We start from the raw sequence: 144,179 nt of genomic DNA on the forward strand, positions 1-144,179 counted from the left end.
TTACACAATCCATCAACTTGATACTGACATACGTACATTGTATGTTAAGGGTAGCAAATTATTCCCCCTGCTTTCTGAAAGCGGTAAGTCAAGTGCTCTTTCAATATGCTAGAAAGTGAATTCTTGCGGAATTTTCTTTATATTTTCTTTATATTGTTGTCCACACATACGTCATAATCTCTAATAGTCTCCTCATCCAGCGGTTCCAACGCCAAAACTTTAAAAATTCATAACTTTTGCATCGATCGTCCGATTTTCCTCAAACTTTCACTGATGAGTTCTCCTAATGTTCCTGCTTTCACTCAATCCACATTGCTCCTTGGGTTTGGGATCGTATGGTTTTGGTTGAGACCTATTTTCAGGTTTCTAACATTTTTGGTGAGATAATGAGAAACCTCTTATGAAACATGAAAGAGCATGTAATTCTGTGAGCAACTCAACGTTTATTTGATGAAAATTGGTTTTGAAATGGCTGAGATATCCAAAAAAGCGCAATTCTAATCAAAGTGTAAATATGGGGCCCATTGCACACTTTAATACGATCGCTTTGTTTTACTTTGTTTTTGGTTGTTTCAGTCATTCCAACCTGATATTCATCAAATAAACTTTTAATTCCTCTTAAAATGGTATGCTCTGTACTATATCATAAGTGTTTTCTGGTATCTCGCAAAAGTTAAAAGCCCAATTCTCATCTCTACCAATACTGAACCATCCCTTTATGATTTGATATCCGTAAAGTTGTTTTTTTTTTTTAATGTCCTATGCAATGCCTTTATTACATTTTCCGCATCTGAATTATTGCAACACTGTTTTGGGGAACTGCTACAAAACCATCAGATCGAAACGTGATCTCATTATTACAAAAGAAGGCGATTAAGAATATGCCCACAGTCCAATTATTTTGATCATAATTATCACTCCCATTTTCAAAGACAGGAAGACACTCAAAGTTGAAGATATCCACATATTCCAAACGGCCTTTTTGATGTCTAGATATGTCACACATTAATTCACTGGAAATAATTTTCGCTCACAATGCAAGTACATTTAACATTTCTACCAGGGATTCCTACCCTGCGCGACGATCATCCAACTTTCATCTTAATATACCCTTGATCTTTGTTAGCACACAAATCAATGAGACATCAGGGTCCTACATTTGTACATGTAAGTACCTTTTTTGTGTGTGTTTGCCATTGTAGGGACATAATATTTTCTCACCTCACATGGATATGATTTTACTTACGTTTTGCTCACTCCTCTCCCTTCAAAAATAAATTGGGCAATGGCACGTTTAGGCCTATACAGCGCCGCCGATTCACGGAGACTATATTATATATGGGATGGGTCCATCCGTCTTACACAAAGAGACTTGACAGGCAGATCTCTTTGGTCTTGCCACAAGGGTCCGTTTTACCCCTCATTTCCCTCGGCCATGTTGGCCCCAAGACTCGTACAGTATTTCTTTATCTCTCACTGTATGTTTTCAGGCACCGTAAGGCTAGGCAGATTTCACAGGACTGTTGCTACCACCATCACGACTACCACCAACTCTGCTGCCGTTTCCACCTCGGGAATCACCACCATAACTGCTGCTTCTGCTACTGCAGCAGACGAAGACGATGGAGATGAGCTGGATCAAGGAAAAGACATCACTGATGACGAATTTGAAAGCACCCAGCCCCCAGCAAAGAGAAGACGCAGAGCCCCGAGGCCTCCCGTCCTCTTATCCGAAGAAGAAATGGCGGAGATGGCCGAATTCCTCAAAGAGAATGATAGCTTGTACAACAAATCAAGAGACCTTTGGAAAGACACCCAGGCAAGAACACGTCTGTGGGATCAGCAAGGTCAGGTCATGAACAGGACTGGGGCGGATTTGCAGCAGTGGTACGAGAGCCTGAGAACAAAGCTTGGTCGGTTAAAAAAGAAAGCGCAGAAGAGTGGGTTTGGAGCTGAGGTCCTTACTGATGCCAACAGGCGCCTGCTGCAGCTCTTTGACTTCCTGACCCCCCACATGTATGCGGTTCAAAGGAGGAACATGGTTAGTGTATACTAAAAGTACTGAAAGAGAATGTATGAATTAAATTAAATTGTATATGATATTAAGTACTTGCTAAAAAGAGTATACATGTTTTATTTTTCATTAAACATTTTTAATGATCTTACTATCTTTGATTCTTATGTTCGCAAGTCCTCATTCTTTGCATGTTCTATTTTCAGCTATTGGAAGGTGAGGCCAGAGGACAGACACTTCAGGAGGAGGTGGAAGAGGATTACCAGGAAGGAGGAGCTGAACGAGAGATCCAGGCAGAGGATCGAGAAGTGGCTGCCATGAGTGAACAGTCTTTTGATGGAGCTAGCAGTGATTGTACTCCAGTCCCCTGGGGTGGAGGTAGCAGGGGTAGGACAGCACAGAGGTCCTTGATACAGCAGGAGACAGATGTGCTAAACCAGCTTCTGAAGAACCAGCAAAACAGCGAGCAGCTGATGGCCCTTTCTGCCCAGGTGTTGCGTACGCTCGACAGACCTCAGCCACAGCACCCTGATCGCGAGCATTTTACTAACTATGTGGGGTCGGTGCTGCAGCAACTCCCTGATGACTTGTATAGGAAGGCGAACAGGCTTCTTAGTAACGTGCTTCTGGACATACAAGATGAGGCCAGCACCAGACGTCAAAACTCTCAGTCCGTGAGACACCGACCCACAGCACTGTGACCTCCCATAAATCCTCTACTACATCATAGTACATCCTGCAGTGGTGGATCGGGGGGGGGGGGGGTGCACCCCCTCTTCATCTCTTCTGAAAACAAAATAGTAAAGAGAAAACAAAATAGTAAAGAGAAAAAAAAATGAGATGAAGCCGGAAGTAGCACCAAAAATATTCTTTGCGCCCCCCTTTACGAAATTCCTGGATCCGCCCTTGTCTAGGTACCAGTTCGGTTTTAGTCAAGTCACCTGTCGAGATGGATGGTAGCCATTCCTCCACCTCTGGCCTACCAACCTGGTCTCAACCAGCGTCTGACACTCCATGAATTAAGTAATTCCACTTGGCAGAAGGGCTGCCTGGGATGAATGACCGACTGGCACCCTCCTATACACCTCCCTGCAGCCAGATTGCAACATTGGCTCTCCCCTTCCTCTCAGCAGGCTGAGCTACCAGGGATTCAAGACAATAGTGACTGGAGGATGACAAGCTTAATTGTTCTTTACGCATCTTATACAAGACATCTGAGATGTCCCAGCAGCTACAGCATAACCCAAGTCTTCACAGTGCCAGGATGATTAGAATACCAAATGTCGAGCCAGGGTCCTAGAACCCTATATTCATCATAGTAATGAGGAGTAATTTAGGATAGCCATTTGTAGATTTTGTAGTTTAGGCCTTAACATGATACCCATGAGCACATGATTGAAAAGGACACGAATATAACTTTTTATCATTATCATTGTTCATTTTCAGGTGCAGGAATTTAATATTTATCAGATTTATCAGAGCCATGATATGACATGTGGGGGCCTACATAGTAATCTTTGCCATGTTTTAGATCTTGTAGGATGTGGGACTTGATAACAGTACATGACTGAATAGAAAACGAAATACAAACTTCTTCTTTTTTTTTTTTTTTTTGGTATTATGGGTCGGAATTTCATTTTTTTATCAGACCTATCGATGTCATGATAAAATCAATTTTATTTACATGTTCTTTGCCATGTTTATAAAAAAGATATGATTTTTGTTGAATAAAGTATGTGCATGTTGCAGCCATGTGGACTTCAGTATATGACTTGATAATTATGATAAGGACATGAGTGAAAAGGAGACGAGTAGAGTTTTCTTTTTCGGAGGGTGGGGAAGATTTAAGAGTTTTAAGCGTTTGAAATTTATTATTCATCAAACTTATCATTGTCATGATACAAAATGTACATGATTCATTTCCATGTCTATAAAGGCTGGTTTTCGTTGAATAAAAGACATGTTGCACATTATTTCATAAACCTATATTGCGTTTATGAATTTTCCTTCTTTGCTTTGAAAAGAGCTCCTTCCATATTAATGTCATTCATGGTTTGGTCATAAAATGAATGAACTACAGGTTTTCTTTCCCATTTAGGAATTTGAATTGTATTTTTTTAATGTAAATAAGTCTTTCCAGATTTAATTATCATTTTGTGTGCCTATTTCTGGATATGAGACAGCATTACTTTTGGCAATATACTTCTTTGGCAAGTCTGAAAATCATACCCAATTACAATAACCTTGATAGTTTCAATACAAATACTTTTGCAATCTGAAACGTTCAAAATTTAGATTTATACATTTTCTTACATTTCAAACATATAGTTTACACGAGCTATAAACGTGATCATTACTAAAGCTAAGGATGAAACATGTCAGGGTCAATATATTATATTTGAATAATATCGATAACCATAAACAATGATATCCGTCGTCATCTCTAAGTCTAAGTACATGTATATAGAATTTAAGTTTGTTGATGACACTAATATTAGGATATATTGCGTGACAAACAGTATACGGTGTCGGTGGCTTTAATTCAAGGGAGTATTTTTCTCAATTGCTCAACCTTAAAAAAGAACTCCGTTGATGCTACTTCGTCGGTATAGGTGTGTCAATTAGAACACTGCATCATTTCAGAGGCTCTTCCTATGAAGCCCAAGCTATTTTGACCCCTTCCAGGCGCAAGGGGGCACATTGTGCCCCCCCCCCCCCATATAACTTTTTTTTTAAATTATATAATGTATCACCGTCATATTTGGCACATGGGTAGAGCAACTCGTAGTCTACAATGACCCAACATTTGAAATTTCTCAAGGTCACCCAAGTATATATGCTTCTATTTTATATCAATCATTTTCATATTTGTCACAAAGGATTAAGCAAGTCAACCTTCACTATATGGTTGAAATTTCTCAAGGCCAACATGTAGGGGCGCTATTCATTACAATATAAAGAAATATATGAGACCTATGATGAATTGCTTGGGATTGGTATATATTTCGGTATCGCACTTCATATTTCCATAATATTGAAATTTTGAGTTTGCAGATTGATAATGTGATAAACAAATAATATTGCAGGCAAAGCTTGTGTGAAAATGATACAAAATAGAAAGGTAGTCTTGGGAAAATGCTGTATTTTCGATTATTTCTGTTATATCTATTGTTTGATATCTATATGTCATAAAAAAAGAAAGTAAATAATAAGAAGACCACTTCGAGGTAATTCACAACCATAATTACTTCACATTTTGGTCTTTCAGCAAATTACAGCCAAGAAAAGCCCCATTTCATCCATTATCATAATTATTGTGAACTGAAATTGGAACAGAAAAACATGCAAAATCTGACGAACATGGTTGTCAGTTCATGGTTACCTGGCAACCAGCAATATCGGACATAGCTAAATTATATATTAATATGTTTGCAATAAGATTTTATGAAAAGTCACCGAATTTGGTTGAAATCGGGTAAAGGGTGTAGGAGTGGCAAACAAAAACGTGGTAGGGGGGCACAATGTGCCCCCCTTGGGCTTTATATAAGGGTTAAGGAAGTAAATTAGAGCCTACTTATAGTAAAAACATTGTTTGGTTTTGAGGAGGTTTAAAAGCAATTTGTTTCACCATGTCCTTTTGAACGTGTTTCGAAGTTTGGAATTTAAGGAATCCACCAAAGTGAGGGTCTGCCCATGGATGCGACAGAAATACCTTTAAGTTTCCCTGCATATCCTGCATTGGAGAAAATTATAATATATAGATAATACAGCTGAATTAATAAAATCTTACGATTCTCAAACTCAGAAAAAGAAATGCTGGATTGAGATATAATAATTATGTTCTTTTGAATTATGTTAGCAATTTAATAATCATCTATAGAGGCCTTTTTCACAATCAAAAGAGAGTTTTGACAACTCTTCAACGGGAAAATGAAAACAAAGGGCCATGGAATTAAAGTTGTTATCTTTTTTAATCTCCAGTAATGATAATGAGGAAGAGTACAGCACCAGACTCGCGAAATAATTCATTCTATAGGACTTACGGGGTTAATTAGTAACGGCAAAAAGTATTTCGGATTTAATTGAGAGGTCATGACAGCTGTTTATGCCACCCACATTTCCGGTATCGAATCAGATTCCTATCCAGCGAGATAAATCGGTTTCTGTGAGGTCTATATGTATAGGCCTATATATTAAGTGCTAAAATCATACATATCCCATCTTTGCATACATGGACACAGCCTTGAATCCAGCGTTGCAGTCGAGTTTGACTTACTGTAGCTCCATTTCAGCTCGGTAATTTAGAATCTAAGCAATATGATTTGAAAGAAAAAATAAATATAGGTCCTATATTTTCCAAAGCACGAATAATAGCCAAATAATGATACAGTGTATTATACACTGAAATCGAGTTCAAACTTTGTGTGGTCTACATAAACTTTTATTTGACTTTGGTGTGTTTATATGCACTACGGTTCTATCAATGATTATACAGTATAAGGACTATATACTCGTATATATATATATATATATATATATATATATATGGCGAATACTTTGAGCAAAGAAAATGGGTTTTCATCGGGATCCGAGACCTCCGGATTACTAGACCGGTGCTCTACCGACTGAGCTATTGAAAGCCCTAGATCGGTGTTCGTCCCAAACCCTTAACTCTCTTTGCTCGTGTGGTCAGAAGCTATAGTGTGTGTATGTGTGCCACACACACACACACATTAACCTGACATAAACCCAAATGATGTAAATCAACTTTGGAATAAATGTGAGGGATCGCCGAAGCGATGCAGCTTTTTGTAATATATTTTGAAACAAGGAAGGAAAAACTGACCAGAAACAATTGTAATAATAAATGGCGAAAACGGGATCCCGATGAAAACCCATTTTCTTTGCTCAAAGTTTTCGCCATTTATTATTACAATTGTTTCTGGTCAGTTTTTCCTTCCTTGTTTCAATATATATATATATCCTATATATGTTAGATTTTTCATACTCACAACTTCGACAAACACAGTCCAGCCCACCAGCTTGAAGAACTTTTAATAGATTTCAGGAACAAGCTGTGATTCTAGCAGGATCGGTGCATATACATACCAGAATAAAAGATAAAGACGGGTGATTTTGCTATACTCGCGTGAGACTTAGGAGAGAAAAAGAAAATATGATCTAAACATACAGTCAAACTTGTCTTAGTGGCCACCTGCTTATAGCTGCCACTGAAAAATCCCCTGCATGAAATTGTTGTATGATAGACTCTTTACATAGCGACCACCTGCCTAACGCGGCCAGCTGCCACTCATTTTGTATCCCGTGGTGAATATCTGCCTGCGCATAATTAACTAGCGGCCACAAAAATTTAGCTGAACCGCTAAATCAGCCATGAATACATTGGCTTTTTAACGTTCATTGCGTGAATTCTACGGATTCCTAGCTCTGTCACAATAACGCAGACATGACTGACAAATTAATTTACATGCAGCTCTTCGCTGTGAAAAGCCGTCTTACCTCTAACTTGACTAGATCTATAGGCTTCAGTAATGCCGCCCTGAATAGACGCTTATACAAAGGGCAGGCAAAGACAGCTCCTAAAATCATCATAGAATTTTACCAAAACATCGACTAACAGTGATTAAAATCCCCTTCACTAAGGACAATAGGGTACTTGTCTGGGTATAGTTTGTTGCTTCGCTCTTTAACAATCCCCTCAAACCCACTCGTGAACACTCGATACAAACCAGTTTAGTTCCTCCTGCCCGAAACGTTATTTTAAAAATCAAAAGAACAGAATATTTATGTATATTACAATGATATATATATATATATATATATATATATATATATATATATATATATATATTTATATATATATTTATATATATATCTCTATCTATCTATCTATCTATATATATATATATATATATATATATATATATATAGTGTGTGTGTGTGTGTGTGTGTCTGTGTGTGTGTGTGTGAGTGTGTGTGTTTGTGTGTGAGTGTATGTGTGTGTGTGTGTTTTATACAATGCAAGTGTTAAAATTCAAAATGGCCACTAACCTGTCTACAGCGGCCACCTGTCTATAGCGACCACTTGTTTCCCCTGGGTGGCCGCTGTAGACAGGTTTGACTGTATTTTTCACAGGCATGTGACCATGGAACATATTTTGTATGTCAGTTCTCATTTTGAAAGAAGATTATGGTAATAGGCCTACGTGTAGCTTCAAAATTCAAAGTCAATCTGACCATGGAGGTTGATCTGACGGAATGTCTTCTTTTTTTTTTTCAAGAAAAGGCACAAGACTCCAGAATCCTCTGAGACGTGTACTGCTATCCTCTTTGTGTATAACACATCACCAACGAAGGATAAAAAAAAAACAACAACAACTCCTGAGCAACCACTACAAGCTACCGTTTATCAGGACATGATTATCGAGAACAGTACTCATGATTATTATCAAAGTATCAAGGTTTTCGACTGCCAACCTTCTCCTGCAGTTTTTACGAAGCTTGGGAAATGGAAAAAGAACGCGACAACACTATTAAAGGGATCGTATAAGTATTGGTTGAGACCTAATCTCAAGTTTCTAACATTTTTTTTTTGTGTGTGTGTGAGATAATGAGAAATCTCTTGTGAAATATGAAAGAGCATATAATTCTATGAGGAATTCAATGTTTATTTGATGAAAATTGGTTGTGAAATGGCTGAGATATCCACAAAAAAAGAGCAATTCTGATAAAGAGTGTGGGACCCACACTTTATTACGATTGCTTTGTTTCACTTTGTTTTTGGATGTTTCAGTCACTCCAAACCCGATTTTCATAAAATAAACTTTGAATTCCTCTTAAAATGGTACGCTCTGTACTATATCATAAGTGTTTTCTTGGTATCTCGCAAAAAGTTAAAAGCCCAATTCTCATCTCCACCAATACTGTACCATCCCTTTAATATGTCAGACAGACGAAACACAGGAATACTTTCCACTTGATTTTATGCTTTTAAACTTCATCCCCATCCGGAAATGCACCCACATACCTTGTCATCTTCAGCGAGATTGAGAACTGATAAGTAGTAACCTAACGCCAGGTGGCGCTTTTCCACACTGAGAGCTGGGTGCGTGCGTGCAGGCTTCTCTTCGCGATGCGATTGTGATTGGCCCATTCATTTTCTCCGCGCGCAGCGCATGCTTTTGAACGGTAAAATAGCTACATCACACATACACACTACATACACAGCTAGCTGGCTGCGATCTGTACGTGCATGCATGATATCACCAGATAGACCATCAAAACATACGGTAGATTTGCTTTCCAAAAGCAAAACTTAAAGGTTCTGGATCAGGAAGGAGTGTGAGCACAATGAAGCCGTCGTGAGTATTATTGGTTCATGTTAAGTTTAAACCTTAATGCAGTAATTAAGTACAGCTGTACAATATATTGAGTGCTGTGCGTGTGTGTGCTCAGCTTTTGCCACCGGCCTCTGCTCTTGTCGTATTGACGAATGTGTGTAAATTAATTCACGTAGGGAATCTACGCGGACATGACCTTATCGTCCTGCACAAACAGTTCATGAAATGAAGTTTGGGCGATTTGAAACTTGGTGCTGGGCGGGTGGTCGTTGAATCACACGAGATGACTAACGACCATACACGTGGAACGCTATTTAGACAAGAGCCCCTACAGTAAATAAACCCTCCTTGGAGTCTTTGGACTGACTGACGTGACGTTTATTATGCTCCGATGTACGATGCTGTGGCAGTGCAGTGTAGCCTCCAGTGAAACTGGTAGTAAAGACTAAGTGTTGCGCGCCCGCCCTTACCCGTTCTGGATGCCTCCTCCTGCGATCTCGAAGATACTTGCCTCCCATTGGAACACTAACTTGTTAATTAGAAGGTATACCCAGTCATTGGGTGTCCGGACAGGTTGTGGGACCGGACGCGTACTGTAAAGTGCGTCTGGTTTGACAATGACGCGCCTACATAAACAGTTGTTTGTCAGTGAGGAGCTGCGCGTAAATGCGTATTCAAAGTAGAATAAGCAAGTCAGTACGCGAGAGTCTTAAGTGTCCGGACACCCAACCCCTCATCCTAGTCGGGATTCCTACTCAAAAGATATTGAATATCTGGTCTTTACGGACAGAAGGCAGATTCATACTCCATATCATAGTTGTTTACAGATCAACAGATTTGAAGGGGTTTTGTAGTAGGATGTTAATGAATCGTAAATAATTTATCCTAGATCCTACTCACCATTTGTTGTTTCTATGGGTGAACACACAATAAGATATCCCGCGCCTCGGATCTGCACCTGGAGTCGATGATGTACAGGAAATGGTCCTCCAATTGGAAGTTCATGCAGTTTAATATTGCACTTCTCCCATTTAGTAAATAGATCTACACAAGAACACAACACGACACAAAATATGATTCCGCTAAATAAATAAGGTCAAGTACAGCATGCTCCGGTGAATGCTCCGCAAGACCACTAAATTTAAAGGGAAGGTAAACCCAAAGAGCAATGTGGATTGAGTGAAAGCAGCAACATTAGTAGAACACATCAGTGAAAGTTTGAGAAAAATCGGACAATCGATGCAAAAGTTATGAATTTTTAAAGTTTTGGTGTTGGAACCGCTGGATGAGGAGACTACTAGAGGATATGACGTATGAGTGGACAACAATACAAAGAAAATATAAAGGATATTCAACAAAAATTCACTTTTTTAGAATTATGAAAGAGCAGTGGACCAACCGCTTTCAGAAAGCAGGGGGAATAATTGCTACCCTTAACATATGTCAATATCAAGTTGATGGAATTTGTAATTTTCATGAAAAATGGATTTTTGTAGTATTTTCTTTATATTTTCTTGATATTGTAGTCCACTCATACGTCATAACCTCTAGTAGTCTCCTCATCCAGCGGTTCCAACACCAAAACTTTAAAAATTCATAACTTTTGCATCGATTGTCCGATTTTCTTCAAACTTTCACTGATGTGTTCTACAAATGTTGCTGCTTTCACTCAATCCACATTGTTCTTGGGTTTATCTTCCCTTTAATGATAGTCTATCTAGTATCAGAGATAGAAACAGAGAGGGAGAAATTCGCGAGTCCGATGTTTGATGATGAAGTTGGGCAAATTTACAACTTGACGTTTCCGTGCTTTCACATTGAAAGCTAGTCAAGAAGTGTAGGGAATGTGTGAAAAGTTGAATTTTGTGAATGAAGAGTTGTAACAGGCATACGAAGCTTGTACGAGGCGTGGAGCAAAAAAAAAAAAAAAAGGAGATTGGTTTGAAAGGATGTCCATCTCACGTTGCCATAGTGACTGGAGGAGTGACCAGAGTTGAAGTTACGTTGTTCACAAGGAATTTCGGATAGATCATCATGAATGCTTGCGACGTGACCATGAGCGGATATGGTCAGTGAGTAGACAAAAACAATTCTTAGTAAAGAGAGAAAATGAAAGCATGACTCATTGTGCTGCTACAGATTCTTTGAAAGGGAAGAGAGTGACTGGTAATTATGAAAATAATGTAGATTGCGAACAAGGTTGGTAATGACTACACTACACTTTATGGAGCGATCATCATTGCTTGTGGAGTCTTCACACATTGAGGTGATACGAAAAAGGGCAAATAAACACAAACACCAATGAGGCAGGTAATAGACATCAGGGGTGAAAAAAACAAAATAAAGAAAAAGAAAAAATGGTGCATGAGCCCCCTTTAATTTTGCAAAGGCACCTCCCCTTCACAGAATTTCTGGATCCATCCCTGGCTGTGAGTCAATTGCATGTATGCTGCTGCTCTGTTGTTTCATACAGATCAGTCTTCGCGCATGAGGTGCAGGAAAAACTGGTATGATGTGAAAACAGATCATCGTGGTCGCGTATTCATGTAGGTAGGAGTAATAGAGCGTGATGCGAAATGCATTTGCTTATTTAAAGCATGTATGTTTTATAGGGTGAATACATCACAAAAGAAACACAGCGCAAGGTACTATACACACATACTGTATTAAAGCTTGAGACCACACGGTACGTCTAAACACTGTGCGCGAGGCGAGCAGTAAAGATTATCACTAAATTTTGGTAAACATAGATGGAGGACATCGGCTGAGCGACCACTGCTCTCATCTTAAATATAGATCGCGCTTCACATTTTGCGGGGAGGCGCTCAGCACGAAAGGAGGCACTCATTCCTGGCTGACCCAGTCTGAGGGGAGGCGGCCACTCCAAAGAAATAACACTGGGGCTCGTGGCCTTGCACAAAATGAAGAGTCCACAGCAGAGTCCAAGGGCCAGGCCTGGGTAACTACTTTGTATGTCTATATACACAGCCCAGTCTCTGTAAAAATGCACAGCGTCTGGTAAGGCTATGACCAATGCAATCCTGGTGACCTCTGGTTGGGCTAGTAAACGGTTGGTTGGTCATAGTAGGTCTATTAGAGTCCTTATAAAGTTCCAAGTTTGATCATGTTTTTGATAGTAGGAAGTCTACAAAACAATGCCTTTCATCGCATCAGGGGGGTGTTTTACAAAGAATTGAAGTCAAACTCAAAAGTTAAGATCGACCAAAAATTATGGTATACCGCTGGTTTCTCTATTCAGTTTTATAATGTTTTCATAATCCATTTCAAATTGCTGTCAAACTTGACAGAAAAACCCTTTGTCCTTACTTTATTTTGTTAATGCCTGTATGAAAAGGTTTCCTAAATTTTCATTCCTTTATAAAAGTTCAAAATATTTTGAAGTCACACACAGCATACCATAATTTTAAGTTGGATTTTAAAAAGATTTAAGTTCGACTTAAATTCTTCATGAAACATCCCCCAGGATGCAAGTTTTGCAAGTCACCTTGCTCTGTACAAACCCCCAAATTGGTATGAATTCCACTCAGTTGTGCCTGAATAGCATGAATTTTTCTTTTTTTTTTTTCATTTTGTTCTACATATTCTAGGAGAGGCAAAACACCAAAGAAGACACCAAGAAAGCCTGTCAGCAGTGTCAAGGACCCTGTGGAGGTATTACCATTTGATTCATTGCTTTGCATTTTGTATTGTCTGTATAAACTGGCTGATACTGTCCTATCTTGATAGCAGAATAAAGCAAGTCAAACAGTAAAATGAGCTCTTTCCTGTATTTAAGAGAGCAAACTGTACCTGTTTAGTTACAAATCAACACAATACCATGACACTTCATCCAGACTTGATATCTTTCAACAGGGTCAGTACTTAACTAGTATAATTTAAACACCTTTGAGGTGGTCATGGTGAGTGCAGTTTGAAGATGTGAACAACACATTTGCAGGTTTGGATGATTTGTATGCATCTTCTTTGTACATTCTGTAATTATGTAGGTTGTACATGTATTCAACATATACTTGTGCATATAAATCCATTTCTAATCAATGTATGTTGCATATGTACACTGGCATGTCCCTAGGTAGTTGGAATTGGTTACTTTGGTTGTCCACTGTACCATCATGTACCTAGGGACAGAGGGAAAGGGAGAGAGCTAAAGAATCATACAGGCAAAAAGAAATTAAGACCATGGCAGAGTTATACGCATCTGTGACAACTACATATTTCATTCTTGTTTGATAAGTGTATTATAATTTTTGCTTAGAGAACATCTAAGGGTGCGTTCGAGCGCTCTAAAGCGAACCAAAGCGAACTGAACTAAAGCGTACCGTACCGTACCATGCCAATTTTAGAGCGTTCAAGCGCTCTGTGGAGAAAGCGTACTCACGAGTTATTTTTAGAAAGGTCGCGCTTGTTTGTAGCAAGAATGTCATTCACCCCTGGCGCTTGAACTACTTACAGCTGTCCAGAACAAAGAGAATGATGTTTTTGCATTGTGACGTATGCGCATGATACGCGCATGCTTTACAACGAACTTTTGGTACGCTTTTGTACGCTTTTGGAGCACATCGGGAAGTGGCCCACTTTTGGCTCGGTACAGTACGGTACGGTACACTTTAGGAGCGTTCGAATGCTCCTCTGGCGTGGGTACGGTACTGTACAGTTCGCTTTAGGAGAGCGCTCGAACGCACCCTTAGTGAGCAGTGTCAAAGAGAACACATAGCCACAATAAAAACAAACAAACCAATGTGTTCCCAGAATATTGGCAGTACTGATAAATTTCAATTTGACTCCATTTTTGTTTTATCGTAATTTGCCTGTTTCAAAACAGGTCTACTGCAGACTGAAGCCCATTGGGGACGGACAAGATACGTGCTTGGATGTTATCAACAGCAACACAATACAGCTCAGGCCACCAGAGGTAAGCAAACCCTGTAATTGCTGAATTAAGTGCATTGTACTATTGCAATGCTGTTTGCAAAGGAGTAATCCCTGTGACATGTACATTTGTATATATGCGGAATAAATGAATTAGACTCCATTTTGCATGCATGTTTACATATCTACATGTGTGAATTTTTATATTTTGGCTGTCCATAATGAATACCTTCAGGCAATGTTGAGTCAAATAGATTGCATGTTATTGGATGGATGAGCATATGAATACACAACAAGCTTGAATGTACATTGTAACCAGCTTTCACCCTCAATGTTAGATAGGACCCAATATAATGATGCAATTATGGATGTCTATTTGTGCATAGGAAATGGATGAATTTTCTAAGAAAGTGAGAAATTTATTGCATGTATTATGCCATCAACACAAAGTCTTGCTGTATGTAGACACCTGATATTAGAATCAAATGCTGCAGGAGATGCATAATGTACAAGAGACTACAAACTCACTTCTTGACATTTCTTCAGCTTCAGAGTTCTTGAAGGAAAGGTTGTTATACAGTACGTGTGCAGTCTAAAATGTTATGATAAACAATAGCTTTGCTAGGAGTATTATGTGATTGAAATGGTTTCTTCCAACTGCAGTATTTAATTTGTTCCAGACTTGTGTGAAAATCTCATGAAGCATTAATAAACACCTTTTTGCATAAAATGTCAATATCTTATTTGATGACATGTAAAGTAATATGTGTGAAGTCAACAATTTCTTCAAACAGAAAAAAGGCACTTCATAAATAATACTAAATTAGATTTTGAAAGATGTGCTGAAGCTTTCCTCCCTTGAACATATCATGTCTGCTTTGTCATTGCTCCTACGATGTACCTGTTTTCTTCCTTTTTGTAGGGGTCACATGCTTACAGAAATGGCAATTACAAGGAGGTATGTATTCATGTGTGTCAGGGACTTCAACAACATTCTTTTTTTTCACATCAGGGTCCTGCTATATCATATCAAAACACCTCCCTGCTAGTATCTGTGCTGCTCTTGATTTATTTGTATATATGCATTATTCACTAATTTACATACATGTGCGTTGTTCTTGATGGAAATGTCTGTCAGAAATGACACAGAAAAAAAAAGATGTGAATGCACTGTCACAAAAATGCAACAAAAAAAATCACAAAATGTGAATGCACAAGTCTTACAAAATAACCGGGTAATTGTAAATCCACATGATTATGACTGATGTCTAATATGTGAAGCCACTATAAATATATACAATGCTTGCCAAAGTAGTTTATACAGTACATGAGCAGATGAGAATACAAATGAGAGAAAATGCAGTGATTAAAGAGCTTCCCAGTAGCTACTGTACAAAATGTATTTCATGATGTGGTAGACTTTACTGTTGCTTGGGTATAATTCGACCTATTCACCTCATTCAACTCCTTTGAAACTGAACAGAAAATGAATTCACACATTTTTATTATGACATTGCCATCTTTGTCAATCTATATCGTGATGATGAGGAGATTATTAGTGGAAGTGTTTATTTTCATTCACCCTCTGCTGACAAAATAACTTTAGTGGTTAGTCTGACACTCAAGGAGAAATCAGTTTTACTCGTGAGGCAGTTGCCCATTGTGTTTTATTTTTGGTGGCTTTTTTGTTTTACACCTTATTTCACGCGCCATGACATGTTCATAGTATATAGCATCAGGGTGTAAGCATTCTTGTTGCTGAAAAAGCTTGTCCATGTTTGGTCCAACACAATCTTTGATGTACTATAATGATGCATGTTGCACTGTACAGCAGCCTTATTTTCACATGCCGAATTTTCCTGTTGCTTTTTTTTTTTCAAAAGACTCAGCACATGTTCAAGTTTGTCTTCGCTGAAGATTGCTCGCAGAAGGCCCTGTTTGACCACATAGCCCTACCACTCTTGGAAGACCTCATTCATGGCAAGAATGGTGAGTATGACTCTTCCCTTCTCTCTCTCTCTCTCTCTCTCTCTCTCTCTCGCTCTATCCTGTCTGTACACATAATGTACTTCTTCTGATTGAGTGGGCCAGGAAAGGGAATGCTCGTTTTCAGAATCCTCCCAAAACTCGTTCTTCCCAGTTGCACACATGTACAGAGTTTCGACTGGAGGATCAAATTGAGTCACCCGCTGTGATCCACAAAATATTGCATTTTTTTCCCTGAAGAAAATATGTCAAACATGGTCTCCAGTTGAGTGGATCTCATACTGATACATCTAGAGCTGATATCATATCATTTACAATAGATCAGAGTTGCTTACTGTAAAAGTGGAAATTTTTGTAGTGTTGAAATTTTCGTTCGTTTCGAGCAACCAGAAACTAGCGCAAAAATAAAAGCACACAAATATTTTTGCTTGCCATATGTTTCAGTAGTAAATGTCTTGATTCCATGGAATTAAAAACATGCGAAACTCTTCTTACGTGGCGGAGCGTGAAAATTAGTGCGCAAAAATATCCACTGTTACAGTAGTCTATATCAGCTTCTGAATCATGTTGCAAAATAGTGATGATAATGTTCTCACTGCTATGTTCTTGATCTATTTGGAACTTGACACATGTTAGTTCACTCCAATTTACTCACCTCTCATGTGTAAAGATACTGTGATACTGCATACTAAGGAGCTAAATGTACATAATCTATGTACATTATTGTCATGGTTTTCCAAGTTCTAATGCTGCCGGCTGACAATAGATAGCTCATGTTCACATAGGGCAGTGAAGAAATTCTCCGACCTTCTGCTATCTTAACTACACAATGCATTCAAAGTGGTTTTCTTTTTTTGTTGCTCGAAATTGTCATGTGGGATGTCCATAGTCCAAATGTAGCAGCCTGAATACCAGTGCATACTAGTGCATAATTGTCTATTACCACAGCAAATTAGTGAGTTTATATGAATCCCCTAAATGTTGGCCCTTGCTTTCTTACCCCACATGCTGCAGCACTACTCTTCATGTATGGCGTCACTGGGTCGGGCAAGACACACACCATGCAAGGGAGCCCTCAGGACGGTGGCGTGCTGCCTCGGAGTTTGGATGTGCTCTTCAATACTCTTGGAGATCTCCAGGCCAGGAAATATGTAAGACAACCAACAACTGTGTATTGGCCTCTGTGGACAGGAAATGGTGAAGTGGTAGAATACTGTATATGCTATGTATTTAGCAAGTCTAAATTTTTGCGAATCAGGACTTCCCAACGATTTCGCGAGTGGATCAATGCGTGATCATGGCGTACCGTACTGAACAGAGAAATGTGTATGTGTGCATCACATTCATATCGAGATCAGAGTCATTATTTTCATGTGTCTTTACTTTCGCGAATGGTGCCTGACTCACAAAATTCACGAAAATAAAAACCTTGCGATACTTGGCGTACACAGTAACTGATTTTGGTTCTAATGCTTGAGTCCTGTAATACTTTGAGCAAAGTTTAACCGAAGAGCCATTTGATATCCAATTTGACTAAAAATGAACAAGGCAACATCAAACAGTGCAGAGACTATTTAATTAAAATTTCAAGGAATGGTATAGTATTGGCTGAGGGGAGAATTCATCTTTTTGTGAGATACTTAGAAACCACTGTATGAAATGTTAAAAAAACATTCAATTTTAAGAGGAATTCAAAGTTAATTTGATGAAAATCTGTTTTGAGATGGCTGAGATATCCTAAAACAAAGTAAAACAAAGCAATCCTAATAAAAGGTGGGTCCCCTTGACAAAGTCATAATTTGCAAATTGCTATGAATCTAGAGTATGTTAGTGAAGATTAGTGTTAATTGTTGAACTCATGTCCAAGGAGATAATTTATGTGCAAGTAAATGAATACTTGTAGACACGTTTATATTATTCTTCTGCTTATTCATTAATTTATTCATGCATTTGTTTTACTCTGTTCTATTCATTAATTCATCGATCTATTTACCTATGAATGAATTATATGCTGCTTATTCCGTTATCATTTTTCGCTTTAGAGAGATAATGAAGACTGTACCAACCTCTTTTCAGGAGAATCGTGGCACATTGTTCCTTGTGCAGAAAACTCTTATCAACAGTTTGCCCTCCACTCTCCCAGGTCTTCAAGCCAGACAGAGTGAACGGCATGGACGTTCAGACAGAAGCAGACGCCATGCTGGAGAGACAGAAGAGGGAGCTGATCCCCCCACCCGTTGCACCCCGCACCCCTCGCACGCCTGGCACACCCAAGAGAACCAGGTACAGCGCCATGCCCTTCTGTCATACTGTGTTTGAATGCTGCCAAGCAGAAGGGAACTGATTTTCATTTTCTTCTAAACCGCCCTGCCTTTTGTATAATTATGTAGACTGGTTGGACCTGGCGGCAAATCCGTCATTACTGCAGTATTGTATGTGCACACGTGTATGGTGACTACATAATAAATATTGCGATAGGCTCGCGCCCACTGCAGTACCATATTCGTCGGCGATAAGGCCGCAACACCGGATGAGCCGCATCCCAACTTTGGTAATGGAAAACAAAACAAAAAAATTAGAGGGAATTTGTTTTAATCAAATCTTCATTACTTTTGTACGTTATTTTTTTTTTTTTTTTTTACTATAAACTTTATTTCTATGTGTTTCCACATGTTTCCTAACAATAACACTCGGCGCATTGGGTAGGTGATTCTCTGAGTTGGAAAGACAATACAGAAATTTTGTTGTGCCTGGGTGTAGGCTTCGGCCTGACTTTATTGCTTTATTTTTGTTTAAAATAGTGCAGCCTTATTGCCGGCGAATATGGTATATGCGTTCACATAGCATGTTAGTGCATGGGACACTGTGGTAATGACAAATCTGCTGCCAGGTCCAATTGGGTCTATATCATGCTACACTGATAGCCAGGTGTTTTAGCTAGCTGCTCACATTGATCAACATCTTATGTAGAAAAAGTTTTTCTTATTTCTGTTGCTGTGCATTGAGGGGAAGTTAAGAGGCAATTGGTTGAAATCTAGGGTGACACTGTTTTTGAGATGGTGAGAAATTGGTGTGGAGCAAATCAGGGCACACCACATTTAACCTTCAAGTTCATCCATACTCTTTTCTGGTAGGTACAGTGTTTTCAAAGTTTCATACAGGCTATGATTTGGTTTTCCCTTTAGAGTATGACTGATCGAATTGCTGTGATGCCCCAAAGAACCATGTTCCTCCATCTATGGTGACTTTATGCGTGTTGTAGCAAAATCAGTCCGTCCTCAACGGGTTAAATACGACTGCAAAATCTCTTTGAGTATGGGCATTCAGTTTTGGTATAGAACTGTTGAATCAAATGGTTTTTAAAGTTTCCATTAACTCCTGGATGAATATGGAGTGGCAGGAATACGACAAACATTGAAAACTTAACCCTAACTAGGCCGGGCTATTCAGGTAGATGATAGAGCCGGGGGGGGGGGGGCCTCCCAGGCCCCCCCTCCGGATCTCGGCCGTCGACCGCGCGATCGCGACGAAAATTGGCACACGCATTGCCTATGATGTAATCTAAAGTACCATGAAGTTAATTTTGTCAAAAATTATCATTTACACTAAATTATGCTAATTTATGCATAATGATGCATGAAATCAGACAATTTGGTATAAATCACTAATTAAAGCTCAAAACAGGCACATTTTTTGTGTAAATATTCTTTTTAGTGTCCTTAGCAAATGTAAGAGAAAAAAATTGCGCAATCAGAAAAAATTTCCTAAGTATTTTATTGTTTTTTTAATTTCTTATGTATTTCTTTGTTTTTTCGACTTTATGTTTTTCATTGTTTTTTCGATGAAATTTGTCCGTGACATCGTTCTGAACAAGAAAATGCGTTATTAATTGATTTTAATCAATAAAACCCCAAAATAATCATGCTTTTATGAAATTTGCCTGGAAACACAGTTTGCATTGATATTGTACACAAATTCACGTTTTTGAGCAATTTTTGGTCTGACATGCACGTGCATATTTATGCGCAACTTCGGAACCGCACGCCCGGGCATCGCAAATTTGGTGTCAAAATATGCGGGAGACTCGAAAGAAAAAAGTCATGAAACGTCGCGGCGATAGCTTCTCGCGATAGCGATACATCGCGCGAAACGTCGAGGGGGGGGCCTCGGAGGCCCCCCCCCCCCCCCCCCCCCCCCCCCCCGGCCTAGTTAGGGTTAATACAGACTATTTTCACTATTGAATAATAACATGGGCATGCATATGTGGAACAGGCAATTATAGATATGATTATTTATAGCACACAAATATTTCTGTGTGCAAGAGGAATGTCAGTCTTTGTCTTGTCTGTATCGTCCATACCTCAATAGAGAAAGTAATATTTCAAGGTAGTATTCTTGCTCAAAGCCCATAACACTTTGCGAATTTGGAAAACTAGCATGTAGAGCAATTGTCTCATATTTACTCTGAATTCTTTTCTCAGCCAGGTTTGTTTCTTTAACAGAGCTTTTTATCAGTGAGTTAGTTAGCAAGCTGCATTTTTTTTTTCTTTCCACAACATTAGTTTGTGATGTGTATTTCACTTCGGAATCTTTGCCTGACTCCCATCAACAGGAAAGACCAGATAGACTTCAGTCAGGTGGCCCGTGTGCCAGACGTGACTCGTTTGAGTAGCATCGACGAGGACAACAACTATGCCGTCTTCGTCTCCTACGTCGAGATCTACAACAACATGATCTACGATCTCTTGGAGGACGTGCCAGTGTCGCTGCACGCAAAGTGAGTGGTTTTGTTCTTGACGGGGTGATGATATTTAGCTTTGAAGAAATGCCACGTAAACTTGCCTATGATCATGAGCTGTGATGCAGCAACCTACATCTTTTTTTCTTTCTTAGATTTGATGATAGCCAGTTGTGTTTGTCAGAAATTTTCGGAACATTTTCCCCTTATTTGCTGTGTGAATGTTGATGGCCATGTATAATGCTACAACACTGTTGATATCACTGGTGTTGCACTCCAGGCTTTCTCGGTAAGTTTGAAATGAAGGCACAAAATTGATAGTACCAGGGAACAAAATTGTAAGTGGATTTAGTACATACATGACATGGATAGTTTGGAACAAAATGTCCTCATGCACAAAATGAAATTCTGAAGATTATCTTATCTTTATCATGTAAAATGTAAATAGGCATTACATGTAAAGTCGAGTGTCATCTATCGAGTATACCTGGTGACACACAATGCAGGTTTCAGAAGTGAATCGGTCCATATCATGACTTAGCATGATATAACTCATGTAATGCCAGATGCTTCCCTTTAAGAAAATACAATGCAAATATATCTAATACTTTTTCATTTTCTCTGACAACTCGTCGCGTTAACTCTGTCACAAGATCATCTCATTTCGTTCTTCTCGTCCCCCCATCATTCCGTCCTCTAACAGGTACTCAAGGATCAGAGATGATTTCTCGTATGTCATCAGCCGTTTCTGTCATTTATAAGCCTATCTCTCTGCATGCCTTGACCGGCTGCTCTGTGCTTGAGACTTCTCCTCTCTAGCCTATTACCCCAATGACACATCACTCATGATTAGTTTTTCTGCTGTTTCGCTTATTTGATTTCCCTCATGACTGTCCAAGTAGAGAGGCAACTTGAAAGGATGGTACAGTTTCGATTGAGATGGGGCTTGGGGTTTTCAACATTTTTTTTGATGATTCTTTTGAGTTATGAGAAACCTCTTATGAAATATAAAAGAGCATATAATTGTAAGAGGAATTCAAAGTTTCTTTGATGAAAATTGGTTTTGAAAATTGTTGAGATGTCCAAAAGAAAGCCATCCTAATTAATGATGGGACCTACCTTTCATAAGGATAACTTTGTTTTTCTTTGTTTTTTATATCAGCCTTTTCAAAACCTATTTTTATTAAATAATATCTTGCAGAAAGTTAAAAGTTGAATCCTCGCCTCAACCAATACTATACCATCCCTTTAATGGTTTATATATGTGTATTTTTACAATACTGCAACCAAAAGTGTGACATTGTACTACAAATTAAATTCCACTAGAATGACCTCAAAATAAGCTTCATTTTAATGAATAGTGACTTCTTGATATTCAGGGTTGTACAGAGAGATAGTGCACAAAAAAGCTCTGCAAAAAATTAAATCAGAAAAATGTTATTTTGTGTACATTCCTATAGGGAAATCCATTGAAAATGCTTGGTGTCCTATGTAACATCCGTTACATAGAATATTGAAAATAATTTTAAACACATATTGTTGATCACAAAATATCTATAAACTTGATTTGTTAATATTGTAACTAATGTATTGTGATAACAGTGCAGAATTTTACTGTTTGTACTTATTTAGGCATTTTCCAAATATGCATAACGCGTGTCGCAACGCGCGTCGCGATTGGACACTAAAGAGAAAGAGGCAAATAGTTTCTTCCCAAATATTTTATATAATTTATATTCTTTTCTTTTGGATACCTATCCTGGAAAGGAACTCAGAAAAATCAGAAAGGCCAGTAAATAGTATTGGAAATGTACAAAATAAAAGATCAAATCTTCATGTGTAACGGTGGTTACATTGGACACCAAAAAATTGCTGATTTACCATTGTTAATTTTGACATAAAGATGTAAATATTTTGGAACAAAAGTCACATATTTTTCATCCCCCATTGAGCTCATTAAAACAGCAAAAATGCATTGATTTTCAGAATTCTGATCAGCCTTTTCTAGGATCTCTGTGTAACGGTTGTCGCGTGGACACCAAGCATAACACGCGTTACGCACTGTTTATAATGGCATTTTAGGAATGAAAAAGGTTTATTAACAGGATTTTCTTTACATGTCATTCCAAATAGGCATGTTCTGGAATAAGATCAGTCAAAAACACTTATAGAAATATATAATTTAGTTGAGTATGATGCATTTGATCTTAGGGGTACTAATCATGTCACAAATTTGGTGTCCTAAAATGGCCAATTTTTAAGGCATATTGTTTAAAATATACATGAAAAATGTAAGGTTTCATATGATTTTATCTCTACTGTCTCTCATATATGTGGGCTACATATCCTGAAAGTTTTAAGTCTTAATTATGTTTAATTTTTTAATTAGGGCTAATCAAACTTAATCACCTTAAATCTCTGCAGTATTGTAAAAATACACATATCACAAGATATGGGGTTTCAGCTGTACTGCCATCACTTGTAACTTTTGCAACTATTCATTATTGTCAGTAATTATGTAGATATCAAAGACAGTTCTTAAGTCTCATACATACAATACACACATACACACACACACACACACACACACACACTCAGGGTGGTCCACAACTTGAAATTTTAGCATGTTGCAAGCTCAGAATCTGAGAATATTGCAGAAATTGAATATGCGCGGAGCGCACACGATGAGTACGTAGTGCGCAGTATTTTGCTGCTTATCTCTCTTTGTGCTGCTTACATTCAATGTTCTCTCTCATGTTTTGCACACAAATATCTAAAGTACCTGGTAGTTTGATGTTTCTTATGTTATGCACATGTTTTGCACATTTTTGAATACTTTTACTTTGAGCTTGTTGCAAATTTTAAGGATGTTGCATAGCATGCTGCTGGCTTTTTAGGATGTTGCACAAGAATTTTAGCATGTTGCAGCGACATGCTAAAACCCCTCATGGACCACCCTGACACACTCACACACACACACACACACACACACACACACACACAAAGGCCACATGTGCACACAAAATATTCCTGGTGTATCTAAATCAATGAATCAGAATTATAGTTGGAGCAATGAGCACAAAATGATGATATATTACTAGAATTAGGTATGATCAGGGAATACACCCTGCTCAGCAAAACATTTTGGAAGATACTTTTGCCAGTGATTATGGCAGAGAGTTGCAGCTTACTTCTCTGAAATTTTTAAGTGAATATTGATGATATTAACCAAGAAATTAATTTCTGGATACTAGTAAGTAAACAGTTCAAAGGCACCAGTCACAATGGATACCTATATCCCTTCTTAGTTATGGCATATTATTTCCATTTATTGTTTGTTTGCTTGTTTTTGTTTTTGTTTTGTTTTTTTTTATTCTATGCAGTATTTAAGAAGACCATAATTTGGGGGCTCTTTAATATAACAAGGAGAGCTTTGCATGCACTTCAATCATTCTTATTTCTCCTTGATTACTAATGTGGGCTTGTTTCTCAATTTGCCGGCATAACAACAAGCAATAATGCTTGGATTTCAGGTTATTGCGTGTCACGCCCACGACCAATTTTTCTCTGAATATTGTGCATTGTTCTTTTTTTGTTTGTTTGTTTGTTTTTACAACACTTGCATTGCTGATGAATTTGACCTAAAACTCACTTATTTGAATTTCATACAAACCTCCAATATGCTGATTCACATTTCCTTCACTATCTACTGTATATCTGTATTTTCACACATCTGTATACATTTTCCACTTATGCATGCACCTTTGATAAAGTTTTGAGTATCCAAAAAATATGTATACCCTTTTTATGTATACATATAAATGACCTCCTGCACCCCATCTCTAGCCCAGATCCAATGTGCTGCTCTGACAATATCGTTTGTGTTGTGCTGCAGTGACCAAGAGCCATTTCAGACTGGTGACAAACTTGTTTGTTAACTAGTATGATTATCTAGACACACATTCCATGCTTTGCAAGTGTGAAACCCCTCTGATCAAGGCAGGCCTTTTGGCTGTGACTTCATGCCATCATGTCTATGTGGCTGGGTGCACGTAATATCTCACTTAGGATTCCACTGTGGTTCTCTCTGCAGCATTCTACACTCTGTGCCCCCAATCTCACTGTGCTTTCATAGAGGGTGATCTTGCATGTATGTAGATGAGAGCAAAATGCAAACCAGTGCTTGTCTGCAATCAAAGTATTGGCAAACTGCAGAAAATTGTTTTGAAAGAGGGCAGCAACAGATTAATAGGAATTCTCCAGTGTAAAAGTGGAAAAATCAGTAAAAACATACATGATCACCTTTAATTTACAATAAATCATCAAACATGTCTAGTGAGCACTGTGAATTATAGCTGTGTTGGACCTATGAATGTCAAATTTTTTGCATAGATAGTATTTTATTGCTTTTTGCATGTACAGTACACGCCAAGGTAAGATTTAGAAAGAGAAAAAAAAAAAGGGAATCTCTGCTTGTGGTATGATTTATCTTTGATATGCCCCTGTTATATCTTTTGAAGAATATATTTGAGAGTGAGTTTTCTGGAAAAGTTAAATTGAGTCACAATCCATGTATGATACATATGATTGTACATATAAGTGATGTTCAAGTCATATGATCCAAAGACAGTATACTTCAGTGTCCCTGTTGTGTACCATGTTAGATGATTATGTGACTTATGCACTGCCACAACATTGAGAGAGTTTATCCAAGTTTACATATACCCTCAATTATCTGTTGCCTTTCTTCCATTGCTATCACGCAAAATATTTGCCCATCAGAGACGTTGCCCTCAATTTATCAGGAACAGCATCTAACTTAACAGTTTGTGATGTTATTACCTACTTCTTCCTCTGTTAGGAGTTTAACATCAAGAATTCTACGAGAGGACGCAAACCGGAACATGTACGTTGCCATGTGTACCGAAGTTGAGGTCAAGACGACGGAAGAAGCCTACACAGTCTTCCTCAGAGGTGAGATGAGATGGCTTTTCTTTCCTCTCCTTTATCTCTTGAACCACCCCCGCAGCTGCCCTGCCTTAAAAAAACATACAAACAAACAAACATACAAACAAACAAACTGATCTTACCCTCCCCTTTTTGTATGTGTCTTTATTGACGGTATTCGCAGTGATGATATCCTACCATTCACATTATTTAGCCCAAATATCCACCAATATGTTCTCTATGTTACCATGTGCGTTGGCGTATCTTCCTCGACCTGATAGATTCCATTCAGATGTTGGTTCTAGAAAATTGTCTATGTCCTAATCACTGGTTTAATTGTCGTCATCAATGGATGTTGATGATGGCCATGCAGGGCTGACACAAGGTTGCCCACGCCCAGGTTTGTAGGTTTGCCTACATCTAGAAAATTGAATCTGTCCCATTCACTGGTTTAATTGTTGTCTTCAATGGATGTTAACGACTTCAAGTACATTTCTACATTTGTCCTTCCTTTAGGCCAGGGTCGAAACAAGGTTGCCCACGCCCAGGTTTGTAGGCTTGCCTACATCTGGAAAAGTGAATCTGTCCCATTCACTGATTCAGTTGTTGTTTTCAATGGATGTTGATGAGGCCAAGTACATTTCTCTTTTTACCTGCAGGCCAGAGCCGACGCAAGGTTGCCCACACCCAGCTGAACACGGAGTCTAGTCGCAGTCACAGTGTCTTCAACATCAAGCTTGTCCAAGCTCCACTAGACTCTCTGGGACAGGAGGTTCTCCAGGTACAAAGAAATACTTTATTTCCATCATATCTATCACAAGAAAAAAAAAATACACCTGTCTTTTTTCCCTTTTCAAGACTTCAACATATGGTAACAGTAAGTCAATTTTTTAGTGCAATTTATTTTGATGCATTGTCAATTTCCATGTAATCATTTGAGTTTGTATCTGATTTACATGACAAATCATGTAGTTGACATTCATTTATGTTAATTTATTCAAATTGTTTTAAGGAGAAATCTTGTGAGGGACACTACAGTCTATGAGAATAATGAAGAAATAATAGCATGTAAGCTTAGTTGTTTTAACAGAACGACCAAGCAGACTCTTTCGCAATCAGTCTTTGCATTCAAACATGCAATTATACCACAGACCTAAGTATCAATTTGGAGGTAAAACTGGCTATGACACTCTGATGTTCTTAAGAGCCTCCCTGCGAGAGATGTCCCATACATAAGGGACACGATGTGAAGAACAGAGACTTTTGTGTAGTATTGATGGTCCGATTGTCCCATTTCGTGTGTTGCCGTTCAGGACAAGAGCCAGATCTGTGTCAGCCAGCTGTCTCTCGTTGACCTGGCGGGCAGCGAGAGGACCCATCGCACCAACAACACGGGGGACAGGCTGAAGGAGGCGGGCAGCATCAATGCCTCGCTCATGACCCTCAGGACGTGCATCGAGACTCTCCGCGAGAACCAGACAGAGGGCGCCAACAAGGTCAGTCCCATTGGTGTGAATGCCTCTGTCTACCCAAGCTCCTCTACAATGTGACTAACAATCTCCCAGGTCATAGATAGGGTCACAAAGGGCATGTTTATACAAGACATGTTGAAGAGACTGACAGGTAGTAGATAATCATCCATATGTGCCAAAAGAGGGGACATACTAGTAATAATAATGCTGTGCATAAAAATTCTACAGAGATGCCAACTGTTAATTTTTTAGTATTTTTTTTAAGTATTGTTCAGGGGCCACAGAACATTTTTCAGAGTGGGGGACGGGTCATGGTCACTGGTCAATAATGTCAGAGATTAGAAAGGTGAATTTCTTTAGATCAGTGGATTTCTTTTGATCAATGACTTTATGCAGGGCTCCACACTAACTTTTATTTTTCGTGGCCCAAAGGCAAATATCCGACTTTTTTTGATGGCCCGATCGAGTCACCACATTCTTTGTTTCTGAAATTTTGGTGGCTCGACGGGCATTTTTGGTAGCCCCGGGCCACCGGGCCACCGTTAGTGTCGAGCCCTGCTTTATGGGAGATGTTTTTCCTTTTCTTTATGAATAATTAATGTAATTTGAGTGGATCTCTGACTGTCCTAGAAGTGATATATCAAAGAGTGAAGCTCTTGTATTGATTTTGTTTGTTTGTTTGTTTGTTTGTTTGGTTGGTTGTGATAAAACCATGTATATCATCTCAGATTATCAAGGAGAAAAAAAAAAAATTCCAGAAATTGTACCTCTTCATTTATGCAAATACATAATTCTGGTATTAAAGTGAAATGGAATAAAAGGCATGCATGTGCTTGTGAAGTCACATGTCATTAACGTTTGTGTCTTATCAACAGATGGTCCCGTACAGGACCTCCAAGCTCACTCACCTGTTCAAGAATTACTTTGACGGAGAGGGCAAAGTCCGCATGGTAGTGTGCGTCAACCCAGATGCACGTGACTACGATGAAAGCATAGTGAGTAGTAGTTCCGACATGTGTGATGTCTTGGATAGTACAGTGTAAGAGATAATGCACCTTATTCATGGTAGCAGCATTGTTTTAAGGGAGGTTGTTCTATCCATTTATATATTTTTTTTAGTATATGAAATGATAAAAATCGAATGAAAATTATATATTTAAATGTTTGTATTTGGTCATATTGTACACATCATAATTTGATTTTATATAAAGAAGTTGTGAGATGTGTCTTGATGGTAGAATTCATACATGACTAAAACTAATCCTACAGTGCACCATGGTATTGTGATTCTTATTCAAGAAATCACCCTGTGGGAGATGAACAACATGTACAAACTTATCCTCTTAGTAAACTGTTTGAAGTAGGGAAAGCAACCGGCTTGAAGCAGCGTTTTGTAATTTTGCGTTTACTCCATTCCCATACTCACTTGCCATTTCATTTTGAAATGAAATTACTGAAATCAATATCAGGAAGAATCATGTTGCTAGTTTTGTTTGTTGTGTGCCTTTAAGGTGAGAGTTTATTACATAATCAAGACTGTGCCCTGTTTTTGTCCTTCAGCATGTGATGAAGTTTGCTGAGATCACACAAGAAGTCCAGGTTGCCCGGCCAACAGAGGTCAGGTTTGACATCGGTCTCACGCCTGGAAGGAGAAAGGGTAAGATGGCAATACAGTCGACTCCCGTTATCACGAAGCCCCGAAGACAGACATTTTTCTTCTATTATATAAAAATGTTGTTTAACCCTAACTAGGCCGGGGGGGGGGGGGCCTCCGAGGCCCCCCCGCCCCTCGACGTTTCGCGCAATGTATCGCTATCACGAGAAGCTATCGCCGCAACGTTTCATGACTTTTTTCTTTCGAGTCTCCCGCATCTTTTGACACCAAATTTGCGATGCCCGGGTGCGCGGTTCCGAAGTTGCGCATAAATATGCACGTGCATGTCAGACCAAAAACTGCTCAAAAACGTGAATTTGTGTACAATTTCAATGCAAACTGTGTTTACAGGCAAATTTTATAAAAGCATGATTATTTTGGGGTTTTATTGATTAAAATCAAGTAATAACGCATTTTCTTGTTCAGAACAATGTCACGGACAAATTTCATCGAAAAAACAATGAAAAACATAAAGTCGAAAAAACAGGGAAATACATAAGAAATTCAAAAAACAATAAAATACTTAGGAAATTTTTTCTGATTGCGCAATTTTTTTCTCTTACGTTTGCTAAGGACACTAAAAAGAATATTTACACAAAAAATGTGCCTGTTTTGAGCTTTATTTAGTGATTTATAACAAATTGTCTGATTTCATGCATCATTATGCATAAATTAGCATAATTTAGTGTAAATGATAATTTTTGAAGAAATTAACTTCATGGTACTTTAGAATACATCATAGGCAATGCGTGTGCCAATTTTCGTCGCGATCGCGTGGTCGACGGCCGAGATCCGGAGGGGGGGCCTGGGAGGCCCCCCCCCCCCCCGGCTCTATCATCTACCTGAATAGCCCGGCCTAGTTAGGGTTAATAACCAAACAAAATAAACAATAAAAAAGTATCTACGGGGTTTGAACTTTACTTCGTGGTAACCGGAATTTCATTATAACTGTGTTCGTTATAACGGGAGTGCACTGTATGGAGTTCTTCTGTTCAGAGATGTCTGCTATAAAATATGTTCAAGCTGATTTGATGTCAGAATGTCAAAGTCTTATCAAGTCTATGTATAGGTGATTGTTCACTACCATACAGTATCTTTGGAGAAGCCAGATACACAGGTTGCTGCTGTCACTAACATAAAGTCAAATTGGAGCAGTGTATACAAACAAATATGCTGCAATGGCTTTTATGGTTTTCGTGTCATTGGTAGTTTATTTCTTCTGTTAAGAAATGTCTGCTTTAAAATATGTAGATGATTCATTTCAACATAAGAGTCTCTATTAAGGTCCTCAAGTCTATCTGTGAGTGATTGTTTGCTTCAATACAATATCTTTGGAGTAGCCAGATACACACAGTTCTGCAATTACAAATGTAAGATATGCCAAACTCAGAGCAGCTGTACATCACCAGATATGCTTGAATAGCCTAGTTTTTTTTTCTTCATATCATTTGTTGCCATTTTTATAGACTTTGCGCAGTCTACATCCAGTGCACTCTCAGTATCTTTGATACAGGCATTCAGCAATGAGTGCAAGCTTTTCTAATTAAACTTGTTTCTCAAACTGTTTTCTCCCTCCCCAGCCAACGAAGAGTACCGACGACTGCTGGCAGAGAGTGATGGCAAAGTGCCGCCACCACCTCCACCAATTCTCAGCCTGGGTCCCCCCTTCCCTCTCCTACAGGTACTGCTGTGCTGCTTCTTACAGCCAATCCTGTCTTGTTTGTAACCACCTGTCGCTTTTAGCAGCCACCTGTGTGTAATTGCTATCAAATATTCCAATGTAGTTGAACGGTTTTGTTTAACATGCAGATGTTATCTTGGTGGCCACCTGTCAAACGTACTCTGTCTTTTAAGATATTTCCTGTGACTGGATAAAACTTCAATGCTTATTTGAAAAATATCTCATAGAGTGAAATTGTTGTGGTGAATTCAAAAGATTTTTTTGTTTTGATTTCTTGTTTCACAGAGCATGAAGAAGGAAAAGAGAAAAGAATACTGAAAAAGAAAAATCAAAGTAAATGAGGAACACCCATCAAAAATTTTAGAGGACGGTGTCCTATTAATATTCTACCTGTATCACTTTGTAATTAGTGTGTATGTAATTCTGAGGATGCCCCCTTCCCAGCCTTTCGATATGTATGTTCATTCATACCTTGATTTTCTTGTCCATTTGACAGATCTCAGATCCCAGCGATGACACCACCTTGCCCAACCTTATTGCCTTTCTGGCTGAGAGGGAGAAGAGGCGGAAGATCATGGAGGAAGACCTGGCAAGAAAACGTAAGACCTCAGTTCCTTCCCTCCTCCTCCCCCCACCCCCCCCCCCCCCCCCCCAGCTTGAAATTCTTACCCTGGCTGCCCGTTTTGTCAGTTTGTTTGTTTATAAGTTATGGGTTATTAGCATTATATCTTTGTGTGATCCACTTACCTTATTTCTACTCGAATGCATCATTGAACTGTTGCAATTAAAGCTCTCGGAGAGTGCAGACCTCCATCAAGCAGCTCATTTCCACCCACATATACATATGCTGAAAATGGCCCTATTTACCAATGATAAATCTTTCTAGTGTCTTTACCTGAGCTTCCAGATGCACCTCGAGCACATGCACAGTATGCATTCACATCTCAAATATATGCAGTTTGAATTCCCTCGTTTAATGGTCCTATTTGCCAATGACAAAGAATCTGTTTAAAAAAAAAAAAAAATCTTAGATCCAGACAGTGATCCGGATCACTACCAATATCTAATCACCTATTCCTTGTGTCACAATCCACTTTTCCTGTAAATGTCATTCAAATCCATTCACAACTTTTTAAGTCATTTTTGCAAACAAACAAACAAACAGACAAACAATGCAACACTGTTGAAAACAAAACCTCCTTAGGGGAGGTGATAATTATGAGAAACTGGGGTTTGTCTTATATAACATCTTTTCACTATGTAGTAGTTCTCTAAGCACTTAGCAAGATATGATTGCAGCACATTTCATATCATACATCTTTGCCTACTTCAATCCTCTTTGTGCCATTATTGCAGAGGGAGCATTCCGTGCCATGCTGGTGGAGGCAGACCACGAGCTGGACCAGCTGCGGGCGGCCAACGCCGAGCTGAACAGCAAGCTGAGCTCCAAGACGCGGGAGTGCGACCGGCTGGAGAAGAGAGTGCGCTCACTGGAGCAGGACAACCATGTCCTCCAGCGCACGCACCAGCTGTACGAGGCTGACAAGCGGAGCATGGAGACGGAGGTAAGCGCACAAGCTTTAAAGTTGGACGGTCGTCATCCCTAATGGTACGTAAACTCCCGAACGACGGAAGTTTATGCATGCAATTGTGCAATGCCAGACTCGGTGCTATATCCATAAACATGTGGGACAATGCTGCCACTGAGACACGTGTGTGTGTGTGTGTGTGTGTGTGTACGCATCATACACAAACATTGTGACTGCGAGCTACGGTGATTGGAGGAGAGAGGCCATCAGACGCTCTTCATGCGCATGCGCACTGAGAGTGTACATCCATTCGGAAGCTCTCGTGGCTCGCTGGGACAGCCATTTTGGGTCAGGAGATTTGTAGCACAGAACTCTTGAAGTATAGAGTGTTGTTCGCTGACCCATTGAGCCAGCGCTATTCTCATTCGGGGTCACTACATTTGATACAGAATGGGGGAGGCAGTGTGTTGCGTTCGTCTCCGTGCCACACAAACCACTCGCCACAATTGTAAGGCTTTAAAGCCCAAGTCACATATCGACATCCCATAGCTATTTTTGTGGTTAAGACAGCATTGTCAAAAAATGTGACAATTTGTGGACTCACTGATTTAGAAATCAAACCTAGTCGAAGATGCCAACTATTACCCTTTTTTTTTTTGCAGGCCAGTATTTTGTTATTCTCTTTGTTTTTGATTTTTGCCTAATACTGCAGGTTTCATAGAAAGGACTGTTTCCCCCAAATTGTATTACTACATGCATGTGTCTTTTGCAGGAAAGGTACCAATACTGCTTTCCACCACCAAAAATATGCCTGTTCAGTCCTCAGAATACTCCAGTGCTGTTCACAAGGTTTTCATCCCTCCTCAGTTGATTTCTGTGTCATTTTTTCATTGCCCGCCAATTCTTAGCTGATAGTCAATTAAAATCTACGACACCACCCCTGGTGCAGTGAGAGATGTGAAAAGTTGCTCATTCACTTGTATCAATGTCATGTCTGGTTTTCTCGTTATGCTCAGCTGACAGAGAAAGAGAAGAAGATCCAGATGGAGACACAGGAGAGGGCGAGGCTGAAGCAGGCCCTTAAAGGGGCGGTCAGCAGCCAGCGGGACAGATGGGAGAAAGAATGCGTGAGTACTCTTGGGGCATTGGCTCTGTAAATTGTCACCCCTTGCTGCACCCTTTCTGTGAAGGCCCTACCCAATTTCCCACAGATTTTCAACTAAAGGTCCCACTATGACATGCTTATCGTTGTAACTTCTCAACCAAAACTGTATCATCCCTTAAGGATTTATCCATTTGTCTGTGAGATGAAAACATTGCTTAAAACTTTTAATGCAGATATGGTTGTATGACTCTGAAGCAAATGCTGCAATGCAGTGTGTATACTGTAAGAGACAGCAAAATGGTCTACTGCAATAATACCTTCCTGTCCAACACCAATGTTGTGTTTCACTTACATTATACATATTTTGGGCATGACACTTAACTTCTTTCTCAGGTAGCCCTAAAATCTTTGAATGTGAAATTTCGGTGGCCCAAAATAGAAGGACATGTAAAGAATTCATTTGGATTTTAGCTGCCCAATCGGGCCACCAAAAGATAGCCTTTTTGGAAATTTGGTGGCGCAACAATAATTTTTAGTGGCCTCGGTTCCACGGGGCCACTGCTAATGTCAAGCTCTGCATATCATACAACATAAAGAGTTTTTCCCCACCATCTCGACTTTCCTCTCTCTCCCCCCTTGTGATGCGGTCCAGGCCAAGAGGGTGAGGCAGACGGAGCTGAAGATGCAGACGGAGATGTGGGTGCGGGAGGAGAAGCTTCGGCAGCTGAAGGAGATCGTCCAGGGCCACGAGGAGAAGGAGAGCGCCCGCAAGGCCGAGAAGCAGGTGCTGGCGGAGAGCTTCAACCGCTCCCGCTCCCCGCCCCCGGTCCACCGCAGCCAGGTCCCGCCTGTCCGACTCCGGCACCGGCGGTCGCGCTCCACCTCCAACAATGTTTGGATCGACCACCAGCCCGCAGAGATCCTCGACACTGGTAAGCTAGATCCGAAGTGATATAGCTTCAAACTCTCTCCTTATTATGTTCCATTTTTTCAGTTTTTCATTCTTTTTTTTTTTTTTTTTTTTTTTGGGGGGGGGATCATCTTTCTTGTATGTGTTTCCATGTGTACATACCATCTTTGAGTAATGTTACACGACCTTTCTCAGTCAAATCTATTGTTTGCAGTATGTGCACTCATTAGTTGGTCAAATGTTTCTGTGTCTTTATTCTACTTTCCTCATCAAGACTGTAAATGCCATACTTGACCCGTCGAGGACGGACTGATTTTGCTACAACACACATTTCCCATAGACACCTGCCCGAGTGAACTCAGAACTCGTCCTCGATGGTCTAAAATATCGCGGGTTTCTTTAGCAGAAAGTATGTTATACATAGCATGGGTGCCAAGGTGATCCTTCTCGGCTAAAATTAACCAAGTTATTTATTCAATATTGACAGATTTCACAGGGATAATGTTGTTAGGGGCGGAAACTACAGGTGACCCCTTACAAATAGATCAGGGAGGTGTTTCATAAAGCTGTTCGTAAAGTTACGAACGACTTACGAGCGACTGGTGATCAGTTCTAGTGCTGAATTATGGAAATTCTGATAAGTATGGCACATTGGAACTGATCACCAGTCGCTCGTAAGTCGTTCGTAACTTTACGAACAGCTTTATGAAACAGGGCCCAGGACCCTGTTTTATGAAGAGTTAAAAAGTTGATTATAAAGTTACTTTCTATGATAAGTCTATGGCAGCCTGTGTGTTACGGAAATTTAAAATCAACTTTATCTTTTTATAAAACTGGGCCCAAGCAGGGTATGGGGAATGTAGCCACAAAGCTTTGCAAGGTTCCAATTGAACTATTAGAACTGTGAATGAAATGAATGAGATGTTGTTACAAAGCCCTCTGTAAATTTGTTTTAGAATGTTTCCACCCTATCTTTATATCAACTAGACAACTTCTGTAAGTACAGGGAAATTTTGTTATAATGAGGACCTAAAAACCAAGACAATTACCTTGTGATATCAGGTTTTTCGCTATATCAGGATACAAAAATAAAGAAATATAGATACTGCAAAGGTGGAAATTTTTGCTGTGTTTAAATTTTCGTGCATTTCGCGCAACCAGAAACTAGCGTGAAAATAAAAGCATGCTATCTATCTGTCTTTTGATCAATCTATCTGTCTGTCTATCTATCTGTTTACTGTAAAACGAATGTTCGTGTGCATTTTAATTACTCGAAATTAAAATGCACACTAAATTTCTTGTCTACACTATATGCATTGAACGCCAGTGGCAATTCACAAAAATGCCATGAAAAAGGCCGTCGGCTCCAATTCACGAAAATTTCGTGCCATGAATATATCCTGTTTTACAGTATCTGTTTATCTATCTATCCATCTATCCATCTATCTATCTATCTGCTGGTGCAGAGACCGTGCTGAAGCCAACCAAAGGCAAGAACACAAAGCGAGTGTCGCAGCCGTCAGTGAAAGACATCAAGTCCACAGACAACTACATGCTCACCCATCAAGAGGAGGATTCAGCGGGGGAGATCGAGACAAAAATCTTCAAGGTATGAGAAAAACAGTGAATTAATAAGTCTGTGAAAAAACTTAGAATTATAAGAATTTGCAGGAATGAATGCCATGACATTAGCAAATCAGCTTTTCAGGATTATCAGATTATCATCTTCTAAACCTTTAAAATGATGGTGCATTGCAATTGTCAGTATTAAGACACTTGCAGCAAGGTTGGAGACAAGTTTAATTGCCCAGTGATCTCTTAATTGTCTTACTCAGCCTTTTTAGGGATCAAATTCAGAGCCTTATGGTGCCATCATTTCAGTAAATGGGTTCAGACAGACAGATTTTGTCCATATGGAAATTAACTAATACCAGTTGTTTGATTCAGAAATAGTGAGATAAGAAACACATTATGTAGTAGACATATGCAGACACTCATACATATAAAAGAGTGGCTGTTGTCAGTTGGCTAATTTTTTTTTTTTTTCATGGTTAAGTACAGATGGTTCAGGTTTGCTCTAATGGGTTTAAGGTATCTCTTAAGTGCTGTGAAATATAGGATTATGTCATTTTCAGGTAAATGTTATTCCTTACCATGGAATAGCATATTACGATACATTTACGGGGCGTAAAGATATACCACCTTTTGTCAGCTTGTGATCCCAAACCATAAAAGATATTGCAAGTGATGTTTGACCCTCCTCCCCTACACTTTCAGTCAGTTGACCTAAGAGTGAGCCTATGGCAATCTCGTACCATACACAATCTCAAGAGAAAAAAAAAATGACTGAAATTGATTAAAAGGCTTTGAAAAGAGTGCCCAATGTTTACCCTGATGATACAGCTTATACAGAGTACTGTAGAATACTTCAACATGTCCTTTTGATATCCTCCCCCCACCCAGGCTGAAGTGATACCCACAAGGGGTGGGGGACGTTCTGTCCAGTTCACTGATGTGGAGAAGCTGAAGACTGAGGACCCCCTCTCCCAGAGCGTGCTGAGGTCCAAGCGCCCGGCGGAAGATGACCCGGAGCAGTACAGTGGGGAGTGGACAGATGTCGAGACAAGGGTAAGTGATCACTCTGTTTTGGTTGAAGTAGACTGTTTTATGGCCTGATCAAAGTACACTCTTATCAATATAGCTTGCACAAAGGGCTTGCTCTCTGTATTTTTGAATATTGCATGCAAGCAGTTGGCAAGTACTTTATGAGCTGTTATTTTTGCATACAGATATTTTTGCAAATGAAGAGGTCACAGACATTTTCGTGAGGTGTTGTTTTTCGCAAATTGACACCGAGGCTATCATATGTGCGCTCTTACACTAGTGCATGGCGACATTATTGCTTGCTAACAGTACAACAGTAATTTGCGAAATTCACAAAAATTAAACCCTTGCAAAAATAACAGCTTATACAGTAGTGAAAAGTGTTCAGGAGGAACAGGTAAAATGAAATGGTTTTAACAACTTTCTAAGAGAGCGAGAGAAGAAAAAAAAAATGAGCCCCACAAATTTTAGCTCGCTAGTTAAAAATATTTGCATGAGCTCTGGATTCAAGAGCAATTATTCCTTTGGAAACTTACTCTTGTAAAGCCAACATAATGTGGGTCAAATTTTTTCTTACACAAGTGGTTGATTGTTGAATGTCATGTTGTCATGACTTTAAAGCAGAAGAAGTTAAGCTAACAGTAGGAAGGTGGATTTCCACGTACTTATTGTCCAGAAGGTGTTCCATGGGAATAATTGCCCTTATGACATTTGGCAATATGGTAACAATGATTGCTTGTCAGCAGGACTCATTATTAGGGGGTGGCCCAGGGCCACTTAGCCAGTTGAGGATGAGTCCCGTCTTTTGGAAATGCGTGTTGTAGCAAAGTCAAACCGTTCTCAATGGGCTAAACTTGAGGTCAGACCACCAAATTTCCAAAAATGTTATTCTTTTGGTGTCTCGATTAGGCACTGAACATTCAAAATAGACTGTTATGTTTCTCTTAATTTCAGCCACTACCTTTTTTTTTTCAGGCCACCAAAAATTTCACACTTAAGATTTTAGTGGTCCAAACAGGCCACAGGAGAAAATTGAAGTTCGTGCCGAGCCCTGTTATAGGTATAGTTGATAAATGCAGGCCTGGTCAAATTTTTGTTAACGCAGATGGAGGATTATTGTATTGTCATGACTTTACAGCAAAAGGGGCTAGGTATAAAAGGGAAAGTGGATATCCTCAGAGCTATTGCACAGAAGGTGTTTCAGAGGAATGATTACTTTTATCATAGCTTGTATGACATGGTAATAATGATTGAGGGCTCACATGCCTAAGGGCAGCAGTAAAATAGTTACTTTTGTGAGCCCTAGCCCATGTACTGCTGCCCTGTTCATACTATTTGTGTTATACATCAACTATGCATGTGTTGTATGTTGCTTCTCTGTTCATATTTTGTGGTGTTACATGTCAACTATGCCATTTCCATGTGAATGTATGTTATGTAACTGTTATTGTCATTTTCATTTGGCTGAATGGATAATAATTTCTTGTTGGTGTGATCGATAAATGCATGCCTGGAAGTAATCAGCAGACTAGACTAGGGGTGAACAGTCTGAGTGTGGAATGAAATCATTTAGGGATGTCTGTGATTCATGGTGCTGTTTGGAGAATTGAATCATTTTCTTCTTCTGTCATGGATTCTATTTTATTTGGGGAAATGGACCTTGACACCAAGAATTAAGCAGTAAATACTCTTTCAAAAGGAAGTGAAAACCACAAGTTCTACATGATGCCACACAGTGGTGTGACTAGAAGGTACAAAGACCTGTGTATACAATGATATCATATGCTGTAAATCATGCAGTGAATATCAACAAGTTAGAGAGATGACACAGTATTTCTAATGTTTGACATTGATCTGTCAAATGCCTTTTATACTGTCATATCAATTGAAGGCTTATATGGTTGAGACTGACTCAGAAAAATGGTACTTAAACTTATGCCTCGGCCATTCACATGCAGTTGCTAGATACAAGTTTGAGACATTAGTTTGCTTGATTGGCAGGTGGATGAATTGATGGATGGATGGATGGATTGATGGACGGATAGATGGCTTTATGCCAGTGTAGAGAGAGATTGACTAGTTGGCGGATGCATGAATAGACAGATGTTGAACAACCAACCTGCAATCACAGTTTGTGACTGCTCTTGCTTGTGATTTGAAATTAGGTGAACAGTTGGCAACAAAAGGAAGAAAAAAAAAATATGGAAGTAACAAATAATTCTTTGAACATGCACCATCCATGGTGATAGCAATAATGACCTTAGGGAAAAATGAGGGGGGATGCAATCAATACACTGGTGCAGCCAATTCAAATCTTCACCAGAAAATGATGTAACAGGTGCTCTGATTGTCTCTTTTCCATTGCCTCTGTAAAAGTTGGAAATCAAATTCGACATACAGACATTGCATGCTGTGTCACCCCGCACAAAGGCATAGGCAATACCCCAGAAGAACTTGGCTGAATTTGCCGAATTGCTCACGCGAATCACTCAATGCCAAGGATTTTTTTTTAATGGAATTCCTGTTCACCATGACCTTCAGAGAAAGGGGGTAGTAGTACTTTTAATGTTAAACTATGCTTAATGCTGTAGCGCTTGTCATATACACTCATGAAAAATGGCAAAATCTCTTTTGCAGATATGTGGAAGGATTTTGGCATATTTTTTTCCCCCAGCACTGAGCATGCTTGTTAGTTCATTTCAGGGGAATGCACTTCTTGACACTTACCAGTGATTGGGGACTACTGTATCAGGTTGTCTCGTGAGCAACCACAAAATGTGTGTGAAATGATATACATGATGACATAATGAAAGCTTTCTCTGCACTTAGCTTGCATTCCTTCCCCAAACTTAATTCTAAGGAAGAATCAGGAAGAATGATTTTGTCATTAGTGTGGTGAAAAAAACCTCTCTTGAGTTATCTTTCAATATCTCACTTCACTCCATGATGCAATGAACTTTTCGAATGTAATTCATGAAGTCGTGGCAGTGGAACAACTGCATAAGATTATGGCAATGAGTCAGAATTCTACAGAGTTCCAAAGTACAGATGATGGGAGTGAGAGCTAATAAGATATTACTAGGATAAGGTACTGATCTGCTGGAATGATGTACATCGTCTTCATAAAGCTTGAAAGTAAGCTTTCCTTTACATTCTCACTAGTGGTGTTACGTGTCATGGAAGTATGTCACAAATCACACTTTTTCTCTTCCTTTCAAATGAAGACACACAGAAAAAGTTGCAAAGAGTACTCAATACTGATGTAATAACTGAGCTACTTGTACGTATCTTGTGGAAGAGAGTGCATATTGACAGGAAGTGTTCATCTGATGGGAACAATTCATTCTCTTTCCTTTGATGCTCTTCCTGCTTTTTTTTTCTCTCTTTAGTAATATGATTGAACATGCCAGCACACACAATATGTATTCATAATGATAATGATTTCTTACCGCATGTTGCTCAAAGCATTTATAGACAATGCGTTTTTGTTCCATCCCCCTGACAATTCATGGGGTGTAACAGTCGGTTCATCCTTTAGCCCCTCGTGAATATCATACTTGCCAACTAGTAAGATTTTATCAGATTCAGTAAGATTTTTTACAATAAAGATAGCAAAATCAGATTTTCTGTCAGAGAAATCAGATTTTGAAAAAATATTTAGATATACCTTTCATGTGTATTTTCTGAAGATTTGACCGAAAGTAAGATTTTCAACTTCAGTTTGCATATAAAATAAGATTTTTGCAATCCACGAGTAAGATATATATGTTCATCTTGAAATGTTGGCAGGTATGGAATATTATTACACTGCCGTTGCCCGTTCTTGTGTAGATAGGTGTTCCCCATTTTGGGTGTGGTGCATGAAAATTCAATTCAGTTTAATTTACTAATGATGATTTCAGTTGTATTGCTGTCGGTGACTAACTTGCACGATGTTTTATCAAAGAGATAATTAAATGTACAAAATTGATGAAAGGATTGTGGAATTGCAAAGAACAGTAAAATAATTATATTCAAACAGGATAGGGACTCGAGAGAGAGGTACTGAAAGAGAGAGAAGAGATAGAGAAGCAGAAATGAGGGCAGGATAGGGAGAATTGAGCCGGAAGGAAGGAGTCTGTGTACAGTCAAATACATGAACATACGTACCTCAAAAGATATATATCCTGTTCACTATGCATACACATTTTTAGATTTAAAAAAAAAAAAAAAAAAAAAAGTTTCTGAATTATTTGACTTGTTCCTACAGCTCAATGTGAAAGTTTGAATTCAAGGAAAATTTAACAGAATGTCATTCTAAACCCAAGTTTACAGCTCATTACAATGATGGGTACCTGCCTCACCCATTATTCCTCTCATATACCAAAAACAGATCTGTTAGAGAAATTGCTTTTTTTTTGCTTTTTTGCTTTTTTTTTCAGGAGAAAAATGAAAATTGGTGAATTTTTGTGTATGGAATGCACAGCTGCTTAACACGTAAAAATGTAGAAGTCACAGAGTTGCCGAATTGTCTTACTCTCTGAACCATTACAGTGCACTCCCGTTATAATACAAACAGCTAAAATTCCAGTGATAATGAAATAAAAATCCAGGTCGCAGTGAGGGAAGTAAATTGTTGCTTTTTTTTTTTTGTAATTTGTCCTACATGTATGACAACTGATTGCTGATCGCTTACTTGGTGAAATATGATCAGGCCCAAATCATCATTTTGTTTGAAGTATTTCTCAAATTATACACTTTTATTCTATGTATTTATGCATGTCAAGTACTGGTAAACTTGAGCAAGTTTAATGTAGATGCTACCCGCCCCATGTTACTTCTTTTTTGTCAACCAGCAGGCACGTACACTCAATACATCACAATATAACGGTGATGGGGCGAGTTCAAGAGATTTCTGGCTGGATTGAGTGACCTTGTGGGAGGTATCTACATCACATGACAGCCACTTAGTATGAGCCAATATAGAATAATAGGCCAGCACGCTGGTATTTCCCGATATAACTTACCAATATGACCTTGGTCTGGTGGATGTGGTAGGGGTGAGATCGTTACACAAGGATGACAACTGTCCCCATCAATCCTGATATTGGTGTTGGCTAGTGTCTCCTTATTCCTGCCCCTGTTGACAAAGAATATGACATACTTTAATTGTGCAATGTACAAGTAGTACAGTCCCAGTCTAATTAAATTTGCACTTAACCCCACACATTTGGGCTTGCACGCAATCTCCGCACGGCTAGTAGAGAGTAGCTCCAGACAACACAGGGGTACCATTTGTAATTCACGTGGGGGGGGGGGGGAGATTGAATGAAACACATGATACAATTGCAGCACCTATTTTTACATGCTTAACAGGTGTTCCTGGCATTTGTGTTTTCAAAATTCTCCCAGATGAATACCTGCTTGCAACACCATCTTACTTTCCTCTCTTTTTTTTTTCTCTCTCTCTCATTTTTGTGTGTGAGATTAATTACCTTATAAAAGACTTTCAATGATTCAGGCAATTTTGCCGTTTTGAATCCAAGAATCTATCCTCTAGTGTGCATATCTCTAAATTTTCTTTGATTGCTAGAATGAATACTATCGAGAGATGAAGTGATCAGACATGTCAAAGCAACGGCAGAACTGCCTGTAGTATCCCTGACTCTACAGAATGCATCCTTGCATGCAAAATCAAATTTTCTTTGTGTCCTGACATGAGAATGTACATACTGTAGTATCCTCCCTGATCTATCCTTAGAACCTACCTGATTTTTTATTTGTTAGTGAATGTTGGCAGCCTTGTAGTAGGATAATATCTGAATATATTTTTTTGAATTCAATATATACATGCTCAAGTGTGTGCATTGTGGATGGTGTGCAATTATATTTATACTATATGTAGGTGTACATTGTAAATGTTTAGGAATCAGTTGACTTACAGAAATACATGCATTTATATATCAGGCCTTGTGATTGCGAAAAGGTGACAGAGATTTTTTGTTTTGTTCATGTGTTTTTATGGGGGGAGTACTCATTATAATATGTTTAGGAGTCGGCTGCTGACTAAGGAATACAGTATGTATGCATTTCAATATGTATCAGACCTTATCATTGTGAAAAGGTGACTCATATTTTGTTTTCTTCATGTGTTTTTATGGGGGGGGGGTTATTGGTTTGTCACTTTAAGAAACGTATCATAAGATTAATAGTACTGGCAAGAGCACGTTTTTGTGCTTTGACCATTGAATTACTCTTTCAAGGGTGACGGAAAAAGTGATCCGACTGAAAAGCCATCATAAATGCTGCGTGGAATCACATCAGAAGAATTTTTTTTTTTTTTTTTTTTTTTTTTTTTACACTCTCCTTTCCAAAGTGATTCGAGATCTTTGTTAGAATAAACCCTGGACAGCATTTCACATATGTCATCGTTGCATGCGTACCCTAACTATCCCATTAGCTCTTGAAACATCAGAAAAGAAAGACCTAATGATTCATGTTTCACACCTACTTTGTATGGTGTGACTTTTGCCTGTGGAGAAAATCCATAGTTTCCTTGGGCTGGAAGCTACTTCAGAAATGTGCAAAACAATTATCATCAGCGACACTTCTGAGGAGCACGTGATGATGAAGATGATTTATCAGGTGACCAGGACGTAATTTAGTGGGGAAAGATTAGAAGCCGAAGGAGATGTGATCCAAAGAGGAGGAAGGGGAGATGATTGAGATGTATGTGGATGCGTAGGCGTTTGATTTTCTTTTTTTTTTTTTGCGCTTTGACAATAAAGGAAGGACATTGTCCCTGTGATAAATTGTCCCTATGGGCAGCCAATTATTAAGTCTTGAGTTGACCTACTTTGCTAGACAGTCTGCTGCAATTCCACACTGGCTTGAATGAAGAGAGTCATATCCAACAGAAAGAATGTTGCAGGTTACATTAAGATAGATTTTACATCTAATCTAGGTTAGCTCTTTTTATCTGAGTCAACTTTATTAAAGGTGGTGTGAAAGTGCACTTCAAAGGGAAGCTCTAACCAATACACAAGTTGGTTGGCATTTAAAAAAAAAGAAAAGAAAATCTAAGCCAAATACATCTGTAGGGTAGTATATGTTTTTCATAAAATCAGACTAAAAATAGTTTTATTAGAATTCAAAGCTTCAGATATTTCACATTCTGATGGTCTTTTCCTCAAAACTCTCCATTACTCTACGTTGGTTACCATGGAAATGTGAAAAGTGTTTTACATGTACTTCGTACTGTGATGATAAAAGTACATTGTATGTAAATAATGGAAACATTGACCTCATTTGTACTAAGCAAAAAGGGGGTTCTGAAGCCTCTTATTGCAGCCTCGAGCAGCCTTCAAGCTCAGGTTAAACAGACAGAATTAAAAAAAAAGGAGATCCAGTCAGGTCCAATCAGGTCAGATTCTGAAACCACCTACAGGGGGGTGGTTTCAAAGCCTGCTATAGCAGCCTCAAAGAGACTCGGCTGCGGTGTAGATGCTAGGGGGTTTGAGAAACCGCTTTTTTGCCAACCTGGAAGTTATCACTAAAAATCATCACCAGCTAACGTATTTAAGGGAACCAGCCGTTATGACCAACAGCCACTGATGAATGCCACACAAATTGCACTCTTTCGCACTCAATCACGTTCATGGTTATGTAAGAAATTCAAAAGCCTGCGCCATGTATCAAAGGGGAACTTGGTTACCATGGCCAGTCGCACCTGCTTGGGTGAAACCAGCCCGAGCAGTATAAAAAGACAAGAAGATCCTCGACTGCTTTTATCAGCCAGCTTTCAAACCACCTCGAGGAGGCTCTGAAATCTGCCTGCAGTAAAACGGGGTATTGGTAATTGTGAAAAGCTTCCATGTACAGAGCCAGATTTTGAATTAAAGTCATTCAAGTGTACATGTGTGAATTACTTGATACAAGGGATAAGATCAAACTTTCCTCTAGTGTTTTGTCTGGCCGCGATAAAACTTACACCATCATGTTTGTTTGTTTTGACTCCAGAAATCAGAGTCGACTTCAACGCGGAGTTAGAGTTTTATTGTAAATCGTTATGACTGTAAATGTTATGTCCCTCAGACAACTTGCCCACTTTGTTTGCATACTGCGTGTATACTGTGATGCATATTATGACAGTTGCTTCCACTAAGCTCCAGGGCATTTTGACAGGAGGGTTGAATTGCCCGATGCTTGGCAACAGTTTCCCTTAGGAAGCAGGATGCATTACAGATGTTTGTGACTTTCAGGTCTTTGCTGTCTTTGTTGCATGCTTAAGTATTTGGGGTCATTGTTCTTTTGGTTTTTTTGTTTTTGTTTTTGTTTTATTCCTAAATGAAGTATCAACAAGGATATTTTGTGTGTGATCTGCAGAGTCACTGTCAATGGAATTGACTGCTTGCTGACTCACTGTTTTGTTATCTTTTGTATTTTTCTCCTCCATTGCAATATATTTCTACACATATATTATTGATCTGTATTATACTGAGACCAAGGGATTTTCTGAGGCTCTTTTTTATGAGAGGAGCAGGAATGGTAATAAGTCATACCTCCTGAGTAGGAGAAAGCAAATTATGGGACTAAGATCTGTGATTTAGCAGGGCATTACACATACATGATGACAAATAAATGTGTTTCTGCCTCTCCTATGAATGCCTATTTGTATAAGACTCCAACAGTTTAAACATGTACTAGTATGCAAGTACCTATTCATGATGAATAATATGCCTGATGGTGGGTTTTTATTGCAGTTGCTTTTGGCAAGAGTTTGAGTGAACTGTGTTGCATCCATCACCTATTTTGCTTGTTTTGTAAAAATGAATGGCAATGTATGTAATACATAAATGAAAGAAAGTGTATCCATGAGTGGTATATATGCATCTTTCCCCCCCCCCCTTTTTTTTTACATCAGAAATTGAAAAGTAACATTGACAAAAATCAAATTCTAATAATCTTGAAACAAAGACTTTGTGGTTCAGGCAATGTTGAACACTCAAATGTTAGTGATTTTATTGGCATCTGACATATCTCTGTTAGAAATGAACTTTGCCCATGAAGGCAGCTTCAAGCACTCCTTCAAGACTTTAAAGACAAAAATGAGTGTTGTGTTCAAGAGTAGGGATTGGTTTTGACTTGACTATTGCTAAAAGTAGTAATAATGCTTGCAATTGGCAGTTATACACATGTGCATGCAGACATTTTGCTTGAAATACGATATAGAAAAACTGTTAAAAGGTTTACAGAGCACTTCCATGTCGCACTTCCATTGCAAAGTTTTTATTTGCACTGCCAACCCTGCTACCTTTAACTGCATTGTTTACCTAAATACTCTTCTTTCTTGCTTGTTGTACACTCAGTTTTCTGGCTACCCATTTTTATGCCTTCAGGAGACATTTTGGACTAAAACGACAGAATGCAAGCAAAAAACAGAAAACTGATTGACATTTTAATCTGATCTCCTTCCCTCTTTCCCTACCCCACACTGGCCACACCATCTAACTTGTATTCTCCAGAAGAGGGCGATGGTGGAATTGCGAGTGTGGGAGTCACAACTTTGATACAAAAATATCTAGAATTGGGCAGTGTGTGCTATTAGCCGCATTCATGTGTACAAAATAGCCGGATAACAATCACAATCAAATATCTCTAGATTTTTTTTTTTTTTTTTTTTTTTGCAAGCGTTCACATGGACAGAAAAAGAGGGATAACGATCACAATTTTTGCAAGTGTTCTTGATTACTTGGTATAACTGCTTTCACACAGTCACCGCTGGGTGAATTATCATGAGAATTAATGCAGTTCTAAGTAAATGCAAGATTTCTTGGGATTTGCATCACGATGCTGATCCTGATAATTGGTGGGAATTTTGTGTCCACACAGGCGAAAGTCTTGTGATTTCGATCTTGATGTACGTCTCAAAATTTGTATCCTGTTGATTCGCGTACTTGTAAGTGTGAATCCCTCTGTGTTGTCTGCTAGTCTCTATGCAGTCCCAGTCCCATACTGTGTACATGAGTGGATTCCCTTTCGCCTGGGTCATGGAATTGTGACAGCTTTAGGAGTATTTGGTTTCAAAATTTCTTCTTGAACCTGTCTGGTTTGCTAATCATCAGCTAGTTGAGGGAGTTAAAACCATCCCACAACACACACATAACAAGGATGCTTTAAAATCAGAGACAGGGCAATGATGTTTCATGTGTAAGGTAAAACTTGTGAAGGACAATTTAGCTTTTATTTTGATTGTTTTGAGTTCATCTGGCATCAAGTAGCATGGAAATCTCATCTCAAACAGAAAAATACATTTTGCCCAAAACCAAAAGTTATTCTGAGTGGTGAACAAACAAATAGGAAAGTGTACTCATATTGTTATGGATACAGGTACATTGTATTGTCATTTCTGGGCACTTGATTGTTCCGCGGAGGAATATGTAAATAAAGAGTTCGACAAGATGACCGAGATCGACCAAACACCTTGTTTGAGAGTCTGGGTATTTTTGGTGGTTATGATGGTTCGTTAGGCCAAGTTAACCTCCCGTAACAAATTGGGGGCACGTCACAGGAGTTCGGCAGGGTTTCTGCGGACTTAGGTGATTTGGTCGGGCTTGATATGATCCCAGGAGTGTTTTTTCGTTCTCGCTTGGCCGATGAATTTCGGTGAGTAGCGTGGTGTAGCACTCTATGCTATGTCGTGGACATGGGCGATCGCGATACAGTTTACGTCGCGTCGCGCAACTACGTACAGTACTGTATGTAGTTTGCATCGTGATTGTTACAGTTTACTGTATGTGCAGGTGTTACGATTTGAGAAAACATGATGCGTTTATGGCGTAGTGTGTGTGTGTGTGGACGCGGAGTGATATGTTATACAGTTTGATGTAAATCGGTCGTCTTTCTGTGTCTGCGTGAGGGAAGCACACGTTCGTATTTCTTTCGGGATCGAAAGGGTTAATTTGGCACGTGCGTAGTGTTGAGGATGGTTTAGTCCAGTTATACGCTGCGCGTGTGTAGTGTTTGCGTGGAAACGTTGGTCAAACGTTGGTCGTTGGTCCCGTACGTGGTGGTTCGTGTGTGGTTCAGCATACGGGTTATTCTACGGCGGTTCGTATGTGGTTAAGCATACGGGTTATTCCACGGTGGTTTGTATGTGGTTTAGCATACAGGTGATTTCACGGTGGTTCGTGTGTGGTTTAGCACACGGGTTATTCCACGGTGGTTTGTATGTGGTTTAGCATACAGGTGATTTCACGGTGGTTCGTGTGTGGTATAGCACACAGGTTATTCCACGGTGGTTTGTGTGTGGTTTAGCACACAGGTAATGCCATTGTTGTTCGTGTGTGGTTGAGCACACGGGTTATTTTAAGTCGGTTCGTATGTGGTGTAGCATACGGGTTATTCCCAGTCGGGTCGTGTGTGGTATAGCATACGGGTTATTGTTTATAGTGCGACTGGTTTTCTTCAGTTGAAAAGAGTTTTTCAGCTGGCTGGCTGGTGATAGTCAGGTTTTCTTGTTGCACTATTAACTGTACATTATTGGTGCATAATGGAGAAAGATCAAGAGTTTTCCATTGAGAAGTTTGTGGATTCACCCACAGTTGAGAAGTTGCTAACCTTGAAAAAGGTTGATTTGTTGCGTGTTGCAGAAAACTATAAGGTTCCTGCTGTGAAGAGTACAATGAAAAAGTCAGAGATTACGCAGCAGACAATTAAATTTCTTGTAGATGAAGAAGTATTTCCCCTCCAGGCATTGCGTAGCATATCAGGTAGTCCCCCTGGTGATGTGCAAGGGAGTGTAGAAGTACGTCTGAAAGAGCTTGAGCTTGAGAAAGCGAGAATTGAGTTAGAGAGAGAGAGGGTTTCTCTAGAAAGGGCTCGTCAAGTCGGTGAGAGAGAGTATGGTGTAAGCGTCAGTGGTGGGCATTTTGATATCGCTAAAAATGTCAGAATGGTCCCTGAGTTCGATGAAGGAGATGTGGATAGATATTTCCTGCACTTCGAACAAGTGGCGGATAGCATGGAATGGCCGAAAGAAAAATGGCCTCATCTCTTGCAGACTAAGTTAAAGGGAAAGGCATGTGATGCTTATGCTTCACTGTCGCGCGAAGAGGCTCAGCATTACGCAACAGTAAAAAAGGCAATCATGAACGCGTACGCCTTAGTTCCTGAAGCGTACAGACAGAAATTCAGGAACAGTAGAAAATTAGAGTCACAGTCATTCAGAGAGTTTGCAAAAGTGAAGGAAATTGCCTTCACTCGTTGGCTGCAATCAGTAGGCGTGGCTACTGTTGAAGATTTGCAGGAACTTGTGCTACTAGAGGAGTTTAAGCGTTCACTACCTCAAGAGGTGCGTACACATATTGAGGAACAAAAGGTGAAAACTTTGTCGATAGCTAGTACAATGGCTGACGAGTATACTCTGTCCCGTAGTCATGGAAACAGGTATGTAGGAAGCAAATATGCAGCTCCAAGTCGTCAAAGTGTTGGCAAGACAAATTCTAGCAGTAAGACAGATGTGAAGGTTGGTCTAGTTGTAGAAAATGAGACTGACAAGAAGGGTAGGAACACTGAGAAGCCTATTGTGTGTTTCCATTGTAGGCAACCAGGGCATGTGAAGTCTAATTGTCCCATTCTGAACAAGAAAAAACAGGAAAAAGACAAAGAAAAGAAGTCTCATCCCAATGGATTGGTGAGTCGTTCGGTTGAATCGACAGGTGATAGGTGTGAACAAGTTCAGAGTGTGATTAAGTCAGCTGATCAAGACAAGATTAAGTCTCAGTATGAACCATTCACTTCTGTAGGCTATGTGTCATTGGTAGGGTGTGATGAAGCTAGAAAGGTTACCATCCTGCGAGATACTGGTGCATCCCAGTCATTGATTCTTGACAGTGTTTTACCTTTTGGGCAAACGTCGTCCACAGGCACAAGTGTACTGTTACAAGGAGTAGAAGGAGGTTACGTTGAAGCCCCTCTTCACACAGTCGATTTGCAGTCAGGCCTAGTTTCAGGAAGGGTGAGCCTTGGTGTTAGGAAGTCACTTCCTATGGATGGTGTAGCATTGATATTAGGCAATGATCTTGCAGGAGACAAAGTGACTATTCCAGTGGTCAGTGCAGTCCCTTTGGATAAAGAAGGAAATGAGACAGCTGCATTGGTTCAGGAATTCCCTGAAGTTTTCCCAGCTTGTGTAGTCACACGTTCCATGTCTAGAAAATCAGAGGAGTCTGAAATGAAGGCTAGTCCAGGGGATATCGGTCTAGAAGGGAGTTTCTTCTGTCAGATGGATGATGTAGAAGTAAGTAGAAACGCAGCGTCAAAATCACATGAGGTAGGAGATGAATCTCAGCCTGTAGATGAAACTGATGTTGAGAGAAGTGCAGGTGAGAGTGTGAAGCCATTCATGTGTGTGGTTGGAGAAGAGTTGAATCACACAACAGATGATCAATGTGCTGAACTAGAAAGGAAGTGTTCAAGTGTGAAGCTTAAGAACTCGGATGCACTTCGTGATCTTGACAGGAAATTGGGTCATTTGTCCCATGGTGAGAGAGATGATGTGAAACAGATCATTGCAGATTTTCCGGAGTTGTTTTCAGATGTTCCTGGTCGCACAAGTGTGGTGCAACATGATGTGGATGTTGGGGAGACAGATCCCATCAAGCAGCACCCTTATCGTGCTAACCCAGAGAAGATGCAACATTTGCAGAGTGAGGTGGAGTACATGTTAGAACATAACATTGTAGAACCAAGCACTAGTGCATGGAGTTCACCATGTGTATTAGTTCCCAAGCCGGATGGCTCATATCGCTTTTGCACGGATTATAGGAAGGTGAATTCATGTACCAAATCGGACTGCTTCCCTATTCCAAGAGTCGATGACTGCATCGATCGTATTGGAAAAGCGAGCTATGTAAGCAAGTTTGACCTACTGAAAGGGTATTGGCAGATACCTTTAACACAGAGAGCAAAGGAGATTTCTGCGTTTGTAACTTCAAAGGGCCTTTTCCAGTATACTGTGATGCCGTTTGGGATGAAAAACGCCCCGGCTACATTCCAACGCATGATGAATGAGTTGATTTGTGGATTGGATGGCTGTGAGGTATACATCGATGATGTGGTGGTTTACAGCGATTCTTGGGATGACCATGTGAGAACGGTGAGGGAGTTGTTCAAGCGGTTGTCAGCAGCCAGTCTCACAGTTAACTTGGTGAAAAGTGAGTTTGGGCATAGTGAAGTGCAGTTTCTTGGTCACGTCGTTGGTCATGGTCGAGTTCGTCCCGCAGCGGCTAAAGTCCAAGCAGTCCAAGATGTCCCTGTTCCCAAGACGAGGAAGGAGCTGATGAGATTCATCGGAATGGCCGGATACTACCGTCGCTTCTGCCATAACTTCTCGGATGTTGTGGCACCCTTGACTGATCTCCTGCGGAAGAATGTGAAGTTCCAGTGGTCAGCAGCATGCCAGTCTGCCTTCGACCAAGTGAAGGCGATCCTGTCGAGTGGTCCTGTATTGGCAGCGCCGGACTTCAAGAAAGGCTTCAGCCTAGCTGTCGATGCCAGCGATGTCGGAGCAGGCGCCGTGCTGATGCAAGCTGATGACGATGGAGTGGACAGACCGGTCGGCTACTTCTCAAAGAAGTTCAACGCGCACCAGCGGAAGTATTCTACCGTTGAGAAGGAGACCCTAGCGTTAATTCTTTCGCTCAGCCATTTTGATGTCTACGTGGGCAGCACAACTCAACCCGTTGTTGTGTGGACTGATCACAACCCACTGACATTCGTCAACAGAATGAGAAACAAAAACCAGAGACTGATGCGATGGAGTTTAATCCTACAGGAGTATAACCTTGACATTAAGCACATTCGCGGAAAGGAAAACATTGTCGCAGACGCCCTTTCTCGTGCTTAATTGAGACATCTCAGTATTTTGTCTTGTTGCCAGATGCAACATTTGTGCAAATGTATTTCATGTTTGTAACACTTTCAACAGGTGTAATTTTGTTTTGCAAGTACACAGGACAGTGTGTGTACATCATGTATATGTACAAGTGGTACATGTATGCATCTTGCATACACTATAATTGTGATGCCAACAGCATGAATGGCACTTTGAATGTGTAAATAACAACATGGAAGTATCTTCAGACATGTTTGTGTTAATAAGGAAACACAGCAAGCTATATTTGTGCTTTGAGTCACTCAACAAAAGGAGACACTATGAAGGCTGTTTTAAGTTATGCTAGCCATCAACAGTTGTCAAGAATGTGAGTTGTTGGTAAATTGATTTCAAACAGGTAGTGTCGCTGTTTGTATAGAGAATGTGGTGTATCGAGTAATGTAGGTACAGTTCAGGTACTTGAAGTTTCATACTTGTACATGTACAGGTATTGGTTAAATTTGTTGTGGCATATTATATCCTAAGTTTATTGGATGTTGCCTTTTGGATTTAATTAGCATGTATACTGTATTAGGTACAGAAATTATATAGTTATACATGTACAAAGCTTTTGCTCATTATTATAGCTCAATCATTGCCTTGGCAAAGGTGTTCAGTATTTCACATTTGATCCAACATACCAACAGGCATATATTTAAGCTGACTGTGTTATACCAGGATGTATACAGGCAGGTATACACTCACTTATTAAGTTTAGGTGTACACACAGGTTATCATCAAGTATATCTCATTCAAGTTCATTTCAGTATTTCACATTTGATCCAACATACCAACAGGCATATATTTAAGCTGACTGTGTTATACCAGGATGTATACAGGCAGGTATACACTCACTTATTAAGTTTAGGTGTACACACAGGTTATCATCAAGTATATCTCATTCAAGTTCATTTGATGCCTTGTCAGGCAGGTCATACTTTTGGTGTTTTGTATGTTGACAGGAAAGTTTTCAGAAACATAATTAGGGTATATGACATTTGTTGATATCTTGACATTTCAATAGATGCTGACACAACGTCTACAGGTATATGCAAGTCACATAGCATGGAATATGATGTTTTGGTTTTAGGTTGTAATATGATTACAACAGTTGGATTATATGCAGTTACTTCTTGAAGAGATGACGTGTCTATGATCTTCGTACACAGGTTAATCATTATGACAGTGTAAAATTGACTTATATGTATGTTCTAATGAGGAAACCATCTGATTTTGGTACAACGTGTATTGTTTGTATGCATGACATGATTGCATAAAGGTTAAGGTGTTGAGAAAATTAACATTGCAGTATTCAGTGTTGCACAATTACATGCAATTCTAGTATGCTGTAACTCACAAGCAGCAGTATAACTCACGAGAGTGTTAGTTTGGTACACGTTGAATGGTACTAAAGTCATACATGTTTTATCACAGGTTGTGATAATGATATACTAGTAGCCATAGCATACTTCGTTTATGTGTTCTTATAATGATGCAACCATGGTAAATTCATGGAGTTATGAGTGTGAATTGGAAGAGGAATGTACAATGCTGTTCCAAAATATTGTGCCAACGTACATAGAGTCCATTTGTGTTAAAACGTTAAATGCACTCTTTTAGGGGGGAAGTGTTATGGATACAGGTACATTGTATTGTCATTTCTGGGCACTTGATTGTTCCGCGGAGGAATATGTAAATAAAGAGTTCGACAAGATGACCGAGATCGACCAAACACCTTGTTTGAGAGTCTGGGTATTTTTGGTGGTTATGATGGTTCGTTAGGCCAAGTTAACCTCCGTAACAATATGCATTCCATTTCCGTTATATTTATTGACAGAAGTTTTACATGTAGCTATAGTACACAAAGTAAAACTGTTGAGGAATAAAGAAGTTTTAGTACCGCTTCGTACGGCTACAGCGTAGGTCATCGCCATGTTAACTTTACAGGAAGTTTTTGTCTGTCCAGCGCTTTCTTTGTAACTAATGTCAGTCAATGTTTATGAGCAGAGATGTTTTACAGTACGTATGTTATTGACAAAGTATTCAATGTGATGTGAGAATGATATCTGATTCTTCTTTTTTTTTTCATCTTTTGCTTAAAAAATGCATTTTTTAAATTGTTATCCATTTTTCTCACTCTTTCTTACAGTTTAAAGGAAAATGAAATGATAATGAAATTTGCATACCTTGTGATTCCTTTTCAGTGTGCCGTTGGAATAGAGCACCGTGCTGGTCAGCCCATGCTTGCAGCCGTTCACACAGTGACCAACAAGTGAGTTGACTTACTTTTACCTCTTGTATTTCACTCTCTCTAGTCATCCCTCTCACACAGCCTTGTGTAAGTGACACACTCACACACAGACATGCACACACAGACACACACACACACAATATATATATATATATATATATATATATATGCTTTGATAAAGTGTCTTGTCAGGGCCCTTATAATGGTAGTTCTTTTTCATTGAAACGAGCTTTTCCAAACTGTATTTCTCACGCTTGAGATTGTGGCCTGTAATAGGAAGTGAAAATCAGAGCAGAATGAGATGTTCCATGACCTTATACAGTCAAACCTTACTTTTGCTTTCACCCAGGGAAGACTTAAATAGTGAATTTTGTGTAGAGACAGGTTCACAAGCTACTGTAAAACACAATATTTTCACGGCATGAAATATTCGCGAGTTGCCTCTAACATTGAATGTATATAGTGTGGACAAGAACTTTTGCATGCATTTTAATTTCACGAATCTTGGCTCTCGCGAAATTTGCAAAATTAAAATGCACACAAACATTTCTCATTTTACAGCATGCACATGGTGCATACTTCTTATTTTGCAAATAATGCAGATTTTGGTATCTTTACGTGTGAATGTGTTTGTTTGTACACACGTGTGTATCTTATTGTGACTTTGTGAGTGCTCTATTTTCAAACTGTAAAGATTGTTTACAGTGATGTGTTTTCATTCTAGATATTTGCCACAGAAGTTCTACTGAGCACTGCATTATTCCAAGGCAATCTCAGTATGGTATTGAGTGTGTTGTGTAGCTGGATGTAAATACTGATGATACTATGATGAGATGCAAATTACTAAAGAAGAGGAAGTTTAGAACTACATTCAATATCTGTAGTCATTCATTTGTTTATTTGTTGCTCTATCTATCCATGGCATACATACTGATGTGCGCAGTAACGAGAAACAAAGTCTGTCGCAAATCAGTGCCAAGCCAAGCTGATAGAGGTGCAAACACTAAACAGGAAATAGGGATTTTTTTTTTTTTTTTTTTTAAGGTGACTCATCCCAAATTTGCGTGCTGATTGATGTATTCCCCCCCTAACCGTGTTGTAACTCTAGTGTGGGAAGCAGGGTCCGGTCAGACTGTCAACCACACGGTTGAACTTGCCCCTATACCGAACCCTTGGCAACAAGCCACTGTCTTACCACCTCATTGGAGGACAAGGGACGGGGAGGGGGCTGTCGCGTTGCCATCCGACAGTTTCGTGCCGCGACCTCTCTGCCAGAGTTTGTCTGTGCTTTGCTGTTTGTTTGCGTGCCTTGTTGGCTGCGGTTTACAAAGTTTCTAGGGTCCCATGTGCGTGTAACGCACCTCTTTTCTCTTTTCTTCTTCCTTTTTTTTTTTTTTTAAACTATGATTTTGTTTTTGAGACTGTGGGGAAAGCATTAGTTCCAGACTATCAGTTGCTATTCCCTGTCTTGGGTAATAACAAATTAGAGTTGACTGGAGGTTGCCATGGCAACTACCTTGGCATCACATGCATTGACACCACTTTTGACACAAATTATTGATTTTGTGAAAGTAGTCAATAGGAGCTGATCTGTCCACTAGTTAAAGTTAAAATCTTACTTTTCAGTGGTTTTATACCCCTCATATCTTGTATGTTTGTCCATCTGTCTTGTCTGTCTGTCTCTCTCTCTGTCTCTCTCTCTCTCTCTCTATTTTCATGTGTCTGTCATTCCTGTATGGTTGTACAACTTGTATGTTGTTGGCAGTATGGTGTGAATGGTGAAATTAGATGCTATCCCTTCTTAGTTGCTAGGCATGCTAAAATAGTAACAAACAACAAAAAAGTTGATATACATTATATGGATAATGAAATATCAATATTGAAATGAAGAAAAAAATATGAAAAAAGAAATGATATACAGAAATTAATTGGAGGAAAATAATTCCTTTATGGCAAATATAATCAAATGTCAATTTCAGGGTCAGTGGTCAGCAACATCAATTAGCTACATTGTACAATGTGGTACGTAATGTAACTGAAGGACAATTCCTACATTACATGGCACTTCATTAACATGATTGTGTGATAATGTGAAGGCATTCCAGTTGACTGTTTACTCCCATCAAATTGCTGTAAAAAAAAAAAAAAAAAAAAGTTTTCTGTAAGGTCTCATACATGTAGTGATCTTACCTCCCTGATTGCTATCACATAATCTCCTATGAGGGAGATTAAAGGGATGGTATAGCATTGGGGGAGATTAAAGGGATGGTATAGTATTGGGGGCAATGAGGATTGGGCTTTTAACCTTTTGCGAGATATCAAGAAACCTCATATGAAATAGTACAGAGCATACCATTCTAAGAAGAATTCACAGTTTATTTGATGAAAATTGGTTTTGGAATACCTGAGACATCCAAAAACAAAATAAAACAAAGTGGTCATAAAATAATAAAAGATGAGTCCCACCTTATATTAGGATCGCTCTGTTTTGGATATCTCAGCCATTTCAAAACCAGTTTTCATCGAATAGAAAATTGAATTTCTCTTGGAATTACATGCTCTTTCACATTTTATAAGAGGTTTCTCACTATCTTACCCCCCCCCCCCCCAAAAAAAAAAGAGAAAAGAAAAGAAAAGAAAAAATGTTAGAAATCTGAAGTTTATACAAAATTTGTAGGTCTCAACCAAAACTATACAATCCCTTTAACAGCTTCATTTGCCAATGCATTTGTATTGTTACTGACTGCTTTAGTCAGGATTTTCTGGCATTTTAGAACTATTGATGAAATAATGAAGTATTGTATATATCTGTCTTGTCTTGTCATTGAGAGGAGGGAAGACACACACACAGTAGAAAAACAACAAAAAGAAACATATTATGCATAATGTTGATTGATGACAGCATCAGTGTCCCATCATGTAGTCCATTAGTACAGTCCATATTAAAGTGTACAGTAACCCAGCAAGACAATCTGAAAGGGTACACCCAAAGAAACACATGGAATTTTGTGGTTCTCCAGAGGCATACTTCCACCCCAACCATCACCATGGTAACCAAAATACTGTGTGATGTCATGCTGACAACCTGGCCATTAGAAGTCAATCTGTACTGCAATTGTCATATGAATTCTTAAGCAACTCTTCCCAATCCCCAATTACCACATGCACGAGGTCGTTGCCATGTTTGGTCTTCTCCCACTTTCAAGAGCTCAGTTCACTAAAACCGCTCTCCCGTTGCCATGGTGAAAATCATCCCCGCACTGTTGAGTGCTTTTCTTCACTTTTTCTTCTTTTTTTTTTTTTTTTGTCATGGTGATGAATTGTCTATGTCATTCTCTCATGGGGGGGGGGGGGGGGAGTGGGGATGGTTCTGTGGCAAAAAAAAAAAATAATAATAATAAAAATCATGGTTTAGGCCAAGGGGGTTTTATTGCCAAGGTGAATTGTCAGCGGGGATAGGGTGAGTGGGTGAGACCAATGTTTCACTCACCTATACAGGGGAAGGAGGTCGCAATTTCTATGAGGCCAGGAGGAGGTAGCATGGAAGACGGAGAATTCAGAACGAAAGAAGAATAGCACAATCAGTGACTGACTGTCAATTGCACGACAGCGCTGAGGAAAATATAAAAGAAGCGCAAGCATGTGGTGCACAATAAGGTTGAGAAATGCGAAAAAGGAGCACAATGCCTTTAGTGAGTATGCAATGAAAGGGGGGGGGGGAGAGAATGGGTGAAATATTAAGTAGGTGGCAAGTGGGAGTAGACACAGAGAAGAAAATCGGATGTAGAATACATGAGGGGTAAGAGAGGAGGACAGTTCAAAGAGAATTGAGATGAGAATTCATCAGTATGGAGAAAAAATCACAGAGAGAACAAAAATTGATGAGCGAGAGATTCCAAGGAAAAGAAGCCTGCCTACTCACTGTCATTGTCACAATTAGTTTATTGACCTTGTCCTGTTTCTCTGTGTTAAACATTTTAGTGGGGTTTTTTTTTCAACTCTTTGCACATAATATGTGCGAAGAGTTTTAAGAAAATGGTGTAGAAATTTATTAGAAGAACATGATTTTTTTATTTAGTACTATTAGTACTATTTTTTGTATTGATCCCATGGGACCAAAAATATGCAAAATTCATCTTACCCACCTGAGTGTTAAAAAATAACTCCCACAAATATTACACTTTTACAGTGGTTTGTAGATGAAAAATGGTGAAAATGCTAAACAAGAATTTGTTGATTATTCATGAGAAAGCAGCCATAATTGGACATAAGGAAGAGAAATGAATTATCATTCAGCACAGTCCTAAGGGAGGGGACCATTCACATCTGAGTTTTGTATTGTTTTAAGTTTGAGATGAATTCCACTGCAAGCATTTTTTCAATATGGGGGGGGGGGGGTAGTTAAACTGTATCAGGACAACCCCCCCCCCCCCCCCCCCTTAAATACCATTTCAAGAATTGATGGGGTTAGAGTAAAGATTACAAATGTAGGTTAGGAATTTGGGTTAGGGTTAGGATTAGGTTCAGGATTAACCCGTTGAGGACGAGTCCCGAGTATACTCGGGCAGGTGTCTATGAGAAATGAGTGTTGTAGCAAAATCAAAACGTCCTCAACAGGTTAAGATTAGGGCGAGAAAAAGGGGGTCTTGGGTAATTGTCCAGGGGGTAATTGTCCTAGAATCAGTTACTGTCACTTTCTCTTCTTTCCAGTGGACTCTTATACTCACATTTAAAGATTCTCAAGATATATATTTTCAAATAGCCTGAGACTTTGTAATGAATTTACTGGTAATGTTGTATAATTTGGGCACTGTCATTAAATCCACACAGCAGAGCCCGTCAGAGTGCTCCGTCATGTTTCAAATGCATTTTTATACTAGTATACCCTACATATTCATGGCAGCTAGGCTGGGCGCGAGAGGTGTCGAGCATGGGCCATTGAGTTGGAATATCGTAAACGTTTCGAGTGAGAAATGCACCTGTGCTGGGGAGGGGGAGGGAGCGGGGGCGAGAAGATGGGGAGGGGGATGTGTTTTGTCGAGTGGGAAGGGGAAGCAGGGGAGGATAACAGGAAACGCGACACAGACTGATAATTCTTTGTGGTGCAGGTGCAAGCCGCAGTCCCAGGTTATGCGGAGGACTTGGAAAGAGAGTGAATGAACGCTGCTGCTACAGCAGATTTAGCACAATTCTCATCAGAGCCGAATTTTTAAGCACTGTGCTGTAAACTTATAATTCAAGGAAAGGGGTTACTCGTTGTTAGGCTTTGTCAGTGAGTGCACTACAGGAGTTATGACCCTGCAGTTTTCAACATTATAGACTTTCTTTTTTCATTACTCACACTCCAGTAGAAGGGAACATCGCTGCTAGTCAACCATTTTTTTGATAAGTTGTAAGGAAATTCTGCAAGGGGGTTAGCTATCATTAATTTTAGATATAGAAAAAAAATTGCAGAAATATTGGAACATGATTACAGTGGAATCAGCATCTTTCCCTCATTTTAGCTCTTTGTAATGAGCTTTCTCATTTTCTCATCTTCTCAGATTTGTCAAATGTCTCAGTGTAATCTTAAGACTTAATTGGCATTTCCCAGCTGTGCCTCTGGCTTCATCTACTTTCATGCTATACTGTTATCATCCCAGTACCCGAAGAAGATTCTGTATGCTATTGCAGTGCTCAGATCTCCTTCTTATCCCCCCATGTGTGTATTTTCTGGTGTAACATTTTCAACTCATTTAAATTGGAATCTGCATTTTTGTTGCTGTCTTATGGCTATCAGTTTTCTGTTGCTATGTGACTAATGCCAACATGTCTGTTTCCTGTCTTGTCTTAAATACATCCAGCCTAAAAATGACATCCTCTCATTTCTCAGAAGTCTACCTCATCCTAACTCCGAGCCACCATCTTAAAATCCTGATTGGGCGATTAGATCGAATGATAGAAATGAATTAAAGCATAATATCAGATTCATCAGAAAATGTACATACTGTACATGCACGATCTGGTTTCAAAAAGAAGAGGCTGCTTTGAGATTGATCGTGCATGGGATTTGTTGGATTTTAGCTCTCTGTATGCTAACTAGGGAATGATGGGAGGACTCTGGTCCAGCTGTGTTTACTTCCTGTGAGCTTCAACCAAAAAATAGTCAGATGCCATCCACTTTGCTCTGCTGGTGATGGGTTTTCTGCCTGATATTTATGTTTGTGTTTTGGTTGTTTTTTTTTTTTTAACATAAATGATGCATGCGTTATGGATACCAATGAACCACAAACCTGTGAGGCTTCCTTGATATACTTTTTGCTCGAACGTGCATGCAGTTCTGGGATGATGTTCAAGATCAGTTAATTGCCATTTTTTTGATGGTCTCTTCTAAGTTGTGATTATGTCCCAAGCCAGGCCTTGCCCCCAGCGATAACATCCATCAGTTGTGCACAAAAGCTGACACGAATTCTAGACGACCCTTCCCGATGACAGTATGTGACAAATCTGGGATTACCAGTGGGATGCCATGGGTTGATTAGCATACTTTGGCATGAAGTTATATTCGTCTTTTTTCTTCTTCTTGTGTTTTTTGGGTTGTTTTTTTTTTTTTAAAGGAAGAAGAGCAATCCATCATCTTTGAGATGTTAAATGCCGGCTCTATGTTGGTATCCTCAAACCAAGATTGATGGCACAGAGTGCCAATCCACGTGCCCACAGGTAGCCTTTGGAAGCTCATCTGTGTTCATGAAACGCAAGGGCAGCGGGCACGCACTTCTTCCTCCTGGGTGTATTCTTTTCTTCTTCTTTTTTTTTTAAGGTTTTTTTTTTTGTGGTTGGATGAGGGTCACATGCGCTGGTCCTTAAATTACAATGTGATCGCTTTGCCTTGAGTGCAATCCCATAAAGTCCTGCAAACCATGCTTCATCCCACGCAGTCACGTGCGCTCTGCACACGTGGAAACATCGCCGCATCAGTTTCTCGGAAGTGTCTCACGTAGAATGTGATGATCTCCACTTTCATATTTTGTTTGCTTTTTTTTTTTTTAAAGTTGAAAGAGACATATGAAAGGACATTCTTCCACCTCGTAGTCTACAATGTCATTGCTGATGTAATTTCCCCCTTAATTTCTCCTGCATCCATGAAATGAGTAACCCACACAGTACACCTGTGCCATCAAGAGTGTTGTGGAACTCTGCTATGTGTTGCTATATGTGATGAATTTTAGATGGTTTGAATGTAAACCTCATCACCATCAAGAGCTGGTGCACAAGTAGTCGTGGCCTTGCTTCAAATTGAAATATGCCAATCCATTCCAGGAACTAGGGCAACAGTTCTCTTGTTGTAAGTCACAATCCTTTATATTTCAGGTTGGTTATATTTTTTTTTTCCACGCGATACTGAAAAGAATTTTCCACTGTGCAACCAGAAGGTCACGTATGCGCCCCCAAAGAGCATAATAATGTACCACTGATTACAACTGACATACCGTACATAATCACTTATTCCATATTCACTGATTTCATATCCACTTTAACAGACCAGTCACCAATTCCTCTATTTAAGATTGAGGTATACTAGTGTTCATGACTCTACTCTTGAAAAGATATATAGGTTTGTTATTATCTGGTCATTTCTTGACACCCCCCCCCCCCCAAAAAAAAAAAATAATAATAATAATAATAAATAAAAATAATAATAAATAAATGAATAAAAAAAATAAATAAATAAATAAATAAATAAATAAATAAATAAATAAATCGATAAATAAATAAATAAATAAATAAATAAATAAATTGCAGATACTCTGCCATGTGCCTGAAAGCATTGATAGGCAGGTTTTGTTTTATAGGTCTATATTTTTTTAATCAAAATTATTCAATAATACTTAATCTTACGTTCTTGTGTAAGTTTCTTGACAATCAAGAAGAGGACCATGCAGTATGTGTATTCTCCAGATCTAATCAACATTACATCAGCAGGGCTCTGTTATAATCTCACCATCTTTCAGAACAGGGAATGAAAATGATACTTTTGCACAAACACACTCAAATCAACAGGCTTAAGTCACATGTTGCTGTCAGTGTACAGGAGGCAAATGAGAAATAACAAGAAGTTGCATTATCTTTGTTTTTGGAGGGTTTTTTAGAAGCCTTCTTTGATTTGGCATTTGCATCAAAGATGCATGAATAATATTTATTCACACAATGTTATTTCATGATTATAACATTTTGTGTGATTAATACTAATATGATTACATGTAATAGAATAATGAATAATAATAATAATGATAATAATACTACTACTAATAATAATAAATAGTTTTTATGCAGCACATTTCACACTTTTTAGGTATCTCAATGCGCGTTTCAGACTATTATTAAGTCATTAAATGTATTCTTTAATGATGTGTTGCATCTTTCACTCCAAACAGCGTTTTGGTTTGGTAGGTTACCTGCCCCCCCCCCCCTTCATGCTGATGTGCATGCATGATTTTGCTTGTTAAAGCAAAATGCTGTGAGTATGCAAGTGTGTGTGTGTGTGTGTGTTTGTTGTTGTTTTTTCCCTTTAATGATCTGCACCATGTACTACAAAAGTATACAAATTTGTATTCACTCATTCTACTAAAAATCCTGTCCTCTTTAAACTATCATTTGTATCAACGAAAATATGAAAGTATATCAAGAGGACGATGCATTACGACAGAGGAGTCATTTTCTGGCTTTTTCATGAGATCATTTTTCAAAGCACAACCTTTACATTCTTTACAATCTTAATGAAAGCTCACAGTCTCATGAAATGGAAAATGAATGCTGTTTTGGTGTGATGTACATGTATATGAATGCGGTACTTTTTTTTCGGCCCAAAGAGAACACGTTGGATGCCACGTGCATCTTTGACAGCTTATGAGAGATTATGGCCTTACGAGCTGAAGTGCTGCAATAACAGTAAATATTATGAGTTGGCACTCCATCATGCCGGACGTCAATGCATACCCACTTTTAAAATCACAAATCCTCTCCTCCTTCCATTCGACTTTGACAAATTACGTAGATTTAGAAAGCAAAACACTTTTGCCCGAGATTGAACAGAAATTACAAAAGTTACAAACGTGTTTATAAAAGTTGCTGTTCACTTTCAGTTTATGGCTTAGGTTGACAGTAACTAGTGCACAATTTCATCAGGTTGGGGACTGCTGGCATCACGTACAATGTAACACATTATCGTCCATTTGCTTGAATGCAAATCTTCAAATAAGTTTCTGCAAACTCCCCCCCCCCCCACACCCATTACTTTCTGACAATGAGGTAAAAGGAGGTAAAATCAAACCCTTTTATGTCCTGTTATTCTAGGGTTATAATGCTTTGGCATGGTATGGAAAATTATAGTTTATATTATGTGCTTTTACTGGTGTTTTCGTTTGGGTTGAGATGGGGATTCAGGTTTTAACTTTCTGTGAGATTATTAGAAACCACTTCCAAGAGGAATTCAAAGTTTATTGGATGAAGATCAGTTTTGAAATGGCTGAGATATCATAAAACAAAATTGTCCTAATATAAGGTGGGACCCACCTTTTATTAGATCCACTTTGTTTTACTTTGTTTTTGGATATCTCAGCCATTCTAAAACCACTTTTCATTAAATTAACTTGTAATTCCTCGTAGAATTGTATACCCTTTAATATTTTTCATATAAATAAGTGGTTTCTAATTATCTCTCTAAAAATTAAAACCTGAACCCCCATCTAAACCAAAACTATACCATCCCTTACAGAGGAACTGACAATTGTACCAGGTAATAGCATTCCATAGCTTAGTGTTATCAGGGAAAGAGGAAGCATGCAGTAGCTACCATAGTGGTTAGGAATGTGATAATAGTTAGCAAAATGGAGCCAACTCTATTGTATCACTGAGATAGTTTAATGTACCAAGAATAAACGATGTGAAAGATATTGTTCATATCTTGAGGTACGCGTTAATTCAGCTATCAAGAGCGGAACCTGTAACACTGGCAACGAAGTTTTCATGTTTTCAGAATTCTCATGAACAAAGTAAAGGGGAGGGCTGAAAAGTGTAGGGCTAAAACAGGATGTAACTTTTTAAATTATTTTCTTGTCCAGTTCTGCCTAAACTTTAACCATAGTGTTTGACTTTGGTCTCGCCATTCATTGGCAATGTAAACACAAAGTGTAAATTTACTTCGCAGTGACCGTGAAGTCCATCCACCCGCTTCACGTTGCGATCCATGACGTCTCCCTCACACGGAGTCTCGGAATACACGTGTCCTGACCAAGTCATGCACGTGGTTTTGCTACTCATGTTTGCTTGATTTTTTTTTTTTCAATGCATTGTGGACGTGAGGTAGTGCAGCTTGCATGCCATGCATCATTCTTTCTTGCTAAAAGAGCATGACATCTACCAAATTAAGTAAATTTTGCCACACTTCTACTCGTGTCCTGTCATAAGATTGGTTTGTGTGAGATGGGCAAATCATTTGAAGGGCATCAATGACATTCTCGGCAACCATTCACGTTTATTGGTAGAGGAGGCGGCCGTTTATTTTGTCTTTATTTGAAGTCCCCCCATAAGAATGACTGGCTTCTGTTTGCACTCTTAAGAGTGGTGTTGAAGTGTGCTGTTTGATTAGCATTCATAACTACAGTGCTTCATCACAAAGATCGGTACACTTAAAGGCATAATTTACCATTTGCAGAAGAAACAAAAACCTAGCTTTATTGCTTTAAAATAGTTCTAAAATGTGAGCTAGGGACAGAGATAACCACTGTAAAAAAAAAAAAAATTGAATCTGTATAATCAATGTTAAGTATTTGTTATATACACAAAATGTGAACAATAGGTATAATAAAAATGTTTCCAGACTAAACTGTATACAGTTATAGTTTAATGAGACAAATATTGATAAGACATCTCCTAATATTTTTGGCTTTATTGCAAAAATTTTATATGGTAGGATGTTTTGTGATAAAACAGACCTACACATATGCATCAGATATGATACCCAGTATCTTGAACACTTTTTAAAATCACTTTCCCAAAGGTAGATAGGACCTGTAAGTTTTTGTTACAAACATTGTATGCACACCTCTATAGCACAAGGTTTTTTTTAGTGTTTTTTTTTTCTTACAGCCAAACAGAATGCCAGCGGCTTGCCTGATGTAGCTACAACTGTTGCATGCAAACTGGATTCTACATAATTTGATACCATCTGTTCTAAGGGACCGATGGATTATGAAGCTTTCTGCCAGCTTTGCAGGGAAATATACCATAACTATGATTGCATCTGTGAACAGGCCTATGCATTATAATCATTGACTCTTCCAAGTCACTCTTTTTTATTTCTGGATTTTATTGATCAGAACAAAACATGTCCATTTTCATAAGTCATATGGTATATAAATTTTGACATCACAAAAATAAACAAATAAACAATAAACAAGTTACTCTTGCCCATAAACAGAAAGTGTGCCAATCAAGGATGTAATCAACTGTAGCATGGTCTTTGGTGTGATGGCAACATCTTGGTCCTAAAATTTCTCCCTGTGCACAAACTGTGTCAACTTCAAGAGGAAGCATTTTCTTAAATTTTCTTCTTTTTTTTTATTATGGTCGAATTGTGACTTCCTGCCCCGAAGTTCAAACAAGCTCCCTTAGAGAGCTGCCCTCGTGTCAAATCTCTTTACTCCTTCTTGGAGTGGGCGGGACAGGCCAGAAACGAACCAGTCTGAGAAGAGGAGTTCAGCAAGGTGATGTACCGTGATGCACGTGCACACCCGCATCCACTGGGTGTGTTTCACTCCCATGTGACCAAGCACGTGGTCAGTGCATGCTTCTCAGCCAGGCCCACTTAGAGACCATTTTTTTTTTTCTCTCTCTCATTTTTCAAGAAAGAAAGTCTTCTTCCGCCCACATAGGGCATTGATGGTATCCTCGGTTTGGGTCGACCACTTCCCTGTCCCAGATACTGCTATCACAATTTCAGAAGAGCTTGCGGGTGGATTTCGTTGATACTCGACCAAAGTATCCTACCTGAGATGCTGAGGTGTAGATGCAGTGATGAGACATAGGGTGAAATCCAGGAAAATCAAAGGTCACAAGCATTGGCTGGTAGAAAAAAATGCTGAAATTTGAGTGGACCGTAAGCACGAGAAAACAAACAAACAAACAAATACAATATTTAAAAAAAAGTGTAGCAGATGCCTTTAAGAACATTGCATTTCAAAGTTTGGGTTTTAGATAGCTTCATTGTCACTGAAGCGTTACATTTACCACCTAGTGATGAAGTGGAGGGGTCATAGGGATGGATAGGGGTGGAACCAGAGTGGGAGGAGACTGGGGCTAGTCAGGCATCATCAGCTGAGGTATCTGGGATGGGGTGGGGTGAGAGGATGGAGGGTAAAGCAAAGCATTTCTTGCCCACATTTGTGTCTCCTGAGCTTGTCATCCAAACTTTGTGCTTTGTGAACTTGCATTTCCACCTCCACAGATATATCATGATGAGCCAGAATACTTCTTGCCACAGAAGCTCTGATCCCACCCATGAAAATAACAATCTCTGTACCAAAGAGAGATAGAGAGGAGATCACTTCAAATTCCAAATGTGAGGAAGAAAGAAGGTGGTGAAAGAACGGAATCAAAGTCAAAACTTATTTTGCACCAAAAAGGGATGATTAGCAGCAGCTCAGTTTTTGACAGTCAATCAAAGTAGAGAAAATCCGCTGCTCCTTGCCACTAATCAGCCCGCAAGAGACTTGTCATCGCTCAGGTTTTGTTTTGTTTTTTTGCCTTCTTCTTCTTCTTCTTCTTGATTGATGGCAAGTTTATTGAAGCCGGTCCTACTTATTACAGTGCACTCCCGCTATAACAAACACGGTTTTACCGAAATTCCGGTTACAATGAAGCAAAAATTCAGGCTGCAACATCATCCGCTCTATGTGTGTTATTGTTTACTTGTTTGGTTATAATGAAATTTCTATATAATGAAAGAAAACTGCCGGATCCGAGGACTTTGTTATAACTGGAGTCCACTGTATTAAAGGTTAAGCTAGAATGCGAACACCAGCAAAATTTGAATCATGAATAGGATTTGCTCTAGATGGGACAATCATGAGTTGATCCCCTCAGCCTCCACTCAGGCATGCCCTAGTCGCTCCGTGGTAAATCCAGGGGTTGCTGCCATCGTGCTGGGCACCAAATTCTTAATTGTCACTTATTCCCTGCACCAGTTTTTATGTTTACGAGCATATCTAGTGTAAATAATCCCTTGTTTGCCAGAATTCCCTCCATATTCCTAGTGCAGTGTATTCCTTCTCATATAATGGAAAGTTTTATAATATCTCGCCACCAAAGGGTCAGATTTTTCTGTCTTTCTACTCTGGTGTTTTAGATGTGATCTCATTTCTTGACAGTTTACCCTGACTCCCCCCTCCCCCCTCCTTTTTTGGAGGTCCAAGCAAAGGGGCTATTAAAATGATGTTGAATTCTTCGCTGCCATCATTTAATGTATCAGCAACACCCATACAGCCAAACAAACAATAAAACACCTGATGACCATCATGTCGTGGTGTGCCTTTGTGCTGATATTAGTTTAAATTCTGCATATATAGGCAAGTCTATTTCAGTTTGTGAGAATTCTGAATAAAAGTTCTTTTACTGAGTCCATCGTGACTTCACTCTTGACCCGCAGCCTGTGCATGAACGGTTTAAAAAGTCCACCTTTATTACAGGCTGAAACTGGTTTTTGAAAACCTACTTGTATAGGAAAACAGGCTTGGTCAATATTGTGGTCATAAAATATTAACTACATATGTATGTATGTGTAGTACAAATGCCAACACATATCCAGACCATTTACATATCACATTTTTATGTGTATACATGTGTGTTTTGTCATTTTCTTTTTCTTTTTCTTTCTCTTTTTTTTGGGGGGGGGGGAGGGGTGGGATTGCACTTTATCAGGCATCATGCTGGCCTCCTGGTTCTTTACATGTTTGATAGTAACATAATATGCTATCTGCATATATGTAGCCTGAATATTTCAATTTTTCTTCATTATATAGTGTATGGTTCTTCAACAAGCAGGAGGAGCCTCTAGCACTGTACACTGTCCTGTTGCATCTTTCTCTCTCTTAAGAACTCTCTCTTCAGATCTGTGTATCTATCTATGTATCTCTTCATTAAAAAAAAAAGAAGATGATTCTGGTACAGTGCTTAAGAAATGGTACTCTTGATCAAAGATCCTAACTTTGATTCGTTTGACAAAATGTTTTAACCTACAGTGTTTCCCTTGATCCAGGTGTTGCTATTGGTGCCTAGCAGGGCATTACCCAGGGTTGATAAAATGATAACCCTGGGGAACCAAAAGACCATAATACATTGTTATCTCTGCAATCATCATTTTATCACCATGGTTACCGTGTCATTTTTCTGTCTACTCTTGCCATCCTGCACAGGAAGCAGAAGAAGTAAGCTCGTCTGCCATTGACGAAGAGAGGAGGAGAGTGCTGCCCGTGACATCATCTCCGTAGTTCAAAGTTCGCACATTCACGCAGAGGTCGTCCTTGGTGCAAACACCCACGTACACTAACATGTGATATACTTGTTTCTTTCAAAATGCTAATCCTTTACAATAATCAATTTCTGGCAATATCCATGTAGCAGGTAACCTGGGGCCCGTTGCATAAAAGTTACTATTATGGTAACTTTGCCATCCAATGGTACACTAACTACCATGGCAACAATACTCAACAGTCAATCAAGATCAAGAATTCCATTAAAGTTACCATTGGATGGCAAAGTTACCATAATAATAACTTTTATGCAACGGGCCCCTAAAGTTGTTCATTGTAAGTATATAATCAAAGCGTGGTCATCACTATTATATGGTTAGTATTTACTCTCACCAAGTGCTGCTATGTACGATATATAAAAAGCATATGAAATTACTCTTGAAATCTAAAAAAAGAGCACCATAATTACCATATGACTTCATATCACTCTTACCAAAAGAAAGATATGTGCAGAGTTACAGGTGTATGATAAGAGTTGTCTGCAAAAGTATGGCTCTGGATTTCGCTCCCAGCAGCCGGGGCTTGAGATATGCCATTAAGCCATTCATGCATCACCAAATGCATCATTTCATATTACAGTGTCTGTCGGTATTAATCTGAGGTCTGACTGTCATGATTGCTGCAACAACAACTGCAACAACAACAACATATGTACAGTTGTTTGTTTGCTATCAAACATTGCCATAGTCATTATTCACACAAACAGATGAATCAGTTTACACGATGTAGCAACGCGCAGAGAAGATGAAAACTGCAAAAATACCTACATGTAGAGTGCGCTTGTGAAGATTTCCAGGTACCTGTGCACTGAAATTGCCATAATTGTGGATTTAATACCATATGGGCAAGATGCATAATATCGCTTGAGCAAACCCTGATGATAATTATGTTATTCTAGCATTGCTGGTAATTGGATAAACTTGGGAATGCTAAGTGCATTTTGTGTCTGTTGGGAAAAGGAAAAAAAAAAAAAAGGTTCCAGGGGAACTGGGTGATATAGCGTCTATATTTTGATCATATCCACCTGCTCATGATGATGGTTCTTTATATATGATATGGAAAATGCAAGCCAAGTTGTTCATGTGCAAAAAGTGCATGTGAATAGTAATAAAGTGTAGACTGGAAACAAACTATGGCACGTTATAAACCTCACTCCCCCCCCCCCCCCTTTCTATCATATCTATTTTTTTCTGTGTCCATCTAGCTTTTACTTGACATGTGTTTTGTTTTGTTTGTTTACTCTTTTAGATGTTTATGCAGTGTGTACACGTCCTTCCTTTTTCCACGAGTCCCACATCCCCCTTTATATCATCATATGATTCTTTAATAGAGTGTCAAGACAATTCCACTCAGTCTTATCTTCACATTTAAATATCTGAAGCCGAGTGGCTAAGGGGGGTTAGGATTCGTAACATATAGGCATGGAGCAGGATGGTGTAGCTGTAGTATCTTTTTATGCATCTCACCCAGAGACAATGTGCTTTGAAGCTGGCTGGGAGGAAATGAATTACGGAATGAGTTTTTTGCTCTTATTTTGTGTTGTTCTGTTCGTCGTTGTTGTTTTTTCGGGGGAGGGGAGGGTCTTTCTTGTCATTTAGAAGAACGCGATGAGCAGACGGATGAGAAAATATCCATATTTGACCATGGTTAGCTTGTAAGAAGGGCTCTTGCAACCTAAGAGGGGAGAGAGACAGAGAAATGGGGGGGGGGGTGGGGCAGGAGGAGAGATTCTAGAACACACAGGAAACATGACTTACCCTTAATGTGCACTTACTCCATCAGAAATGTCACCCCAACTGAGTGGAAGGGGGGGGGGGGTTACGAAGGCTCATGCCACTAGAAAGGGGCCTGTGATGTTAGAAGAGAGGGGAGGGAGAAAATTATGTACAGAGTGCACATTTGTGCCTGTCCCACTTGTTTTTTAGCTGGTGACATACAAAAGCTTGGGAACATGTTTTTGTTTTTTTCAAAACCCGGGAAGTGACTGGCGTTTAGTTGGCTTGATGATAGTGGCAAGTGGAGGTGCAGAGACGTTATCCTGCTTTTAACATTCCCGTAGTCCATCGTGATGTTAATGCAATTACCTACAGACATTGTATCCTTCTTGAGTGGGGGCTGACTATGTGATGGAGGTCGAAGCAGAATAACAAACCTCTTGTTTTTCTTTTTTAGCATTAATCTGGAGAACTTGTTTTTAAATGTTGCTTGTTGTAGACACTTTTGAGACAGTGTTGTCAGAAAGAAAGAAGGTGAGGGCAAATGAACCTGCTATACTCTTTTATGTTCATTCCCGCATACTGCGTTATGACATTTACATGGAAAGCATCAGCACCTGATCAGTTGAGAAACAGAAGAGTACTAATTGTATGCTAGTGCCCTTCTTGCTGTCAGCTGTTGATATGTATATTGCCAAGTCTCAGGGTGAGTTCACCATGAGAATGAATAAGGGGGGCATTATGGAGATAAGTATAAAATTGAAAATACACTAATTGAAACATTTTGTAAATATTGTTTTCATCAATCACAAATGTGCCTCCCCAGAGATCTGAAGGATTACGCAGAGAGATTCAACTATGGCTACCCCCTGTAAAGATAAAATTGCCCTGGATTGTAAATACGAAGTGGAACATGTTATGTTCAAAGAGAGTAAAGATTACGAGCTGCAAGGTGCTAATGTCATATTAATTGCATCATTAGCTGAGTGTGTAAATACAGTGTACATAATAGTTATGTCGAGCAAGGAGTTTTGAGTGTAAGCCAGAGTTGTGATTGCTCGCTATTGCAGCAGAATTTCAACATGTTTGAATAGGAAAGTTCGGAAATGGAATAGATTTCGAAAGAATGGGATGAACAGATATGTACATGTACCTGTGTAGGGCTGTTAGTCGCCAATGATAAGATCTACAAACGCTACCCACCTTGCGTGAAATTGTGGATGATATGGTGGAATAAAAAAGCGGCCCTGGTTCTCAAAAAAGCAACGATGTGTAATGGAAAGGATATACAGTGTACAGTGTTTTTCCTTCCCTTTCCTAACTGCCAGAAGAAACCATAGAGAGAAAAATGGGGGGGGGGGGGGGGGGGAGAGAAGAAGAAGCAAAACCAGCAAAGAAAAAGGATCTAATGACATTAACAAAATTTGTTAATGTTTAACAGAGAGAAGTACCTGGAGAAGACTTGTTCATCGTTCACTGACTCATGTCCGTCTCTTATACATGTACTTTAATTAATGGATGGTGACCAGTTACAGGGATAATGTTGATGAGTTTAATGAGAATTCAGAAAAGGGGGCGGGTTGACTGTTGGAGAGAATTGTAACGAAAGTTTGTTGACTATTTTCCAATAAACCCCCATGGCAACTTAGAGGCAGGAAGCAAAAAAAAAAATGCATGCAAATAGATACAAGAAATTCGGAATTGTCATCGAAGGAGCAATTAATGGAAATTGGATGTGTGTAATGCACATCACTCTGAGCGAAATTGGTTCTTGTCGCCGGGGAAAGAGAGAAGGTGTGTGTGTCTAGCTCTGTCTTGTCAGAAAGCATGTCTCAAATATTTTCTGTTTTCATCTCTAAATCTCAGAGGGCATATATGTCTTAATTTATCAGGACTTTTACAGGATACGCGGTGAAGGAAACAATGTTATGTACACATATGTCTCGGCGCAACCATTTAAACCAGGACTGGAGTTTGACCATGTTGACAGAAACTATCATGCCATACTCTTCTGGGTGTATATTCTCTCTTGCTCTTTGTAGAAACCCGAAAATATCACCATTCATCTTGTTGCAGTAACTACTTTGATCACTAGGACTGTCGCTTTTACCTCCAGAATGTGCAGAGACAGAGATAGACCTTGAATACATATACATGTACAGGTAGAAAAATCAAATTTCTTCCAGTAACTACTAGTGCCTAAGATTTGAACAGATGCACCTTGCAGTAATTGAAATCATGTTTTCCATGTTTGTAATCCTGAATTGACATTCGTTCGCATCATTGTGACGGTGTTTGTTTTGTTGGTTTTTTTTAGTTACATAACAGGCGGGCATACTTAGCTTCCTAGAACAGATAATGTGTTTCATGTACCAAATGTAATTGTAGGCTTATTTATAATCATGTGATCGTTTTATCCATCTCCTGTTCTGAAAAGAAAAGAAAAGAAAATCTGAAACTTTCCAATAAACATCGGTAGTTCACTGCAATTAAGAAGAGCTTCGGAGCTTCATTTTGTGGGTTGTGATGTGTTGTAAACTGTGTACACATGTTTGTGTGTGTGTGTGTGTGTGTATGTGTAACTTCATCAATGAATATTAGTACAGTGTATACTGTAGTACTAAGTGTAGTATACGTGTAGCAATATGGATGTGTCAATAATGTTTACTGTTTGTGAGGTACACGTCCTCATGGAATGATATTAAGACAGTACAACTGTACTAGTATCCAAATGTTGCATAGACGAAATGTGCAGTACTGTTAACAATGTGTATTAACGCCGATGTCACTCCAGGTTCAAGTTACAGCCCAAGGCGTAATGCTGGCCTGGATAAAAAAAGAACAACATCACAGAAGAGCGACGCCGATTGAAAAATTTGCATTCAGTGAAACCGTGTGTTAGGCCAAAAAATACAAAAAGGGGTGAAAGTGCGCTGAAATTTATACAGGTATAGGATCACTTGAATATTGATAATTTCTTAGGATATTGTGCTCAGCGGACCCATTATAAAGAGTCCTCTTGAAAACGTGACGCTCACTCACGTGTGGGATTCTCTTGTTTATGTGGGTGGGGTTTTTTATTGCCTTATGAGGGTATGTAAGTGTGTGGGTATTTGTGAGGTGTTTTTTGTTTTATTCTATTTATGTTGTTGTGTTGCTGTTTTTGTAAGTTCGTTTGTTTTGCTTTTGTTGTTGTTGGAGGTACCCCTAAAAGACGATGATATCACATTGCTCTGCTCAGATGTCTCACACCATAGAAGACATGGAAAATAAACTTTTGCACACAATCGAAACACTAAAACAAAACAAAGCAAAGGAAAACAACACAAAGCGCGGTTTCTGTCTACGAGTTTTGTTCGTACCATTACTGAGATGGGAATTCATGTACCCGTAACCATGGTAACATCACAATAGTATTTCAAGGAAAGCTACATCAAGGTCCGCCAACGATGTTGACATCTTGGATATCAAACTAACATCCAATCTGCCATGAATTCACACCTCCGCGTTCGCGTCATAAGCTCTATTACTGTCGTGTGTGTTAAAAAAAAAAAAAAAAGTGGTTATCTTGTGGAAGATTACCAGGTGAAGTACTCTGAGCAGTTGACCCAAACGATTGCTTTGATCAATGAATTCACACTGACGTCTGCGCTGCCGATCGGAGAGCGGCCCTATTGTGCTGCAATATACAAAGTTTTACCACCTGATATCAACAGGTCATAGACCCATTTTTATAAAATGATTAGATGCAATACACTCGGGCTGAATTAACTTCAAATTAATGATAAGTCAGAAGTATCGGGATTTGAGACTGAGGGCATATTGCCTTTGAAACCCACCCCTCCCCCAAGAAAAAAAAACAAACAAAAAAAAAACAGGAAATTTAACAAATGATATGGCGAGATGTGAGGCGATAGCATCATCAACTCATTCCTTTGCATATTCACATTTACTGTTCAGGAACTTTTTTTTTGGAGGGGGGGGGGGTGAAAATTAGTGAAACGTAACAATTTCATAATTTTGCAAAATTCATCCGATTTATATATCCGCTATTGCGTCTATCAAATTCAAATGTTAGTTGTTCCTTTCAGACAAACTTTAGACTGATCTGGAATTGCCCTTTACGGTAGCGTGGCCAAGGGTTACGGAACGGTTTTTGTTTGTTTGCTTGTTGTTGTTTTTGTTTTTGTTTGTTTTTTGTTTGTTTGTTTGTTTGTTTGTTTGTTTGTTTTTTTTTTTGTTTTTTTTTTTTAGTGTGGGAGGTAGTACGGGCTGATGGGGTGGGGCAAGATCGAGCATTGCTCGTGGTAAGTGAGAGGATCATTTTGCACCTCCCCCATCTGTCCCCTCCCCCACGAATCTTTTGTCTGAATTAAAAAAAAAAAAATGTCTCGGAAAATATGGGGTTTGTTGCGTTCTGTACATCATGCCTCCGCCACGAAGTGTCGCCGGAGGCATTATGTTTTCGAATCGTCCTTCCGTCCGTCCGTTGGTACGTCCTTCCGTCCTGAATCGGTTTTATGGAGAGCGTAACGTAAGAACCATTTGAGGTATCTTAAACAAACTTGACATACACGCATATGTGTGTATGAGTGGGCGAAGTTGTGCCTATCAACCTTTAGGTGTACACGCTCAAGATCAAAGTTCAAGGTCAAATTCCTAAAGTTTCACTATTCCCCCCATATCTCTGCAATTCCTGATGGTATATCATGAAACCTAGCATATACATATATTTCAACATGCAAAGATATGCTCAGTCTGGGTAAAAGTGCATTCCAGTGTCTTGTTAATCATACTAGTGATTTAACAATGATTGACAGATGATTATCACTGCAGAATCTTGGATTGAAAGTTGTTTTATTTCTTATTCTAATGTTTTTCCGGACCTATCCAAGCTATCCGACAAGGGAAAAATTAGATTTATTAATATATATTATATATATTATGGCCCATAAGTAGATAATATTATTCTTTTGGCCACATAAGTAATGATCGGGTATTACGAATCAATACAAGTCAAAATGCATTTGCACTGCAAAGTTCCTTTAATGGCTAAGGCTGTATTACCTTGTGATTCTGGCATCAGCTGGACACCGAAGAAAGATGAACGAGAATAAGAGGGAGTGTAGGGAGAAGACATCAGATTCGGCAATTACAAGAGCGAATGTGATGGTGAGAGGTTTATCTTGAAAGTGCCAGACCGAACGATATTTCGAGGATGGAGCTATTTTTAGGGCGAGAGTCTTGTCTCTGTAATTCTAGGTACATGTATCATTTTGAACACGAATGAAACAATAATGATATCATTGATAAGAGTGGGGAGGGAGAGACGAGGGATTCTGCAGTCAGAAAGTGTGTGAATGTGATGGTGAGAAGTCTTTCTAGAAGTGCCAGAAGGGGCGGTATTTTGAGGGATTGAATTATATTTAGTCGCGAATCTTATCTTCTGAAGATAGCGCTGTGGACGAGATAAATGGGCTGTCACCACACACACCTGCTCCACGACTGGCTAACAGCGCGAAACTCGACTCGTCTCCGCCTTCTTTCTAATCTATTGGCTGTTAATGTTGTATTTGTTCCCTTCTCTCTTTGTTTAATAGTCTGAAATCCCTCTCTCTCTCTGTATATATATATATATATATATATATATATATATATATATACTCCTAGATGGGTCATTTGGAAGACATTTCCATTTGTTTTATATGCAAATTTTAAAATACATGTTCAATGGCAATTTACGCAATGGAGACACGAAAATTGTCTCCTTAATGACCAGTTGTCTCCCTAATGAAGACACTTCCCCCCAATATGTCTCCCTAAGGTGCCAACTAGGGATATATATATATATATATATATACATACATATATATATATATATATGTGTGTGTGTGTGTGTGTGTGTGTGTGTGTGTGTGTGTGTGTGTGTATAAGATATATAAAAACATCTATAAATATAATATACTTTATTTCCTTTGCAAATTAAAGCATGTGATGAATATTCCTAGGATACTACCTGCCCACAGGCAGGTAAGTACAAGGAAAGAAATACAGTGGACCCGGTCCATCACACCACAATTGACAGTTACACAAATATATATATCTATCTTATCTATATTAACATATATTATCATAAGTATTTTTATCTATGTGTTTCTCTATGTCTTTGTGCATGCAAAAATTTAACATACATGTATTGTGCATTTCCTCTTATTGAGTATGACATACGCATAACATGTATACGTAATGTAGATCTATGTGTGTGTATGCATAATTTATATATAATGTTCATCTTGGAATTTTCCACACGTTGGACTTATAATGTTATCATTATAAGAAGAATGAGTCTCAAATACGCTATCTGTAGATCCATCAAGAAGGTTTTTATTCACAAAATAATAGACAACGCTCCAGGGCAATGCGCAGAGCATTGTTACGATCTGATGATGTTATGCTGTTATGATTCATGTTTGCAAAAACTTATCATTGTCCTAGCAGTGCCTAGTATACCAGTATACACTGCACTGACGAAGGCCCGAGGCGGGTTAAAAATTTTGTGAATAAAAACCTTCTTGTTGGATATACAGATGGCGTATTTGAGACTCGTTCTTCTTGTGTATACTATTATATGTATAAATAAATATATATATATATATATATATATATATATATATATATATATATATATATATATATATATATATATATATATATATATATATATATATATATATATATATATATATATATATATATATATATATATATATATATATATATCAAGAGTAAAAACAGTAGTATAAAAACATTACAGTTTATAAGGAATAGTACAACATAAAAGCAGATATACCACAGAGAGGGAGACAATGCTTGCTTGTTGTTTTTATTGATATTTTTCCATTTAGTCTATTCATTCGTGTACAAATCTCTGCTCCATTTTCAATATTTGTGCCCTGAAATTAGTGACATCCAAGCATTGCGGTTTTTTAGTTATTTTTTCAACATCATTTCGGCGGATTACATCTCGTTTATTTGTATCATAGTAATAATTCTGTCTTCTTTCATGAATCTAAACTGTTCGTTAGGGTAACTTCGCTTCAGAATGTTCAGAATGGAAGCAGTAAAAATTTGATTGTGTTTTTGATACATTTTGATCATACATTCTGATGAATCTGTTGCCCAGGCATGCCAGGAGGTGTTTCTTTTGTCAAAGACGACTATCGTACGTGCCCTACTTTTGTAATAAGCGTTATATTTCACACTTTTGTAACCTGTGTGTGATATTTAACGCATCTCTCGTGCAATGTCCTTCTGTTTCTAGTTCTCTCTCCCTAGCGTATAGCATGAAATCTCCCCTATCGATTATTCTGTATCCCGGCCATGCCGGCTTCCGACTTTAAAGGGGCCCTGAAATCCAAATGTATGTTGATTTGTGTTGATTTATGATACCCTCAACATCACTTTTGCGGTGAAATGAATATTTAGAAACATTCCATATATTTTAACGATTTTTTCTTCTATTTTTCTTCAGATTACTTGGGAACACCCACAAAAATCCTTCCAAACCAATATTCTTGAGATGACCTCATCTGTCAGTCATTGCTAAGGTACTGAAATGTTTAACAAAAGACATTGGAATGCACCTTCCCCTCGACTCAGCATAATTTAACTTGCATGTTCCCTCGCCATGTCTTTTGTTAGTCACATTAATATCACAGAAACATGCAAGTTATGCTGAGTCGAGAGGAAGGTGCATTCCAAGGTCTTTTGTTAAACATTTCAGTACTTTAGCAATGATTGACAGATGAGGTCATCTGAGGAGTATTGGTTTGGAAGGATTTTTTGTGGGCGTTCCCAAGTAATCTGAAGAAAAATAGAAGAAAAAAAAAACGTGAAAAATAGAAGAAAAAAAAATCGTTAAAAATATATGGAATGTTTCTAGATATTCGTTTCACCGCAAAAGTGATGTTTAGGGTATCATAAATCAACGCAAATCAACATGCATTCGGACTTCAGGGCCCCTTTAAAAGCTTCATCGTTGTTCGTCGTGGTATTCGGTAGATTGTTTCACTCATTACCCCTCAACCTTTTCAGCACCGAAGCCTCAAAATCCTCTATTGTGCAGAGTTAATAGTCTCTTTTTCATATCAGTTTGTTAGTGGGTTTTCCATACCCCATTCCAAAGATCAGGAATAGATTTTGATGTTAACATCACTTCCCTTTTCACTGGGTTAGGTCATTATTTTATTTGCAAGCGAATCTCTGCAACAATTCCTAACACATCGGAAAGACGCTGATCTATAGTAACGGCTGAGAGTGGTTGAATTATGATCACGTGACTTATCGTCCTTTAAGAATCTCTGTGATGTCGTCCTAAGTCCCTGGCCAACAAGCATCTCCCTTGGAAAGTTGTAAAAATAGAAATGGAATCGATATCAACTTGACGGCATACAGTTAACTGTGTATCAGATAGATTTGTCAACCTTCGCATCGGATGAATATGATCACGTATTGTCCTTTGAATATCTCCGTGATGTCGTCCCTAAGGTCCTGGCCTACAAGCATCTCCCTTGGAAAGTTGTAAAACTAGAAATGAAATCGATATCAACTTGACGGCATACAGTTAACTGTGTATCAAATAGATTTGTCAACCTTCGCATCGGATGAATATGATCACGTGAATAACGTGAATATGAATAACGTGAATATGATCACGTGAATATGATCACGTCCTTTGAATATCTCCGTGATGTCGTCCCTGGCCTACAAGCATCTCCCTTGGAAAGTTGTAAAAATGAAAATGAAATCGATATCAACTTGACGGCATACAGTTAACTGTGTATCAAATATAGATTTGTCAACCTTCGCATCGGATGAATATGATCACGTGAATAATTGTCCTTTGAATATCTCCGTGATATCGTCCCAAGTTCCTGGCCTACAAGCATCTCCCTTGGAAAGTTGTAAAAGAATGAAATTGATATCAACTTGACGGCATACAGTTAACTGTGTATCAAATAGCTATGTCAACGTTCGCACGTGCATGATACACACACTCACGTGCACGCTGCTTATTACTCTATCATCTTTGTGATTTGGCTACACGTGTATCCTTTGCAAACGTTAAGAGGGCACGGATCATTAACTCGCACCGATAGCTACGGTCCTTGAGCTGTATAGAAAGGACACACCTACGCGTAGGTGTGTCCTTTCTGTACAGCTCAACGACCTTTCCTTCTGTGTTCAATCTCCCTCTCCCTCCCCCTTTCTCGTCTCTCACTGCTATTCCTTCTCTTCCTCGCTCCCTCTCTGTCTGTCTGTCTGTTTGTCTATCTCTCCCTTGGTCCCTCCCCCTTTTTTTTCTGTTTATCTATATATTAATTTCTGCTTCATTTTTGTTCTGTTTTTCTGCGAAAAATTGCTGTCATCGGCCCGGGCTGCTCTGCTCAGCTCTCGCTCCCTCAAGACACATCATCAGTCAAATATAAAACGATTTGAACCAGAACCGGCTTAAGTGCTTCAAACAATAAAAATACATGTATAAACAACCAATGTAAACAACCAATATAAAAACGTTAATCAGTATAATCAATGTGATGTATTGTTAGATATACAAAATGTGAACAAAAGGTGTAATGAAATTGTTTCTAGACTAAACCGTCTACAGTTATGGTTTATTGAGAAAACTAGTGATATCTTCTTGTCTTTTAAGGTTTATTGCGAAATTTTACATGGTAGAATGTTTTGTGATACAACTGTATATTTACCAATACTTAACATTGATTATACTGACGAACATTTTTACATTGGTTGTTTCTATTCCTAACTCACATTTTAGAACTGTATTTTAAAGCACTAAATTAAGCTGAGTTTTTGTTTCATCTGCAAATGGTAAATAACGCCTTTAAGTCAGACCAAGAAAATGAGTGATGTTTCATCAAAATTGCACCTAAACTAAGAAAGTCTTAGAAATTTAAAGTTTTATCATCTTTTGTTTTTCGCCGAAAACTGATATTGATGTCATCATAAATCCCCTCATAGCTCTCCCGGTAGGTCTTTGCAAAAACTTGATTATCATGGAAATCATGTAAGTGGTGGATAAATTTGCAAATACATTCCATATTTACGTGACAGTTATTGTTGGTGGAATAATGACAAAATTACATGTGTCTGTAATGTGATGCTAAAATACAACTCACTTTTATTGCTTTCTTGCGTCAAAAATCATGTAGAATTCGCAAGTACATTCCTTTCCACGTGACAGGTCATCGTTGTTGGATTATGACAATACTAATGTTTATCGTGTTTATGTGATGCCAAAATGCAGGTCTTTTTTTCATTCCTGCGTCAAAAAAGAAAGACAGAAAAGAAAACATAATAGAGAAGATTTACTTACAGAACAGTTAAAAAGAAAATTGTGATGTGATGCTATTATCACGTCCTGAAATTTCCATTTTTTGGTTACGACTTGTGTCAATGTTCGGTGAAAAAAAAAGAAAGAATATAATGTTGTAATTTTAAAATCTCAAATTTAAGTTTTCTTTAGAATTAGACATCTGAATTTTAAATCTTCTAAACTTTGTCAAGTTAGGTTTGATTACGATGAAAGATTTTGCTTCTAGTTGTTCTGATTCTACTCTACATAAAGCCAACTTGTGAATGATGTGGAATTTCAATTTAATAAAAAAAAAAAAAAGCCCACACCATGATATGAGGTTGAATTGAATTGAATTGAATTGAATTGAATTGAATTGAATTGAATTGAATTGAACTGAATTGAATTGAATTGAACTGAACTGAATGAGCATTTATCAACATCGAAGAGCTTGATAAGCCAGTGTGTTTTAGCAGATTATTGAGATACAGAAGAATCATGATTGTCGCCACTACATTGTATATCTTATTTCACCATCTGGTGGTCTTAATGATTAAACTGCGGAGGACTTAAAAATGTATGACCATCAGCAAAACAAAAAACACACAAAAAACACAAAAATATCAATATGTCGCATGACAACAACAACAAGAACAAAAACACGGTTTCATGAATAGAAAATGAAGATATTAACCCGTTTCTTATTTCTCAAAGGTAAACTCAAAACGCACAAAAACGCGAAAAAAAAAACAACTTTTAACATAATAGAAAAAAAATAACTTTATTACATCATGAATACTAGATGAAAGAATAATATTTATCCAGATCTGATCGTAATTATCAAAAAAAAAAAGAAACAAAAAGAATGCAGAAATAGCAAACATCCCGAACATTCGTATCATTGCGATATGGTATCCGGCAAAACAGGTTGTTCTTTCTGTTGACGTCATTGACGTAAACATGCCACTTGTTTTATGAAACATTGGATGTGTCGAATTTCAAGTCGTCTTCACCAACAAAATGTTTTTCGAGGATGTTAAAATCTTCATCTCGTAAAGGAAGACAGATGCATGATGCAGAATGTGGTTTGGAAAACCGCAATCACGTGACTATATCTTAAGCTGCTAATCGCAATTACTTCTTCAGATGACGCGCTACCGTTGGACTGGTCAACAGCTCAAGGTTTTTTTTTGTTTGTTTGTTTTGTTGTTGTTGTTGTGTTTTTGGTGGGTTTTTTTTTTTTTTTGAGGGGGTTAATATCCTCCTTCTTGTACTTGCCTTTCCATTGTTTGTATGAAACTTGAGGTAATTATCTCATTAGAGCATCCCCGTTGGTTTTTATGTGGGAATCATTGCTACCAGCAAGCCTTGTCTTTATCATGGTACCTATCACGTTACGCAGGCTGATTTGCAGATAAAAGAAACATCTCTCTCAGGAAAAAGAAAAAAAAAAAGACTGAAATTCTAAAAGCGGCAAGATGAGCTTTTGACTGTTGCCGTGATTCACATATCTTGAGAATTCCTGTAATCGAGTCAGAAAATAAAAGAAGAGCTAGAGTTAATCACGCATTAGTTGACGCAAAGAAAACTGCTTTTCCCCTTCACTTGAGTATGTTTGATCACTTTTTTTTTTGCTTAGACAACGCCTGTCTGAGGTACTGTTTGGTGTCGTTTAAAGAAACCAAGCTGAGTTTCAAGAAATCATTAGAGAGTAAAAAAAAAGAATAACTATAACAAACCTAATTTTCCTTTGATAATAACGATGTTAAAACAACCAATATTTACAGAAGAACAATTACTATATGACCAAAAGGTGGTTAAGAAAACCCACAAAATACTGAAAAGAAACCAAGGCAATACAAAAAGCAAGCAACCTAAACTATTCAACAGATTGGTGATGATAATGTAAACGTTATCGAAAAGGTGCACACGTAGAGGTGCAAACTTTTTTTTTTCAGTATTTATTGTTTCTTTGTTTCTAAGTTTGCCAAAATGCTACAGGTTTCATAGAAAGTATTGTTTCCCCCACTGTCTTCTCAAATTGTATTACCACATAATTATTATGTCTAAAATAAGTTAGGTTTGCCCACAGAATATTGTAATGCTTTTCACAAAGTTGGCATCCCTGTACACATGCCATATCCACTGAAGTGTCTACTAGCAAAAATAACAGTTACCTTGGTTACAGTGCATGTATTCTATTTTTCATTTCATTTTAGCATACTTTCAACCGAAATTGTCATAACTTTCACACTCTTTCTCTCTTGTATTCACCTGTATTAATCATGAAGACCTTATCCTCACACAACCAGCAAGTTTCTCTCGAAATGTAAAGTCTATATCTTAGCCAAACAAGCTGCGTTGGGGCTTTAATGTTCGAGCCGACTGAGCTCAACTTAGCTTGAGAAATTTGTGCTGGGCGTCATCTGCTCTCCTTGATGATATGGTGGCAGCTGCGGGAAGCAAGTATAAAGTGCCATGCATCATGCACAGACATCTCTATCTAAAGTCAGTCTTCTGTATCCGCGTGATCGCATAGTCACGTGGTGCGATTGGTGCGATCTTCAAATCGCACCGTCCATACACGGTCTTCAGCCGGAAGGAGAGAATATAGCCGGAAAGAGAATCCACTTGAAAACAGATCTGAAAGCAGTCCTGATTTGAATAAAATACTGTCAGGTTGAACAGCAGAGTAATGATGGATAATAACAATCGTTTTGTTTGTTTGTTTGGTTTTATTTCTGCATTTTTATCATTTCAATACAAAGTGATACTTATTAATAATATGAACAATCGTTTGTTTGTTTGTTTGTTTGGTTGGTTTTATTTCTGCATTTTTCATCATTTCAATACAAAATGATATTATTAAGAATATTTTTCAGCATTTTTACTGACAACAGGATAAATATAACTTGCAAATCTATTATCAACGATGACTGTCGACGTCAAATAAAAGGAATGTGCATGAAGAGAAAATGCATCAGACCACATATCACAAGCGTATACTTGAAATGACAGTGAAATCATATATTCCCATAGTAATGAGCCAAAATGTTGGGTGTTATTTTTATTTTCTCTGGCTAATAGAAGGTAAGATGACAGATGATTTCACCGCCTGAAATTTTAAGAAGCATATTTTGCTGTTGTTGTTTTGTTGTTGTTGTTTTTTTCTCATCCAAACCACTTTATATAAGGGAATGCGACACGACATTTGCGGCGCCAATGCATGACGGGGTCGGGTCAGCTATGACACTTTTAACCATCTGCATGCCCCACTAATTTCTTGTCCATAAGTTTGTGTGTGAAATTTGTGGACTTTTGACTCGTTGGCACACAAAGGGTTAATCGAGAATCACGACGTCGCATTCAAGACATCGTAAATATTCATGGCAAATTATGACGATACCTTCTTATACGCATTGTTGACATCTCTTTTTTTTAGAAACCATTTATTTGAAATACACACAACAACATCAACAAAAGTAACTTCCCCTTGATGAAAATAGCGTAACTTTTGAACGATAACGTTTTTATCAAAATACTTTTACAGGGATATAGTTTTGTACACTAGTCTTATTGAGCAACTTCTGCGTGAAAGTGAGAGTTGTATGTTGAGTCATGCATGAGTTATCATACGTCGGAGACAAAAAGAATGGTCACTCTCCAAAAGTCACAAAAGCCATTTCAGGGGTCTGTAAAACATTCCGTTTCTGGCAAATGTTTAAGGGCTGGTGTTTTATCATCCATTTTTTGTCCCGCTTATGTACTATATTTATAGTGCATTTTGACATTTCTTGTTCCTTTTAAGAGTGTGCACCCTCAACCACAACACGACGACTTTCTCTTTTGTTGACACAACATGTACGTTCTTAAGATCTAATGCCAATTCTTCAAATAAACCGAATGGATTTTACAGTTAAGGCGCGTTGAACATAGCCATCTTTATCTATGACTGTGCTCACCTAAACGTATAAGAAAACATGAAAAATGTCAGGATAGGTGTGCCGTTCAAAGGGTGGATGATATCAACAACATCACTTCATAATTCACCAGAAATAGCATATTTCATGGATCCTCAAGTATTACCATCGTAACTTTTAAAGAGTAATCAATTTGCATTTAATGTGTGCTTACTCATGCATGGCTCTACAGATCATATACTCATTTTCGAGTAGAAATTACTAAATAACTGTAGAAATATCCATGCCGGATTATTTTGCTCAAATTCGTGTCTTTACAAAGTTACGCCATTTTGGTGGGGGACGTTTTTGTTTTGTGTATTGGATATCGCAGAGAAGAGGGATAAAAAAAAACAAAAAAAAACATGTTACATCCCTTGCCTATTTCACGCAACGACATGCATATACAAACAATACAATACACACACACACACATACACACACACATACACACACACACACACACACACACATACACACACACATACACACACACATACACACACACAAACACACGCATGTATATATATATATATATATATATATAAAGACAGAAAATACTAAAATATATATAGACAGAAAATTAGATGTACGCTGTATACTATATACAGGTAGTTCATAAAAATTATGTTTGGTGGTGTATACAATTAAGTCAAAGGAACGGGTGCACGTCACGAGACCGACACCCACGAGTCATACAGCCCATGAGTTCGACACTATCAGGAAACAAGAACCACAAGACCGAAACATACGCCACGAGTTGTAATGTCGAACTCGTGGGCTGATTTTACCTAGTGTCGAACTCGTGGGCTGTATGACTCGTGGGTGTCGGTCTCGTGGAGTGGACCCAAAGGAAACGGGCACCGTTTTACTTCTTATGCACTGTTATGGAGACTGCTTGACCGGTGTGTCATTATCTTTAAAATCAATACAATTTTCATTGTCACTGTTGTTTGTTTGTTGGATTAGTTCGTTTTATTTGTGCATTTTCAACATTTGTCAATTCAAAATGACTTACTCTAGTAAATAATCAATATTTTTCAACATGAGGCCTTACTGATTGCAGGGCACAATGTGATAAACAGAACTTGCAATTTTGTTATCAACGAAGACTATTGATATCAAATAAAAGGATTACATAAATATCTACAAAGGGGAAAATGCAGTGCATCACACATAGTAAGCCTAAATATGTGAAATGATGGTATGTATAAAATCGCTTTATACGATAACGTGAACTATATATACCGTGTGCATAAAAATATAACTGTAAATTTAAGTATGATATATTTGTTAAAATTTAGATAGAATAATTTGTAATGGCAAATTACCAACTTAGACCAATCAGTATTTTTACTCAGTGATGAGTTCAAATTTAATAAGCTCTCTTTGAGTAATTAAACAAAGCTGGCTTTATGTATATTAAAGACCTTTCTTCCCCAATTTTGCTCATTATAGAATTAGGATAACTGATGGTATTGCCCTCACTATCAAAAATCAAATCAAATTCCTAGGCAGATTCAAATTGAATTGAATGTGAAAAATCATCCTTATGATATACCTTCAAATGTCTCAAAAGAAGTAGGCATATCAAACAAACAGCAACACATTTTAGCCAAAAAAAAAAATGCATAAACAATATTAATACTCTAGTTTACCTGTATCTATTTTATTGAATTGCATTGAATCGAATTTTCATCTGCAACAGAAAAATACATCTTCTTTACAGGCATACATCAGCAAACCAATTCTATTATTCTAAATTCCAGCCTATATGCCCATGTGCACTTTCAAGGACTTGCACGCACATTCACCACCTCACACATCAGAGTTTATTTTCCCCTGCTATCTTCGCAGCAGAATTTGTATTGTTACGAATCTAGTACGTACCTGCCTTTTCCTCGGGCCTGCCATTTTTTCAAGCAATGCTTGCAATGGCGGCCCTCTGCATAATCGCTTCTTAACTATTTCAATTGCTGTTGTAATCCCTGCCGCATAGACATGCATACTGTATATTATATCATTAATTTCCTTTTATATCGTTGCTTATGCAAGTCAAACGACTCTGTTTTGAATTTACTTTGTATATTTCCCACATGTTCATGATTATGTAACTCATGTATAATGATTTGCTGATTGATTTAGTGATTTGCAGAAAATAAAGTATCTATTAAACAAACAAACAATGATAAAAAAAGCGAAAACAAAAACAATACTGTACGAATACAAAGTCTTTTCATGAAATGAAAATAACAAATAAAATGTACGATCATAAACTATATAAATTATAGCACAACTTAGTGAATATTTACGATGGAAGTCATGGACATCACGAGGAAGTGATCATATAGAATAAAATTGATATAAAGCTTAGTTAACAGACATGTAAACAGAATAACGTAAATAATCACGAAAGAAATTATATGAATACAGAATATATATATATATATATATATATATATATATATATATATATATATATATATGTACGTATATATATATATATATATAAAACCACATTACCGACTACCTATACAGACTGTGTGTTTGTGTGTGTGTGTGTGTGTGTTTGTGGTCTGCGGATTTGTACGTCTTCGCATACTTTGCAAGTTATACAGCTCGATCATCTCACGAATTTAAAACGCTTAAAATAAATGATATTCACGGATTTCAAACGGCTATTTTTATGTTCAAAATCTCGGAATAATCTCTACCTTTTATTTCTCAAAAGGACTTCATGTATAATATCAGAATTCATTCTTATCAAATTCATCATTCTTTTGAAATACACTAACAACTCCAGGCTGCTCCTAACGTAAGACGCATAAATTGGTTCTGATGAATTCATTGTTGAATATCGATGTATAAAAGCTACCTCCTGTCTGTCGCTTAAAATAAATCATATTCATGAATTTTGAACGGCTATTTTTATGCTTTAAATCTCGAAATAATCTCTACCTTTTACTTCCCAAACTGATTTCATGTATAACACCATGCGTCCATCAATTCAACAGAGTCTTGCACACAGCTTATCATTCTTTTGATATTCATTGACAACTCCAGACTATATACTCCGGGTATAAGAGACATTGGTCCTGATGCATGGAATTCATTATCAGAATACAAAAGCTGCATCCTCCATGTTTTCTTTTAATACCTAATGAAGAAGCCCTTACTGCTGAAATACAAGTATGAGTGACTAATTTAAATGTCAAGATCTAATTGTACTTTCTCTTCTTTTCTTCTTAAATCATCAAAGCAAGATTCCCCTATGGACAATGACAATAATTATAATTGCTCAGTAAAGTTCAAATTTCCAGCACACTGCACCAGTAAACTTTGCACGCACAGCACAAACGTATGCGATTCGTTTGAAATTACACAAAATTAGTGTTAAATTTATATTGTCATAAATTTCTCCACTGAATCCTCCGAACCCGTATATACCTTTATGGTTTTTTTCTTCTTCTTTCTTTTTCGGGGGGGGGGGGGAGGGGCTACTTTAGCTTCAAGCAATTGCTTGTGATGGTCTCACACTTTGCTTTAAAATTAGTCAAAACTTTTCTCTTACATTTATCAAAATGAGGGTTCTATGTTGAATCTATATGTACACTCTATTTTGTTTTCTTATAACCTAATTGCTTTGTTATTAATATCACATTTCTGTTTTTGATATTTATTATACAATAGATTCAGTAAAGAGTAGTATCTATACGAAAGAAAAATCAGCGCATTCACTGATATTCAATAACCTTTGACTGAATGTATTTAGATTTGAATTTACCTTTGTATCTTCTATATGCAATATATAATTTATAAACGTAGTGGTATTACAAGACATCGATCATTTTTTTGTCTGACTTTATGTATATATATAATATATATATATATATATATATATATATATATATATATATATATGTGTGTATGTGTGTGTGTGTGTATGTGTGTGTGTGTGTGTGTGTGTGCAAGTGTGAGTTTGTTTGCTCGCTTATAGCACGAAAGTTTCGCAAGTGGCAAGTTCTGTAATACAATACAAGCACGGCTTTTAAATCTTCCGGTTTCAGCTCTATTATTTTCCCTTTGATCTGTTCTATTGCCTTCTTTTCATTGAAATGATGATAATAACAATCAAAAGTAATTGTAACAGTGATAACAGTAATAGTAATAGTAATAATAATAATAATAATGAAAGTAATAACAATAATAATAATATTATTATTAATGACAATAACAATCATTATAATTTTCCCTTTAACATTGAGTTCTCTTTGTCACATTCAAGACACCGTACGAAATCTGGGTATAAAGGGCCCTGAAGGAAAGTAGGGTTGTGGACCGTTTTAGTTGGAGGAATTAAAGGGACCATTGTGTGGTATCACACTTTTCTTGACCGTCCGAAGAATTTGACTTTGGACTCGTCCTCGTCTCTTAACATCTCCATCAAGCTCATTCATTTCATTTAATCACGGTACTAACATCAGCCACGGCTTTTTTTTTTTCAGTTAGCCTGTGCAATAAAAACAAGTATACGTTACATAATACATAGTGGATAAAACACAGATAAAAAGTACATATATCTACACAAACTAATTTTACATTTCATAGGCAAGACACAAAATAGGCAAGACAAAATATGAAATTAGAAAAATGAAATTACATTTCCATTAAAACTTGAGAGTATAAATAGAAATATCACAAAATAACTAATTAATGAGAAACCATTGAAAATGCCTGAACTTACTCAAATAATATCCAATACACACGGTTAAAAAAGCACACACACGCAAAACTAAGATTACAGATTGATGTATAAAAAAAAAAAAACCACACACACTGCACGTCCCCTCTAACTACCCTAATATAATCATGTACACACACATACACGCACACACACACACTCAAACACGCTCATCCATCCCCATTTTGAATAAACTCTGATAAAAGATATAATTATAATTGCTATCTGAACAATAAAAGTTCCTTTGCTCAAACTAAGACACTTTCATCATCATTTATTCGCCGTTTAAACTCACCCCAACTTGTTTCTTTAATTTTATCGTCTAAATTATTCCACAGCTTTGTTCCGTAATAAGAAATACTCCGTTTAAATTCAATGCGTATCGGCGGTAACACGATATTGTGTGTCGTTTGTCTTAGGTTGTAATTATAACTCTTAAAAACAAAATGGCGCTGCAAACATTGATGCACTAAATCATGAACTACTTTATACATAAAAAAACACGTTTGATCTTTCGTTCTTGTAATCTATCTAATTCAGGCATATAATATACCGCATCTGAAGAAACTGTCCAATCTACTCCCATAACAGTTCGCACTGCTTTGTTTTATACAATCTGCAGTTTTCGTTCAAGACCCTTTCACACTGTGTGGTGATTGGCGGAGGAGTCGGCAAGGCTCTCAGTTCGAACCGACAGGCATACGAAAGTGGATAAATTATGCGTGCGCACGTGATGTAAACGTCACGTGTCGCCTGAAAAACGCACACCACTTCGAGAACTGGGGCGCTAAAGGTTTTAAGAAGGGAAGCGCAAACTTGAGTCCATTCGGAGCCCTTTGGTTTATGGGATTGATCATTAAAAAAAAAACCGCCAAAGGCGTTCCTTGTAGTTAGTCCTCTGTTTTGCATTTTAGCACTCCAAACGCGAAACTCATTTTCTCTAATCCTCCTTTCCTAATTGCATAGGATCACGGATTTTTTTTTTTCCGACGATAGGACGCGTATCACCAATCGACCAACAATTTCTGTCAAAATGTATATTTCACCATCTTATGACTTCATCTTTATGCAATAAAATCCATCCACTAAGACGAGGAATCTACATAGTGTATACTCAATTGACTTCGGTGTGACTGAATTAATTCGTCTTTAGCTGCATGATTACAACTAACCCCCCCCCCCCACACACACACACTTACACACAAACATTAAACACATCTTATATGTCAATATCTGTTGTCTTTTTCTAGAATAAAATTGAATGTATATAATCATAATACATGTGTGTAGATACATTTTACATAGAAACGAATAATAATCAAATATGATAATCATCCGCTTTTATTCTATGTGTGCGATATTTATACATTCACTTATGTATATTGTATATGTGAGTTTTAAAAATGTTCAATATATTATATATATATATATATATATATATATATATATATATATATATGAGTGTGTGTGTGTGTGTGTGTGTGTGTGTGTATGCATTTAATCTATACTGGTCTTTTTCAATTGATTTATATAGACACACAAAGATTATGTCTTCTTGAAAACTTTTGATAACCTAAAGGTATCATTTACCATCAGACCATTGGGAGCAGTAATTTTTAAAAATGTTCAAGTTATCACATTTGATGTAATAGTGTGTAGGTTTGTTGTATAACAAAACATCCTATCATTTAAAAGTTTTGCAATAAAGCCTAAAATATGAGGAGATATAACCATTTTTCTCAATAAACCATAACTGTGGACAGTTTATTCTCGAAAGAATTTTATTCTAACTATTGTTCACATTTTCTATATTTAACAATATTTAACATTGATTATACTGATTAACATATTTACATTGATTGTTTCTATCCCTAACTCTATTTTAGAGCTATTTTGAAGCTCTAAAGCTGGGTTTTTGTATCATCTGCAAATGGTAAATAATGCCTTTAAACTATACCTTGTCTTAATGTCTTGCAGAATCTTGCTGAATGACGCCACATAATAGATCGAAGGGGCCAGGAGAGTTTATTACACAACAACAACAACAACAACAGCAACAACAACAACAACAAAAATAACGACAACAACAACAACAACAATCACATCTTTGTCCGCTATAGGATCAAATATCCAGACACAAAAGGTAATGAAATAAGTTAAATCCTGGACAAAGCATCGTAACCAATCAGGAAATATCGACTCGGCTTCACATCCTCTGATAACCGTTCATATAATCTTGTTTACTGAGTATCTTGTTCGAAAAATATATATGATATATGTATAACACATTGATGTTTGATATTCAATACTAAGGCAGATGTTTGTCCTCCCTCAATAGCAGTAGAACAAAATAAAATCGTGTCTTATCTGTTATTAATTCACGCTCTCCTTCCTAGGTAGTTTTATGAAATACATTTCAGCTTAAGGGAATTTTAGGAATTGTTTATTATTAGGGGGAAAGTCAGAACATGGATGTTTATCACCAACAGAAGCCAGATATTTTCATTTTTTCACAGGATATCTCTTTGATTCGTCGTTTCACCACAACGGGCTATTGATACACAATTAATCTTGGAAGGTTTGCACGGTAGTGTAAATAACATGAGGAGAGGTGCCATCTTTTATGGGCATGATACTATAGTCTTGATATAAGGACTGGAGAGAGAAGATGTCGAAAGTAAAAAAAAAAATAAATGAATAAATAAACGTAGAAAAGTATATATTCAAAGATGGAGAGTAGATTCTTCTTATGTTCGGAATTGATAAAGTCAGAGAAGGACGGATCAGGGCCCCTTTGTAAATTAGTTTTTTAACTGAAAGGGCTACACTGTGAAAATAAAACGGAATAAATAAATAAATAAATCACCATGTGGGTAGCCATCATAAGGACTGTGTGACATTCTATTGCTGTACGGTTCATTTTTCTGACTATTCGTGTTTTGTTTTTTTCCAAAGGTTTTTTATACCGAAGGTTATTCCGAAGGTTCGTTATTTCGAGGGTTTGCTCATCCAAAAATGAAAAAAGGTCGTTACTCCAAGGGTTCGTTACACCGAAAAAGACATAAGGTTCGTTATTTCCAATGTTCATTTGTACGCTCCTTCATTTCGGATTAACGAACCTTCGGAACAACGAACAACATCCACTCTTTTGGTGTAAGCGGTGAAATCGAGGCAAGAAGGAACATCATATGGCAGTATGGAAAGAACTGAAGTGTTGTTAGGTTAGGAAGAGGAGAGGGGAGATTGCCCGGTAGAAGTGGGGAGAATAAATACAAAGGGCAAGAAGGTAAGTAAAAGAGAGAAGAGTATTCTGTTGCTAGAAATTGGTAAGTCTTGAGAAGGACTGTAGATCAGCGAAAAAAGCGACGGGAGATATGGAGGCAATGAGCAGTTATAAATCTGAAGCGGCTGAAGAGATGAGAAGACTCCGCGTTACTGGCAGCTCGACTGTCTGTCATCAAGATTTTTATCACAAAATATACGTGTCGTATTTGTGTTCGGAGTGAAACTTTAGTCACGCAAATGTCAATACCAAGATAAGGACAGATTGTAATATTTTTGCTCTGCTCTGTGTAAGCATTCATATCAATTAGTAGTAACACATGGCTAAAGATTCAAGTCAATCCCAACTCTGAGGGCCGCCTTTTAGTTACAAATCATACTATAAAATAAAGTGCAGGAGAAAACTACATTGTGATCGTTTAACTGAATCTTGTACGTATATACGCGCTTGTGTGTTTGTGTGTGATTTTGTTTTGCGTTGTTTAGGCTCTATTTTCCACGTCCCCCCCCCCCCCCCCCTCCGGACGTGGCAGGTAAGGCTTATGAAGCGCGATTTGGTAGGCCGATCTAAATTTTTATTATTACCAAAAAAAAAAATCCTTAGTCTGAAATGAGAAGTATGTCAAAGATGCACATAGCAATCGATTCTTTGCGTATCTTACCAGGTTTCAGTGATTTCACTGCATTTATCAAATGCACGCACCAATATAGAATAATCCTTATGTAGTTCTGCCAGCGCATCGGGCCCCGTGGGGATTGTCAACCGGGGATTTAAGGGAGATAACGCCATCTATCGACCGGTTTAAGTCTCGAACTGACGTGCAATAAATTTGACCCTCGGAGGGCAGAGCAATCAATTACTGTCTATACTCAACGTATTCATCCCAGGTTACATATACCATACAGTATGTGCTTTGTAATATGTTTGCTTGATCTGGCAACGCTACAACCACTGCTTTCAAGCCTTTTTCTTATCTATTCCAGATACAGTCAAACCTGTCTATAGCGGCCACTCAAGGGAAATGAAGAGTGGTCGTTAGAGACAGGTGGCCGCTATAGACAGGTTATCCAATGTTTATGCGCATTGCCTAACATGTACATGTATCATTGTTGTATACATCTGTAAGTACTTACATGTACATGTATCATTGTTGTATACATCTGTAAGTACATGTACATGACGATGTATACTGTATACGTATGCACACGTGTATTTCATGCATTGAACAATGCCGGTGATATCACCGTTGCACAGTAGCAGGTGTACAGTCGTGAAGAAAGCTTAACACTAGTGCATTTATTGTGAGCGAATGAGTGATGAGTGCAGCGGCGGCGATCACTGAACGTTGTCCATGAATGACTGGCACGGCTACAAAGCAGAAAAACACGCTGAATTATCGGCTCTGCTACGGTTCCATAGGGTCTGTGGCCGCTATAGACAGGTTAACATCTACCGCAGGAAACAAAATTTGTTGGCCACTATACACAGAGTCTACCAGGGCTTTTCTCTCGGAGGGATTTTCCAGTGGCCGCTAAGGCAGGTTTGACTGTATTCAGGTCCCCCCCCCCCCCCGGAAAAAAAAAGACTGAAAAAAGTACCTGATTTGGATAGACTGAAAAGGGTGGAGGAGTGAAGTTTGTGTTGTGTGTTTTTTTTTTAGGGGTTCTACTAAGGGTTCATTTACCTTCCATAGATACTGACTGGCTAATGGATGTCAATCACTAACCCACAATTGCCCTACGCCCATTTTCGCAGAAACATTTCGTATGAGTGAGAGACACTCTCATTCTTTTATTAGACTAATATAACCTCTGCACTTTCCTTTTCTGTCGATCTATCCATCGATCGATACTCTTCTCGCACTCCCTGCCTCGATTCCCTGGCCTGGGTGATCGAATACTGGCTACCGCAATCATTATATGACCAGTGGGTTTTCTGGGAAGCACAGGGCCGCGCTTCAGTGCAGGCGTTTACTGGATAGCTGGATCGTGGTGGGAAGGTGCCGTGGAGCGACGAACTTTTTTCGAGGAGAAGGTTGAGGCGAGGAGGGGATGGATGATAGCTAGCTATTGAGGACCCTCCAAATAACAACATAGAAAGCATACTCTTAAATTATATCGCGCGTTAGACTTCATCTACGAAAGAGAAAAGATGGAATTTGCTCATTTGAAAGAAAAAAAAAGAAGAATAAACACGTGTCAAATTCCCATCGTCCTCTGTTTCACTTAGCTAATCAAACAAACAAGGGAATAAACAAGACTGATTTATTTTTGTCGTTGTTGTCGTTGTTGTTGTTGTGAACAAGTTATGAAATTAACGTTTATTGCTTTTTGATAAATAATCGCGCTATGTTTCAAGTTTGATGTAAATCTATGTTCAACCGCTATGTAGAGCAAAAGACCATCTGCACGAAATCTGCAAGAACCAATGATTCAATAAAGACCCCAATATCCATGATAATATTTACCCGTTATCTTTTATCACTTCAGATGACTAAATATCATGAGCCATACTTTTTTCGTTTCATTTGACGTTTTCTTGAGCCTGGTACATCATTCCGCGCATCACAAAGTGAAATAGTATACAAATAGTGAATGGTCACGAGTGCAATGGTACGAGATTTCGCACGAGGTGAAAGATAGAGGCGCTCTATTCAACGAGGCGAAGCCGAGTTGAATAGTGCGCCTCATCTTTCACCGAGTGCGAAATCTTGTTCCATTGCACGAGTAAAGACCATACACTATTTGTTTTATACAACGTCCAAGTAGATCTTTATTTGGTTAGAGGATTGTTGGGTAGGTCTAAGTAGGCCTAGAAGTCTATATATGTATGAAAAATATAGCCATACTTACATGTGGATCCACTGCGATTCTCTTTCTGGCTTGTGCAATCAGTGTAGATACAGGTCGTCACAGCTGGCGCTCATACGTTACACGTGCACTAGCACTACGTAGGCCTACATACGCGCATGCATGTACCGCACACGTACACTGCGCTAGCTGCATATGCGATCCTCAATATGCAACACACACAGTACATGCAGTACCGTACAATTTCTCGAACCGTGGAATAGAACAAAAAAATCGAACCAAGTTGCACGTAAAAATAGAATCAAAATTGCATGGCGCGTTGAATGGAGTACTTATTGAATAGCACGTCACCAACAATCCTCCAATCAAATTACAAGGATCTACTTGGACGTTGTATAATAGTCTTTGCTGGTATCTTTGATTTATTTAACTATGATATATAGATGATAACCTGCTAAATCTCAGTTTATTGTTGCCAGTCGTTCCTGTGAAATCATGGATTTCTTCGAAGACAGTGCACAATGACTGCAAAGCTCCTTCGTCTTTTTTCCCCCCATTGCTTCCACATTCTGCGCCTTTCGTATTTCCTCTTTTCAAAATGAGACTTCATATGACTGATTGTGACCAATCAGATGAGGCGGTTCCAGGCATGGGCAAAAAGAGGGATAGATTGATGTGAAGTCGAACGGTGGTCACTTTACATGGTGGTAGAGCGAACTCCAATCACTTCACGCTGTGCGAATGACCCAAATCACCTGCGTGGTTTCACAGGAATATCGTAGCGCGTCAACGTCACGCCGCGCCGAACAGATCGATAACGTTGACTTGCGTTGTGTACCTATCTCTACTCAGGGGTAATGCCATTTTTTTTTTCAGAGTAAAAGAAAGTACAAATAAGTGCAGTATTCCCGGTGTCTTTTGCAAAAATGAGTGACGACGTATTTGTTACAATACGGCATTTTTTTTTTTTTTTTTTTTTACAGGAGCAAGTGCTCTGATGAAACATGATATATTTGTTTAGAAGATTTCATCTTTTGTTGGATATTGCAATAAAACTCATAATGAACAGAATTGATGATATTCATGTTTTGTCCACATGACGAAGGTGATCTTTTGTCTGTGTCTGTGCTCAAAAAAAAAAAAAAGAATGACTCCAGCACACTGATATTGAGTTATTCGCAAGGGTATTGTGACCGTGCATCACAAACACAACAAAAAGTCGCATGCCCAAAGTTTACATGAGGACTCAAAATAGATGAAACTTGTCATCCTATGAAGTCAATCTTTGAGTATTTCATATTTTATGAAAGAGCAATTCTTCTTCTGCAATATCTTAGATCATAAATCAAAAGGCAAATTATGTTTTTAGCAGTTTTTCTAGAACACTTCTTTTTTTGGTAGAATAGTGTGATTAGGTATACGTCATAGAGGCTCCTTTTCATTTCTTAAATCCTTTACACATTCTTTACTTTCAACTATAATAACTTTTGAAAGGATAATGCTCCTGCTTTAATACTCGTACTTGGTATTGGTAATGGATAGTATGTGTTGTTAAGGAATGCTTAATTTCAGCTTAATCTGATAATCCCTTCATTGTTGAGTTTAACATTCTGGTTTTTTTTTTTTTTTCTATTCATTGCACAGCTGGCATGGCTTGGTGAGATTATGCGCTTGACTGTACCCTAAACTTCAGAGCCTCTTTTTCCAGTACACACTTTTCCACAGTGTGTGCTTTCTTTCCAATATTTAGATAATTTGAGAGAGTCCATTTGAATTGAGTTATACATCATTTCAAAGCTTAGATTCTGTTCTTTCAGAATCTGTCCTTAACTAGAAATCCATGTCTGGCGTCTTTTTGTTGGTTTCGTGGTGCAGGATCACATATCTTTCAATAACATTCGAATAACATTTGAACGAATCTAGTGTTCATATAAACAAAACACATGATGGTTGCTAAATGTGAGGGACCACACGATCACGTTAGTATACCATGACTGCTTCCTACTTGAAGGTCCATAACAGTCACACTGCCTTACAATGTTTCTTGATTGCCCCCGGTATTTTTGCCTTTCATTTTTGTTTTTCTTTATTTTGGTCCTACGTTGCATCCGTGCTCCTCATCTGTATCTTACACTCTGTTCAGAATTTGGGACCTACGCTTAACAAGCTCGCTTTTAAGTAGGTTCCATCATATTTCTTTAGCGTTATACAGAGAGCCAAACTTACGAACATTGACCGCTATGTTTTATATGTTTACATTAATTTACTGTGCATCCAAGCCGGATAATATGATTCACTTCATTTCATTATATTTGATGTACATTTCTTCATTGAGAAATATGAAAATAAATTGAATTGAATTGAATTGAATTGAATTGAATGCTTCCTGATGTCTACCTGGCTCTGTTCAATATTTATCAATCTGCAACTTGGATCTTATTGAATTTATTCAAAACAACTTTCGTTTTCTGCCAACAAATGATTCTACTGAATTTGTTCAAAACAACTATCCTTTTCCAGGAAAAAAAAAAAAGAATAAACACTATAGCGTCCTGTTTGTCACCATCATCCTCAAAACGAGAAACAGACAAAAGCTCTTGAGTTTACTGTTCATGCAAACTTCCAGCACTTCAATCTACTTGAATAACAAGCTGTCCTGTATCAGCTGGACCGGATCCGAAGACGTTGTGTAGATTAATCAGTGGACCAAATAATCAGGAAAAAACAGATTAGAATATCGACCAAAGATAAAGATTTGTGGGTTTTTCCCCCTCCAAAATTCATGGGGTATGACTTTCATTCTTTTCTTCGAAATACACAGGGCCACGAATTTTGACCAACCGTCCAATGAAATTAAATGACCCCGTATCAAACACAGAATTTCGTTCAACGTTTGGCGCAGAACTAACGTCACAGACGACCAAGAAAAAAAAAATATTTACCAAATCAAAAAACCTCTACAACATAAAGAACCAAAAAGGTTAACACAGTTCAAAAGAGAAAAATCAAGAATTCGTACGTCTGGTGCATCAAGAATTTCTTACGGGTAAGTAGAACCGAACCCTGACAATACAAGAAAGAGTTTTGTTCTGTACCCCCACAACATTCGATCAGGTATTGTGTCAGGGGAGTTGTAGGTGGAAACAGGGGGATGACCTCCCTGGTCGAAGTAACCCTTGACTGGGGGACATTCAGGGACCCCCTCGACGAGTGGTATTCCCCGTTCCGCTCTGGTGTTTGCGGCGGACGGCCTACCCCCATACAAGGAACTGCTGTTCAGGTATATTTTGTCGCACCTTACTCATTAGTAAGAGAGAGTCAAGGTTAGTCCAGAATGCTTGGTGGCAGAAGATTAAATATCGTGCTTGCTTGGCTAGCTTTTTATGTTTCCATACCCTTGCAATTTTACATTTTTGGCATGCAAAGAGAAAAAAAAGCAACGAAAAAAAGAATCGTTGAAAAGAAGAGTATACAAAGTGATGAAACAAGCAAAAAAACACCTTGTATGAAACATTGCAGGAAACATTTTCAAGAGCTTATTTGAACCTATATAATGTATCTCACATTTTTTTTTTTTGTGTCAACAGGTATGGATATGAGTATGAGTGAGTGTGTGTGATGGATGTGTGTGTTTGTGTGTTTGAGGGCCTTTACATACATGTCTGTGTTACAGTTAATGAGAAGCAAACGTCATTCTTCTTTCACCTTGTTATGAGAAAAAAAAAATCAATATCCATGATGTTCAAAGCTCATGATTTTTAAGTATACTGCAGTCAAGTCAGTGGAAAGACACCTTTATCATTATGATTGATATTTCAATGTTATTGACATTTAATTATTTTCACGACTAGTTACTCCCAGGTAAGACGCGTTCCATCGAGCGAAATTGTTGGGGAGGATGGAAGAAGAATTGAGATGAACGCACGCACATCATCCTTTCAGATTTCTCCGTATATTGCTGCCAATGACCGTTCAGAGTTTCCTCGTTTTCCACCTGACTGACAGAAATCTGGACAAAGGGACGGACAGCGAATGTCAACGACCGGAGAGCGGCGTTCAAGGCGAGATGATGAAGTGGACACGAAGGTGTAGGAGGAATTGAGCCTCCTTGACTTGTGTTCGCGGAATGACAAGAGTAATTGAGTGTATGGTATGAGAGAGAGAGAGATGAGAAGTTTGAACGGACAGTACAGGCTCTATCGAAGAAAACGCGTTCGACATATCAATACAGCTGCATTCACTCCATCCATCGATCTCCCCGGGTAGAAACATTCTTCAACGCATCAGCAGAGACAGACGGGGGGGGGGGGGGGGGAGGGGGGGGAGGGGGGGGAGGGGGGGGGGCAATAATAGCCTGTGTCAAAAAGAGGTCACTTATGTGAGTGCTCTGTTTTAGCTTCGGAGCAGCAATTCAAACATCACATCGGGATACTAATTATTCTAGGAACTGATCACGTTGTGTTGATGGGGGGATGAACCGTTTCCGCCAGGTGCTTCTTTTTATTGACGTAATTGCACCTTAAATTGTTGTGGGAGAGGGGCCACCCGTAGTCTCACCACATTATTGATGAATGTCAAGCATGGACGACAACATTAGCGGTGTTTATGTTCATGTCCCTCTTTGATTGACAGGGAGGAGTCGCGTGAGTCCAATCTTACAATCACTTGGTAACTTACATAATAACACTGGTTCCTAAGGAAATTATCCCAGACCATTCCCCTGACCCTAACCCTGATCCTAATCCTGAACCTAATCCTATCCCTAACCCATCCTACTGTAACCCTAATCTTTACTCTAACCTTGTCACTAACCAGTATTTAGCCGTTATGGGGGGGGGGTACTTGTCCTCGGGGGGTAACTGCCTTGAGACAAGTAAGACATGATGATTAGCTTGTAGAGAGCCAAATCTGTGCTATAAAATGATTAGTCAAATCATGTCCTCATAGTCAATTTAGTCTCTCATAAATGGTGTAATTTAAAGAGAAAGATGTAGGCCTATTCTTTGAGGCAATTATGTACTCCAACAGAACAAGTTCATAAGTTTGTAGTCACCAACCGTTCAATCTTTAGACATTCTTTCCTGGCAACACGTGTACCAATCTGATCGGCCTACTTTGGGAGATTCCCTAAGCGAACACTTAATCTTCCTGTTGTTCACAATCGCACGATATCATGTCAAGAAATGCTATATAGTTCCGGATTCCAAGGTGCATGCTATTTTGTTAAACTGTTTGGGGTTACTTGTGTGTGTGTGTTGTTGTCGTTGATTTCTGTTCTGCTTTGCATTCCATCCAGGGTAGTGGATCCGGGAAAACGATTCCGGTTCGGAATGTTAGCGATCACTTTCTTCTTGTACTTGAATATTCCTGTTGGTTGTTTTTCTCGGTGGTGTGTTTTTCTTTTAAGGTCATTATTTCCGGATTGGAAAATCATCATATTAGCCTATATTTTCACCCGCACCCTCTGGATTAGAAAGTATACGTACCTCAGATCATACTGGAAAAAATCAAAGAAATGCCCGCTCCCAATGCCAGGCTCCCTTCTAACTCCCCCCCCCCCCCCCCCAACCCTCAAACCCAAATTCTGAGAGTTACGAAGAAAAGAAATAAAAACAGATAAGGAGGGAGGCATCAATTCTGAGTTCCAACATTTTCTTAGATTTCATTGCCCTTCAATAAACATTTGACTACTGATATGAGATTATACTCTTGGTATATCGCACTGGCTGAATGTTGTTCTATGTCGTTGACGTTGCTGTTATCAAGTTATCAGCCTTATCGCCATTTTTTTTTTTTGTTGTTGTTGTTATTTCTGTGAATAAAAGAAACGAGAGGCAGGTCACTGTGTTTTCATCAGAATGCATTAGAAATTGGGTGAATGACCAGCCCGACCTAGTCAAGGTAAAGCAGAGCAAAGGGAATCCCTTTTGGAAGATCTGACCAGGTACGCAGAAAAGACCCCGTGTTTTGCCGTAGATGACGTACAAGTGGTGGCCAGTTCTTGGGGGCCGAGGTCACCCGCTATTGCTGGGCACACAAACCTCTGGTGCGGTTGTACGCAAGGTGTTCCAGCCGAGTGCGCAGGCCCCTTTGTAATGTTCGTGCTCTGTGTCCACTCCAGTGCGCGTCCGTCGATAAGTCCGATAATGATCAACCTTTACAGTCCAACGTACATGAGCCACGCACGAACCGAAAGCTAATCACACACTATTGTTATTGCCTAATGTTTTCTCGTTCAATGTCATGCCAGGAGCTCCCTTCCAGTGCAAGAGAAATTGGGCTGACAAGGAAAGGAGATGAGATGAATATCCAAAAACAAATCAAGCGTGTAGTGGAAAGAGGCATCACAAACAAACCCAGTCAACTGCACGATAGTCATAACACTGCTATGGATTCGCTAAAATCAGGCCAAAGGGCAAATCATATCAACACAACAATCACATTGTTCGTTTGCCTGCTGAGTAGACGAGCTCCACTTTCTTTGCTCACATCTCAACATAGTGTTATCACATTTTCAATCTATAGGTTCCTTGAACAATTCCGCCTTGCATATTGCAGAAGGTATCAAAATCAATAGTTTCTCATACCTTTTAGCTTTCACATTTAGAAAGTAAAATAACTGAAAGTAACGATGAAAGTTGCAGGAGAAAAAATATCAACAATAGTTTCAATATTCTACCAATCGAAAGAAGGTTATCACTGATAAAAAAAAAAAATAAAAAAAAAATCGCGCTGCCACACTGTGATACGCAGAATTGTAGTCAAAGGTATGAATAGCGTCATAATCATGGCGGCAGCAATCAACTTCACACTGACCTTCGCCTCCAAACGACCCAGTCAGTACATCGTAGGTCCAAAATCTAGCAAATTCTAATACCTTCCACCAAGAAGGCGACATCGCGCTGTTATCCTCCGCTTTACAACACGATATTCAACACCATACACCACCATAATTGTTCAGCCAAGGGATTGTATAGTATTGGTTGACGTGAGGATTCGGCTGTTAATGACATTTTAGAGATATTTAGAAACCGCTATATATGAAATGTTAAAGAGCAAACAATTCAAAGGGGATTGAAAGTTTATTTGATGAAAATCGGTTTTGAAATGGCTTAGATATCCGAAAACAAGGTAAAACAAAGAGCGTGGGCTGTCGCATTTTATTAGGATCGCTGTTTTTGGATATCTCAGCCATTTCAAGACCAACAAACTGTAAATTCCTCTAAGAATTCAAATGTTCTTTCATATTTCATAGGAGGTTTCTCATTATCACACAAACACCCACCCACGTACACACACACACACACACACACACACACACACACACACACACACACATACACACACAGTTGGAAACCTGCAGCCGATCTAAACCAAAACTACACACCCCTCTAAAAATAGAGTTGATCAAACGAACAGAATCCCAGAAGTTCCGGTATAAAGTTCGAATGTATAGTGCGATAAGATAGCTATGTATGTGCTTAGAACCTTCAAGATGTTATACTGGTGACTACCACAATAAGTTGTGTATTGATCAAAATGATACTGCGTTTTTATGTCTTATTGATGATCTTATTTTCATCTTTATTTTTTGTTCCATACGTTCATAATTATTGTGTAATTTGTATTGTTTGTAATCATGAAAATCAATAAAACATACAAATACAAAAAAAAAAAAAGCTATGTATGTGCTTGATAATGGTATCGGTATAAGCCATGTCATCTTTATCTTAACGGCTACAGATCGTTTTTCCAAAGGTTCGTAATTTCCGATATGAAATAATATTCGTTTTCTGAAGGTCTTATATGCCGAGGTTCGTTAAACCCGAAAAAAAAATAATAAGTTCTTTATTCCGCAGGCTCGTTAGTACGAAAACGAAATAAGGTGCGTAATTCCGAAGGTTCATCTAATAGCACGAAATTTTGTTTTTACTCACGGATTAGCGAATGTCATTTTATTTTTGGATAAATGAACCTTCGGAATAACGCCATGGATGAATGAACTTGATGATTTCATTCTCGTACTAACGAACATCTAGGTAAATGGAACTTGCGTGATTCGGAGTGACGAACCTTCGGAATGACTAACCTTATTTCTTTTTCGGATAAACGAACCTCCGGAATAAGAAACCTTCTAAGAACGCCACAAATGTTCGCGTTACCGAACCCTATTTCATTTTCGCAAAAACGATCATTAAGGGAATTTGTGTGTTTCGGAACCTTCGCATATCAAATCTAATTTTACCCAAATTTCTGTGGGTGTGTTACTCTCAGCACAGTGGTAGATTAATGATAGGAAAGCTCATGTATCTTTCAATGACGGGTGCATAGCACAAAGCAAACTTCAACATGACCAACCCGATCATGTAACTGCAACGTCATACTTGGTGAATGGTATGGAGAAAAAAAAAAGATTCTCTTTTAACCTGAGTGCGAGAGAGCAACATTACCCTATATATCTTGGAGAGGGAGTAAAATCCAAAGCCTCCATCCGTCACAAGTCTGGTATCTCGGGAAGAGTTATGAAGAATGGATAGAATGAAAGATGGCGGCGCACACTAATGCGTGAACACGTGTGGATTTTCGTGCCCTGAATTTATTTCAATTTTGGTCTTAATACTGCTATTTTTTACATCGTATGGACAGTTGTGAACGCAAGAATGGACCAAACCTCCAGCCCGGCGAAGAAAAAGGTAAAAACAGGCACACTTTCTGATGTTTCTGTGATTCCAAACGAAAACTTGAGTGTACCTACAGCGATGCCGGACGATGAAGAACAAGCCCCGGCATGGGCCCGGGCGTTTGAAGCCCGTATGCACGCTAGATTTGAGCAGCTGGCTGCGGATTGCCGAAACAGCCACGGCCTTCTCGAGCATGAGATTGGCGAGGTATCTGACAAAGTAAGCAAACTGGAAATTGCATTAGCTAAGGCAGAAGAGAAAATCGACGACCTAGAAAACCGCTCGCGGAGATCTAACATTGTTATTTTCAACCTGCCAGAAACGGAAGGAGATGATGCCCATGAGGCTAGCGCGAGTTTGAAATCAGTGAAGCTCCTACTTGCTGAGGCCAAGATCAACATAAACATTGAAGACGAGACCTCCAGAATCCATCGCACACCTACATACCGTAGCAACCAGAAGAACTCTCGCCCTCGCCCTATTCATATCGGGTTCAACAGTTATCGTGTAAAAGAACGAGTCAAGAAGGAGCTGATAAAGTTTGTTTCAGGCCCAGACCAGAGATGCAGGAAGATTTTTGTCAACGATGATATGTCTAAGCGGGTGTTGGACCAAAGAAAGGCTCAGCTGACCAAGTTCAAAGCTCTCAAGGAAAAAGGCTTCAAGCCTTTTTTTATCTACCCAGCCATTCTGAAGGCGAGAGATTCTTCGGGCAGGATCGTAACACCAACGGCAAATACCGACGTTCCCAGAGGAAGTTAAACAAGGTGTCTTGTTTCATGCTTCAGGAGCACCAGATCGGATTTTTTTTTTTCATATTCGCTGTTGTATGCTTTTTAAACTATTTTTCGTGATTATAAAGGCATCTCAGGATGGAAGTCCAGTTAGAGACATGTGGAAGATCTGGTACACAAGAAGAATATCAACATTAACTACTGATAACTGATATACTGTTGCAGAATATACTGAACCAATGTTACTTCTTGAGAGAAAAAAAGGAGAGGAAGCCGATTTGAAAACTCCAAGACTTTATTCCATTTTCTGGTAATGTTGTCTGCACTTGGCTGTATTATTGTTTGCAAGCTTTTTATTTCATTCTGATCGAGTTCTAATTGATATCGTTTGTTTCACTGTATACAAAGTAGAATTAGTGGTACAGTAGTTAGTAACTTGTATAATGGGTGTGTTTTGTTGTTATTCTAGTTTAGTACTGGTTAAAGAGAAGAAGTCAATACAATTGATTATACATTACACTCATAATAGATTCTTATTATTTTTTCAAATGTTATTATCATTTTAATATTTTTTTTCAAATTTTTGATCTTTAAGAATAAGATCTTCATAATGCAAGTTTGTTGTAAAAGATTTATTGGTGTATTTTAAAGTAAAATACCCCTTTTTTTTCTTCCGTTGATATCTTTACTGTGGAAAACTAAATAAGGTAAACTTATTTTTATTTTATTTGGAATAGTAATTACATTTAATTAATATAACTTATGTGGATTCCATTATGTTGTTAGCAGAAAAAAAAAAGGAAAGAATTTTTTTTTTCTTTGAGGGGGGACCTGAATGGTTGTAGTATTGACTGTTCATATGATATATTTTGTATTTCATTTTTATTTTGTACCAATTCATATGTAATATGAAGGGCACGATTATGATATGTGTTTACGCCCCCATGCGCCGGTGGCCATTGAGGCCACTCCAAAAGTTGCACTTTTGGCCCGGGCCGTTTCACAATTTGAGGCCCGGTGCCCTATCTTGTGCACCCATCCTTTTGTTTGTTTGTTTTTTTCCAATTGTTTTTCTTTTTTTAATCATACCACTTTTTTCTAATCTCACAGCAGCCGCAAGTATTATTATTCAGTATGTTTTTGTATCTCATAATTTTAATTTGTTGGCAGTTATTTTGTCTCAGGTGCTCTTGCTCTCAAACTTATTGAAAGTCCTGTATAAAGGTAATAAGAAATGGACTGTTTTCCCCACATTACAAATATGGATTTAAAACTTGCAACATTTGATTGCAGGGGAATTCAAGATCATGTAAAAAGACGCAAAATTTTTCATTATTTAAGATCCATTGAGAGTGATATAATTTTTCTTCAGGAAACCCACTCTTCAAAATCGGATGAACAATTTTGGATGCAACAATGGGGTGAAAAATCATGGTTTTCCAGCCATTCTTCAAACAGTAGAGGTGTAGCCATTCTAATTCGAAATAGGGTTTCATTGGTCCTTGACTCTTCTTACATTGACCCTAATGGAAGATACCTCATTATATCTGCTAGTATTAATGAAGTTCCTTTAGTTTTAGTAAATTTGTACGGTCCAAATAATGATGACCCCAATTTTTTTCTTGAAGTCTTTAACAAAGTAGACCAATTTAAATACGCTTCTATTATATGTGCTGGGGATTTTAATGCTGTTTTGGGCCATCTGGACTATCAAGGGGGTAGGGACACCCACTCTAATGTCAAATCAAGTGAAATGCTAACAACACTTATGGAAGAATTTAATCTTTGTGATATTTGGCGTACTTTTAATCCAAACCTTAAACAATACACCAGACATCAAAAAAATCCTAAAGTGTTATCCAGGATTGATTATATTCTTGTTTCTGATAACTTTGTTACTAATTGTTCGCAATCAAAAATAAGTCCAGGTATTCAATCTGACCATTCCCTCGTTACATTAAATTTTAAAGGTGCCCAACCACTAAGGGGTCCAGGATTTTGGAAATTGAACTGTCAGTATTTACACAAAGATTCAGATTTTTGTACAATCATTAGGGACAACATTGAAGAATTTAAACTTATTAATTTTAAAAGTAACTGTAATCCAAATATTTTATGGGATGCGCTTAAATGTACCATTACCGGCATTTGTATAGAATACTGTGCACGTAAAAAGAAAGAAAAGAATTTCGTAAAAAGAGAACTTCTGCGGGAAATAGAGGAGGTAGAAAAAAAATTGAGTGTTGACTTAAATGATGATGAGCTTCTTAATGAGAAGGATTTTTTAACCCAAGCCTTAAATGATATTTTGGATGAAGAAACCAAAGGTTTAATTATTCGCTCGCGCATTCGTTGGATTGAAGAAGGGGAAAAAAGTTCAAAATATTTTTGTAATTTAGAAAAGAGGTCTGGAGAGAAGAAAAGTATTTTTAAATTAAAGAATGATGATGATGAGATTATTGTTAAGCAGGACACTATATTGGAAGAAATTTATTCATTTTATCAGCTCTTATACTCAAAACAATGTGATAACAATTTAGGTGATGGAAAAGATGTTTTTTTAAATTCTATTGAAATTCCCCAATTAAATGAAGTTGATAAGGATTTTCTTGATAAACCACTTTCAAAGAAGGAATTGTATGATACAATTACCTCAATGAAACATAACAGGTCACCAGGTTTGGATGGGCTACCCATAGAATTTTATATCGTGTTTTGGAAAGACATTTCTGATTTACTTTTAGATTCGTTTAATTTTTCCCTGCAGAATGGACTAATGTCTAGTTCACAAAGAAATGGAGTCATTACTTTGATTCCCAAAAAAGATAAAGATCATTCCTTTTTGAAAAACTTCAGACCAATTTCTCTTTTAACAGTAGACTATAAAATTTTAGCCAAAACTTTAGCAAATCGTTTAAAAAAATGTCTCTCGGATTTGATCCATCCAGATCAATCTGGTTTTTTAAAAGGAAGGAATATTGGAAATAACATTCGCTTAATTATTGATATAATAGAATATACAGATTTAAAGCAAATTCCTGGAGCAATTCTTCTCCTTGATATTCAGAAAGCTTTTGACAGTGTTTCGCATGATTACTTGTATCGGGTAATGAGAAAGTTTAATTTTAGTGATAAATTTATTGATTGGATAAAGGTATTTTACTCAGGTAGGAAAAGCTATGTTTCAAATTATGGACATTTGACTACACCAATAAATATGGAACGAGGTATTTTCCAAGGGTGTCCTATATCCCCATACCTGTTTTTGTTGGTTATCGAGTCTATGGCTCTTGCTATTAGACAAAACCTAAATATTAAAGGTATCCCAGTGGGCGAAAATGATTTGAAAATTTCTTTGCTAGCAGATGACTCTACTTGTTTCATTGACGGTTCACAAAACTCGTTTAAATCACTTTTTGATACTATTGGTTCATTTTCTGAGAGTTCTGGCTGTAAGCTTAACATCTCTAAATCAGAAGCAATTTGGATTGGTTCTTTAAAGGGTTCTCAAAAATTTCCATTTTCGGAGAAAGGTCTTAAATGGAATAAGTCTACTTTTAAAACTCTGGGTATTCATTTTTCTTTGAACATAAGTAATCTGTATGATCTTAACCACAAGACAAAGCTTAAATCCATTGAAAATATTTTGAATTGTTGGCGTGTAAGAAATTTATCTCTGGTCGGGAAGATCTGTGTTATAAAGACCCTATTGCTGCCTCAACTTCTGTATTATTTTCCGGTATTATGTATAAAAATACCAAAGAAATTTTTTAGACAAATAAACACAATACTATATAAATTCATATGGAGTGGTGGAAGTGATAGGGTCAAAAGACACCTCTTGTGTAATGATTACTCTTTGGGTGGTTTAAAAATGATTGATCCATACATGTTTTCGATTGCACAAAAAATGACATGGGTCAAAATGCTTCTTGATGATAACTATCAAAGTATATGGAAATTTATTGAATTATGTATTTTAGATGATTTTAGTGGTAGAAAAGATATATTGTGGAAAGCACATCCCCCTGCATGTATTTTGAACAAATTAGGCTCAAGTCAATTAGCCGAATCTCTTCAAACATGGTACATTTTTAGAGAAAAAATTGTTAAAGATGAATTTAATACAGCTTTTTCTGCAATTGGTTCTTGTCAATGCATTTGGTTTAACAGAAGTATTCGTTCAAAATCCAAACAATACTTCTTGTATGAAGATTGGTTAGACAAAGGTATTGTCTTTATAAGTGATCTACTCAACCCTCCCCATCCAGGTTATAAATTATTTGAAGAACTGATTTTGGATTACGATATTAGCAAAAAGGACAGGCGGAAATACAATTTTTTATTGAAAAATATTCCAAAAGATTGGTTTGTTTCCTCTGATTTAACTCCAGACAAAATATTTGAGGAAATTAAAGCAAAACTTTTAAAGACTCAAAAAAATCCAAAGTTCGCTTACAGTATAATACAAGAAACATGTTATCCAGAAAGACAGACTGTATTTTGGAGTGACCTCCAAGAGTCCGAAGAAATCAATTGGGAAAAGGTTCATGTGAACAACTTTTTATGTACCATAAATACACGTATTCGATCTTTTTATTTTAAGCTATTTCACAGAGCTATAGGTTTGAATAACTTTCTATATAAAATTAAAAGAAAAGATTCTCCCAATTGCTCATTTTGTAAGAATGCCCCTGAAACCTATATTCATATTTTTGTTCAATGTCCGTCAGTTCAACCCATTTGGGAGGATACTCTTAAAGCTATCTCTCAGAAAATCAATAAGCCACTAAATGTTTCATTATTTGAACAAATGTTTGGTTTTGATTCTGATAAATTTTTGACATATCTTTTTCTTTTACTTAAATATTATGTTTATATTTGTAAATTTCAAAATAAACCACCAAGCTTTAAAGGTTATAAATCGTATGTCATAGCCAACAAGGAGCTTGAGTATAATATTGCTAAAAGAAATAACAAACTTTCGATTCATTTCAGGAAATGGAGATTTGATCTGTAAATAGTATTTTTAGTTTTGCAGACGACATCTCACATGGGTCTGTATGAGTAGTTTTAACCTTGGCATGTTTTGATGGTATACAATGTGTATGTATTTTACATGTTTCTGCAGAATCAGCCATAATTTTGTATCATGTATAATTCAAGAAGTTGGTTATTTTATCTGTTCTGTGGAATTGGGTGATTCAAAAGCTTTTTTGGTTTTTAAGGCTACATTGCCCATACAGGTCTGTGGATGATGTTTTATGGGACATTGTATTAATTTGTTAAACAGGAAAGCTTAATTGCTATTGTCAAATACATGTAGCCATGTATTCGTATCTTTATCTATAAATTGAAAAACCCCTCATCTTCAATAAGTTACATATATATATTATTTTAATGTAACACAATTTTTCATATTCTTAGTGCAAATTGTACATATTCTGTATGTGTCATGTTAGTTACACTTAATGTGGATGGGGTACAAATTTTCATGAGACAGAAGGACTGCCTTCATTTTCCCTTACCAGTAAGTTAGATTACTACTAGTATACTGTACTAGGATTGTAGGTACATGGATGTTGAGATATTTTATCATTTGTTAAACCTGAAAGAATGTTATGTACAATAGTACATACATGTACTTATTTGGGTTTTGTATGAGTATTATGCAAAATTTGTTTACATGGTTTATGCTGTTTTAGGTTGTCTTCCATTCCAGCGAGTCACATACAGTTTATACTGCCAGCAGGTTTCGGGAATGACTCCGGCTTTCCGTTGGCGGCCTTGTGTGCCTGCTGGGTGGGTTTGCTGCTCTCTCTATTCCGGCCTAACCCGATCGGCTCTGTGGGCAGATTCCATTTTGTATATTGATTATTGTGTGTGGGTATGCATGTTTGCGTAAGTGTTTGAAGAAAGAAGGGTCGAGTAAAGAGTATCGTAACTGTGGGTGGATGATTTGTCATGTTTAACTCAAAATGTAACACTCGAATAAAGAATGGAGTCTGCCAGGGGCCCGAATTGGTGCTGGTGGATTGAGCGGCGGTCCGGCTGGCATGTTCGCGGGCTTGTCGGCGGTTTGCTTGGGACATCTCTCGTAATCCTACATTATTTTGCTTTAAGATGATTTGTGAAAATGGGTGACAACTGCTATTTGTGAAATACTTGGTATGGCTGCTTTTTTGTTTTGTTTTGTTTTGTTTTGTTTTATTTTTGTTTTTATTTTTATTTTTTGCTTTGATTGTTTTAATGTTATGTATGATTTGTTTTTGAAAATCAATAAAAAGAAAAAAAAAAGAATGGATAGAATAATTCCTCAGCAGCAAAATTGATGACATGACCTGTTTACACACAATATGACTGCTTTCTAAAAAAAACGTGTTTTTTTTTTCATCTGTATATAGAATGCTCCTCTATTCAGACATATTAGTACACATGATATGTATACGAACTATATAAATACACAATATGATTATATATATATATATATATATATATACATATATACATATATATATATATATATATATTTATATGTATATATATATATGTAATATAATATACATTATTTGATTCAATTCACTTCAATTCAATACAATTATTTTCATCAACAACATACATAATACATAAAAATATGCATTCATTGGTTCATGTTATTGAGCAATTTAAACATTTATTATATACACCATAATGTATACGAATATATATCATATAGGCCTAGTTATAATTACTCTCTCTCTCTCTCTCTTTCTGCCAAACACCAAAAATGACACTGTCATCTCCTGCCTTTAATATCGAATGTGTTTCTCAGCGGAAAAGGGACGGGAAGGCGTTTGATAATATTTCAGGACAAACAGGATAGACAACGTGCAGTCAGGCCTCGATGATTGCTCTTTAATATTGTCAAGTATAGACTCCAGCCTCACATTACCAGAGTTCTAACATGAGAAGGTACAAGAGAATAGAAGCGAAAATAGCTACGAATTGGGTATTACGTACATAACCTTGAACAGAATTGTACACATTCTACAGTTATGTGAATCGATTTGTACAAACTTTGGGATTCGGTCGCGCAATATATGATCTGTATATTTGGAAATATATCACTTGCGACTCTTGCAGATAATCAATCTTGGGTATATAGGCCTTCGACATAATAATGCCTGCATGTCATCAATACACACGACAACTTGCTAATGATACGCGATGAGATGGAACACACTCGGCTTTCGATGGACAAGTTGCGTTGAGTGTGTCAAATTGCAGACTGTTGCAATTTCAATCTCAATTTCAATAGTAAATATATGATGACTAAAACAATACATACAAAGACACAGAGGTGGTCACGCGACACAAACAAACAAACCATTAGAACAAAAAACGTAAGCATGAACTAAATAAGAATTACGTTATTACTGCGCAATGAAGAAGAAAGAAGGAGAAAGAAGAAGGAGCAAAAAAGAAAAGAAAAGATGTCTGTGAGCACACCACTCCATCTCAAGGTTTATTCTGTGAGTATTTTGAATAAACAGGATTGCATAAGTATATACTTTTCTTACCGGGTTTTAGAAGTTAGAATTGTATCGACTCTTTCGAGCCCATCTAGAGGTATGAGAGTACAAACAAACAAAGAATATAAGTAACAGAATGACGGACCAGTGAATACATTTCTTGTAGATTATACATGATAACACACAAGATGATATATAGTGTATGAGAATAAAAACAGTAAAATGAGAAGAGGAAATACACAGACAATCTACATGTAAATAACAGTCTTTAAAAACTCAATAAAGCTCAAGTGGCGTTTGTTATTTCACACAGTAGTTGATTATGCTTGGCTTTTCTCATCAAAGTCATCCTTTGCACAGTTCAAGATAGTTTCGTAAGTTGTTTTTGTTTGTTTTGGGGGTTCTGTAAATCGTTAATCGCTCTAAGTATGATAATTGATAACCTTTTCTTTACTCTGTGTGTATTGTTATTTTCGCGTTACAGCCTGATGTGTATTTTTTTTCAGCATGGTTGCTCAACATTTAAAAAAAACAACAACAACAAATGCTCTTCTTCATTAGGTCTGGCTTATGCACCTATGCATATTCTAACAAAGTACAACATCAGTTCAAGACATGCAGGCACGCGTATACACAGACTAACAGACTGACGGACTGTGGAGAAAGAGTTTACGTGCTTGTACGTAGGGACCAAAGGCACGTGTAATATCAGAAATATGTCTTACGGTTTGAGGCAAGACAGTTTTACGTGTGTTCGTAACCACCAAACTTCCCAAGCTTACAATAGAAACGCTGGCAAAGAAAATTTGTATTTAAAACACAAATTACAAATTTCCTCTGTAATCAACGCGTGGTGGTCTTGAGCAAATTGATCAGTTCTAAAAAGAACGAGCATTTCTTAAGGCGTCTTTGGGGTTTTGTTCTGTCGTGTTTTGATGTTTTATGTTTTGCATTTGTGGTTTGTTTTTTGCTACTGAATATTATAGATGTCACGCTCTCATCACAATTACAGTTTACACCAGACCTTCTCATCGGATTATCTGTGGGTTGTTTGTTACATGCATGACCATTTTGAAACACAACAACCAGAAGCTGAACCACAGAGACCGGATAAAACGTTCAATGTCAAAACACAGATAACAAGGTGAAAAAGCCCCATAATAGAAACTGTTTATCTGTTGCTATCACCGTCGGGCCTAGAAAGGATTGTGAAAGTTCAAATTGCACTAATCTCTTCGCTTCAACCAAGCGGGAACGCGATAACATGTTTACCGCATCTCCCATTTAAGGGCAGTGTGTATCGGGTTATCGTACGTATTATGTTCGTCTATAGGGCAGCCTGTTTTAAAATTAACGAGACATCAGTGAGATTGATGAGTTCTGCGCTACACAGATAGCCTTTGAAAAGTGAGAGTGCTGCCAACTTACGCATTTTTGTTATAGCACCTGAAAATATTGTTAGCAAAATGCAGTTCCCAGTAATAAAGTTGTTAAGTATGGAGAGTTGTTTAGGACCAAAATTTTGACGACAAAAATATTAGAGATTATAATTTATACTCAGTTTTCTCCTCTGCTTCTTTCTCTTCTCCTTGTTGTGTGTGTGTGTGTGTGTGTGTGTGTGTGTTTGTGTGTGTGTTTGTGTGTGGGTGTGCACGCACGCTTGTCCAGGTTTACTTGCGTGCGTGCAGAGTGTGTGTGTGTGTGTGTTTGAGTGTAACAGCCTGTGTTTGGCTTTCTTTCGGGGAACCTACTCCCACAAGCATCTGCTTCTATGTAGGTTCCCACCACACCAAATTTCATTTATCCGTCATGAATGTAATGTACTTGAGAATGATTACAGTATTGAGTTTGTGCCATGTCAATGTTATTTGTATATACTGCACTTTTAAGTTATAATTTATGTGTTACTTTACATTGTCATGGATGGATGTTGTAAACACAACACTGTATGATTCGTGTGGAAACTTAATAAATGAAATGAAATGAAAAGGGGAACAGTTTTGTAGAAAGTCTCTCAAACCGTAGAATCAGTGTTGAAAGTCTTTCACTGTAAAGTGCACCTCTAGCAAGCTTTAGTGTTAATTTGCTGTCTTTTTCACGGTCAGCATGCACGCTCTGCAGAATCAAGAAACAAAGGTTAAATACACGGCATAAATGTCATGTATTATAGCTTCCTGTTGTTGATGTATGATTACTTTGCCAAATCTTGACCCGGACTTTACGTGTCACTTGTTTTTAGTTCAGCTGTAAAGTATCGGGATGATATGATCTTAACCCAACAGGCCACGATGTTTTCATCTTCATAGAGTTCGTAAAGTTACTCTCTGTCAGAAATGACAGAAGGTTCGACACAAGGTGCGTACCACAACGAACCTTAATAATGACCAAGAAGGCTTCTTTTAGAGGCAATTTATTTATTTATTCATAAGCATATCATAATCAGAACAAATCATTAGTTTTATCAAGTTTAAATGGTTTATAAAATGAAGAGATGTTTCTTTTCCTCAACCATGAATTACCCAGAAACATGTTACTTTGTTCTCTGTATTTTTTTCGTTTTACTTTTGTACCTTTTATTAGTGACAATATGAGTAAAAGTTGAATTCTATGATCTATGCGTTTCGAGAATTTCGTTATCTCTATTCTACATGATTCTAGGACACACGTCAATGTAGTAATCAACCAGTATTTACGAGCATTGCTTACAATTTTTCCGTCAAAATTGACAATTTCCATCGTTTTGAACGAAAAGCTTTGGGTCCGTCAGTGTCCGTCGAACAGTATAGATACGAGCTTTATGTTATTAGGTAAACTAAAGTCATGCATGATTGCATCTTCTTTTGTAATCAATGTTTATGCTTTGATGTTTATATTTTGATGATTTTGCTTCTCTTTTGTCCAGTATTGCTATGTAGGCCTATGATTGATGAATTGATGGTCGGTGATACAGTTGTAATATGCCATCAAAACCGACTGCTTATACAAGACGTATTGGTATAGTATACAACTTTCATCCTGACTTCTGTTGTACTACTCTTCTTTGCTCCACAGTCAAATAAGAAGACGGTATACACTTGTGTGTGTGTGTGTATGTGTGTGTGTGTGTTGTGTGTGTGTGTGTGTGTGTGTGTGTGTGTGTGTGTGTGTGTGTGTGTGTGTGTGTGTGTGTGTGTTGTACTTTTCGTGAACTATACACGGCTTGTATACTTGGAGCCCATGAAAAGAACTCCACGGTCACGCCAGAAAGATGATGGCACTACACGGATGATTGGGCGTGACGCAAAGTGAGTAAGGTTGTGAGTGTGCAGAAAAACAACATCAGGACAGATTCCCCAGACGAATGAAACAAATTAAAGCCGTTCTGTCTCTCAGCAGTGAGCGATCAAAAGATTTTCCCGCCTTCCTGTTGACTGCTCGTCCTTCATGGGAATGCGATAAACAAACAATGACTTTGTTCTGACTATGATACCGTATTGGGGTCATGCGTTAGACACAAATGGGATTGATTCATTCTTGTCGAAGTGCGTGGTTTGTCAGTCAGTTACGCGGTTGTTAGTAAGTCTTCTATCAATATTTCAGCTCGGTTTCATATATACTGTATATATACAACACAGATACAGATTTGTGTGTTCGATACTATCGATTTCACCGGTGATTTTTTACTTCTCTCATTAGATGATCTGTAAGGCGCTTTTGTAAGTTTGCGCGCCAAAATGAGACTGTGCACCTGGGGCAAAGCATTCCCTGTTGTCCAAACCTAGCCAGTCGATCTTAAGTTTTATGATGTTCGCATAAACCTCGAGCAAAATGAAAACAGAAATTGCAAACACCGTTGCCCTCTTTAGAGACTTTTATGTGTCCTGTGTGACGGTGTCATCAATATTGACTACGTGCCCGATGATTCTGTGAGGAAAACCATACTGGTTGTAAACCTTTCTTCTAAATTAATGTAATTGCCTGACATGTTTGGCACGCTGTTGTTTTCTTCCCTTCATATTTTGCAGTAAATCTGTTTTATCGCGGGCTTGGTTGTTCTCATCATAACAGGTCAGCGGTGAATTTGTTTTGACGATAATGTGAAAGCCAAGCGCAGGGTCCCCAGGGTACCTAGACTACATTTATTTCCGCCGGCAGCGGGCGCCCTGTTTATCTTCCTGCTAACAAATCAAGATATGGAAACGTGCCCATACAAAAGTCATCTTGCGGGTAAATAGCATAATGCGTGTCCTTCAGCTCATACCAATCAGCCATCATTCAAATAGCGAATTCGTGTCATTTGAACATATTTTTGCGGGTGAACAGCATAATGTTCGTCTTTGAGTTCATACCAATTAGCCGTCATTCAACACGATAGCGAATTCGTATCATTTGGAAATATTCTTGCGGGTTAATAGCATAATATTCGTCTTTGAGATAATACCAGTCAGCCATCATAATTCCAATGGCGAATTAGTATCATTTGTAAATACATAATCCCAGTTACTGCCACCTAAATGTCATAGTTGGGAAAGCGTTAGACTGAAGACCATTTTAATACTGATTTTACAAATTCTAAAACACTCAACAGAGAGAGAGAGAGAGAGAGAGCAAGATACAGAAAATTAATGTATATGTTCAGAGTAATATATTTCTTCAGTAGTTGCTCTTTAGGTGATGAAGTATTCTTTGTGTAATGCAGTGTGTACGTGTCTATTGGCTGATGATGAGTTTCGTTAAGAGCATTGACATTGTATTTCCCTCTTCTTCTTCTTGTTTTCATCAGTGTTTTCATGCTCGCTGAGCCAGATTGGCTGTAAGCCGACCAGATAAGATATAACGGAAACATTTATTGGGTCATGCTCTCAGGCATGAGACTTTCATAGGTGACTACATCGTGCAGTCAAAATGCCTAACGACGAACGGGATTGGGAGAGGTTTCAGACAGAGTGAACCTGTCTGCAGTATGCGTGGGTTCTCTCCAAAGAGATTGATTCTCTCCCCTCTTCCTCTCGTCTTCAGAAGATTCAGGTGCGTACGTGCGAGTGTTTCATTTTCGTTGCACTTGCCTTCGTCGTGACCCGCGCGCCCGCTACACTCGACAGCTCTAATAGCAAACGAGATCACAGCTACAAATGCGAGAGCGCGTCAATTCGCAGTGCTGAGCTGATGTGTGCAAGCTGTGGCAGCCCTGCGCAATCTTTCACTGCACACCACTGAAGTGAATGCAAGAGATGATCACGTGACTAATTAATTAGGCCATAGCGACATTACCTCTGTTGCCTTAGACGTCAAAGAGCTCGTTTGGCGTATCCAGCGTGAACTAGTTTGTGACAGAACGTCTAGCCAAGCATACCGCACAAAAAGCTAATCAGACAAATTTTCGTTTTGTATGTATCAAATGTGGCACTATTATCATAATGTACAACTTTCTTCGACTAATTCAATTTTGATATTTTTTCAAGCTTTTCTAAAATCTTTGAGTGCATAAATGTACGAGATGATCACGTGATCGACTATATGATGAAATCATTGCAACTTCAACTTTGTTGCGTAAAACGTCAGTTTTCCACACACTTGACAAATGCTTGAAATGAGTGAAGAATCCTGTGCATTTTGTTTCCTTCTGTTTTTTTTTTTCTTCTTTAAGCGACCGTATTTCGATATAAATTTAATTTGAGTCTCTACACAAAGCCATTCTGTTCTGGCCAGACGTTGAGTATTGAGAATCTCATTCGAAAAGCTTTGGTGCTTGATAATGTTTACAGTGTTAATATCTAAGCTGCACCCGAATTCCTGATATCTTGTAAATATAAAGCTAGGAATAAGTTGAGCGTGAAAATATTGTGCTATAGGTGCATATAAAGTGAAAATGGAATGACCAGCGAAAACATGTATCCCATAGAGAGTAGCACCAGCAGTTTATCAGTATGGTGATATGTTTTGTTTTGTTTTTTCATAGATATCTTATTAGTGACAACACATATAAAAAATCTTGCATACTGGATTGTTTATTCATGCGTTTGAACATCATCGTTCAGATCAGTCAGCGTCGTTTGATCATTAACATTAATGTCTCTGACAAAACCAGAGTCCTCAGCACACAGCCAGCAGATATCTTCTCCCTGGTTTCTCAATAAAAGCACTATCATTCCAAGGAATAGTCTATTCAACCATGTTCATGATGATAGATTGTTGCGATATCTTTCGACGCAACCTTGACCACTGTGACTTTATCCGTGACGATCGAGCGCACGTGCAGCAATCAACCAACCGATCTTCCTTCCTTGGAGTTTCAGACAACGCAGATCGGAAGAGAAACTGAACTCAGTCGTCATTTGACTCTAGAACTAGAGGAAAGCTATGGAAAACTACATGAAATCTATGTCAGATCCATTGACATCTGACAGAAAAAAAAATAATGTAGTTTCATGCTGTCACCAACTACTGATATCGCTCATAACCCCATATCAATATTTTTTTTTATAATACAGTTCTTTTATTGATCCACAATTCAAAGAATCATAAACATCATGACATTATTCAATGTCCACATGACTGACATATTCAAACAATCCAATATCAATATCATGCAGATTAGATATAGTCACAACTCTCCCCCATAAAAAATGTTTTGGTTCTTTATGTGATTCTAAAAATGTTTAAGCTAATAATTTCATCAACAATCCCAAATTGAAATTTCTATAACAATATTTACTTTCGATACTACAGTCAGTGTTAGTGTAGATGTTAGTGTAATGCATAACGATAGCTATGATTTGCCGTTGTTGTTGTTGTTGTTGTTGTTGTTGTTGTTGTTGTTGTTGTTGATGATGATGATGATGATGTTGTTGTTGTTGTTGTTGATTGGGGAGGAGCTTTCATTGAACAATAATTAACTGACTTTGAAATTGTTGTTAGTGAACGTATCTTGCGAGAGTTGAAGGACGATGTTGGCTTGGATCGATTCTGTCTTGCCAAGTCACCATGCTACTGGTTTAGGATTTCCGTTAGCCATAATATTTTGATACCTTATGACACGATCCGACGCGTTGGAGATCAATTCCAACGTGTATGAATCGGTAACCAATCGACTCAGTGAATGATTACGGTAGTGATCCCCAACTTCCAAGAAAGAATTGACTGTCATGACGATGTGATAGTCTACTGAAAACAGATCTTTTTTTACATCATTTTGACACAAACCTCGGACTCTACAGCTCCAACCAGTTTACCGATAGTGAACAGAATAATGGACAGCCCTTCTATAGGTGGTGAATATTTGCAAGATAATAATTTTTACAATTCGTCGTGGATTGCCTTATTACAAGTCGCAGAGTACGAAGATTGTAGCGAGATCTGTAACCTCGACTTCGCAGATATGTATTCCAAAGCTGTAACAGAAAAATATGTAAATAGGGTCTGCGTTTGGCAGACTACATGCGTGTTTTGCCCCGAAACTCCGCGCTGCTCCTCTGAGACAACTTTTGAGCTGTAAGTTGAGCGAAGCGATTAGGTGAACGAGGTCCCAGTGATGCCCCGCAGTCAGCCGACACATGGGCGTAGGATGTCGACGTTGACAGAGGGAGGAGAGGGGGGAAATTATTTTACCGAGAAATCAGCAACAGTCCCGTCTACTTCAATTTGATTTGTTAGAAACAAGATTGATGAGGAAGCAATATGATCTGCTTACACAATACCCACATAATCTTTGCGACAGGGAAATGGGAGAAGGAACACGGACTTTCTTATTCCAGTCTTCAAATGGCGATCATATTGCAAACACACGCACGCACGCACCCCACCCCACCCCCCCCCCACACACACACATAATCATATAAATACATTATGTATAAGTATACGCGCAGCAAATATAACAGTCGGTCCTTCTCCCTACACTTGCCGTGAAGACTGTTAGATGAAAAACACAAGCACGGGGATTCGCCCTAATAGGAAGTCAAACTATCTTGCTTTAATGAACATAATCACCAATCTGAAGCTAAACTTGGCATGAGAGTGGGTTAACTAATTAGCCAAGACCAAATACACAGAAAATCACATGATAAATCATGAATGGCATCCAAAAGTTAAAGCAAAGAGGGGTGCATGGCAGAAAAAAAAAAAATCTTTATGAAAGCTATTTTCCTGAGTTCATGTGTTAACGTCAACTGTCTGACATGAATGATTTTTTTCCCTATTTTTCATTGAAATGCAACAAACCCATACAAGAAGAACATGTACATAGTGATGAATATTCATAACCAATCAGTGCAGGAGAAACTTATACTTGTTTTTAAATGAATGCCTGTGTAACTTCCCAACATGAACCAGATCTGGAATCCCCCTACCATAAGAAATGCAAACATTGTCATAAAGTCTGCAATTCATCATTTACATGCTAATCTCCACGATTGTGATTTGGCCGTTTCATTGCTCTCTACACCAAACGTTACATTTAAGCTCCACAGATCGCACGGATGAACTAGTTTACCCACAGTGCTGGTGGTAAACAAAATTTCAGTATATTGGTAACAAACCGTTGCCGGCTACCCGATATGCAGAGAAATTCTCAGAAGAACAAAAGATATGATAAAAACTGAGATAGAATGGTATTGGTCAGCCAGGGAGCGTGGACTTCAAAGTTTATATACAGCACGAGCGTGCAAATTTAAGGGAAATTCCCTTCCAACCATGGCACATGTTTCTAAATTTAGATATTACGACTTACTCCGTGACTTTGGTGCAGGCACTGGTATCCATTTCCCCCATAAGCAATCCCGTGGAAACACAAAATGTCTTTTGACCCTCCCCCACGTTCACGTTATTTGATATCATGCATACCAAGAAATAATGGATCGACACTAAAATCTTACAATGCCATTCTACGACACGCAATGGTGGCATGAACTGCAATGAACCTCTTTTTTTTCGTTTTTGTTTGATGCTTTTGTTTGCAAACATTTCATGGCTATTGTGCTTTCACTTACATTTGTTTTTCCGCTTAATCAGCTCACATAAAGATGTCTTTAACACTGTAGGTCAAAACAACAACAGCTCTAATGAAAAGACATGAGCACCAACAACGAGTAAGAACCAGCAAGGCGAACAAAACAATTCCACGTATACTAGTTTATGATCCCGCGATAATTCTCTTTTCACGGATCCTCGACTCGTTGCCCTTTTACACTGATGTGTCTGTCAGTCAATGTTGGTGAGGCAGCCTCACGAAGCGTGCTGTTTATGTCATGGTCAACTGATAAAGAAAAAAACAAACCAGATATCGTCCCCCTTGAAAAATCGATACTCAATATTCCACTCTGATTCTTGTTTCCATATGCCAGTCGCACGCTACGCTGCGCTTGGGACGACATGTGGCAAGGATCGATAGAGCAATCCTATGCATCGCCCACACCGACCTCTCTTCACTCCAAACGTCGTTATAAGTTTTGCTCCAGGGAAATCACACGGGTGTCAGTGCTTGCTGGAACCTATTTATCCACTGAGTCCGTACGTGCCACCCTCGTGCGACTCGACCTAATAGAGGACAAGTTCGCCCAAGTGCATGTGTAGACTGTGTGCATGCAGCAATGTTAGTAGAACGCATCAGTGAAAGTTCGAGGAAAATAGGACAATCCCTTCAGAAGTTATGCTTTTTTTATAGTTTCAGTGCTGCCATCGCTCTGAGAAGGCTACAACAGTTTGAGACGTCACTGTAGGATAACAATATCAAGAAAATTTAAACAGAATTCAACATATTTTCATATTTCTCGCAAAAAAAAAAGCATTTGACTTACCTCTTTCATCACGAAGGGGGACTGTTGTAGCAAGTCGAGGGAATATGCACGTGTAATCTTTTTAATGACATTTTGTGGAATTATCTTTACATTTTCTTAATATTGCTTTACTGCAGTGATGTCACAAACTGCATGCAGTCTTCTCATACAGTGGTAGTAGCCCTGAAACCTTTCAAAATTCATAACTTTTGAACGGATGGTCGGATTTCCCTCAAACTTTCGCTGATGTATTTTAATAACATTGCTGTATTTACTCAATAATTACACTCAATTACACATAGTTATATTCGGGTGAATTTTTGTCCTGTAACACAAACTCGTATCTGCACAATTCGTAATTCTTCCCGGCCAATAGTACTTCCCATACAACCTGAGAAGTACTTTTTTTTTATATTAGTAAACATGATGCAGTGTATAATTATTTTCTTACGGAATCATTAATAAGTTGGTGTCAGTTTAACATGGAATTGATTTTTCAATGGGGATACATGCGTGCGCAACTTGTTAACCCAAACTCCTATTTCTGGAATGGGACAGAGAAACAAAAACAACAATAAAAGTTTTTTTTTTTTTTTTTTTTTTTTTTTTTAATAATGGGTATATCCACAATTCAGTTCGATCCCTAGCTTTACCTTGACCTGAGAAATGTCTTAAGTTACTGATGTGAATAGGCCTAGATCAATATTTGAATCTTGAATCTTGAATCTTGAAATCTTGCATATTGTATCTTGCAATCGTCTGGCACTCTGTACTTCATTGTGATTTGTATTGACTCACAGTCCTGTTCTGTTTGGTTTTTATATTTGTTTTATTTGCGTAATAAGCAACTATGAAATCAAGCAATCCAGCAAAACAGACAAGAGGGATGATATTCCGAGCAAAGGTGATTACTGATTTCCGTTTACCCGAAAATATTATTGAGTGCTCTGAAGTTCTTGATATTAGGAGAGAAAAACAAAATGATTGATCAGCATATGACGAAGAAATCAAGGAAACGGAGAAAAAAAAAACACCCAAAAACTCAACCTGCAAAACAAATAAATTCTCAAGATAGAGAGCTAGGAGAAAGGGGGAGGGGTACAGAAGCCGACATGGTGAAAGAAGGACCCATGAGGCAAACACACACGTACGCAAGCACACACACACACACACACACACACACACACACACACACACATACACACACACACACACACACACACACACACACACATACACACATATACACACAGAAAAGTTCACATGTTTCCTTATCTTATAAGTTCGCTTACGACAATTTTTTTTTTTTTGCTCCCAGGCAAAAAGACGTGCATCATCCCTATCCAGTAAGAAGATGACTTATCATATAACAGTTTATGCAGCTTTCCTAGTGCAGTTTGGAAACCTGGAGAAATTCTTATAGGTCTCATTTGTTGATAACAATATCTGTTTATGACAAAAAAGACAGAACTATATATTATACAATTAAGCTTGTTTACCAACATGAATTGACAAATGTGTACTTATGCATATGCATTATCTTTCGTTTGATGGAAATAAAGTATAGCATACTGAATTGTAAAAGTTGTAGAAAGCTGTATGTATAAATTACTTAGCATAATTTTACTGCGTTCATGACTGTGTCTGATGGTATAATGGTGTCGTCTGAATAGCGTGTCAAACACTAGCTTCTTCATTTGAGATTCTGGTTTTCTAAACATTATCAAATCAAAGTCAACGACATTTACGAGCTGCAAAATTCGAAGAACTTTTTTTCTACTTCTTCTTCTTCTTCTTCTCCTCCTTCTTTTAAGGAATGGGGGAGGGGGAGCCAAGGGCTTGCTCGAAATGTGTAGTTCAAAATGTAGTTGAATCAAACACACAAAAACTTGGTTAAAACTATAAATCGACAAAAAAAAAATCACAGCATGATTCGGTCACAATGATATCATGAGTTTGCCCGATCTCCTATTTTCTCTTACTGAATTCAAAACGTATGAACTTAAACTAGCTCCCCAAGAAAATTATCGTCATAGAGCTGTGATAACTTGATAAGAGTAGTTAACTTCTTGTTATTCATCAACAATAAATATTGAAGTATGTGTTCTCTTCGATTTGTCTCCCTCTGCAAAATGGAATTTGTATAGAATCGCAACCGCCGATCTACATATTTAGCAAACTTGCGATCTTACAAATTTCATGTGTGCAGAGGGAGACAAATTGAAGAAAACTCATAACCATATCTTCACCGTCCCTCCAGCTTTATAATTATAAGATTATAATCTCTTGCTTTCGACAAAAAAAAAGATATATGTATATACATAAATAGATATATATATATATATATATATATATATATATGTGTGTGTGTGTGTGTGTGTGTGTGTGTGTGTATGTGTTTGTTTGTTTGTTTTTTAACGCAAGAACCTATAAGAGGGAGAGAGATAACGACATTATCATTTTGTTTTTCCTGCATACCTGGTACACAATTATCGTGGTTGCGACTGATACGATTGTGTTGTTAATGTGATTGTGAAACACACATTTAATAATGTGCAATTCTATAACTTTCTCACTCCACGACACGCCCAGTTCTAACCTACCGTTTTACTTGTTGGATGTTGTATACTGTTTATATTACTGTCAACTTAAGGTTCCCTATGGAGGAGGGTTTAGGAAAGGATAAGGCAGTAAGGTGCGAACGTTTTTGCCACGAAAAATGATGATATAGGGACAAACTCGGCATTTAAGGTGATGTTGAGCGAATCAATGCAGAGCGAGACAATGCAGCGCACGCCTGCTAGCTTGGAGCGAGATCACTCCCACGACGCGTCGGTTGCCATGGTTGCTAGGCAAATCCTAATCGATAACCCGTAGGCATCGTTTTCAGAAACGCACGTTTGATTCAGCGGATTGGCGGGAATCATGAACTCTCTGGTACGTATTGTCATAGATACAAATGCGCAAACATGAGTGCAGAGAAACAAAACCAGCACAAACATTGATTCGTAGGGCCTTAAAGAAGAAATAATCCACTCAAAAATTTCATAAATTTCATAAGAAAGAGAAAAATAAGTCCCTGTAAGAACACTGCAAAGATGATCAAAATCGGATAAGAAATAAGGAAGTTGTGACATTTTCAAATTTCAAATTTTCGGAAAACACTTCTTGACCAGTCGTTGTGAATATTCAAATCAGCAAGTTGATGATATCATGCTCTCACAATTTCTAATTGTTTTCATATACAGAAATGACGAAAATTTCATATTTCAGCTGTATAGCTATAGAACTTTGGCTGAAAACCACCCAACCTGTACTGTACTGTACTCCAGAGTAGTTGTCATGTTAAACCAGCTGTTTGTGCCCTCAAATTCTGTCACTGTGTTTATGACCTATTGTATATTCTTCCTTCTTTAAGACAGTTGGGCGAGGTAACAGCTGGTATTTCAATTTTCTCTGCCCTGTAACTGGTTGTTGAATGTCTTTTTTTTTTGGGGGGGGGGGAATTTGCAGGTGCATGTGTTCCCCCCTTAATACACGCAATGTATAAATTTCTAATACTTTCTAAACCGTATCATTGTTATTATATATATTGAGTCATATTGTTATTATTGCCAGAACGACAATGGTTCATCCGCCTACAGCATGTGGCTTATCCGACCCCAAATCTGCATTTGAGAAGAATTTGCTATGTAACTGTATGATTGTACTTATTTTCTCTATGTTTCGGTCATTGTTGTACCCGTGCTCCCCATCTTAATCTTTAACTCGATTTTAATTGGGACCTACGCTCAACAAGCTCGCTTTTAAGTAGGTTCCTTCATATTTCTTTAGCATTTTTTCACAGATTCCAAACCTCATAGATCGACCACTATATGTTTTATATATTTGCAATATTTTATGTATGTCTCCAGCTTGATATCATGTACTTCATTTAATTTTGTTATATTTGATGTATTTTTTCTTCGAGAAATATGAAATTAAATTGAAATTGAAAAATTGAAATTGAAAATAAAAAAAGAACAAATGTTCACTCTGATATACTTTGGTATGGGAATATGCTTTTTAACTTTTTCATTTATAACATCCATGAAAAATTGTGAGGTCATGACATCATCTACTCTTTCATTAAAATACTCATAAGGACTTGTCAAGAAATGTTTTCCAAAAAAAAAAAAAGAAGTGCAATTCCAAAATGTCATATCTTCCTTATTTCTCATCCGATTTTTGTCATTTTTCAATCTCTCTGTAGGGAATAATTTTCCCTTTTTTTAAAGTTTATTCATTTTTTTTTTTTTTTGGGGGGGGGGTTGATTTTCTCTTTAAAAACGCTACATAACTTTGGATGTAAGGACTTCGTAATCATGAAAAGAAGTGACAGGTGGTGTTTTGGTGAACGATAAACAATAATAACCTATCGATGTAGGGCAATTTGTCAATCAGTTTTAATAAATCAACTCAATGCAAGAAATGGTCAATTGAATGAATACGCACTACACGCTGCTACAGTGGACCAGAACCATTACTAGCTGTCGAAAAGGCTCGGTAGTGTAGTGGATATGACGCTTCAATCAAGAGGTCATTGGTTCGAGTCCAATCTAAGTGTGAATGCTTAAGATTTGTTCTTTTTTTTATCATGGCTATCACCAAAACACTGAATATTCCCTACTTATTTACGTTGATGTATAAGGTCAATTTGTCAATCACTTGAACCAATTTAATCCTTTACAAACTAAAATTTTCAATGAAATGCGCAGTATGCCTTGTTGATATGTCTGCTCAGTGATACTAAACATAACCAATACCCAATCACTGTTATTTCAATTTTCTTTGAAGCTACTAAAACAACAACATCAACTCTTGTTCTTTAAATGGACAAAAACAACAACACATAAGCCCTGCTTTAGACATCTAGAAATGAAAAGTAAGAAAATTCATCTGCGTAAACATCTTTGTGGAATGTCACGTTCATCTGCCGATGCATCTGTCAATATAGGGAATTGTATTACTTGATATTCAAAACAGGAGGCCCTAATCTGCCGACGGCCGAAATTGACGCCTGATTACGTAAAACCATTTCGGAATCAATCTTTCAAAGAAACGTAATCTAACCGCACATGATAGAAACACTTTCCTCACAAACCATGATGATTCGTATGCAAATCATGCTCTTCACAATGTACGTCAACAGTAGATGTTAACCTTGGAGAGTTGATGATCTCGCAGATTGAAAAATATCAGACGACGTGGCGTTGTGATACTTCTAATATTTTGGAGCTTTTGTTTTGATGAGAGCTTCCTGATTCTTTTAGGTGTGGAGTGACGCGCATATAAGAACGTGGTAAGAGTTTCAAATTCAATTAAATTGAGATGCTTACGTACGCGACTGGGTGGGTTTGTGCGTATACAGGACCACTGTGAACAAGTGTGCGTAGATTACGTAATGAATGTGCTGGGGGAAGATGGATGAGGGAAGGAAGAAAAAGATAAAGACAGACAGGTGGAGGGAGGGGGAAGGGAGGATGGAGGAATTGAGCGGAAACGGGAAAGTATTGTCATGATGTATTTTACGTGTCTTTTTCACGTATTCTTGAGCTGTATCAGCAATGTTGGATTTCTAAAGAGAGGGGTGGGGTCACACTAAAGTTGATCCCTCTAATCAAACTACCAGTTTTGGCATAGCACAGTTATTTACAAAGTGACCTGTCGTTTACATAGATTTGATTTTTACATCAATTTGATTACTTATTTATTTTTCTTTTTATTCATTTATTCATATATTTATTTATTCATTTATTTATTTGTTTAATTATTTATTTACTTATTTATTCATTCATTTGGACATGCAATTGCAATATAAGATACATATTAGGGCACATGTATAATGAATGCAAGGGTGTGTATAAGTAAAACAGACAATTCCAGCAACTCTCCGCAGTGATCTTTTTACACGTTCTGATTAAATACCTTCTTTCCATCTCAATTCTATTTCTCTGTGCTCTTTCCTTAATTTATAGTTCTTACTTTTTCCTTTTTCTCTCTGTTATATCTCTCGCTTATCGTAGGCTTATACATTCATTTCATTCTGAAACAATTCTTAAACACTTTGATTATCAATGCATTTTCATTTTCAATTCTTTTAAAATTTGAGTTGAAAGTTCTTTAATGGTCGGTAATACATCCTGTCATGTATGTTATCTCCCCTTACCCCCCCCCCCTTCTCTCTCTTATATACTTATGTATGTATGTATGTATGTATGTGTATATATATATATATATATATATATATATATATAGATATATATAGATATATATATATATATACTGTACATATACTTGTGTATATATAGATATAAAATAGATGGATGAATAAATAGAAAGATAGACAGATAGAACGACACGCCCAAAGATAACAACAAAAACGAACTGAAAGCGCTTAGAAAGAAAACTCGCATTTATTTCTGTATTTGTTTACCTGTGATGATAATACTTATCTATATTTCTGTTGTAGGCCTATATGGTACATTTCCACCACATCAAATGCATGTACACACAAATATATAGACACACACACGTATTTGCGTGTGTGTGTGTGTGGGGTTTAATGTGGTGAGGGCGTGTGTGGGTGGATGAGTGTGTGTTTATGTAGTATAATGTATAGGTGAATTCCCATGTTATAGAAATTTTAAGCCCACAGTGCAACTGGCTTCAGGGTGTGGAATTCGAAGTTTGTTTAGGGTTTGTTTTTGTTGTTGTTGTCGTTTTTTTTTTTTGACAATGCATTGCACACATAGATAAATTATGTAGCAACAACGACAATGAATGACTAACGTATGTGATGTTTTATTTTGCCCTTGACTTACTTTTATCACTTACCATGCTTATTGTCCGTTATAATATGCCTGCCAGCGGGTATGTTGTTCTTTATTTCGAAGGTTTGATAATTTGAAAACGATAAAAAGATTCGATCCAAGTATTGCCGGCTTTATTCCGAAAGTTCGTCAATTCGAGATCGAAAAGACGATGCACGCTTAGCACTCCATTTGATATGTTTAAACGCAGATTAAAAGTGTCTATGATTGGCAATGTGTTACAACAAAAAGAAAGTATTGCGGTATAATAATATGTTTGAGTATTATAATGTGCATGTATGTTTGTATGCATGTGCGTGAATGTATGTGTGTGTGTGTTCTTGACTCAATGCATGACTGTGTATTTCTTCATGATTTATGAACTTATTCATTCCCTTTACTGACAACTTTGTTCTGTACATACATAGTTTTTATGATATTTCATTGATGTGGCTCATTATGAATGACATGTTTGTGGGGTTAACCTCGATAAGTAACTTTGCTTTTGTTATCCCTAGCCACTTTCTTGTATATTCATATAGCCCTTTGTGATATACTCATATTACACGTGTACATATGAATTGTCAAGTACATGTAAAAGCAGTATTCAATAATTGTTTGTTGCCATTTCTAATCATAATTGAATTTTGCTTCCATTTTACTCAATTGTGGACAATTGAATGAATTGAAATTGATATTACTAAACGAGCCTTGGGAAGTGAGAACCTTGTACTTCATTCTTGAATAAACGAACCTTCTTAGTTAACAACGAACTGTAAGCCTGGTTGAAAGTAGGGCAGAGGCAAAGGACTTGGGCTTTTTTCTGGATACCTTTTTTTCCCAAATAAAATGAAGTGCATGGATGTCATCTCCCCCTCCTTCTGAGCAGTGAATTGCTCAGGAGTAATGTCAATGGAAGTCAAATATCTATGTCTGACATAGACCAATAAAGAATGAATGAATGAGTGAATGAATGAATGAATGAATGAATGAATGAATGAATGAATGAATTCGGTATCAGGCATGCCAGGTGGTCTTAAATCGTCCCCATTTGAAGGGATGGTTTAGTTCTGGTTGAGATGGGGCTTTAGGTTTTAGCATTTCGTGAGATAATTAGAAACCACTTATATGAAATATTAAAGATCATATAAGAACAGTTCAAAGTTTATTGGATGAAAATCGATTTTGAAATGGCGGAGATCTCGTAAAACAAAGTTTTACTTTGTTCTTTGATATCACAGTCATTTCAAAACCGATTTTCATCAAATAAACTTTGACTTCCTCTTAGAATTGCACGCTCTTTAATATTTCATATAAGTGTTTTCTAATTGTCTCACAAAAAGTTAATACCAGATTTCTCATCTCAACCAGAACTATATACCATCCCTTTAATACATTTTCCCTTCTGGGATCCAGCTCAGGGCTCTTCTTCAGATACTGTTGACGTGTTTTCTCATGACATGGCCTATGTAGTTCCAGGGCCGCGTTACGATGCTATTTAGATTGTTGTGTTGTTTAAGTGGCATCTAGTTAGCAGATCATAATTGGAATAAATTGAATAATTATGTAAATGTGACTAGTATATCGATGTTGCCACAAAAAAAAAATGTAAAATCTCAAACAAAGTTGGACAACTTTCTTGGGCGTTTGATTCGATATTTTCTTTTCTTTTTCAGTTTTTTCGCTCATTTAACTCGACAGTTTTCAGTTGAAGTCAATGAGAACATGTTGTTGCCTTGTCTCTCTTGATGATAATAATATGTTTATAAAGCAGTGACTTTGGAGAGATAGGCAATTAAAAAAAAAACAACCAACAACGTTCTACTTTACTCACCCACATGCAGGATTTCAATGTTATCTCACAAAGTCTCTTCGCGAAGACTTTCAAGCACTGAATGTAGGAGGGGAAAAGAAGAAGTATTTCTTCGTGGTAAAGATGATTTTAAAAAAAAGAATGTCAAGCATCAATTATGCAGCTCCTTAATTTCAAAGTTAAAGAAAAAAAAAGCAATCTATCCAATTGTGAAAGTACGTCAAAATGGTACTATACTGCAGAGGAAAGGATGTACTTGGCACACCGATCTATAACTGTTACACGTCGAGTATTTGTTACCTTGTATACCAGATAAGATGTCACCCCACCAATTTGCATCACGCTTCATAATTTTTGATTGTTTGCAAACGTCATCACATGCCCACGGAAAAAAAAAAAAAAGCTTTGCCGCATCCACGGCACCCACAAATTCCATTTTGTTCTTTTCTTTGTCGTCCTTTGATGACTCAAAAGTCACTATGGCGGTATACCACCGTAGCTGTAGCTGACCAAGACACGTGTCCTACTGTCGCGTGTGCGCTGCCTTGTACAGCTCAAGATAGAAAGGGCAAAAACAGAAGTCAAACTATTTCTCAGTTTGGACACCTAAATATCGATCGCGTCACTTCATATTACGCAGAGTAAAGTAATGGTCAGTTGGATTCCTCATAGCTGTTTCCCCTTCTCATTTGTATGCGCATAGATGAATATTTCATACTGAGAAAGATATTTAAGTAAGACGTCATGAAAAATATTTTTGACGAATCCTCGCATATTTTGCCACTAATCATTTCCACACAGAGACAAAAAAAATGAGAGGGAGAGGAAGAGCACGCATACACACATACTGACAAACATGCACAGACACAAGCACACACATACTCACAAACACCCACGTTTTTTCGTATTTTATATTTATTTTGTATTTACAGAAATCATATTTACAATGAACTAATCTACCCACAATAAAAGAAGAGAAGTGGACGCACACTCGCAAACTTCTTTTAAATGATATTCTTCATTTGAATTTCATTCCATATTAGGCTCAATTTTATTATGAAATTAGTATGGACATTTATACAGTTGTATTCTTCTCACTTGTGCTGCTGAATCACATCCTTGTTTTTGACATACAATATTTTTTTTTTTGCAAATCATAACATGTGTACAAAAGTCATATAAGATTCTGCATAAATCTCAGAAAAAAAATAAATTATCTAGATCAACTTAAACTTAATATCTGCTTTATTACACAAACATCAGTGCTGAAATTCAAAGTTCCAAGTTCAAATTTATTTTCATATCCATCAAATAAACGGAGAAAATTATATACATATAATTGTATACATATTTATAATAATTTGAAAAAACGTAAATTAACAAAATACATGTGATAACGAGTAACAAAATGAAAAAGAAATGGCTGCATTTTTTGGCTATACATTTCAACACACAATAAATGAATATACGTATATATGTATATATCATACCATGGATGCAAAAGTGATATAAAATTCTGCAAACTTACACACACAAACACACACACACACACGGTTTCTTTCCTCACGCAAGGTTCTCATTCCTCTGAAAGGAATAAACATCCATTAGGTGAATATACTCTTGTTTTTCTAAGACACAGATTTACAAAAACGGATATAAATGACATGCATGATTATGATATCATATTTCAGCCGATTGTCTGGAGAGCTAATCATACAGATACTCGATATACAGGATCGCATCATGTTCCCGCTGGCTTATCTGCTTTCCATACACCTCGCCCTAGCAGGCTTCCGTTTTCATGGAAACATTAGAATTTATGATTTTATGTCTGCACAAACATTTCATGAATTTTCATGAAGAAGTTTGTTCCTCTTTTGATATGGCGTTCTAAGAATGTCTTGCACAGAATCACAAACAGAAAAAGCTGTTTTTAAAATTATCAAGTGACACTACACGCGGGAGAAAGAAAAGATGGGTATCATTTCCATTTCCAAGCGATATCCCATATGCACGTTGAAGGGAAACTCTGCTCCATTTTGACGCTTATATTACGACCTCGATGAGGATACTAAAGTAAAACAGAAAGAACCGTGAAATTGTTATAAAGATCAGACAAAGAATAAGAATATCACAGTGTTTAAAAGTTTTACATGTTATTGGTTGAAAGGTGAGAATATCTTTCTTATTTGTATTTTTTCCCATTGATCCATTTTGATGAAGTTGTCATGTTCATTCGCTTGAATTGAAGTGGATTTTCACTAAAAAAAAATTGCTCTTCTAACTTGTTTGAAATTACATTCATTACAAGTAATCAATTTAGTCTTTTTTAGGATTTCTAAGGTTTCAAGAAATTTCAGTATAGGATTCTTTTAAATCGTTTTAAAATGTCTTCTCTTTAATTCCTAAGAAATCAATCTCTATTCTGGCTCAAAAATCTGAATTTAAGCTTACAATCAAAAGTGCTCGTTCATATGGAATGAAAATCCTATTTGTAGTTATGTACGCATTTTTCATGGAACATAATTTTCCAATCCATTACATCGTCGCACTTTTCATTCCTTATCGAGTGATCAGTTTCTACAAATTTTCCAGGCGTGATTACCGATACGGTTTGAGGTTCAGGTTTAATGTACACACCATCCATCTCATTTCTATCCATAGTCGCAGTGTGCACGAAGGAGACACAGCTGACAGACACTCTCTGATTTTTTTTATAAGGGAACCCACCTTGGCCACGTCGCGACGTCGTTTGTAAGATATTTTTATGACTATAATACTTCGTAAAGTCAAATTAACAGCACGGTGGGGTGGGGGGGGGGGTAGAAAAAAATGAAGAGGGTGTTAAACCGGTAAAACTTGCTCGCCCTTTTTAGAGTTTGATATCGATTATAATTTCTTGTGCAAATTTGATGCGTTGATGGTTGCATCATTTTAGAACTATCATCGATTTGTAATACATAATCAATGTATCACTGATCGATGATTAGTCCGTGTTCAATAGGGACGGCGGAACTTCTGGGGGGGGGGGAGGGTGTAGACCGTTTCAAGGGTTCAATGTTTATTAGTAAACCCATCCCCCCCCCCCCCTTCCCATCCACCTCCCGCTTCAATCTAGGATCCTTGGGAATATCATTACGGTTTGTTAAGGGTGTTTCCCCAATTCTTTTCCCTTTTTTGCATTTTTTTTTAAAGAGTGCTTTTTTTTCTCAGAAGTGTGGGGGCTGCAGCCGTCTTGACCCTCCCCCGCCCCCTCCCTCCTGGGGCTCCTGCTTAAGAAACTACTATCAATGGCATATCGTACTTCACACCACACACTATAAGTCATCTGTCTTTGATACGAAGTTCACTGTGTTTCACTTAAAATTCTATTCGAGGGATTTCGTCGTCGATATACCTGCATCTGGAATATATAACCAGGTTCCACAGCTCTTTTGCAACGCTGTGATGGTTTACCTGCTTGTGATTAAATTCAATCCATCACGTCTTGGAAAAAAAAGAAACTTGCTGGAGAAATTATAATCTGGCCTTTATTAAATCGGCACCGCTGAATGTCATTTAGTAACAATTTCTTAGATCTATGAAAGATAAGATTGAAGTGCATGAACATTAACCAGAAAGAAAAAGAGGAAAAAATAGCTTCGTATGACGGATTCATCGCTTCAGAAGAAATTTATTCCTTCGAGTACTTACAGTGATTATTATGCCCATTTTACTCCCATGTTTTACCAACTAAATCTTTTAAGGTTTCAAGATATTTATATCTATCAGTGTGCAATATTTATGTATTTATGTTTCAACCATTATGATTCCTAAAAAAAAAGGTCTTTTTAAGTTAGATATCAATTGTAGATATATGAGAAATTTTAATAGATACACTGTTCCTTTTGCCACAATCTTGCCGTCTGAAAAATCAGTTTTTGTCAAAGGACCTAAAATATGGAACGGAAGTCCCTCAGATATTCGTAGAAGCAAGTCATTACGATTATTTCACTGGAGATGCAAATCATAGCTTTTAAATCAACGTTTATTTTTGTGATTGTTAGGCTGCTTCGTGTGTAGGTGTGTATCTCTGTGTGTGCATGTGTATATAGGAGTTTACAATCTTATTTTAAAATGCGGAATTAGAGATGTTTTTATACTTATCAAACAAAATTTCAGTTGCGTGATTCATTCGATATGAAGCATTGTTGTTGTTGTTTTTTTCGGAGACAGGCCTAAATATAAGGCTGTATCTTCCTGCTTGTCTCCTAACGCTATCCAATTTTTTTTTCTCGTATTTCTAATATATGTTGCTGTAATTTTATATATATATCTACTTGTTTGTTATGCTCTCTGTTTCTGTTATATGTTGATTTTTATGGAAGTGTTAAATTAAATAAGCCTCAATCATTCGACAATGCGTTGCACATCACTTTAAGGATCCCGTTATAGAAACAAACTATTTCGAGGTTGTTAGTAATTTTGTGACAGGAATAGACAATAACATTATGTATAAACTTGAAATGACTGAAATAAAAGAGAAGTTTGTTGTTTTGTACTCTGGAAATGAACGGTAGGGCCTACAAATTATAATTCGAAACAAAATACTGCACAAACTACATAAGCGTGCCCGGTGAGGGGAATTAGTGGCTTCATAAAATATACATCAAATTACAAGAACAAAACCACCCACGAGTGTTTTAACGCGGAAAAATGAGGAGCGTGGTATTAATGCGGGCTCAACTGACACGAGTCTATATTAAACAAAAGATGTACGAACATGGTTAGAAATGAGAATGTATTTTGGGCGAAACAATAATAGGAATACATTGAGGACAGAACAAAGATATATTAAGGATAAACAAAAGGATATTTTCAGGATGAGAAAAAAAAAAGTGAAAGAGTGGAAGCATCTGTTGTATGTATTATGAATTGCACCCGTGGGCGACTGTCTGTTTGAACGATCGTAAGAATGACTATCCCGTCGGACATTATTTCGTAGGGTGTTCTGTTACAATGATTTTGAAAGCCCCCGGACATGTCTCTTTTTGTCCAAAAGAAAAATTCAATATGAGAGTTCTTCTTTCTTTCGCAAGTGAAACCGAATTTCATGAAAGATGATATGGCGGGCATGCGTACGTTTTTCCTAGGCCGAACAAATTTCTATTTAGTCTTAAAAGTTACGCAACATATTGATAAAGGCGTTACGAAACACAATTAACCTGTTCCATACAGGAACCTGGTGGCCTGCGTATTAAGTCTATGGGTATTTCAGAATTCAGTACTGAACGGCTTATCTTCTCGCATCTTTCTCGTTGCCATTAAACACAGACATAGTTATCATTATACACATGAAGACAGAAACTTGCATACACAACATGAGACAAAGACAAGGTCATTCAAATCGAAAGCAGCTTCTTGCTCAGAGGAAAGCAACTTTTCTCGCTTAAAGGCATAATTTACCATTTGCAGATGAAACAAAAACCCAGCATTAGTGCTTTAACATTGTTCTAAAATGTGAGTTAGGGATAGAAACAACCACTGTTAAAATTTGAATCCGTATAATCGATGTTAAGTGTTGTTAAATACACAAAATGTGAACAATAGTTATAATAAAAATGTTTCCAGACTAAACCGTATACAGTTACGGTTTATTGAGAAAAACCCTGATATCTCCTTATATTTTAGGTTTTATTGCAAATATTTCATATGGTAGGATGTTTTATGATACAACAGACCTACACATATGCTTCAAATGTGATATCTTGAACATTTTTGAAATCACTGCTCCCAAAGGTAAACTGGACCTTTAATGGGAAATTCCATCGCGATATTTTGGTGCTTCGTATGAAAACAGGAAAATCCTAAAAGTAAATACATGTAAGTAAAATTTTGAGGAAATCTTGCACCTGAAAAAAAAAATGTATAAAAGTTCAGAGAGTAAGAAAAATTGGCAACTTTGTGTAATCTAGGTGCTGAGCAGTTCTCACTTAGTTTTGTACACAAAGTTTCACTAATTTTCGTTTATATAATATATAAATAAATAGATAAATATATATACATATATATTCGTGTCTCCATTTTTTTCAAATTTCAATGATTTCTTGTAACATGGACTTTCCTTAAAATCCAACAATAACGTATTGGAAGCTATATTAAGCCCTATATCTTTGTGTAAATCCAGCGAGAAAAGGCATAAATACGTAGAAAAAAAATAGAGAGAGAAGATACCATACAGAAAAACTGTTTAATGTCACGACATTTCAAATGTTATCAGCTAATGTCGTTGAAGGTTGATCGCCCACCAGTAGTCTCTGGTCACCCCTAATTCACGCAGACCAATGACCGAAGAGATCGCGTCTTTTTGCCCAGGAGATCGTTTTGTAAAAATGAACTCGTTGTCCTTGTTTATAAAAGAGGAGCATTTTTTTTTTATTAGCAATCAATTTTCAAAAAGGTCAAACAATCCACTCTTTCTCGTTCCCACAATCAACAAAGGAAAAGAACATAATGATATTTGTTATACAATCTTAATGTCACAGCGTAAATCGAAAGATTTTCTTATAATCATGGCAAGTAGAAATCCCATTGTCTATGGGTATTGATTGTTTCTTTTAATCTTGTTCTTTCATTGAGTGCGTGGGGGGGGGGGGGGGGTCTTCTAGCCACCAAGGGAATAAACACTGATATCATTATGCAGGCAGCATTATCCGAGGGGAGGCGCTGGGGGAGGGTGTACAACATGATCGACCTCTAAAAGGTTTTGCTCATGCCTTAACTAATAATACCAGATAAATGTAACAACTTCATCTGCATTTGTACCTGTTTGATTAAGGGTCACAATCTGTTTGTTCCATTCTGCCAACGCGATGGATAATGGGGAATAATTGAAACCAGTCATGTATCGTCACACTAAAGCCCTTCATGTATCTTCCAGAAAATAATACATATTGTCTGGAGGAATTTCTTGCATTATTTGATGAGGATTAGCTAGACGCCACTTTCAATCTGAAATGGATCGAAAGAGGCCCATGTGAACTTAATCCTAGTGTCCTTTTGAGAGCTCCGTGAGGACGTTCTTAAGGCTAACTGCCGTTTTTCCCTCCTCGACTCCGTCCCTGAGGGACAGAGATAAAGAAAGAAAAAGAAAACAGTAAAGTAATAATGATTTCACGACAATAACTCGTCATTAATTGAAAAACAACTTCGCTGACAATGTGCGCAGTTAACAGCGAACCTTGAAAAAACAGAAAAACCGTTCGATTTAAATCCTACGCATTATACGCCGGTAATTCCCAAGGCAGACATATTGCTGAATAATGATACCATCAAAAATGCATTTTAGCTGTTGTTTTGATTGATTTCACATTATGCATATAATCATTCCATTTCAAGTCATGTATCTTGTACAATCTTTCAAACTGTTCGACATTCCCACTGTATATTGTGCTATCATTAGGAAGATGAATGACACCTACAGGAATACAAACTAACGAGTTCACCAGTCAGGCATTAAATAAAAACAAACAAACAAACAAACAAACAAATTGATTCAACAAATTTGCATAGACATGTATTGAATGTTGCGGAGGGAGACAACAGGATCCAAATACAGGTAGGGAATAGGGATAAGTAAAATCGACATGGTGCAAAAAGAGATGTAGAGTAGGGATGAGAGAAGAAAAAGGGGAGAGAAGAGAAGAAAGAGAGAGAAAAAAAAATGGGTGGCAGAGATGACACAATGTAAGGTAAGGCTCTCCTACAGCAATAACAAAATTCACCATCCGCTGGAAAAAAGAACATAATGCCAACAGATTATTTGTGTGTTTTCCTTAATGCTCATTGATTTCATTCAAATCATCAAGGAATTACAAAACCCATCCTGAGTGGAACATATGAACATAAAATTGCGAATACAATTCGAAAACACAAACAGATCAATTTTCAATATATTTCTATACTGCTAAATCTCTTTCTTAAACATGAATGATAACCAAATTATAAATCAGTCCCACGGGTAAAATCTTCACGAAAAATACTGACATATGCAGACATTATATCTCTTACTATCTTGGATCATGTGAATTATATTCCACTTATAAGAATATTATATGCATGAAAAAAAAACTATACATTGTAATCTAGAATGAAATCATTCAGATATTTTTGTTAAGCCCAACCAACACTCCCAACAAAAGCAAACCTTCATTTATCATTATCCTAAATAATCAATCCTACCAAATGATATCATTCTTACAATGCATAACTATCCTTCTTCAAATCAAATCACACACACATACACACACACGCACGCACACACACGCACACACACACACACACACACAAAAACAACAAACAAACAAACAAACGTGAAAGGGTGTTCACAGAATGTTATTCTCGGGGGAAGCAACGAACACGACGATGAGAGACTGTAGCTTATTACTGTGAGACTACAATTGGTACGCCAAAGTCTGGGGGCAATAATAAAGTACAACTTCCATTTACATGATGGATGTACACTACTTTCCCGGGCAGAGTTCGCTAAACCCGTGCGTGAAGTCACATGAAACGGGCGACTTTCCTAGCGGGATTAGACATATACGGTCATGAAAAATAGAAAAATAGTATGTAGTAAAACCTCAGTGCTGCCAAATTCTCCAAATCAAAAAAGTACATATTGGATTTAAAAATATTTAAAACATCATCAGAAATAATACTTTGTATAAGAATATGAAACTATTAACCCAGTTTCCCGCACTCTTTGTAGTTGTAAGCTTTTCATCTCCCCCCCCCCCCCTTTATTTTCCCCTTTCCCTCAAAGGTACCAACATGATACAAGCATAGTCTTTTGAGTGGATACCTCCACTTTTTTTCGCAGAGTGTATATATAGTGTATGTTTCTTTTTTTTTTTGTTCTTTTTTTTTGTACTGATGATGTAGACATGACGGAACATGTTGTTATCCCTGTCTGGCTATGTATATTCTCAAAGACTCGCATGTCAGATTTATCACAAATATATATATATATATATATATATATATATATATATATATATATATATATATAGATATATAATATATATATATGTGTGTGTGTGTGTGTGTATTACTTTCTGTTGAAAAAAAAGTGAAAAAATTGTATTTGAGCTTGAATTTGAATTTATTAATGCTCAATCGGGCATTATAATTCAAATTTAAGGTAAGAAACACATTATTGCATTTGTCATCTAAAAATCTTGCTCTTGTTCTTGACGAAAAATAAAATATAGTATGACAGACACCGTGTAGAAAAGCGCAGCAGTCGGCCCTCTCCGAAAACCCAAACAATGTATTTGTTGTTGTTGTTGTTGTTGTTGTTGTTGTGTTTTTGTTTGTTTATTTGTTTTTGTTTGTTTGTTTTTGTTTTTGTTTTGTTTTGTTTTTTGCTTTACTGCCAGTATACCACTAAAGCATGATGTATAATGTAAAACAACAACAACAAAACAAACAATGGAATGACAATACTGGATATGGCTTGGAGCCTACGTGCTACTGTGATCGTATGGTGTAATTGGTGCGTACTATGCAGGTCAATTTAGAGTACATTAGCTGATAATAGTTCGTGCACCCAGGCACTATGCACTAAGTACGTATAATACTCTGTGTTCTTAAAAGCGCATGCTAGTGACTGTTGTTCTCCATTAGATGAGTAAATCAGAAAGTGCGGGGAAAAGACTGTGCCCGTAAGTTGTTCCTGCTTACGTGCGTGGTGTCTATAATAATTATATTGACCATATATGGCGTTCGTCTTCAGAAAACAAGGTTATGCACGAGTACCCTGGACTTGTTAAAAAAAAACAACAACAACATATAAACCTAAGTATTACGCGTTCATTATCAGTTTTGTTTATTGGTTCCTTCCAATTCAATCACCTTATTTCCAAATGGCGATACATAATACATAATAAAAAAAAGAAGCAAAGAGAAAAGAAGTTCAGGCTATATGAAGTATAGTGTATGTGCGAATGAATGTATAATAGTAAGACAAACAATGCATACTTTGCACTGAGAAATTACATTAAAGGGACTGTACAGTAATGGTTGAGGTGGGGATTCGTGTTTTGAACATTCCTAAGTGAGATAATGAGAAACCTCTTATGACATATGAAAGAGAATGTAATTTTAAGAATGATTCAACGTTTATTTGATGAAAATTGTTTTTCAAATGGCTGAGATATCCCAAAAAGTGATAATAATAAAAGGCGACAGGCCACGCCTTTTATTAGGATCTCTTTGTTTCACCTTGCTTTTGGATATCTCGGCCATTTCAAAACCGATTTTTATCAAAAACTTTTGATACCCCTTAGAATTGCATGCTCTTTGACATCTCATAGAGCGGTTTCTGAATATCTCGCAAAACGTTAAAAGCTAAATCCTCACCTCAACCAGCACTGTACACACCCTTTAAGAAGGTTCCAGTTGTCTATGATACACGCCTGTGACAGGGTAGAACTGTGTTTAACTGCATTCAAAGATAGCTACAAAGAATCCGTTAAACACATTTATCTTGTTTATGAAAAAACAAGGAAAAGTTCGTAAGAGATACAGGGTAGATGTTATCGCATTTCAAGTCCTATGCTGATCATTCTCGTGACTCTGCTTGTTTTATTTTCTGCGGAATTTAGTGACTCGGCATAAAAGACAGAACCAAAAGGGATGTTTGAATTACATCACTCTTTAGTTATTGCGATTGAAACAAAAAAAGTAGAGGATTCGAGACAACGAGAGGTTGAATGTAACGCGGAAAAGTCAACGAGGAAGTGTGATAAGATGAGACTGAATTGGGAATCGTGAGAGTAACAGATGCATGTAGCCAACTCTAACAAACAAACAAACACAATCGAACAAAAGACAAAGATGACAGTGCTCAGCATGCACTATCAACAAATCATGCCGAAGCATTAATTTGAATCATGCCTGTGTATCAGTGCATCTATCGCTAATGAAGATAGCGCGCAGTCAGTTGTATATATCCACGTCCATATTTTCTTTTCTTTTTCAGCCAAAAGTAGTATTTTTTTTATGCTCTGTTTTCAGGTGGTCAAAGTATGATCTGATTTCGTGTTTTTTCTTTATATAACTGAGGTCGGTTTGACCAAGGAGGTGCTCATTCCTTGGGTTGACCATAGAGCTACAAAACATCGTACCTCCATTGTTTGTGGACACAAGCCATCCTTGTGATGACTAGGGGGTGGGGTCAAATCTTCTATATCTGTATATACTCTCCCCTCTCCCTCTCTCTTGCTCTCTTTTCGTCTGTTTCTCTCATCGGTCGACGGAAATAACACCGGGGCAATAGTTCTCTTAGTTGTTGTTATTTCTTTTCTTGTTATTATTTGTCATGATTGTCACCCAAACAGATGCAGTTATCTCAGAAATTCTATTTCAGCGCGGAGGAACGAATTCTCACTGATACAAACTGAATGAAAAGTTATTGATGGAAAGTGCAATAACTCTGAATAACTTTAAGAAGCTACGTGAAATTGGAGCAGATAGGATGAATTTTCTTCTTTCGTGTTCATCATGTACTCAGGAAATATTAAATTTGATCATGACTTGATACATCGCACATCAGTCATAAATGCCATCGGTAAAATCAGGTAACATTAAAAAACACAACAAAAATAGCTTTCGAGTTGCGAGAGACAGACAGACAGACACACACACACGCACACACACACACACACACACACACACACACACACCCACACACACACACACACACACACAATCAATCAAACACTTAAAACAGTTACAACAAGACTAGTTCTGATATCGACAAGCCATAAGTATTATATATCAAATATAGGCTCAGTATTATAAGAAGAAATACTTCCATGGAATGCAAGTGGTATGAAAGTATAAAATGTGTCAATCAAACAATGTCAATATTTGTTGCTGGTGTCTCTGTGGCTGTTTTCCTCTCGTCTGATCAGCCATGAAACGTTGATAGTACTAAGTACTATTGTCGGAGATGTAAGAATGAGACCTTCATATACTTCTGATGCCACTCAGGTCCTAATGCAGAGTAGAGAGCACGGAGTCTCTTTAATTAAAACAGCACAACATGCAATGTCATTAATACAGCATAACAGTTGTGCACATGTAGGTTTTGGCAAGTCATGACCAGACGTTCAGAAACAAAATAAGATTATTCTGGGAAATATCATCCAAAAGGGAAAGAGAAATAAAAACAACAAGACATTTACAAGAGAGAAACAGACAAACAGAAAGAAGAAGAGGATGAAATAAGATGGACAATGACGAAATTCTTGGACTTGTTCGTGACCTTGTAACCAACAGCACAAAACTTGTAAAACAGACATTCCTTTGATTGCCTTTTAGTGAAGTCTGCTTTATTCATTTTAGTGATTTTCAAATACAAACAAAAATGCTCCTTAAAGGTTTTAAAACTTGGAACAAATCTGAACGCCGCTGACTATGCAAAATCAGTGACGTCATACGACTTATGCAAATTGAAAAACGCCGTGCGTAAGTGCTCTATTCATCAGCGGATGAGCAGGACCTAATGGTTGTGTGTGAATGATGAGGGCGAGTGATGGGAGCTCCGCAAACATACGTATCGATCGCATTGTTCGCTCAAGCCGTTAATAATAGGTTGGAGTAGGGAAGGCACGGACTTGCCACGGGATAGAACGATCGCCTATTCCCTTCGATTATGGGTCTGCAAGACACATCATAGCAGTCTCCTGTCATGACATTATGTAATCAAAGAACCATTGGGCTGTCCGTCAGTGATCGATAACAGGTGTTTGAGTTTTCTTGACCTCTTTGTGAGCTAGTGATCTGACGTCATTAATCAAACAGTTCCATTAAATTCGACAGTCCATATAGAGTACTTGGTTCGCTGAGTTTCGCTGCAAACTTACGCTAATGATGTGCAAAACTCATTGTCTTTCGCAGAAGCGCAGGTGATACTCGCCCAACATTAAATTGGTCCAGTGACCTTCTTTTCGGGTGAGTAGGGTAGAGTTGAGGAGGAGCCGTGCAGAGCGATCGTCAGGCGAAACTCGGTTCTCTAGAAGAGTATTCTGACATTGACTGAGTAATATGCCGTGTCCCACTAGGGAGATGGGAACACCTCCCTGGTCCCACCCCTTGCTTTGTATTTATCGTGAGGCGCCACTTCTGTTCTCCTCTCTCTTCCCGCCTATCAAGCTTGCAATAGCTATAACATCTAGCTAGCTAGCTCTCTATCTATTCATCCATATGTTTTGAATGTCCAAATTCTGTCTAACATGAATATACTGTCGTTTTGGCTATCTTTCTATATATCTCTTTCTGATATGTTG

The 144,179-nt window shown here is 37.9% G+C and overlaps 2 protein-coding genes across 2 annotated transcripts; both read left to right on the forward strand.

Annotated features, from left to right (window-relative positions):
* Nucleotides 1-11,409: 11,409 nt before the first annotated feature.
* Nucleotides 11,410-68,709, forward strand: LOC140238245 (kinesin-like protein KIF23). The gene is made up of 23 exons (XM_072318181.1): nt 11,410-11,447; nt 12,172-12,393; nt 12,984-13,047; nt 14,219-14,308; nt 15,188-15,223; nt 16,149-16,254; nt 17,266-17,402; nt 18,395-18,534; nt 20,864-21,028; nt 25,851-25,963; nt 26,596-26,717; nt 27,250-27,432; nt 28,284-28,403; nt 28,969-29,065; nt 30,643-30,743; nt 31,240-31,342; nt 32,100-32,308; nt 33,289-33,399; nt 34,030-34,309; nt 35,754-35,896; nt 36,751-36,915; nt 54,010-54,077; nt 68,507-68,709. The coding sequence occupies exons 1-23, from the start codon at nt 11,410-11,412 to the stop codon at nt 68,520-68,522; spliced, it is 2,829 nt and encodes a 942-aa protein (XP_072174282.1). The 3' UTR covers nt 68,523-68,709.
* A 39,429-nt stretch (nt 68,710-108,138) lies between these two features.
* LOC140237482 (uncharacterized) lies at nt 108,139-110,063 on the forward strand. The gene has a single exon (XM_072317408.1). It carries the CDS (start codon nt 108,139-108,141, stop codon nt 109,939-109,941), a length of 1,803 nt encoding a protein of 600 aa, XP_072173509.1. The 3' UTR covers nt 109,942-110,063.
* The last annotated feature ends 34,116 nt before the right edge of the window (nt 110,064-144,179 follow it).

The sequence above is a fragment of the Diadema setosum genome, chromosome 14 (assembly GCF_964275005.1).
Source record: "Diadema setosum chromosome 14, eeDiaSeto1, whole genome shotgun sequence".
Taxonomy (NCBI): Eukaryota; Metazoa; Echinodermata; class Echinoidea; order Diadematoida; family Diadematidae; genus Diadema; species Diadema setosum.

Excerpts from the sequence above, each read along its gene's own strand:
- LOC140238245 (XM_072318181.1), top strand. The coding sequence starts at position 11,410 with ATGAATGCTTGCGACGTGACCATGAGCGGATATGGTCA. Across the intron at positions 16,255-17,265 it reads CCTCATTCATGGCAAGAATG|CACTACTCTTCATGTATGGC; the intron begins GTGAGTATGACT and ends CACATGCTGCAG. Across the intron at positions 18,535-20,863 it reads GGCACACCCAAGAGAACCAG|GAAAGACCAGATAGACTTCA; the intron begins GTACAGCGCCAT and ends TCCCATCAACAG.
- LOC140237482 (XM_072317408.1), top strand. The coding sequence starts at position 108,139 with ATGGAACGAGGTATTTTCCAAGGGTGTCCTATATCCCCATACCTGTTT.